Source organism: Cryptomeria japonica, chromosome 1, assembly GCF_030272615.1.
Source record: "Cryptomeria japonica chromosome 1, Sugi_1.0, whole genome shotgun sequence".
Classification (NCBI taxonomy): domain Eukaryota; kingdom Viridiplantae; phylum Streptophyta; class Pinopsida; order Cupressales; family Cupressaceae; genus Cryptomeria; species Cryptomeria japonica.
This window is the reverse complement of record NC_081405.1, coordinates 365432085-365576263: the sequence shown is the minus strand read 5'-3', so window position 1 is coordinate 365576263 and position 144179 is coordinate 365432085. Positions and strand designations below refer to the sequence as shown.

General features: G+C 36.9%; 1 protein-coding gene across 7 annotated transcripts; it reads right to left on the bottom strand.

Moving 5' to 3' along the window:
• Positions 1–37134: 37134 nt before the first annotated feature.
• On the bottom strand, positions 37135–107740 carry LOC131069118 (uncharacterized). 7 transcript variants are annotated; one of them, XM_058004435.2, is made up of 13 exons: positions 107383–107740; positions 103678–103743; positions 103041–103501; positions 102626–102792; positions 98376–98513; positions 98185–98274; positions 57137–57220; positions 56662–56724; positions 56092–56127; positions 55696–55770; positions 55517–55594; positions 38484–38543; positions 37135–38358 (listed from the first exon to the last, which is right to left on the bottom strand). In XM_058004435.2, the coding sequence occupies exons 3-13, from the start codon at positions 103453–103455 to the stop codon at positions 38149–38151; spliced, it is 1416 nt and encodes a 471-aa protein (XP_057860418.1). In that variant the 5' UTR covers positions 103456–103501; positions 103678–103743; positions 107383–107740; the 3' UTR covers positions 37135–38148. The 7 variants fall into 7 exon arrangements, with proteins under 7 accessions (XP_057860418.1, XP_057860419.1, XP_057860417.1 ...); XM_058004436.2 differs by having other exon boundaries at positions 103041–103529; positions 103678–103758; positions 107383–107667; XM_058004434.2 differs by having other exon boundaries at positions 103678–103758; positions 107383–107667.
• Between the last annotated feature and the right edge of the window lie 36439 nt (positions 107741–144179).

Here is a 144179-nt window from a genome sequence, read left to right as displayed (position 1 = left end):
AAGAAAAGACATTAGTAAATTTAAAATACATGTCTCAAGAAGTGGTAATCTTAGAAAGGAAGATAAAAGAAAACATCATATATTCCCCAAGGGGGATTACTCATAAAAACATACCATTGTAAGAAATGATAATCACATATGAAAAATGCAGCCCCTAAAAGAACTAATGATAAATGAGAAAGAAAGAAAGGGAAAGGAGTGAAAATCCTTGCCCCCCAAGTGAGGAGAACAAGGAGAAACATTACACATTTTCTAATTGTGATTATTTTCAAGTGATATGTCGTCCTAGTGGAACAAATCCTTTCAAGGAAAGGATACATTCTTCTCAAGAGATCATGCCCTACTAAGGGGCATATCATACTTGCGAATAATCAAAACCATAGAAGAGGTAAGATTTCCAAGAGAATGAAGGAAATAGAAGAAGTGTAGTACTCATGAAAGATGCCCCTCTCCACGCAAAGAGGAAAACCAAAGAAAAATTATATGCTCACATAAGAATAATCCTATGCAAGAAAAGGGATCCAATAATGAATAATGCAAAAAGATAGAGATAAATGTATAGAATGAAGAAGAAAAATGGACTTCATGTTGTTGCCCCAAAGTATGTTAAAGTGAAACAATACCACCACTAATGATAAAGAGCTCCCATTAGATGGGCTAATTATGTCATAGGGTGAAGAGAAACATGAAGGGAAAAGAAGTGCTAAGGCACGATATTTTTACCAAGAAATACAGCTAAATCTGTTGTGAGACAAATGTGTGCAAGATCATATTGTAGTTTAACAAATTTCTTAAATGCATAACATTTTCCAAGAGAATGTGAATATGAATCATGAAAAATTCAATATTAAATACCTTTTACTTGCTTAAGATTTTTTGTTTTTTATTTTGAGGAAAGGAAATCTTCTTGTCTATTTCAACTTCCAATAGATTCTTGCAGCTAATATGTTAGGATGGTACATATCGTCTTGCCATGAAGAAGAGGGTTTGTTAGGAGAAGAAATTTCATTATCCACAATTCTAATTTTACCACTATCTATACTATCTTGAATAGATTTTTGAAAATTAGGGCAATCATCAGCATTATGGTCATGGGTTTGATGAAATGAACAAAAAGGACACTTTGAAGAAGAAGCATTCTTGCGGGCTCTCTTGATTTGTTGTTTTTGAAGGTAATCTTGAAAGTTTTGAAGTCTGAGGAATTCGTCCATAGAAAGAGGGGTACCACTTCCTAGGCCTCTTGTAGTAGTTTGTGTAGGAGGGTTTATAGGGACACAAATTCCATGCTCAAATTTCCCAATTCCTTCTCCTTTAAAACCTTGTTATGTAATTATATGAAAGCCATGACTATAAGAATGTTGTAATTGACTAGATGGAGGAATAGGATCGTGAATTTATTTGAAATATGATGTGTAAGGAGGCAGAAAAGTATTTGCAAATGAATGAGGAGTATCATGTGAAATGAGAATCTCTTTTCCCTTATCAAGCTTATCCTTTTTGGAAGATTGGGGAGGAACATCTTTATCATCTAAAAGCTCATGTTTAGTTATTTCTATGTGAGGGGAAAGGTCATGAATAAAATGCATGACATCATCCTCCCTACATAGACTTTTATATTGAAGATAGGTATTAGGAGAATAAGGAGGACCTAAAGATGTAAGAATGTTGATGTTTTGATTTTGCCCCCTTTTCTCAAGGGTATGTGTATGAGGAGAAGATGGGTCCATATTACTTTCCAATGCTTGCTCTCTTTTAGAAAGATCATTGGGTAAAGCATTAGATCTCATTTCATCCACACAAGATACCCTAGGAGAGGTACAAAGGTTAGGATTTCTAGGTTTAGGGTCCACAAAAGCTTTAAGGTGATTAACATAGGAAATGCAATTTTTTAATAACATCACCATAATGCAACATAAATGATACATGAAAGCTTTGAGATCTAATTGAAAATAAAATAATTTGGAAATCCTAACAACACAATATGACCAAGTGCTATGAATAAAGAGAAGCAATAGGAAATGAAAGAAACTCTTATCCAACACATGATTGTAGTAAATATATGCAAAAAGCAATATAATCACATGCGAAAGAGGAAGTAAATCCAATTTATTAATTGCCATTAAAAGTCTCTTAAGTGAAATCTGAATTTGTTGGAAAAGCAGATCTAAAATTAGGACCTTTCTATGAAAATTAATGTAAGATTTGAATGTGATGAATTTTGAATTTGTGTTTGACCTTAGAGAGTGTTAAAATTGATAAAGTATGCTGATTTTTTGGATTTGAGCAGAAAAATACAGTCAATTTTGTCTCCCGATTTTGAGGAAAAAGCCGAGGACTGGCGAAAGTGCACATGGTCCGACCAACTTTTTTTTGAAATTTTTCAGGGATGATAGAAATTATTATTTTAATGCAGAATCCAAAAAAATAGCTGATTCAGAGATGTCTAGATCGGTCAAACTTGCAATCAAAGGTTGAAAATAGAAGAATCTTTAAAAATTAGGGTTTTATGATTTAACCACTGAATTTTCAGAATAAAGAAATAGATTTGAATTGCAATTTTGAAATAGAAATCGGATCTGAAACAAGCAATTAAAATTTTACACCTCACAAGCTTAATTTTCTCAAAAAGAAAAAAATTAGGGTTTTTATGCAATTAACCTCTAAAATTTGCAAATAGATCAAACTTGAAAATAAAAATTTGAAATTCAAATTGCAATTAATCATATCTAATAATGAGAAATTAGAATTAATGTGTAAGACGTCGGGTTCACCAAAATGTAAAGTGGAAAATTGGATCCTAGTGACTCCCCACCTAGGAGAGAGAAAGGAAGCCACTAGGATGATTTTCACTTGGGAGGAAATCTACATTCAAAAGAGGGGCTTGAATCTGCTAGATCCAAATCCAAGGGAAACAAAGATGTGAATTTTGAGTGGATTGCAAGGGTTGAAGTGTGATTTACCCCCTTTTGTAAATGAGAAAGTTGACTTGTTGACTATGTGGAAAAGAGAGAGGAAATGAGTGAAATGAAGAGCTACCAGTTCGGGATCGCGTTGTAACTTCAGATCTGAGCTAATTAGAGTGATATGGATCTAACTTGCAAATTTGGAGAAAATTCTTTGGGACCATGGCGGGAACGTACATGGTCCTCCACAAAATTCGCGAAACGAAAAGCGTTCTTCCATCTTTGCAAATGAAGCCTAAACCTGCAATCACAACTACGCACCTGCAACCTACACACAAAAAAGAGAGGGAGAATGGTTGTGGATAGGGGTTTTCCTCAGTCAAACCCTGGTTGAGGAATCAACCTTGAAAGAAAGTAATTGCAAATGTTTGAATGTAAACAATGGAAATGTATACCTTGTAGATCTGCAACTTGTTGATGATGATTGCTTTGCTTCTTGAATGTAACCACAAATGTTGTATGAGATGGCATGTAACCTGACAAAACCCTAACACACACACACGCTTGCAAATGAATATTGTAATGTTACTCCAATGGATGAATGAAGAAAACTTGAATGCTTGAATGCTTGATGATGACCTTGAAATCTTGTATCTTCTCCTTATGCACCTTATCCTTTATCCTCTGTTTTCATTCGTCCATGAATGAGGGTATTGAATTCCTTTTTATACATGCCTCAAGGATTAATTTTCAACCACAGAAGGTCGACAAAGAGGAATTGCAAAACCCGAAGACAAATTGTGCATAGGAGACCGGGAAATACTGACATAGGGTCATCCTAAGGGGTGGGGACAAGGGTGCCACGCCCTTTTCCTAGGGGGACAGGAGTGCTACGACCCCATCCTACCCTATTTTGGGGCCCGGATAGGGTCTAGAGAAGACACAGGACATGAAGGAGGAAGGATGAAGAGGTGAGAATTCATAAATAGGTCTCGATTAGGAATGGAGATGTCATCACCAAGGTGAGGACCTCAAATGTCATTAAAATTGCAGGAGGTGCAATTTTATTACACTACAGTGAGCTACTGCGGAGCCAACTAATGGATAATTTGGCCAAGATAAAGAAGGATAAGAAGAACACCTCCAATTATGGCACCTTGATCTTGTGCTTGTTCTTTTACTTCATGAATGAGGTTCCGGGAGTTGGAAATGTTCAATGGACAAATGACAAGCCAGTGGTTACTCAAATCAGAGAACATTTATACAGCATTTGTGACAACAACGCTTGGAGAACTGCTCTATGGGGATACTTCAAAAAAATTCAGGGTATAATGCAAGCTAGGGAAAGGATCCCTAAGTCCATTATTGAAAAGTATAAGGAATCTATCTACTTTGTGGTAGAAATAGATCAGTTCTTAATAGAGGTTGTGGAACCAAAAATAGTTTGGATCACGCATATGGGGTATGAAGTTGATGCACCAATACTAGAGATGTATGCTCAACATCTATTGAGTAAGCCAATTGATACTTCAAAGGAGAGATTTGGTACCTTTGGAGAGATTTTGTAGTTGTATTCTCAATTCAAGAGACCAAAAATGGTAGGGAAGATAAGAAAACATATAGAGGAATATGCATAAAGCATTGACATTTCAACAGAAGCTATCAGGGAAGCTGGGAAGAAAACAAAGAAAGTTGTAGAGGAGAAACTAGTTAAAGTTGAAACAGCTAGTCTGGAAGTCTCCTACACCAAATCAAGACAAACCAGAAGCTCTACACCCCCCTCTGGTTCTCCTAAGCTAGCCAACATTGAGAAATCATAAGCTAGATCATCCGACAAACAAGGAAAGGGAAAGAAAGCTAAGAGCACAAGGGTGTATGTCACTATTGAGGATGATGAAGAGACTGAGTCAGATGAATCTATGAAGGAGATCAAGATCAAGGGCACAAAATCATCAAGAGTCTCTAAGGACAAGCCCTCCAAAGAAGAAAGTAAGTAAGAAAATGAAGTTAGATTCAGACAAATCTGGTATATGTCAGTCAATGATGTTGAAAAGGCTATAAGTGTGCAAGGTAATTTGAAGCCACTTTTAAAATTTTATGATAACTTTTCTTATGCTGGTAAAAGGATACTTGAATAAGCCATTGTTAATTATTTGAATACATTCAATAGGACTCTTGTTGAAATAATGTCTGAGATACCTAAAAGTCTATATGACCTTTTAGAAATGAGAATTGTTAATGCTAAGGCTAATGATGAAAGACTAAGATAGCATGTGTTGATTAGTTTATGCCCTACGATATCTATAGAGGAAATGAATCAGATAGTCAAAGAAGCTAAAAAGGAGTTTAGGAGCAAAACCAGAATAAATAAGCTAATGATTGGGCAAACTAAGGAAGTTAAAGAAATAGAGAAAATCTTGAAGTTAGTTCTGGATAAGAATAAATTTCATGTTGTCACAAAAGAGCCCATGGTGGTGATGATTCATCTATTCCGGATGTACAATAATTGAACTCAAAAGTTGAACAAGTTGAGGTGAATGTTTCTCCTGTTTTAGAATTAGGAAGATTTGAATAAAGGTGGTGAAGAGTCAGTGAAAGAAGATAAAGTTGAGAATACTTTGAATCCTCTAGATCAATCAAATGTAGAGACAACAAAGACATATGTGAAGACTGAGACCATAGAAATTGTCATTGAAGAAAGAGACACTTTAGGGGAAGTGAAGGAGTATTTAGAGGAGGACAAACATGAATTGGATGATCTAGATTTGACTCAAGGGCCTATCAATTTGGCCACTCTTTCTCCAATTCAGAAGTTGAAGTTAGCATCATTGCTTAGGCCAAGGCAAGAGAAGAGATTCTGAAATCTCATATAGAAGACAGTGAGCTACTTGGTCTTATATCTGGTGTCCTCGAGAAGATAATGCCTACATTCTGGAAGGATGCATCTGATTCCCCCTCTTGATAGATGAAGAGCCTCATAAAGTCTGTAAGTAATCATTTTAAGTCATTTGAGAAGTCAACAATAATAAAGGTTCAGAATTAATGATAAAATATTCTCTGAATTAAAGAAAATGATTGAGAATGATAGGAGGCTACTAGATAGTTGTGTGAAAAGCATTCACAATGCCTTATCTGAAGGTGGTGCGGTATATAAATTTTGTTTATCTTATTCTAAATTGGTTGAAGATATTGAGAAAAAGATAAAGGAGATTGAAAAACAATTGGCATGCATTACTCAATCATTTGATCCCTTGACTGTATCTGTGGACAGTCAAGAAAGTTAGGTTGTGGCTTTGCTTGACAAAATCAGGAGTTTGGGGCAAGAAAAAGACATGATTGTTGCTAGAGTGTGTAAGCTTCAGGGTCTGATTGCTCCCAAGTTAAAAACAATATTCAATGCCTTATCAGAAGCTCAAGATGTCATGGTCACCAATAATCCCATAGATATTCAGATGACAAAAATGCAGACATTTCTCTTTTGTGGACAAATCTCAGTTTTGGAGGGCCTAAAGAAAGGTTGGGATAGTGATCTAGCACTGTTATAGAACATTTATGTTGATGTATTTAAGTTCATGTAAGTTAGAAAAGTCTGTTTGTACATATGCAACATGTTTATAAGATTTTTGTATGAATTTTGGTATGTGGATCCTTGCCTTTGCCATTGATCTTAAAAAGGGAATCTCAGGGAGAGTATTGAGTTTTTGAGTTTTGAAGTGTGTGTACATATGTGGTACTGATTCCAACACTTGGTCATTTTTCAGTAAGTTTTGCCATCAATGCCAAAGGGGGAGATTGTTGGCAAGAAACACAACATAGGTTATCATATGTTGTCATTGATGGTAACCCAAGTCAGTGTACCCATTTGCATTGCATTATTTGATCATATCAAAATTCAGATTGGAGACTTGTTCAAGTCCAACATGCTAAGAACAAAGCATCTGACAATGTTTAGTATTTTGGTCAATTCTTCTTTTCAAGTTAACATTTTGTGTTGTGGATCTGAGGGAAGGTTAATGGATGTCTGGACTACCCTATTCCAGAGTTTTGGTCTTCGCTGATGATTGGTGTGTAAGATAGAAGCTTCTAAGTACCAGTTTTTGGTTTGACAGTGCAGAACGATCGACTTGCATTGATAATCCTTATGCAGATTAAGTGGAGTAATTTTGGTGATTTCTTTTATTGTCTAGATGTTTTTTTTTACTATTTTGGTAACGTGTAATCATTTATTTTGGTTCGCATTAGTATTTGTGTTTAGATTTAGCTGACAATTTGTACACGTTTCAATAGTGTTAAGTTTTCTTGAGTCAATAAGCAGTTGATCTAATCTCTTGTTGTGGATATATATGATCAATGCTCTTGATCATTTTAGTAAGACAAAAGGTGTTAGTGATCAATTATGTGTAGTTTCACGTGCACATGATAGAGATTTGTGCTTCAGATCAGAGCAGTGCAGTGAAACAGGGTACAATAAGATAAAGTGTGAAAAAGTGTGCATAATGTGCTTAACCAGAACTATAATTAGGCATTTTAAAATGTTATTATTCAATTCAAACACTCCAGTGATCTTTTGTAATTTATTTGTAGGCAGTGGGTCTCTCTTTTGGCTAATAAGCCTCTCTCTTGAGCAGTGAGCTCTAGGAAGTGAACCTGAATGCATGTGCAGTCCCCATTGTAATACTTCTAACAGAGTATACCTATTTTGTGGGTTCATCCCCACCATGGTTTTTCCCTTAACCAAGTTTCCACGTAAAAAATCTTTGTGTTATGGTGTTGTGGTTGTTTGGCTTATGTTCTTGCATCTTTCTTTTTTTTAATTAAATGTATTAAGTGGTTGAAAGAACAAAATAATAATAAAGTTTGCAGAACACTGATTCGCCCCCCCCCCCCCTCTCAGTGTTCCTTAATTCCAATAGTATGTCATTGACAGGCTAGAGGATGTACACAAGAGTTATGAATCATTCTTGAAGGCATTGGAAATATTCAAGGAGAATAAGCCTATGTTGGAATTATTGTTCAACAGGTGGCAACCAGTGCATCATACTTTGATCACTCTTTGCTGAGTACTACAAAGAGATCTAGATGCCCCTCCTACCATCAAAATAATAGAGAAAATGGTGAAGACTGTGATTGAGGAGCTCAAATATATTTCTGCAGAGGAACCTAAGATAAGAGCCAAAATTGACTCATTCCACATGTTTAAGCATTGGACCATCCCACTGATTATTGATCAAGACAAACATGTCAAGAGCTTTGATGATTGGAAATGTGAATTTAATCATGTGGTTCCATGAATACTTTCCCATATGCAGGAAGAAAAACATATTAGTGTTCAAAGCCTTAATCTCTTCTTGGACAAGATAATCATTTTGGACAATGGATACACAAGGTTCATCTCTGAGGTGCATGGAATAACAGATAAGAGGTGGAAGGATCACTTTGTCAATGTCCTATATGTGAAAAAATATAAATGGCCTAGTGATTATGATGTGTATAAGTGGGAGAGTCAATACTTGAAGCCTTCTAAAGAATGATGCAGTGCAATGACAACTGGCGAACATGGAGCCCACTCCAACTTTAGATAGGACCTTGTCAAGCCAGTAGGTCACAAGTTGCTATTCAAATTATGAAGACAGGGAGTAGTACTCATAGTCACTAGCTTCTCTTTATATTTTAATTTGTCTCATGTTATAATGACTTTGATTTAATTGTAATCATTTGAAACAATATAATTGTATTTGTTAACTTCTAAAATGAAAACCATGTCTTTTCATTTTCGGGTAAGGTAACTGAATAGTTTCTTTGTAATAGTCTGAAGCTTTTCGCTTCTCCCATTTTGTATATAAAGGAGAAGCCAAGACCACTTAAGGGGTTGAAAGAGAAAAAAGGAGAACATAAACATCAATTTGTAATACCTTTTTTGCAGTGGTGATAATATAATGCAAGGATCTTGTGTCTGAATTCTGATTTCAATTGTTTGTGGTAAAGTCTAATAAATATTGTTTGATTGTCTCCAAGTTAAAGTCTAATAAATATTGTTTGATTGTCTCCAAGTTGATTTATTTTTTGTTATTTAAATCAGTGTATCAAGGATGTTTCTAATTTACCAAAGCAACTCTCTTGTTTTGTGTGATTTATTCAATTGGTTTCTGCAAGGCAGAATTAAATTAATTTAATAAGTCATAGTAATTTAAAGGAATCCCTTGGATTAAAAATAAGAATCTAATAACATTACATTTATGCATATTTATGTAAGGCATAAATAGATAAAGTGTCGAACAATTTGAATTATAATTAAAGGGAAGATACTTATTATTTAGACTATGTTGCTCTATAAAGAAGGCATCAGTCTCAATTGTTCTCAATGTTTCTTTCAACTAAGTTTTCAATCACATTTTTTTATTTCAAGCATTAGAAGTAGGAGTTAATTTTATGTTTTAATCATCTATTTCAAGTCCTCGTTTCAAAAAGAAATAGATTGAATAAAATATATCTGATTAAGGATATTATTCATATAACCTTTATAATTTGCGTGAGGATCATAATATGCTTTATTGTCATCAGAGATTTCATCATAAGTAAATAATTGTTGATGATAGAGGTACACCCACCTAGGCATAGTAGAGCTTAAAGAGTAGAAGAAATTTACCATTGGGTTGGTTCTTGTTCGTTGGCCAAATCACTTGTGAAGCCTAATAATAGAAATTGGCATACTCTTAGGGTTTTACAATCTGTTGATTTGGGAACCAACACCAATCATGGAATAAAAAACATAAACATGACATCATATATAACATCTCCTTGAAAAAGATCATATGCTCCAAAGAACATAACATAATCGACACCTTACCAAAGACCCAAAATTCCTCCATGAAAAGCCAAGTTGTCATGAGATCCAAACCACATGAAGATGACTATCCATAATTAAATGATGAATCTACATAATTGTAAAATCTGCCATTGAATGTGTAACCAAAATCTCTAGGAATTGTGATAACCATCTCCTAACTAAATATCCTTTGTGACCTAACATGATCAAAGAACACAACACCAAGAGCTCTCAAAGAGAAGAGTCAAACCAAGATATCCAAACCAAGAAGATACAATACCACACATCCTTTGTCAATAGAATCAAAGATGTCAAGCTCTCAGTGTAATCTAAAGGCAAAATCCAAGAGCTCCACATGATACCAAATACCATTGCAAAAGACCATCCATCTTCTAGCCAAATATTATCCATGGCAGCTCATTACACATTTCAACAAAAAATTAGAACCAATATCATTACAAAAACTCCACTAAAAGTGAATAGATCTTCTCATGCATGATAAAATATTGCTAAGATTCAAATGAACAACTATATTGGGTACTCCAAAAAATATTTTTTCTCATTACAATCAACATACCAATGTAATAATGGTGACCAACAACGAGGCCTACTAGACAAAATCCACATCAAACAAATATTACGAGATCAACACATATGCAAGATTTCAAAATAGAAATACATTGTCAGTTCTCCAATCTCAAGTAAATGAAATATTTGACCCCGCATCAATATCATGCTAAATAGAGATAATTAGGCATAACATATTGATTTCTAAGACAAAAACACCAAGATCAACTCTAGATCTAGTTTTCCAAACAAAACCAAATAGGAGTAACCACATATCAATAAGATGTTAAGCCCAATATGGAAAGCTAATGTACTGAGAGGGGAGGGGTGAATTAGTACTTCAAAACTTTTCTCCAACACTAACTTTACTGTTATGCATAAACCGAATAGTACAGTAACATAATATAAAGGTAAAACAAATAGATAACAATCATACATGATTCACTCCATAACACATATGTTTTGGTTACGCAGAAACTCTTGGTTATAAAGAAAAATTGCGGTGGGGATGGCACCCACAACTTCACTACTGCAATAATAAAGGTTGCTCGACTAGAGCTACATGTTCAGATATTTCTGATAGCCTACCCTATTAGGAGTATCAAGATCTGTTAGATCTACCTTGCTAAAGGATTTTACAACACTTAATCTAAATGTTGCACCTGGTTAGAGGCTTTACAATTTATAGACTTGATTAGAGTCTTTTACCCTGTTAAAGGTTTCTCTTACAACTTCAAAATATTACAATAAAATCTTTACAAATATTTGCAACTTTACATCTGAAATGTTATAGCAGATTCTATGTGCTCAGAATAAGATTACCTTGCTTATAGCATACCTCGATAACCCATATAGTAACTCGATAAACCCTTCTATTTACTCTATTCTTTGATTGTTCTCTAGAATCCTTCTTGGTGACCTCTGTGTCTCTGTAACAGTCATAACACTTAGTGCTTTCACATGTCTTGCTTCATATATTTCTATATCTTCCTTTCTGTCATGCTACATGTATATATCTGATCTTAATCCATGTTGTATAAATAGATCTCTTATGTCAGTGACCCATTCATTGCTTCAATCTTACAAACATATTTTATCGAATGAATAACCATGCAAAATATTTCATTGGTTAGATGACCTCAAAATCATACACAATCTTTAAGTACAATTTCCAATGTGATAACGGTTCTATGTGCCTCGATCTTGTAACACATTTTCATATGTATGTCCAGGTTCAATGAATCTAGTAACACGTTTCACTCAGTGTATATCAACTTGGTGTGCCATATTTGCTGCTCAGTAGACATGGAATGATACTCGATAGACAGCTCGGTGTATACTATGCTTTAAGACTACTTTCTTCTATAACCGACTGTGCATACCGATTGAATATCTCGGTAGAGATAACCGACTAGAGTATATAGAATAACTTTGAACATAAAACTAATGGCAACTTGATAAGTAGTAACAATCTCCCCTTTTGACATTAGTTGAGATGTTTGACAAAAACTACTTTCAATGTTATAACTCAATAATCTATATACTTGCAAAATTTGACTATACTGACAATATATACAATAGTCAATGAAATAGTAAATCTAGATATACTCCCCTTATCGATATATTGTACAAAACTTCAAGATCAATGTTCTGTGTGTTGCACTTGTTCTTTGCTTACTGTTCTGTTCACTGCTCTTGGGTACTATGCTTACTCTGCTTGGTATACTCCCCCTGTATACTACACTCCTTTTGTTTGATACTATACTTTGATGCTTTGAATACTATATCACTCCCCCTTTTTGACAAACATCAAAATTTAGTTACCATTCGGTGGTGCCAACTAATCAAAAAAGGATTTATACTTTGTCCGTGCTTTGGTGAGAGTGACAGAGAGGGCATCCTTTACACTGTCCATTAAAGAATTATGCGCTTGAATATCAACCAATAATGATATTAAGCCATCTAAAGTGCTTCCCTCTTGTGTACTAGACAAGTATGTGGCTCAGTTGATTTGTTCTTGGACAGATGAAAGATGAGGAAGGAATAATGTCTGAAGTGTCATTATGTCCATCCGGATCTTGTGCTCTTCATTTCTTAGGTCCAATTGTTGAGCCATGAGCTGTTGTAACTTTGTATTGAAATTCTGAACAGAATTGGGCTCTGTGGTCAACTTATTTGAGAGATCGATGATCTCTTTCTCAATTGCTTCTATTTTATTTTTTATGTCTTTAATGAATAAAGAAAATGTACAGAGTTTCTGAAATAAATAATGAATGTGCTTGAGTTGAGGAGTCAACTCAGCAATAAATTTGACAAGTTTAATTTTTCCAATAGCTATAGCTTTCTGTACCTCTTCTATCATTTTTGCAGTGAGCTCCTTGTCTTTTAGCTTGCTCAAATATTCTGATGCATCTACTCCAAATGTCTCTATCTTTGTTAGGATTTCATCTAGTTGAATGTGGATGGCTGCATCTGTTGACACTGTAGCTTCAGGTAGCATATCTATTAAGAGTTCTTTCACCTTTTGAAGTACTTTATTTTTCTTTTGAATCGCCATTTGCTTCTCTTGTTCGGCCTTTGCTTTGCATAGTTCACTGAAATCAATGAGTGCTTGCCCCTTTAATTTTGATATGTCTGCATTGGGCAACACTATTGGTTTTGACAAATCAACTTTAAAACTATGCTTTTTCATCTTCTTTTCTTTACCTTTCACCGATTGAACTAAGACAATGGCTTGTGAGGCTTGATAACCCTCGGTAGGTTGCTCGATAGAGACAATACTTTGGCCAGTTTCTTTAGCCTCTGTAGAGTCCTTTGGTGTCTCGGTACTCAGTGTCTTAGTTACAACATTTTTAGTGCTAGAAGGTGCTTGAGACGTCTGTTCTTGAGTAGTACCTTCTCCTGTTGTAGATTTGTGACCTTCGGTGCCTTGATCCATATCTTGAGGGGTTTCGATTGAGACAGGTTGATTGATCGGTGGATAAGGCTGAACTTGTTCCAAGACAGATTCACTGGATACAAGTTTTGCATATGCATTTCCTTCTATCATTTCCTATTCTGGTGCCTCTGTATCCATGATATCTTCATCTATTTGAATGGTGTCAACAGGATCTTGCTTGGTAACATCAGGATCTTGCTCGGTGACATCAACTATTTCCACTTCAGCTTGCTCACCGACATCCTTGTTTCTAAAGATTTCCTGCCATTTTTCTTTTGTCTCATTTTCTACTTCAATATACAGCCCATTCATCAGTTTTAAGGCTCTTTGTTTTACGAGGAACTTTGTGTTGTAGGTTGTCAGATGTTCTTTTATTTCAGCTACCGACATGTCTGGAAAGAGATGTACTAGACTTCAATCTCTGATTTGTTTCTCCGAGTCCAAGGCATACTTCCACCTATTGTCAATATGTGCATATAATTCTTTTGGGAGAGAATTAGAGACTTCTAATGGGACCAATCAAAATTTTAGAAGTGTGCAGATGACAGCTTCTTCAATTTGTCTCTTTTCATCTTCATTTCTGGTCTCATATTTAACATATTTGAATCCTCCAAATCCACCATATTCTTTCAAATTAGCACATAAATTTTCAACACTATGTACATTTACCTTCTTGCTCTTGACAATCTGAAATTTGCTAGCATCTTCTGATTCGGTGTCACTGGACTCTTTTGCCAAAATGAGTCTCTGAGTAGATTTCTTGTAGGTCTTTGTTACCTTGGGAACAGTAACACTCTTTGTTTTCTTACTCGGTGAAGCTGCAGATGCTCTAGTGTTAGGTCACTTTGTTGGAGGAGTCAGTGAGGCCTTTGATGTGTCCTATTTCTTTCTTTTCAACACTTTTCCCTTAGGCAATTCGGTGCTCAGTGTTATAGCTGCCTCTTGGGCTTCAGATTCCTCTTTGGTAATGGCTAAACTGCCTTTAATAGGTGTGGAGGAAGTCTTCTCCGAATTTCTCCGATAATGCCTTTATCATCTTTGTTGCCTTTCTTGAAGCTTTGGGTACTACAATGCTCATTTTTACTTTTTCCTTCACTTCTTCATAGGTTCCATACCTCAGCTCAGTAGCATGCCTTGGCAATGTGAGAAATGCATCAATTTGTTGTTGTGTGATGTCAAAATCAATCTCATAACCCATAGGTGACAAAGATTGAGTTCTTGGTTCCACAACATTCACATAATAGTAATCAGTGTCTACTTCAAAACATATGTCATCTTTGTATTTTTCCACTAGCTTGGGTGGAATCTGGTATCTGTTAGGCATTTTCTCTTGAAATTTACTGAAGTAATCATCCATAATATCATTAAAATTATCACCTAGCTTCTTAATGAAGTCATTGATCTGATGGGTGATTGGTCAGTGTACTTCCCAAACAACTTTACCAACTGATGGAAAGAATTTTTCAAAATAGAAAAACATGCATACAAGTAGTGATCCAAACTTTAGTGTATTAGCCGAGTTGTTCTTCTTCAACTTCCTGATGGTGTTCAGATTCTCAAACAGGTTTTTCAGCAACACCTCACATAGATCAATTTTCATTCCCTTTTTCATAATTTTGTATGCTAGGTCTACTGCTGCACATGGTACACTGTTTTCCCTTGCCGATTGGAAGAAACAGTAGCCTATTACTCTAATGGAAAATTTTAGTTCTTCATCAGTGACATTATTCAATTTCAATCCTCTGCAATCTGATTCCACTCTAGTTAAACTGATCAATTCCTTCTGTGATATCATTTTTTGAGCTCGGGCATGATCATAAATAGGGTAACCGGTAATCAGATGAATGATTTCCTTGGTAATCTTGAACGGTTGCTCTTCTAGCCACATGAATCATCGTGAACTCTGCTCAGAACAAACTTGACCCACTAGGGTTTCAACACACGGGGATAGGTTAGGGATTCAATTAATCCCTTGATCTTAATGTGCTCATATTTGCTATTCAATTTACCATCGGTGCACAATTCATCATATGTTTCTTTGATTTCTACGTGACTGAGTTCTTCAACATGACATTTGGTGAAGAATCTCACATCCTCGACTAATAACACTCTATCTGGGATGAGTGAAAATGCGGTTTTGTCATCCGGTTCAGATGCAACTTTGGGAGTTAAAGAGTATTTTAGTGAGTGCTTTTCAACATTCTTGACAATGATGGGATCTTGGATCTTAGGTGTCATTTGTAGATTTCAGATAAAAACTAACAAACTATCCTTAGGGTTTGAGGATTTTCAAACGACAGACGCTTCACACCTAGTAGATAATAATAACTTGATAAGATTGGTAAACCAGCTTAACAATGCGTTGAGATTGATGTAAATACCTTGAATTTTTCTTTGTAGGAGGTTTGATCGCCTTAGATTCTCTTTGCTCTGCTCTCTTGAAAACTTGGTAAGTGAAAATGACCGAGTAAATGCTTTAAGTACACAATATACCTTATCGGGCTCCGTGTGGGTTAGGTCAAAAACATTAAATGCACTTGGTTCCACTAAACTTTCTTTCTCTTTTTTTTTCTCTTTAACCGAGTAACCAAACTTCCTTCATTTACCAACTTGACAAGTTTCCTGTATTCACCGACTTGATAGGTTTCCTGTAAAGTGCTCCGAAAGACTTGATAGAATTTCAAACTTACTACTACATCTTAACTATGCAGATTTTGAATTAAGTACATAATAAATTAGGAACTGTTAAGATTTAATCTTAAGAGAATGCAGTCCCTTCATACCTTTACCGATTAATTTGGAATAGGTGCACCTAAGTCGGTACGTAAGGTGCTTTCTTCATTTGACACAATTTCCTTCTTTTTCCAAATCATCTGTAATTTGTCTTTTATTTCCTCAGTGTCTTTTCTAGGTTGATCTCTGCAATCTCCAGCCAAGTGTCCAACTTTGTGACAATGAAAACATGCCATACCAGGATTTCTCCATGATCTTCGGTTGTTCATCTTAAACCTTATAAAGCAGTTGGCACTTATATGTCCATATCTTCCACAACATTCACACCATATCCTTGTATTGTAATCCCATGGTACTGGAGAATACTGTCGATAAGGATTTGTGTGAGCTCGGTAACCTCTAGCATTTTCTCGGTGTGCAGACCACATATAGTTCTTTTGCTTAAGCCAACACTTCTCGGTACTATGTCAATATCTATTGCAGTTTTTACAAAACCCTTTGAATTTTGCCTTCTGATAATTGTTAACAGACTTTGTCCTACATTGATTAGATGTGTGACCATATTTATTACAATTGTAACAATAACCATTGGACTTAGTGACATTCGGTTGCTTAACTTTTCTGATTTGGCACATGTTGGCAGTGTGACCTTGATTTCCATAGTAGTTGCAAATAGGCTTCTTTCTTTTGATGTTCTTCTTGTTTCCAGCTTGCTTTGATGATTCTCCTCTCTCGTTAGTATGAATTCCCTTCTCGGTAGAGTCTTTTCCTTTGTAACCGAGTCCTGCATCTTTGTTGGGTCGTCTTGTATTCAGTTGCTCATCCAACATCTTTGATGCTTCATAACTCTTCTTCAGTGTTTCTTTGGATTTCTTCTCTGTTTCAAGTTCATCGATCAACCTTGATACTTCAAGTTTCAATGCTTGATTCTCATCATTTTTCAGATTTGCTTCATGATGTGCATAACCTAGTTGATCTAACAGGTTTTGTTGAATTCCAGTCATCCTTGTGATTTCATCATTCTTATCAGATACTAAGGCTTCGAGTTGTTGTTTCTCTCTTTCTAGATCTCTTACTTTATCCTCGGTTGTCCTCAATGCATCAAGATTTTTAGTCATCTGTGTGCTGAAATGTTCATGTTCTCTTTTCATTGCTTTTAGTTGATCAGCCAGTGCTCTGTTCTTTTCTTTCAATACTCCAATCATTTCTTCAGTCTCTTCAGATATACTGTTCTCAGATGATGTCTCAATTTGTTCCACTAACTCTTGAGAGTCCTGCAAATCATCAGATAATCTTCTTCTCACTTTCAAAGATTTTTGCATTTGCCTTTGCATGTCTGCAATCACTTGATTAGCATGGTCCAGCTCTTCTTGCAGATACACGATCCTCTGAGATTGTTTATATCCTTCCATTGATAAGATCTTTCTCTTTAGGCAGTTAAACCCTTTTCCAAGATTGAAGCTCTGATACCAATTGTTAGGCCCAAAATGGAAAGCTAATGTACTGAGAGGGGAGGGGTGAATCAGTACTTCAAAACTTTTCTCCAACACTAACTTTAGTGTTATGCATAAACCGAATAGTGTAGTAACATAATATAAAGCTAAAACAAATAGATAACAATCATACATGATTCACTCCATAACACATATATTTTGGTTACGCAGAAACTCTTGGTTAGAGAGAAAAACTGTGGTGGGGATGGCACCCACAACTTCACTACTGCAATAATAAAGGTTGCTCGGTTAGAGCTACATGTTTAGCTATTTCTGATAGCTTACCCTGTTAGGAGTATCAAGATCTGTTAGATCTACCTTGCTAAAGGATTTTACAACACTTAATCTAAATGTTGCACCTGGTTAGAGGCTTTACAATTTATAGACTTGATTTGAATCTTTTACCCTATTAAAGGTTTCTCTTACAACTTCAAAATATTACAATAAAATCTTTACAAATATCTGCAACTTTACATCTGAAATGTTATAGCAGATTCTATGTGCTCAGTATAAGATTACCTTGCTTATAGCATACCTCGGTAACCCATATAGTAACTCGGTAAACCCTTCGGTTTACTCTGTTCTTTGACTGTTCTCTGGAATCCTTCTCGGTGACCTCTGTGTCTCTGTAATAGTCATAACACTTAGTGCTTTCACATGTCTTGCTTCATATATTTCTATATCTTCCTTTCTGTCATGCTACATGTATATATCTGATCTTAATCCATGTTGTATAAATAGATCTCTTATGTCGGTGACCCATTCATTACTTCGATCTTACAAACATGTTTGATCGAATGAATAACCATGCAAAATATTTCATTGGTTAGATGACCTCAAAATCATACACAATCTTTATGTACAATTTCCAATGTGATAACGGTTCTATGTGCCTCGATCTTGTAACACGTTTTCATATGTATGTCCAGGTTCAATGAATCTGGTAACACATTTCACTCGGTGTAAATCAACTCGATGTGTCATCTTTGTCGCTCGGTAGACAGCTCAGTGTATACTATGCTCTGAGACTACTTTCTTCTATAACCGACTAGACTGTGCATACCGACTGAATATCTCGGTAGAGATAACCGACTAGAGTATATAGAATAACTTTGAACATAAAACTAATGGCAACTTGATAAGTAGTAACATAAGAACCCTCCAAGAAGCTATCCAAACATGTTATTTTGTCTTCATCTAGAACACCCAAAATTAGTCTTATCATAGATCTACATACCACATATTTTGGTTACCATGTAAAACTTGCAAAGCCATCTCTTTAAATATAATATCCACTTAAACATCTATAGATTCAGATCAAACATGTTATCTAAACAAGAGTAAAACTAATCTAAAAACTAACAATTGAAAAATAAACCCAATGGGAAAACCAATTTGTCTAGGAGCTTAAAACATATGGAACATATCAACTCCACAAATCATGAAGAGGTTGTGGCTTGTCTTCCAATTATTTCATATAACTAGGGGTTAAAGCCATGAAGCCAACATAAGCACTCCATTTTGTAGTCTGAATATCTAGTGTTTCTGCATGTGAACTGGATGTCAAAAGTACCCATCTAACACACCTTTTCACTACTCATGATAACAAGGTAAATAGAAGAGGATACACACATATTATCGACAAGAGCTCCATACTATAAAAACATAACCAACTCCATCAAGATCCATAATTATGAGTTTCCAATTCCCAACATAGATCACATTGACAATATAAATGACTTCTAATCTCACAATTCAACAAAGTAAAGTTAAATCGTAAAACAATTATTGCAACACCATTAGCCTTCAACAACCTTTAATTAATTCTAACATATTATCACAAACTTTTGAAGCTAAGAAAAAAAAAAGAAAAAGAGGAATACCCAGAACCAGTTAGACCTTCAACTCTAATACCAAATGTTGATAAATATATAGGTTCAAACACCAAATGTTGTGAAATTCAATCTCTATACAATAAAGCAAACAAAGGATGAGATACAAGGCTTGGACAAATACAATATAAAAATCTAAAAATCAAACGCAAATCTAAATATTAAGTTTCCTTAATTACGATGATTAAATCCTTCTTCTTTATGATTTTAAAAATTATCATTTATATCATGCTTATTAACACTATCTTACGTGAACTTATAATAACAATAAATAATGAATAAAATCATCATACGATAGCAAAAAAGAGGCACAAATCAACAACATAAGACCATCATAACATAGGATTTATGTGTAGAAACACCTTGTGGGGAAAAAATCCACCAAGAGAGATCAATTATGTATTATCAACAAATAAATGTGATTTACAATACATTCACTTTCATTCTCCTATTTTCCTCCAACATGATAGCACATGTGAACTACCCCCTTATATCTCCCACATGTTTGTGTTTGTGTAGAATAACTTTGCATTCAACTCTTCCTCATAAATTCTACATCTAAGGAATTGTTTATATAGAATGACAAGAGCTTAAAAACTACCAAACATGGATTTCAAAGAAGGTTGTTCATTCCAAATGTACCCAACCCTTGGATTACCTCAATGAAAGTCAAAAGAACACCAATTTTGGTTCCAATATATCCTCTCCAACTTGGGCGCCCAAACATGGAAGATAAATATTACATTAAATGCAATAAATGATAGAATACCAAGAGATACTTGTTGCCTCTTCCAACTGCCTACTTGGATAATCCCAAAGGTCACTCATTTTCCCACTTTCCTTTTCATTAATTATCCTATTCTAGGCATCCACAAGTGAGGAACACAATATTAAATAATTGTGTTCACAACCCACCTTTACCACTCCTAGTGGAACCCATCACCCCTTATGAATGTATTACAAACAATAGTGAGAATAAATATCCATATGTTTCCACTTTTAAAGGAAATGACATTGCACAATTTTATAGAAGCAATCTCAAGTTATTGTTACCCCTTCCAGGAAACTTCAAAAGAATTTGATTTAGTGGGTTAAGGGGAGGCATTTGAGACTAAAGATTTTGTAGAGAATATTATTGGGGAAGAACTAAAAGTAAATCAACCTATGTCTTCACCCCCAAGGGTCATGATTACTAGTATGCCAAGAAGTAGGATGGAGTACAAAATATTTTCCCAATACATTTTAAGTGCCTTAGAACACTTTCCAAGGATGTTGGAACCACACAATATGACATAGGATTTAAAAGGTAGATGTCACCTTAATCCTAAAAAACAATTCCAAAATTTTATCTTTAAAAGGCAAGGGTTTATATAGGAAATTTTCAAGGAATTATTTATAGGGGTTCAAAGGGGCACATTAAATATTCCAGGTATGCATGATCCATCAAAAATGTGTAACAACCAATGATTATGGTGATGAAGGTAAATAAATATATTTTGGCCAACAGTTGAAAAGGGCTACTAAACATAAGATATAGAATCACTCCTACACAACCACTTCTTCAACCTACTAAACTAATTCTACAACAAGTTAAAGAGAAGATAGAAAAAGGGATATTTTAACTTTGATAGAAAATCCACTCAAGGACATAAATATATTGAAAATGAATTATTTTACATTGTGTTAGGAAATAATGTAGAAATACCAAGTTACTTTTAATCTATTTCCTACATAATTGATGAGAGAAAATTACGCACACAAGTTTACACAATAACCATTATGCATAGACCAAATAGACAAGCCATAAGATGATATATGATATACCCTAAAAAAACCCAACCTCTTAAAGCATCCATTTTTAATGTATTATTCAACAAGAAAACATTACAATACACATATAGAGCCCCCATAAATACCTTAGAACATCAAGCCTCTTCAAAAAATTCTCCATGTGTCCAAGCATGAATCCACACATCCCATGTCATGCTTCACACATGCACTCCTCACAAGAAGTCTCAATACCCTAACTATCCAACCTTAGACAAGTAACCTAGTGTTTTTTTTTATTAAAACAAGCTCACACAAAACCACCAAGTGGTATTAAATGGAACCATGTGACTAGAACCATGAGATTAAAAAGCCATTAACCCCTCATTTAATATTTGGTACTTAATTAATTTTTTTCCCAAATAAAAAAAATGCATTTCCCATGTGAGAGCCCACATTAAATATTTTAAATGTTACATACAACACATAAAGTTGCCCCAACAATGTTATTCCTAGTTTTGTCAAGCAAAGCCACAACATGATAATAAATTAAACATTATAAACATTATGAAAGTTTTACAGCACATAGTTCTTAACACATTGTGTAGTGTCCTAAATTGTACCCCCTTACTATTTTGTCCGCATTTGGGCTCTCGCCTTAGCGTTCATCTACTGAGGCCTGATCGAAGCCCCTTACTACATGAAACCCTAATTCTTTGTGGAGACAAACAAAACTTCATAAAAAAGGAATAGGTGCAGAGATGCAATTCACAAGATCAACTTTATTCACAGAGATGAATAAATTCCCCTTTGGACGACAAAAAGTTTGGAGGATTAGAGCGATAGGCATTCTGGTCTCGACAATTCAAGATGACCTTTTGGGAATAGATCAGAGCACTCACATATTGCTCAGATCCAGGTTTGTGGCTCTAGCTGATGATTGTAGCTCATTGTTTATGCATAATTGCTTCAATTTTAATACATTTATCCTAATTTTAGCATTCACACAAATCAACTTAAAAGAGGGAATCAAATCCTAATCCAGTGAATCTAATAAGAATTATATACCCTATCCTTGTTTATTTGAGGCCTATTCAGTTCACCCCTCTTTAATGTAATGGTCCCTAAGCAACAATTATAGGTTTTACTTTATCATTGGGTGAAACTCTACTTTTTCCACATTACATTTTGGTGAACCTGACATCTTAAACCCTTAATTATTAATTTATGTTCTCAAATCTAATTGTTTATGCATTTTCAAATTCAAATTTACATTTGCAAGTTATATTTTCAATTAAATTTCAAAAATTTAGAGGTTAAATTCAGAAAAAACCCTAATTTTTAATTCTAAAATTGTTGTGGGTTTTCTAATTTGGATTCATTATTTTCAGATCTGATTATTCATGCAATTTCAAATTCAAATTTCCACTCATAGATCTAATTTTCAATTCAATTACATAAATTTAGTGGTTGAATTTACAAAAACCCTAATTTATAATTCTAAAATTTAGTTGTGGGTTGCATAATTTTTCAAAACTATTTTTAGATATGATCTTTATGATATCCTATGCTAAGATTTAGATGCATTTATCTTTCAAATTCACAAATCAAATTGGTTAATCGATCATTTTTACAGAAGTTTGCATTGTTTAATCATAATTTTCAAATTTCAAATTCAAATTTCCCTCCAATCTTCTCATGAGAAGATGTTGTAGAACTAAGGCTTCCCAAGGTTTAATTACTAAGGATATGGAGCCTAATTTGGATAACTTATTTCATGAGAATGTTGGTGGTTCCTCTAATCCAACAAATGATATCATTTATCCCAATTCTTTTCATAATTCTCATGATGTGAATGAATCATTAACTAGGGTTTTCATTGATCAATTGGAGAAGATTGAAAATGAATTTGAAAATATTCAATGGATGAGTCAACAATATCAGGATAGTGAGGCAATCTCATTGATTGAAGGATTAAAAAGAATGGTTCAAAGTGATAAAATTGGTGTTGATTTCTTGTGTGGCCTTGCTCATATTGTTGACACTAATATCATGCATATGAAAAGCTGTGATGAAGTACTTGGTTACAATCAAGCTACTATTCAAGTCAATAATTCTATTTTTATTCCTACATCCTTGCCTACTGTGCCTGCATTTACATCTTCTATCATGAACATGGTGCAGAAGCACCTAAGTTGCCATCAAGCCTCCATGAGGCAAATTATGATTTTTTTGTGTTTTAAAGAGTGAAAGTGATAAATAAGGTATTATAAGGCCAAATGTGATGTAATGAGTTCATTAAGACCATTGAATGTTAGATTAAGTCCTAGTAGGGTCATGTTGTCAATATTGCTAAAAAAATTGTCAAATTGTCAAAAGTTGTCATTTTGTGGGAAATATGTCTCAGTGGGTCAAAATTGTTGTTTTATGGTATGTAAGGGTATTTTTGGACTATTTTTACCTATATTTATCAATATTGAGTCATGGGAGTCATGGATCAAGTCTAGGTGCAATTTGGAGCAAAATTGTCAAAATTGTCAACAAGTTGTCAAAGCAACTTTTGTGTTTGAAAAGGGTAATCAAGTGATTGTTAGTGAAGTTGGTTTCCAAGGTGGTTACAACTGATGGGAGACCTGAAATTTTTTTAAAAGGCCCTTCCCATGCTGATTTTTGGTTTGGATGGAAGTTAGTGTATGAAGCAACAAAAATCAATAAGAATTATCACTAAGTTTCTACATTTTCTGAGTTTTTCCATACGTAGCAGTCCGATATTCTTCATATTTTATTATCAAAACTTAATAATCAACAATGTAAGATAATTGGATATGTTTGAGGTTTTAATATACTTCATTTCTACCTTTGTTTCATTTGATTTCATTAAAATTTGACAAAGTTGTAAGAGTTTTTGTAAAAACAGTCCATACCCTAACCTAGGGTAACCAGTAACTGTGCAATAATGATTTTGTTTTGTTTTCCTGTTAAATAACCCACTTAAAATGGTGTAAAATATTTGTATATGTGTAATTATATTTCCTTATGATTTGCAGGGTTCCGTGACTTGGTTTGCACATGCTAGAGAGAACACAAGGACTGTTATTTTGTGTCTCGGACTGACAAGACAATGAGTTACTAAGTTTTTGATGGTATGAATGAAAAGACAGAGCCTTGGAAGGTTGGTGAGGATCCCAAAACCATGTCCCCAAGGTTTAAAACCCATGAACAAAACCAAATAGCAAAACAACTATGTCTGTCATAAACCTTGTGTTGGTTGTCACAGTTTGACAGTGCTTTGGACCATAGCACTTTGCAAGGTTGAAGAGTGGTTTTTTGAGGAGTTTGGTGTCAAGGGAAGGAGTAGGAGTAGGAGTTTTCACCTTCATTGTGTCAAAAATTTTAAGTGTTAGAAGAGGGAATGGGAAAAAGAAGCATGACTGTCCTAATGAAAGTTTGTGATTGTCTAAAACCAGTGTTATAGCAGCAGGGTTCTTGTATCTTCTAGGGTGGTTTGGGGGGGGGGGGGGGGGTAGAGCACCATGTTTCTTCATGTTGAGGATGCCTTACAAGAGTGTCCAGGGGTGTGTTTTCTTGTGAGTTTCTATTACATGTTGTTGGTGGATATTGAAGCCTAATGGGGGTTTGGTGTTGGGTGAGAGATTGCCAAAAGGGTGTGGGTAGTGATTAAGTGTTGGAAAGTTGAGGTTGGGGTTTGAACATTTTGTTTGGCCCTAGTTGAGTATATGTCAAGGGTTTGGAGATGTGTTTTGGAGCATGGGTGTGTTGTTGGGGTATGGAATCCTTGTGAGTAACTAGTGAACCTGTGAGGGGTCTTTTGAGTCAAAGAAGGGTTGACACCTAATTGAATAGGTGAGTTGGGGGAAAGATCTCCCCAATTGGTTGAGTTTTTTGGATGCTCTACATCAAAGAGGTATCAGAGCAAGGGATTAGGTTCCTTGAAAGAAGAAGTTGAGAAGTTGAAGGCAAGATTTCTCCAAAAGGTGGATCAACAGTTGCTAGGGAATTGAAAGCCCTGAAAGAGAAGATTGTAGCATTGGAAGCCAAAGATAGAAGGAGAAGAGATACTGAAGGTGAGAATGAATTCCCTCAAGAGGTAGAGTTGGATCTTGAGGAAGCAAGGAGAGTTAGGCTCTGGAAGGCAGTTAAGGAAAATGACCACAAAGCCAAAGCAGATTTAACCATGTATGGAGGAAAATTGGATGGGGAAAAACTTATTGATTGGATTGGAGCATTGGAAAACTACTTTGAATGTGAATAAGTGGAAGAGATTCAAAAGGTGAAGGTGGCTAAATCAAGATTGAAAGGTCATTCTTTGTTATGGTGGGATTGTGTGCAAGCTAAAAGATGGAAGAAAGACAAACCAAAGATCACTTCCTGGAACAAGATGGTGGAGAAGTTGAAAGCAAAGTTCTTACCCAATGACTACAATGTTCAATTATACAACAGGCTATAAAATCTGAAATAAAAAGATATGGTTGTGCAAGCATACATATAAGAATTTCATAAGTTGGATATAACAGTAGAACATGATGAAGATGATGAAGAGAAGGTGGCAAGGTATCTCAATGGGTTGAGGTACAATATTAAAGATGAACTTAGTCTCACAATACCAAGAACAGTAGAGGAGTGCTATAAGTTGGCTATGAAGGCTAAGGAGAAGTTGCAAAGAAGACAAGAGAGACCAGGAAGAGGTAGAGGAAACATCGATAGAGGAAGAAGAACAAGACAAACTCAAGAAGACCAAGGAGACACAAGAAAAGGTAAAGAACAAGCTATTGAGTTTAGAGGAGGATTTAGAGGCACAAGAGGTAGGTTTAGAGGAGGTAGAATTTCTAACATATTCATAGAAAGGTACTACAATTGCAATGAAGTGGGTCATCCAGCATTCAAGTGTCTAAAAAGACAAGGTTCATTATCAGGAGGTGAAAGAAGATGTGAGAAGAGGGTTAAACTTGTGAAAGAAGAGGATGAAGGAAGTGTTAATTCTCCAAGAGGATGTGAACCAGAAGTTGGAGAGACATTGATGCTAAGAAGAACACTATTGAAAACATCTAAGAAGAAATAACCATTGTATAGGAAATTTCTCTTCAAATCCACATGTAAGTGCAAGAATAAGTTATGTAAGGTTGTAGTTGATTTAGGTTCTATTGAAAATATGGTCTCAAGTGAAATGGTTAATAAGTTAAATTTACAAAGGATTCCTCATGAGTTGCCATATAGGGTGTAATGGTTGAATGATAAGCAATCTTTTTTGGTTAATGAACAAGCCATTGTTGATTTTTCTATTGGTGATTATAAGGATAAGGTTCTTTGTGATATTGTACCCATGGATTGTTGTCACTTACTTCTTGGAAGAGCCTGGCAGTACGATAGACATGCATTGTATGATGGGAAAGAAAATGCATATACTATAGATAAGGAAGGACAAACATATACATTGTTTCCAATTCTCGAGGATGATGAGGGTGCAGGTACAAAGACTAAGGTGATCATGTGTGGGAAGAAGGAACTTATACTAGTTGACAAAAAGGATCAGAGTGTTGTAGCAGACAAACTGAAAACAAAATCAAGTGTAAAAGATGAGTGGGTGGTTGATTGGAAAGCTAATGTTCTGATTGGAATGGTAGTATGCCCTTTGGTTCAAGGTAAGGTCATTGAGAAATGTAAAAGTGTAGGTAAAAAGGTACAAGGTGCTGATAAGACAGTGAATTTGATGACAGATGTACAAGAACAGTTTGGAAAAGGCGAGGAAGAACATCATGCACATGAAGATGCAGTGAAGGAGGCAAATGAAAGTGTTTCTCATCAAGGTAAGAGTTTGTGTGAATGCAAGAGGACAACCCCAGTGCTATGTCTCAGTCCAAGGACAACAAACAAACCATATTCAGATCCGATTACCAAAGTGCAGTCCCATTTACAAACCAACAAGGATATGACTCCAAGAAGGCAGCCACAACTTCAAGGCTTGGACCTATGGTGAAGACCTGCAGTTGATCATGCATTTAGAAGGAATTATGGAGTGGATATTATTCCTTATTCATGGGACATGAGTTCTTTTCTAGGGGGGTTGTATGGTGCAGGAGCACCTAAGTTGCCATCAAGCCTCCATGAGGCAAATTATGAAATTTTTGTGTTTTAAAGAGTGAAAGTAATAAATAATGTCTTTTAATCCCAAATGTGATGTAATAAGGTCATTAATACCATTGAATTTTATATTAAGTCCTAGTAGAGTCATGTTGTCAATATTGCCCAGAAATTGTCAAATTGTCAAAAGTTATCATTTTGTGGGAAATAGGTCTCAATGGGTCAAAATTGTTGTTTTATGGTATGTAAGGGTATTTGTGGACTATTTGTACCTATTTGGATCAATATCGAGTCGTGGGAGTCATGGATCAAATCTAGGTGCAATTTGGAGCAAAATTGTCAATAAGTTGTCAAAACAACTTTTGTGTTTGAAAAGGGTAATTAAGTGATTGCTAGCGAAGTTGGTTTCCAAGGTGGTTACAACCAATGGGAGACCTAAAAAATTGTTTAAAATTCCCTTCCCACGTTGAGTTTGGGGCTGGATGGAAGTTAGTGTATGAAGCAACAAAAATCAATAAGAATTGTCATTGAGTTTCTGCATTTTATGAGTTTTTCCATACGTAGTAGTCTAATCGTCTTCATATTTCATTGTGAAAACTTGATCATCAACCTTGGAATCCCGTTGGATATGTTTGAGGGTTTAATTTACTTCATTTCTAACTTTGTTTCATTTGATTTCATTAAAATTTGATAAAGTTATAAGGGTTTTTATAAAAACAGTCCATACCCTAACCGAGAGTAACTAGTCATTGTGCAATAATGATTTTGTTTTGTTTTCACATTAAATAAACCACTTCAAAGGGTGGAAAATATTTGTATATGTTTACTTTTATTGCCTTATTCTTTGCAGGGTTCCATGACTTGGTTTGCATGTGCTAGAGAGGACACAAGGACTGTTCTTTTGTGTCTCAGACTGACAAGACAATGAGTTACTGAGTTTTTGATGGTATGAATGAAAAGACAGAGCCTTGGAATTTTTTTGAAGGTTTATGAAGGTGTGTGAGGATCCAAAAACCATGTCCCCAAGGTTGACAGCCCATGAACAAAACCAAATGGCAAAACAATTATGTATGTCATAAACCTTGTGTTGGCCATCACAGTTTGACAGTGCTTTGGACCATAACACTTTGCAAGGTTCAAGAGTGGTTTGTTTATGATTTTGGTGTCAAGGGAAGGAGTAGGAGTTTTCACCTTCATTGTGTCAATTTTTTTTAAGTGTTAGAAGAGGGAATGGGCAATGGAAGCATGGTTGTCCTAATGAAAGTTTGTGACTGTCTAAAACCAGTGTTATAGCAGCAGGGTTCTTGTATCTTCTAGAGTGGTTGGGGGGGTGGAGAACCATGTTTTTTCATGTTGAGGAGGCCTTACAAGAGTTTCAAGGGCTTTGTTTTCTTTTGAGTGTCTATTACATGTTTTTGGTGGAGATTGAAGCCTAATGGGGATATGGTGTTGGGTGAGAGATTGTCAAAAGGGTGTGGGTAGTGATTAAGTGTTGGAAAGTTGAGGTTGGGGTTTGAACATGTTGTTTGGCCCTAGTTGAGTATATTTAAATGGTTTGGAGATGTGTTGTGGATCATGGGTGTGTTGTTGGGGTATGGAAGCCTTGTGAGTAACTAGTGAACCTGTGAGGGATCTTGTGAGTCAAAGAAGGGTTGACACCTAATTGAATAGGTGAGTTGGGAGAAAGATCTCCCCTATTGGTTAAGTTTGTTGGATGCTCTGCATCAAAACACTTACACACAAAATTTTAATCCTACACATGTTAGTCAAGGGGGGAAATTTGTTAATCAAAACTTTTTTATACCTCCTTTCGTGAGTCTTCCATTTGTGACCCAATCATCTCCCATACCTAGTATCATAGTGTTCCACCTCCTTATTCTCAACTTAAACATAAATACAACAATTTTAATCCTCCATCTCAATCCAATATGTCCAATTTCAATCCATCCACCAGAGCTACCATCAATAATCTAGGCCAAATTGTTTCATCCCTACAACAACAACTAGCTTACTTACCCAATCCAAGTTTAATGTGCCCAAATTTGATGTAGAGAACCCATTATCTGATGATATTGTTTGTGTTTTCCCTACTAAACATATGGAAGTCCCTCAATTGGGCTTTATAATCGAAAAAGTGGTCCCTTGACTCGTGAAAACATTTCAAACTTTGTGTAGTGACCTTGCTCATAATCAAAGACTTATGGCTAAATTGTTTACTTGAACCTTTAGGGACAAAGCTTTACAATGGTATTATTTTTTGCCTCCTTATTCTATTACATAATTTCAACAATTAGCTAATGATTTCATTCAACAATTTCACAATAATATTAGCCCTAAAATTCTTTGACTGGTTTGATTCATTGTAAGCAAGGTGTTGAAGAAAAAGTGTTTGATTTTATTGGTAGATATAAACATTTGTATTCTCAAATTGCTTATGCTATGCTTGATCAAGATGTTCAAAGAATTTTTATTGCTAATTTACAAAAATACATTAGGGATAAGCTTCTCTTTTATGAGTTTACTTCCTTCATGTAGTTGTGCGCAATGCTTCATAATTATCAGCTTCAAGTGAGTCAATTTGAATCATCTCCTTTAATGGTTCCAATTGATAAGAATGAAAGTGCTCAAAAATATTTTTCAAAGTTTAAACCGAACAAGGGATACATCAAGTTCAATGACAACATCAATATACTCAAGTGGCAGCCATGACATCAGGTGTGACTCCTTTATCCAAATACTTTAGAAAAGAATTTACTCCTCTTTCCAAGTCTTTGCATAGCATAATGATAGAATTATTAAATAAAAATGTGTTGAAACTTCCTCTCATCAAGCCAATTGATACATCCAAAGCTTTGCCACCTTATCATGATCCCAAACATTTTTGCCAATATCATCGTCAACCCGATCATGACACTAAAAAGTGGTATTCCTTAAGGAGTAGGATTCAAGACTTTATTGATAAAAATACCATATCGGCAGCTAGAGTGAATGACAAAGGAAACAAATATGTAGCTCCTCCTAATCAAAATCTCCAAATCTTCACTTATCCTTCACCTTCCCATTCTACTAATGTGTTTGAGTATGAACCTCTTACATATTCTCCCAATGACCTTGGCCTTGAGTCTAACAATGTGGTGAATATTGTTCATAAACCCACATCTCCTAAAGACCTATGCACTACCTTTGATCCTAGTGAGACTAGCGATGCACCTGATGGCCCGCTATATATCACTGCAAAGATCAAACACAAACTCTCACAAGGGGCGTTCATTGATCCATCGTGTATGGTGAATGTGATAACTGAAGAATATCTTTATACTTTACAATTGCATCAAGTAACATATGATAAATCTGATATAGTGGTTAAGGTGTTTGACAATTTCTCTTGCCCTACTATTGGTTCTATTACTCATCCTGTTGAGGTTAGTACTGTATATGGTGAAAAGTGATGATGGAAACAACAATATTGAAAGACTAACAAAGATCCAACCACAAACAATCTAAGTCCTACAATGAAACATTCATCAATACCAATAGAGATACCTAAGATCATGTAAATAAACAAAATAAAACAATATTACCATTCACATGTCAAGTAGGGTTTCAATCTACATTGTCTCCTATCTCCATTGATCTTGTTTGATATATTTGCTCTCAGATTTTATGTGTGCACAAGAGCTCAACAAAGAACGGAAATGTGGTTGGTAGTTGGGTCGCTTGAAGGTTTGATTGCATAAGATTGATTAGGTGATTAGACGAATAGACGATTGGGGTTGATAATGAAGGAGAGTATCCTCTTATATAGAAGACACTTAGGAAATGGAGGGGGGATAAGATTAAGAGGTGTAAAGATAAATGGTCGGCTAGGATTAAAGGGTACGTAGAGGAAATAATTGAATGATAAAGGGGGTAGGTAAGAGAATAATTAAGAGATGAATGATATGTGTCATGGGTAGAAAAGGCTAATGATTTAATTAAATAAATAGAGATTTATTTAATTAATAGAGGAAGTGGGATCAATTAAATAAATTAAATATTTATTTAATTTAGGAAAAAGACAATTTAAATAAATAAAAGTATTTATTTAAATGAGGAAAGGTTTAGAAGAGGATTAATGAATTAATTAAATAAAAATATTTATTTAATTAGACAGGACAATTTTAGGTGTCTACAGGTACTAAGTGCTTAGATGTCATTTTTCCTATCATTCCTACATCCGATCAATTTTGTGTGAAGTTGGGACATCCTTGGCTCTCTTCTATGAAGGCGACCCCTTATACCATTCAAAAATGTTTAAAATTTCCTCATAATGAAAAAACCTTAACAATTAATCATAGCATGTATCAACCCACGATGAGGCATGGAGATGTCAACCTGATTACTTTTGGCCTAAAAAATTTGAGCCTCTTAAGCCTCAAAGTGATGCTCTATTTCAATCTTATAAAAAATGGAAGAATGAGATGATCCTATCTTTGAGTAAGCCTAGAGATCCTAGACCTATTCCTCCTCCTCATGATGGACTTAGTCTCCTTCCTACACCTTCTATTCCTCCTTTATATGCTACAGTCCCACCTCCTACATCTTGTAAGGGGAAGCACCTAGCATCTCCTATCTTTCAACCTAGTAGACCTTCTCCTATTCATCCTCCTTTAATGGAAGAGAAGAAGCCTATGTCCATTGATTTGAAACCTTCACAACCCTCAGCTAAAACTAAACGAAACCGTTGTGCGAGAGAACGTCGTGCTAAGGCTTGTGAACTTGCTTCTCAACCTATTTCCTCCTCGAAGACACCAAACGTTGACGGCCCAATTTTTCCAACCTTCACCTAACCCTAGGGAGGAAGTTCAACCTAGATAACCAAGATTAAAAAAGCTTAAGAAAGATGATGGTTCATGTTCTATTCATATTAGAGATCCTATTTTTATTAATCTTGATGAAGAAATGGATGAAAATGATGTTCATGATAACAATGTTGATGATAATGATGAATATGAGCTTGCTAATGTTGACAATGATTTGTCTAAACAATTTTCAAAAGCATTGATCCTAGCTCCTAGTAATAGACAAAGTGACTCGTCATTACAGCATGGTCTGTGTTTGGAACTTGCAGTAGCTCCATCTATTGTGCTCAAAGTTGCCCCTCTTGCATCTTGTCCACCTTCCCAAAATAATGTTTAGCAAGATTGGGAGGTGGATGATTTGCTTGATTAGCTTCATTTGTGCCATAGATTCTGCCTCTCTCCCCTCTCTTGCTTGTTTATGACATTCTTCTATTTGTTTCTCAATTCTTCTATTTGTTGTCCCTTGTGTTGTCTACTTTAGGACGATGCAAAGCATTGAGATATCTTTTGGTCTCTTCCATGTTGACTCAAAAGACACGTGCCTTTCTTCCATTATGGTTCTACTTCCTTTGGGGGATGAGGTCATTTCAATGCAAATGTATATTCATGATATATATTATTTATCATAAGATCATATACCAACCCCGGAGTTAGTAGAACCCTTATGTGTTTTATGTGACCATTATCCATTGATTTGTCCTTTCTTGGGGGCATATCTAATAAGAATTATCAACCCTATCCTTGCTGATTTGAGGCTAGATCTATAAAGTTCACCCCTCTTTAATGTAATGTTCCCTAAGCAAAAATTAAAGGTTTTACTTCATCATTGGGTAAAACCCTAATTTCTCACCATTACACATTGAAAGGTTGAGTGAGGGAGAAACAATGTTAGAGGGTGGCAATGATATAGATAAGAAATCAAGAATTATCTAACCATTTCACATCATGGACTTTTTGGAATTAACGCCCTACAAAATCTCAAGCTAGTGGGTTTCTTGAAAAAAAGAAAGTCATAGTTTTGATAGATTTAGATATCACTCAAAACTTCATCAATAAGAAGTTAGTTACACATTTGAATTTTTTTATATATGCATCATTGAAATTTTAGTCCTTAATTATAGATGGGGTTACTATCAGTCATTTAAAGAACTGTCATAACATTAAATTGTCTAGGGGGGATTACTATCTTGATTGCCCTATGTTTTCTATCTCCATGGGTGCAACAGATTTTGTGTTCATATTCTAGTGGATTACTATATTTGGAGCAATTAAGTTGAACTTCCAAGAAGTATTTGTGTGTTTTCACGAGGGTAAAGAAATGAAAGTAAGAGGTTTGTGTGCCAATTCTACGTAAATGGTATTTTCTAATCAAATACAAAATAATATTAACAAGGGATTGGTAGGTTTGTTGACCAATTATTTTTCTTAGAAGCATATGGCCCAAAGGCTTCTACAACACTATATCTACAAGCAATTATAGTTAATCACAGTCATTTTTCGAAGAGATGTCAAATAATAGAAAGGAACCAAACACCAAACAATAAGCCCTGTAAGTATCCATATGTATATAAAAGTGAGATCGATAAGATGGTGCATGAAATTCTAAATGTAGGTATTGTCAAGCATATTCATATGCTTAGTCCTATCTAGTGGTAATGGTGGGCATGAAAGATGCCTGATTATATAAATAAGTTTGTCATTCTATTAATTGATAATCTATTAGATGAGTGTAATGGTGTTGTTTATGCTACCAAACTTGTTTTTTGTTATGGGAAAATCTTAAGGTCATGCGTATCAAAATTTATTTTGGCATTTTTTGATGGAATCTTCATATATAGAAATACTTCAAAGGAACACTTGAAGCATGTAAATCAAGTTTTGTAATTTCTTGAATAATGTTAGTTTTATGCTAATTAATCTAAGTGTGGGTTTATAGTCAAACAAGTGAAGTAACTAGGTCATATTATTTTACATAGCTAACTCAAGTGGACTCTCATAAGATCAAGGCCATTATAAAATGGAAAACAACTAGGACACGCAAAAATCTACAAGGTGTCTTATGACATATGTTACTATCATTAATTTGGAAAGAATTATGGTAACATAGCATCACTTCTCACAACCTTGATGAAAAAGGACTCCTTCAAGAGGAATGAGGTAGCTAGCCCATTTTTTTCTAAGATATTCAATATGTAATGTGATGCTTTAGGATATGACATAGGAGCATTATTCGTTGAAGAAAGAAAACACATAACAATTGAGAGGCACTAAATCAAAGGCAAGAATTTATTGATTCCAATTTATGAGAAGTAAATGTTTGTTATCATGCATATAGTCAAACAATAGAGACCCTACCTAATGGGAAAACACTTTAAGGAAAGATAGATATCACGAGTCTTGAGTATTTCTTAGAACAAAGGTTGTCATCTAAAGAATAGAAAAAACAGCTCACAACGATGTTGGGGTACAAATTTGAGATCATAGAAAAGAACGGCAAGAAGAATGGTATGGTTGATGCTATATCTAGGAAGAATGAACCTATTGAGTTACTATTGTATGTCATTTCCATATTGTAGGCAAATTGGGTATATAGGGCATGAGAAGGGTGGAAAGACTTCGATAATCAAATTCTCATTGAGAAAATCCAACAAGATTCAAGTGTCCAACAAATTTTCTTATAAAGAACATGCTTTATGCTACAAGGATATAGTGTACCTATGTAGGAATTCAACCCTTGATTTTAACGTTTTTGAGGAACCGCATGCTTGTATAGTAGGTGGGCACTATAGATTCTAAAATACATCATAGAATCGAGCAAAAGTTGTTTTGAGAGGCGCTTAAAGGGAATGTTTTAAATTGGTAGTATAATACATGCTACCAACAAAATAAAGGGGATTTACTAAGACTCAATTAGAGGTAGGGAGAGCCATCCATTAATTTCATCACAAGTTTATCAACTCTAAAGGAAAAATATCATCATGGTTGTGGATTATCTCCTAAATATGAACATTTCTATTTTTGGCAGATCCATTTGTAGCAAGCATTGTAGTAACAACCTTTATGAATATTATTCATAAAATACATGGGAGTCCTCAAGCCATAGTAATTTATTTAGATCCTATATTTTTGGACCAACATATTTTCATGTGTGAACTTAGTTGTCTTATAGTTCATCATATCATCCCAATCAAATGGATATGACTGAGGTGGTCAACAAATTATTAGTGTTATCTTCTTTTTTTCTTTGTATAAACAAAAGATAGTGTGTGTAGTATTTTCTAGGAAATGGTTACAACACTTATCTCTATACTTCCTCCAAAATGCCTCTATTTTTGGTACTCTATGGGTACCTGCTATCATCAATCACCTCTTTGCTATAGCAAATCCCAAAAGTTCAAAAAGAAGGAATGCATTCAAGTTGCCAACATCGACAAGAGGCACTTGTGAGTCTCAAGGAGAACTTGGCAATGACACAGAATACAATGAAATAGAAAAATAATAATGAACACAACAATGAAAGGAATTCTGAAGTGGGAGATTAGGTCTTTGTGTGTTTACAGCCATGTAAGAAAATGCCACTAAAACAATAGAGGTTTGGTGGCATGGTATATAAATCAAAGTTACCTATATCAATTAAATGCATTGCCTTCCACATTTCAAGCTTGAGGTAGGTTATCAAACAAATAGTTGTAGCACAAATCAAGTTACCAAAAGTTTATGGGGCCACACTAATAGGTTGTGTTAGGGAAATCACAAAGTATTTAATCATATAGTAGAACACTCCATTTAAAGATGCTACATAGGAAATGAGCAATTTATGCAAAATGACTCGCAACTAATTAGTGTTGAGGACAACACTTCTCTAAAGAGGGGGACATGCACAACCTTAATATCATAGTGTGCAAAGGATTACAAGTAGTCAATTTGTCGCTACCTTAACTCTTAATTAGGATGTTTATCATTACTAGTAGACTTATATAGGTTGTTAAGTTGATTGAGTTCATACCAAAGGCATAATTATAGCATAAAAAAGAGCTAGTGAATAGTTTATGATCATCAGATTGCAAATTGTGTTCTTTCTAGAGACCTTTGAAATTTTACTCCCTCAAATGGTTTAATATTCTCGAGTGTTATCAAGTATTTGTATCATATTTCCTATTATATTCGTCCCTTGTGGAGGTTAATTCATCACAATATGAGAATAGACACTAAAATGGTCTCCTTATTTTGTCTCTCAATTTCATACATGAGAGAAGGGTGTGAGGTCAAATAGGCTTGGGTCTAGAATTGTTTAAACTGAGTTTGTAGTTGTTTGTGCTTAGCAACTTTGCTATAGTAGTGTCTTACTCCCTTAAAAGGATGTCATCGTATTTCTCTTTGCATGCATAGTAACACTTATTTTCCATTTTCCAATAAAAAACAATTATTAGTTTGGAAGTTTGGCTAATAACCACTTTCTTTAAAAAGACTCTATACTATGGTGCCCTGTACCATCGACCGATAAAGAAAGAAACTATGGTTGTAGCTGCAAGCGTCACCATTCAATAAAATGTTATCCTTATCCCAAACTAGGTGCCTCTTTGAGGATTACCAAAAATTCATAGATTTACTTTCCCTTTCAAGCATGGTCATAATTAATAGAATTTGATTTCCTACCCATTTTCTTTACAAATGTTGCTAATATAGAGACAATCTTTATATGGCTCCTTTTCCTGATTCAACCAGGTATTCACAAGCTTTTGCATTGCCCACAAAGCATACGAGATTGGCATCAAAGTAACCCAAATGCAACTGACAGTTCAAGACTTTAGACACTCTACAACCTCGAATATCACAACATAGATATCAAATCGAAAGCCTTCAGTTTAGGCTCATTATATGCATTTCAAAAGCTCTAGTAATACTTTTAAGTAAACAAAGACCAAAAGGATATTTATGTGCAATTGCTTACAATAAACTGAGCCATGTTTACAGAAAAATGTTTAATTGTTTAGTTGGTGACCAAAGGAATTAGAAGAGCGGGAGAAATAAGAACTACATTCTATGTTTCTTTCTCAATCATATACAATAGCAGATCAATCACAAAAGATATAATAATACCATGCCATTTATCATTCATTTACACTTGTTTCAAGACAAGCACAAAACACTAGGCTTCCATTCTGCCATAACTTCAGTCGTAAAGAGATACAACCAGACAATATGGAAGCATCGATATGTCCTTCACAAGTATTTAATTCAGATTTATCCTTCTTTTGATATTTACTCGTAGACAACTTTTGATTTCACATTCAAATATTATAAAAAACATGAATTGGCCCGAGGTGTTATTGCAATGGCTTAATTTTCACTCAGGTCCAACCCATGAAACAATTTGCCAGTGTTCCAACCTGCAATACACGGCACCATTCCATATGTTACTGATCTCATCATTTTGTTTAAAAATTCAGTCCATTCAGATCCCCCCGTCCTTGCTCACAAAGATCTATACATAAAATGAGGTGGATATACATATTAACACCAGGTAGAAGCAAGTGCATAATATATGCTTACACTCCACAGTTACTGGATTCCAAACTTTCAATACCCCTACTGCCAGAATCTATTAACTTGTTTCTAGTACTATGATGAAGGCCCCTCCCTGCCGAACTCCAATCTCCACCACACAAGTTCAATTTCTTAAGTGAACTCAACAAAACCATATAATTCTTATTAACGACAATGTTCTATGGACAATTCATTCTGTGCAAGTTTTGTCTCAACGAAGGAGCAGATGCTCTGTATCACAAGATTTGGACTATGTCAAGTACAACCTTCAAAGCAACTTTTTGATATATTAACCCTTTAATAATATAAGGGTCAACCTTTTTTCTATTTAGGAGACCATTCTTTTACATCAAAGGGGAAGAAGGAAAATAACTATTACACCTAAATCTTGCTTTAAATTTCACTGTGTTTCATACCATATATATCTTCTCAATGAAATAAATGCAAGGAACACTTCCTTTCTTTCTAGACTGTCAAACCTGTAACTGTAAATTCAAAGTTTCTCCCTTAAAGATTCAGGCAACGAACAAAAGAAGGCTTGATTATTTGCCACGTTCAACCCTTGACTTCACACGTTCAACCCAAGAAAGTATTGTATGCTTGACTGGTGCAAACTGTGGATCCTTCTTTATAGATTTTTTTTGTTTTCCAATAGGAGGTCCAATACTCCGCCTAAGCAACTTAGGTTCCTTTTTTGCCAACTCCTCTAATGCTTTCTCCCTTGCAGCCATAGCCACATCATCTTCCACCTCCTAAACAAAGCAGTAACCAAAGAAAATTACAAACGGATAATATATTGAGAGAAAAAACAGCACAAGAAGCAGTATTTCAGGAACATAGATATTAAACACGCTGAATTTTTCATATAAAAAGTTACCGTTTCCCACAAACCACACTTCCCACACTTTTGGCATGGCTTTCCTGGCACTCGTACATGCTACTCATGAAGCAAAAGCAAGATTAGCAAGGACATTAAAGATCGTGACAAACATACACCCATTTTATAAAAAATACATGGGCTTAAAACGGGAAGCAGAACCCAATAAAGAAGCATAATAATAGCAAGTCAGCTTTCTAGCCCCGAGCCAAATAATGAAATATTCACTATAAAGACATCGTTGCTATTCAAAGTCACAAGCAATTGTGGATCAAAGATAAACAGAAACATTTATTAGAGCAATACTGTATCTACATCGTTGCTATTCAAAGTCACAAGCAATTGTGGATCAAAGATAAACAGAAACATTTATTAGAGCAATACTGTATCTAAAAATCTGTCTCATTCAAGAAAGAACAAAATACAAACTAGGCATATTCTGAAATTCGAGGTTAAACCAATACAAAACCCAATAGTAGTATTAGATAAACTTCTCACTTGACACAGGTGTTAATCAGTATCCTTTCTATCAGAAAAGAAAAACAAAGAAACATCTTTATATAAGCTCTGAAGAAAATTCTTCTCAGTTTAACGACTTGTAAGCAGTTCTAATTGGATATGTTTGAGGGAAACAACCTTGACATTCTCATCAAAAATTGTAAATCCTCCAAACCATTTTGTTTTGATAGACGGAGAAAACCAGTCAAGCCCAATGTTAAAACTTGAAAATTTTGCAGAAAATTGTCCTACAAACGTATGACTGCTAGCTGTGACTTATGATTGGACTACTACTGAATAATCTCATCAAGAGTCCTAATTTATCAATACATTCCTAAACGGAAAGGCAAAATGTCCTAATAAAAGAGTCAATAACTAGGCACAATGTGTTAAATTCTGAGAGAAGGATATTTGGGGAGGAAGGGCCATTGTTGCACCTTCTACGACAGGTGCCACCACAGCATCTGGCCTGACTGAACACATAGCTAAATGCCTCAGAAAATTGGCCTCAAAAACCTTCAAACCGGAGCATAACCAAGTTTCACTTCCACCTCAAACAGCTTATAGCCTGTAGTATATACATTCTCAATGATGTGCAATTGGAAATGGATTGTGCTATTTATGAATACTCAGCAATTTGTTACTCTTCCGCCATGAATAGCAAATCATCCTTTAGTGTTGGCCAGAATTTCTGTTAAAAACTTAAAAACTTAAAAACTACTGTAAGTTTGAACCACCTCACCCTAAGGACTTATCTACTTGCAAAGCAGAAACAGCTTGATGGTTCATTTTTTAGGCAAAGAATGTATAGCTAAGCTCAATAGTTCATTTTGAAGCAAAAGCTACACTTCTTCAGAAAATTCAATTAATGCTGAGAATGGTTAGAAGAACACTCCATACTCTAGATTGTAATAGAGCCTGGTAGCAAATAGTAGGTCCTAGGTTCAAGTCCTAGCAGTTCAAGGAAACTTAAAATGGTATCAGATCCAGGCTAAGATGCCTGAACACAAATGTTTGGCTTGATGGGGGGAATTGGAAGAACAATGTGTACTCCCGCCTACAAAGGGTCAGTAGCTCAATGGTAGGGAATTCCAGCAGTAAATGGCATGGGTTTGAGTCCTAGCTGGTCCATGGAAATTTAACAAAAAGAACTTAAAAAGGTATCAGATCCAGGCTAAGATGCCTGAACACAAATGTTTGGCTTGATAAGGGGAAATGGAAGAACAATGTGTACTCCTGCCTAAAAAGGGTCAGTAACTCAATGGTAGGGAATTCCAGCAGTAAATGGCATGGGTTTGAGTCCTAGCTGGTCCATGGAAATTTAACAAAAAGAACTTACTGCAGCTTGTTGAATTGCATGCAGAGAATTCAATATCAAACCATTTTGAAGGTAGTTATGGGATTGGTTCTGTAACATTGAGGTTTCCAAAGAAACTTTATACTACATAACCTAACAGATCAATAATGTGTAAAACATGTCCACCAGGCTGTGGTCATATGAAAGAATTCTATAGTCATGGCATCCAAGGAAATGTGTTTTAACTCATCTAAGGGAAAGCACCAACTCAAAACAAAGCTTACTGGGCTTGAAACCTGAAAATTACATCATGAGATTGTAGCTAAGAGAGCAACTGGAGACAATGAGAGACTATAAATATGTAAACTGATCTTGATTTGCACAGCAGGGCCAAAGGTGGTGTGGACAGTAGCACAGTAAACGAGCTGGGAACAACCAGAAATCCATTCCAACCTCACAATGACTGAGAATGGAAATTTGCATAGACAGAAATTAAGGCTTGACATCCGAACTGATTTGTCTGGATAGTACTGAGAGGACAATGGTAAATCAGAGAAGGATGTAGAAGAATCAAGTTCGTATGTTTCTCCATGCATCCCTCAAGGTGAAAATGAAGTATATATACAATTACATGAAAGATCAAATATGTGAAAGAGCAATGACATGGATAAATTATTCATTAATGGTGGAAAGAATTTATATATCATATACTGTCAGTTATTAAAAACCAAAACTGTACCATTTATATGGCTATAGCAATCTTTGACAACAATAATATTACTGTTAGTACATAATGATGTAACAATTTATTTATTTCTTTATTAATACACTAATATTTAGTATATTTGGTGATGTAATAAAACAATACTCATGATTCCCCCACATATCACATCATCTTCTCCAGAGCAAGAGTTCAGAAGTGTCAAAAAGCTTCCAACTTCACAGCTAAAAGTGATTCAGTGAAAAGGTCAGCACACTAATCCTAATTAAAACAAAATTGAAGTTTACATATTAAGTGGCACTAAACATCAATGTACTTTGTATGCTCATGAAATACTTGATTGCAAACAAAGTTTCAAGTTAAATACACCCTTATTGTTGCAAAACAGTTCTGTAGGTTATTACTATTCCTATCCATATGCAACATAACCATATTGCTTCACAAACAGCTGCACTTGCGGTGCAGTATTCTACTCTAATGGAAGAGTTAGTGTCAATGGTTTGCTTCTTATTTTCCTTTTTATGTGTTTCCCTATTTGAGGGAAGAAAAAAGGACCTTTGGAATTGGTCCAAATATCCTTGGAGGACCCAAAGTTCCTTAGGAACCAAACAACATGCATTTCTAATGCTTGGGAATTGTTTTTATGATGTTTCAAATGGTCTTTGAGTGCCAAACAAGGGTAACAACCGTCCGAAAGGACCTTCAACCACTTCCTTGCCTCCTACCAATTTCAACACTCCACTCAATTTGCCAAAAGACTGCTTGTACAACACTGTGCAGAGCTGTATGGTTTATTATTTAGGGAAAAAACCGCATGTTTTTTTCTTTCTGAACAATTTGTATTTTGTTTGCTGATGGTTTTTAACTTTAGAATGCATATTCACATAGGTTCATACGTCTCCTAAAGTGAGAGCAAAATGTAGTGTTGTAAATTGCATACCATCACAATTTCCCCTATGATTTGTGTCCATTCTTTTAGTGGTTGTGCAAGCTCATTTCTGCCCTTGCATCAACAATGTCACAACACATTAGACCACACAAAAGATCTGGCTCTGTGATCGCCACATAAACCATTGGCAAATTATCCCTTCTCAATCAACAAAAATTGCACCCCTATTTATTTCCACACTATTTCTTTAGGGTGATCTAGCCCATTCCGTCATCTTCTTTATGTGTGAGCATATATACATATATACATATATATGCATATACATGTATATACATGTATATGCACATGTATATAATATATATGTATATGTATCAGAGTTCCCAAACTCGCCGCGAGTCAGGTGAGTTCGCCGAGTTGGCGAGTCGAGCCAAGCTCGGCGAGTTTTGTTGACTCGGGACTCGAACTCGGCGAGTTTTGACCAAAACTCGCCGAGTTATGGCAAAACTCGCCGAGTCCAAGGTCCAAGACTCGGCCACGACAGGTCAATGTTTTCACTTGTTTGACAAGTTAGTCTCTCCGCCAGGATTCATATATGGAATATAACATTTAAGTATAAGAAAGAGAAAAGACATTTCCTTAAGTTATATTCCATATATATTGTCAGGATGTTTGAGAGTGGTTTCAGACCTCCATGAGTTATAATGCAAAATCTAGTTTTTGGAGGATCCTTCAAATTTCCAGACTTAGTCAAATTTCAGGCCATTTCAAGATCAGGATGACATTCCAGACTTTTAAGGCAAGTTCACTCTGACCTTGATGTAAGGGACGAGACCTAGGAGGACACTATGCATTCAACCAAGGTTTGATTTAGCAACTTGAAGCATGACCAAATAGTACACAAAAACCCTAGGAATGATCTAAATAACCCCTAATCACTCAACTGACCTAACCTCCTTCACTCCACCTTGAGGAGATCCACCTGATTTGATGACCTTTGAGAAACTCAATCCCTTCAATGCAAAGGCTAAGACACTAAAACGACCAACAACAAAACTAAAAGAGCTAACCCTAGAAAGGAAAAAGTGGGGGTCTTCATTTGCAATGGGGCAATGTGTGAGTACCTCACAATAGGGATGTTTCTTAAAATTTTGAAAAAAGGGGGTGAGTTGGGGACATTTCCTACTTGTCCCCACATCCCAAAAATCCCCCCATGGGGCACAAGGTTATTTTTGGCAAGGGACATGTCTCTGAGGAGCATATTTTCAAACCCTTCTGACCTCACAATTCTCCCTTCCATCTAACATATATATAGCCTAAAAACTAAGAGGTCCAAGAAAGACCAAGGTCAACTATAGTCCCAAGGTAAAACCTAAGTTCAACAAGCACACTATTTAATGCTAGCATACACAAGCACTCCTTACATGTTCATGATGTCTCATGTTGGTGCTCCCAAAATTTCAATTTGGCCAAAGAAAATACTAAACAGAAGCCCCAAACAAGTAGATACTCTACCAACATGCCTTTCATGGCATAACAAGCTAGCACACATTATAATTGGGCTTTATTCAATAATGGGTGCATGAAACAAGTTTTAAATTGTTAAAAATCTCTTGATTTCGAGGGTTTTTTTATTTTGCTGAGTCATTGCTGAGTCGTTGCCGAGTCATAGCCGAGTCACGAGTCGAGTCGGCCTTGCCGAGTCCGAGCCGAGTCTGAGTCTGGGAACTTTGATATGTATACATATATACACATACAAATACGATGGCTGACGCAAGCAACCAGAGCGTTGGTTTTCCTCATGCTTGGCTTCTCCTATTCACCTCCAAATTAGCTCCATATTGGGAATTGAAGCTCTCTTGCAACCATTACCTACAATTTTGGTGAACTTTGCAATAAAACCTCCTTGCCAAGATACTTATAACCCCTCCTACAACCTCTCCCAGTACTCAAACACTTGAAAAAGGGGCTTAGGGTGTTCCTAAGGAAAAATATGTTGACTCAATTGGCAATATAATACCTAATCATTCAAGAGAATTACCAATTATGTGAAGGGAAAAGAACTTTAACATAAATTACAAGATAAAACATGTTCTTTGTATACTTGGAAGGAATCCTGAATGGATTCACTTGACTCTCCTAGACTTTAGGCCAAATTCCAAGGCAGGAATCAATCCATTTATAGATTTATATATGCTCCTAAAAACAACAAGCTTGGTGCACTCCCAATAGGGGAGTGTAGTCTATAGAGAGTGACTAGGCCTCAAATGGTCTCAATGAGTCTAAGTCTTCGGCCAAAACATATCATTTATGTGACAACTACAAATGCCAATATAAACTTCTTGATGTGTTAGGTTAGCTACATCCAAGTTGAGACATTGTAGGGTTTGCTGATTTCTTTGAAAGAAAATGAATAGAAATTCTATTACATGCATTGTTTTTTCTGTATTAGTTTATAATTTAACAATGCACAAATGTTCATTTTTTTGTAGTCGTGTCTTATTCCAGCAATCTTCAACTTTTAAAAACCATATTTTTCACAATGTCTAGTTCTACTTGTACTCCTAGAACAATCCCGGGTAGAAGAGATCCATCTTGGAAACATATTGAATATTTTCCCGGGCAAAAAAAGGGAGAGGCAAAATGTAAATATTGAAAAACAATCTTTCATGAAGGCATAAATAGATTGAAATACCACATTGCCAGCATACATGGCCATGATGTTGATCCTTCCGATGAAGCACTTCTTGAGGCTATTCGTTAGTGCCGAGTGCAACTAGAGACATTTGAGGCTCAAAAAGAAATGAAGAAGAGGCAAAAGGAGGAGTTGGCTAGCATTGGTTGTGTTGGAGAGGCTTCTTCCATGCCTCCATATCGTCCTAATGCGAGTGCTACTGCTTTTGCTAGTGCTAGTGCTAGTGGTAGTGGGAGTGTTAGCATTGGTCCTAGAGTTCGTAAATCTAGGATGGATTCATATTTTCAGTCACGCACTACTCCTGGTGTCCAACTGTCGCTTGAGAGCATGGGTTGGAACAAGGAGGTGCACGATGCAGCTAGACATGCGATTGGGAGAATTTGGTACTATTGCACCATTCCATTCTTTGCAGCCAGGTAATTCATTTTTATTTGATTGTTTTAACTTTTTAATATTTACAATTTGTTTTGTCTAATGAATTTTTATTGGACATACTTATCTTATTTAATTTATTTGTAACAGGTCTTCTTATTGGCAGAGCATGGTTGATGCCATCACTATTTGTGGGGTGGGGTTCAAAGCCCCTTCTAATTCTAACTTAAGTGGTCCAATTTTGACAGATTCGGTAGCTGATGTAAAACCACATTAGAGGACAAACACAAGATATGGAGCAAGAAGGGTTGCACGATCATGACCATTGGTTGGGACCGATTGGAGAAACAAGGCGCTCCTGAATTTTCTTGTTTCTTCTGCAAATAATTTGAATTTGATTTAATGATTAGTATTTTTAATTTAAGATTTTATTGAATGATCATTGATTTTGCTTTGTTTTCAAATTTCAACTGGCACCATGTTCCTGAAGTCCATTGATGCTTCTGCACATTCAAAACATGTCACTTCCCTATGTGAGGCTATAGAGGAGGTCATACATGAGGTGGGTGAGGAGAATGTAGTACAAGTGGTGACCAATAATGCAACAAATTATGTTGCTGCAGGTAAACTTTTGATGGAGAGGCACCCATCTATATTTTGGCCTCCATGTGTTGCCCATTGCATTGACCTCATGTTGGAGGATATTGGCAAGATTCCATGGATCAAGACGTGTAGAGAAGGCAAAAAATATTTGCAAACTTGTATACAATCATTCATGGGTCCTTTGCCTAATGAGGCAATATAGTGGGTAGAAGGAGTTGGCTCGTCCTAGAATCACTAGATTTGCCACCAAATTCATCACATTGCAATCCTTGATTCGGTGTAAGGTAGCTTTGAGGTGTATGTATGTTGGTGAGGAGTGGACTTCCTCATCCTATGCTACGATCGTTGCAAGGATTGATGTGGCAGATTGCATTTTTTATAAGCCAGGCTTTTGGGTCCCCCTTGTGCTGAGATTGTGAAGGTAAAAAGTTTTAAAATTCTACATTATGTTTTAGTTTTTATTCATATTCGCAGTTCATTGAGCCCTTGGTAGTTCTCCTACAAGTTATTGATGGGGAGAAGCCCACATTGGGCTACATATACGAAAGCATGGATAGGGACAAGGAGGCCATCAGATCTATCTATGGAGGAGATGAGAGTAAGTATCATCCCATTTGGGATATCATTGATAGGAGATGGCAAGTCCAGCTTCACAAGCCCCTCCATGCAGCCACTTATTACCTCAATCCGGCATTCCAAGGCGGATGAGGAGGTTCTTGGTGAGCTCTACTCAGTGATAGAGCAAATGTCGCCTAGTCATAGTAGCAATATAATCCACAATCTAGAGGCCTTTTCTAATGCAAAAGAGGAGGTCTTCTCTCATCAGCTTTGCAAAGACAATCAAACAAAAATGCAAACAAGTAAAAATATTTTTTAAGAGTATAATTTAAATTATATATTATTCAATTTATTATTAAACGAGATTGATTTTTTTTCTTATTCTCATCTTACATATATGGTGGCAGATGTTTGGTCCCAAAACACCAAATCTTCAAAAAATAGCCATTCGTATTTTGAGCCAACCATGCAGTGCTTCCAGTTGTGAGCGCAAATGGAGTATGTTTGAGCACATACACTCCAAGAGGCGCAATAGATTGTCTGTGGAGAGGTTGAATGATCTAGTCTTTGTTCATTACAACCTCCGTTGTAGACAAAGACAGGTTATGGACCATGACACCATCTTGTTCACGCTAGAGGAGGTCGCTCCAAAATTTGAGTGGATCGCAAAGGCTAGAAATCCTGTCTTTAGTGACGAGAACCTTGATTGGATCGGCCACGTAGATAGAGAGGCTGAGACTGTAGCCATGGCAGACGAGGAGATAAGAGCATGAGCAGAGCTAGACATAGACACAACTGATGTTGGTGAGGGTGGAATGGAGTCACGGGTAGAGCATATGGCTACTGAATCATCCAGGACCTACCTTAGACGCCTTCATAGGAAGGATGCAGGCTCCTTTGAGCCATAGACTTGTAGTTGTTTTGATATTTGTGTTTTGGTAAAATATTGAATGAGTTAATGAAATGATCAAACGATCGTTTAAAGAATTACAAAGACGATGTTTCTATAAAGAAACAATTGTAAATTAGAAACTATCTACTATGTACACTAAGTTACATTATTGACCATTAATAATAAATAATAAAGATATTATTCTAATACCCTTCCTTAATGGTCAATCCATCAACTACACCGAGTTGCCCCCTAAATTTTACAAACTTGTCTAGGCTTAGAGACTTGGTGAGGATATTTGTTGTTTGATCCACCATCGGAACATACAGCAACTGAACTGATCTGTCTTGAACCAACTTTCGAATAAAGTGACAATGAAGTTCAGCATGCTTGGTTCTCTTGTGGAAGATTGGATTCTTGACTAGTTTGAGCACAGTAAAGGGGACTAGGATCTGCTTGAGACAACTACATGTCTGAAAGCATCCTTCAAAGCCAAACTGCCTCACAAGCTGCCTTAATTGTTCCTCAATACTCTGCTTTTGTTGAGGAAAGAGCCACTACCTACTAACTGCCTGTTGACGTGTATTTTGTACACAATCAAACACAGAATAAAATACCCAAGGGTACCTTATCCTCTCTTGAATAAAGCCTCTGATTGCTGAAGATGTCGCGAAAAAGGATCAATCAGGATGACTCCAAGGTTCTTCGATGTAGTGTCTCTACATGTGGATGAGCTCTCTGTGGTATGATGTGATTTGCTGGAATCACAAGGGGACTTACACTTGATTACTGAACTTCTGATTTGCTTTGAATATTGCTGGAACACAGGCTCTTACTAGCTTTGATTTGAAAAAAGGAAAAAAGATGAGGGCGAGGAAAGGATCTAATCCTAACACTAAGAATGTAAGAGCAATGAATGATCTTTGATGGAATTCTAACTAAGTCTTGTTTTGACATCACAGGACCATCTCCACAAGGTTAGTGCGATCTTCGAAGGAAAGCTTTATGATGTTCAAATCATCACTGCGGGCGTAGACACCATCAGGTTGATGCATATCAATGAAGAAGCGACAACTGAAGTTAAGCTTAAGCTGAATGATTCCAATTGACTACACAAGGTAAGTCTGCAATCAACAAACTGCTAGTAGTATGGATATACGAATTTCACCATCAATCAAGCACATTTCTTCCACTCATCTAATAACATGAAATCAAATACGAGAAGTATAGAGACCATGCAAATTGTCGAATCGACCCATAAATTTCACCATTTCTTCAATGAAGTTACAAGTCTTTTACAACAACATCTTGGCAACAATCTTTGCCTTCTCTCTCTACTCTACTCTAATTGCTATTCTATCAACTAGCTAATCACCTTCTAACTACTCTCTATCTATCTTCTATTAACTGCTTCCAACTTACTTTTTTATCCATTGCCTTTACAAAATGAAGAGTCGGGGTTTATATAGTGCCCATAATACAATTCGATGGCTGAGATCAATTCGAGATCAATGGCCAAGATTTTACAATGAAAACCCTAATTAGGGTTTGTTACAACCATTACATAACATTTAATGCTCGACCAATGAAATAATTGTATTGCTTGGACACATGTCCTCTCTGGAAAATTCCACCAATGGATAGCCGGGGTAGGTACATCGAAGTTTGTGCTACCTTCTATGAGTTAGGTACATTGAATCTGGACATTGTTGAGGTGGACCAATCCGACTGGAGGAGTGATGACTAGGATGCCACCTCGTCAGACACTTGTAGCTTGGTAGATATTCAATTTGATGTTGTTGAGAAGCTATCTTTAATTAACTCTTCTGAAATTATCTGCTTCTTCAATGAACCCTTGTTCTAACTCCTTTTGTCCTTGATTTGTAGGATGATTGATGTACCTCGCCTTGGAATGCTGGATTGGAAGAGGTCGCCCTTGTTGATGTTTGATCGAAGAAAGCCATCCTTGTCGATGCTAGACTGGAGGAGGTCGCCCTTATCCGTGCTTGATCTTCTTGGAGGAGACCGTCCTTGATTTGGCTTGATTTTCCTTGAGGAGAGCCTTCCGACTTATAGATCTTTCGAGCTTGGGAGTCGCCATCTTGATACCTACACAACATTTCACAATTAATAATATATCTTGAAGTGTAGAAATTAGGATTCAAAAGGAAGATTTAAGATTTTAATTAGGAAACTTCATGATAAATCTTTGAGTTATCATTTCCTAATTAACTACGCAACTTTCAAAAACTTGAAGTTCAAAATTCAAAATTTCAACATTGGGACTAGGATGATCTTGCCATACCTCCACTTGAGAATTAATTCTAAAAAATGATGCAAAAATAAGGAGAATTCACTAGGCAAAATGTAGATTGAAGTCCTTCCTTTAGCAAAATGCGCCTCCTTTAATCTTCTCAAGCATCAACTCCACCACCTTAAGCCTTTAACACTTAAGATAATTCACTCCAACTAAACCAGATTTCGCACCTCCTTCCTTGCTCTCCAATTTCGCACTTGAAAGGATGATTGAATGATTTGAATTATGAAACAACACCTCCAATATATAGAGCGCTCACCTTCCACTTACCCATGAGGCCGACCTAGCAATTAAGCCTTAAAAAAATAAAAAATAAAACCATCAAGAAGAAGGCCGACTTGTCAAATAAAGGCAAAATAATGCCTTGTGCGCTCAACTTTTAATTTTTTATTTCACAAAAATTAATTTTAAATGCCTTTATAATAGAAATTCGATTTTTTGAGGCCCAAAATTAATTTATTAAATGCCAATTTAATTAATTTTTTCAAATATTCCAAAGTTGGCAATTTTGCATCTAATGCAATTTGGAGGATATTAACGTTGGGATATGGCAAAAATAAAGAATGCTAATGACTTCGCTCTGGTCCCTTGGAGAGGGACAGGAGCACTTTTTCATTTTTAGGCTAGGATTCTCAATTGTTTGGAGTCAAACCTTTGTTCACCATGCTTTAGAAGATTCTTCCCATCTCATACAACGTTGCCTTAGCATAATCTCGGAGGGAATTAGTTGTTTTCATAAAAAAGTGGGACGGTCCTTCAATTAGGGACGGGAGCACTTTTGAGTCCATTGCATGAATTCTTGATCATATTAATCTTCAATTTACCCTCAAGGAGTAGAATATCACATTTCACACCATCTTGAGCCTTGGTAATAAAAATATTATTTCAAAATGCAAGGTAAAAGGTCATATTTGGAAAAAGTGGCACGGTCCTTCAGTGAGGGACGGGAGCACTTTTGCCAGTTGTCGTCAAAATTTGCAACTCTCGCATCTCAATTCAACTTCAAGGCATTTTAAACACTTTTTCAAACTTGCGCCTTGGTCTCAATTTGTCCAAAATTGGCGAGAAAGGGAAGATAACATATTAAGTGGCATGGTCCTTCAGTGAGGGACGGGAGCACTTTTGCAATTACAAGCTTATTTGTCCTTTGGTAGCCTTCGAAATTATCTTCAATGGATGAATCTTGCCTTCTCTCATTCATTTCAATCACGCAACTTGCCTTGCCTTTGCAAGAAATTTGTATTTTTAGAAAAGTGGGATGGTCCTTCAGTGAGGGACGAGAGCACTTTGTCTTGGTCCCTTGGTGAGGGACGGGAGCACTTTTTGTCATTTTGGCATACTTTTTGCTCTTTAAACCTCTCAATTGCGTCCAAGGCATAAAACATCATTCGTCTTTCCCATCCAAGTCAAGTTTTATCATAAAATATCGAACAATGAAGAGAAACTTGAAAAAGTGGCACGGTCCTTCAGTGAGGGACGGGAGCACTTTTTGTCATTTGGGTTGATTTACTCCTTTGTGAACCGCTTAAATTATATTCAATGGACAAAACATGCCTCCCTTAACCTCTTCAAATCATAAAATCACCTTAACCTTGCAAAGATAGTGCAAATTTGAAATTCAGTGCTCCGGTCCTTCAGTGAGGGACGGGAGCACTTTTTGCCCTCTAAGCCAAATTGTCTCACTTTTTGTCTCGAAATTCCTTCGCTAGGGAAGATTTCATCTTACTTCACGCTATGAATAAAAGTTAATGTCCAAAAAAGGTCTAAAATTGTGCATATAAAGAAAAGTGCTCTGGTCCTTCAGTGAGGGACGGGAGCACTTTTTACCTTCTAGGCAAAAACTTCATCATTTTATTGTTTTCAATCAAGTCTGGATGCTTTATCATGTTCATTTAGTCCTCCACTATGCCTTTGATGTTTCGATTTGACCAAACAAGGCCAGGAATGGCTCAAATAAGTCTTTTCGCCTTTGTCCTTCAATGAGGGACGGGAGCACTTTGCCTTGGTCCCTTGGTGAGGGACAGGAGCACTTTTTCCTTCAACCTTCAAAATTCACCATTTTTGTGCCTTCAAAATCTTCAAAAGTATCAAGTCATGTCCAATTATCATTCCGGAAGACCTTGCACAAAACAAAATAGAAAAGTCAGTGACAAATATGCATAAAATAACATTTGTGCTCTGGTCCCTTGGAGAGGGACGGGAGCACTTTTGTCCTTTCTGGGTAAAATATTCAAAATTTAGGTCTCCAATCGTTTCACAAGGCAGAGTTAGGTCATCATCAAGGTCAGGAATCAGTTAGCAAGCCCTCGCAAAATAAGAAATTGCACTTAGAATGAAATTCGCCCTGGTCCCTTGGAGAGGGGCAGGAGCACTTTTGCTGTTTCAAGCATCATCTTGCCTCCGAAATTTGATCAAAATTTACCTAGGCAAGAATATACAATTTCATCTTCAAAATGCTAACACTTAGACAAAATTTGAATTTTACCCCCAAAAAAAACCCGACTAGACCTAACCTGAGACATATTTGACTTCCTGACAAACTTATCTTACTTCAATAATCAATCCTCGGAAGGACGCTTAATAACTTTCAAAATTTGTCTGGACTCAGCTTAAAAAAAATATATCCAAAAGAAACCCCTAAGGTTTAGCCTTAGCCCAGACAGACAACTCACTCATTCAAAACCCTAAAAGCAGAGAGAAGAACAGGCAAAACAAAAGCGAAAAGAGGGGGTCCCCATTTTAAATGGGGCGATGTGTGAAAACGTCACAACACTGCCCTAGACCCCAAACTGAAAACATACCCAAATGTTAATATACTGTCATCAATGGAACCTGCCCAATCAAGTCTGTGTAACCAATAAGTCTGGGATTGTGACTTCTGTTATACAAAAGACCAAAATCAGAAGTGCCCTTCACATAACGCAACACATGCTTCGTTGCTACCCAATAATCAATCTTGGGGGCTGTCATGAAGCATAAAATGTAACTCACTGCAAACCTAAGATTAGGCCTAGTAGGAGTAAGGTAGATGATACTGCCCACCAATTGCCTGAATGTTGATTCATTCACCATAGGTGAATCTGATTTGGTTGTCAACTTCAACCCTTTCTCCATAGGTGTGGATGTAGGTTTGTAGTCTTGCATCCGAAACTTGTCCGGTATACCACAAGCATACTTTGACTGAGATATGAAGATACTACTTTCAATCTGCCAAACTTCAACACCTAAGCAATAGTGTAGAAGTCCCAAGTTTGTCATGTCAAAGGACTGGCACAAACTCTATTTGATCTAATCAATCATAAGTGTTGAACTACCAGTGATAATTAGGTCATCAACATAGACAACAAGGAGAAGAATATAACCACCAACGTTTTTGATATATAGATTAGAATCAGATGGACTCCTTTGAAAGCCATAATCTGTCAGGTACTTGTCAATCTTGATGTACCAAGCCCGACGAGCCTGTCTGATACCATAGAGTGCTTTCACTAGTCTACACACCTGGTGTTCTTTTCCAACAACCTTGAACCCTGGAGGCTACGTCATGTAGACCTCTTCCTACAACTCACCGTTGAGGAATGCACTCTTAACATCCATCTGATGGACTTTCCAACCAAACTAAGCTGCTAAGGCAAGGACGAGCCGAATGGTACTCATCTTGGCTGTAGGAGCAAAAGTCTCCTCATAGTCAATGCCTTCCTTTTGTGAGAACCCCCTACAACGAGACGAGCTTTGTACTTGTACTTTATACACCCATTTGCAGCTAATGTGATTCTTCCTTGGAGGAAGATTAGAAAGGACCCAAGTGTTATTCTTTAGAAGACTATGGTGTTCAGCTAATGTGATTCTTCCTTGGAGGAAGATTACAAAGGACCCAAGCGTTATTCTTTAGAAGACTATGGTGTTCAGCTTCCATAGCCTTTTCCCACTCAGGAATTCCTTTAGCCTCAGAATATGTTTGGGGATCAAAAACACTATGAATGTTGGCCATGAAAGCAAAGTTGACTGTATTTTGCTGCTTGCTCTTGTTTCTGGAAGATCTACCCTCGATGAGCTCATCAGGATGAAAATCACTTATGGTCTTAGCCCACCATTTAGGCCGGAGAGTAAAACCAACATCAGGTGTACGAGGAATAACTGGAACAGGATCTAGAACAGGTTCAACAGGAGGAAGATTAACATCATCCGAAGGAAATTCAGGTTGTGCATCATCAAATTCAAATTCTACATCATCCCTCCCGTCAGGTGAACCAAATGGAAGACGGGCACCCAAATTAGAAGCCTTCAAAGGCTGATCCTCAAAATTTTGCACACGCAAGGAGAACTGAAAAGGTCCCCGTTCTTCATCAAAGACAACATCACGACTAAAGATGAGATGATCAATGTCTACATCAATCAATCGGTAAGCCTTGTGGTTGTCATTGTACCCTGTGAACATAAGTTTTTGACTCTTGGAATCCAGCTTGGAGCGCTTGGCATCTGGAATCCAAACATATGCTAAATAGCCAAAGACTTTCAAATGACTGATCCTAGGTTTACAACTAGTCCAGGCTTCCTCAAGACTCTTCCCCTTAACAGCCTATGTGGGAGACCGATTAAGGAGATAGATTGCAATGTATACTGCTTCTGCCCAATATTTCTTGGGAACACTCGTGTTCCAACATTGACCTAGCCATTTCAGTTATAGTGCAGTTGGGACGTTCTACAACGTCATTTTATTGAGTATAAGGTGTGGTTGACTGGTGTCTGATGTCGTGAGTATCACAAAAGTATTATAGAACTTGAGGCACAGATTTTTGACAGACCCAAAAAATTCCGACGAAGACCCAAAAAAGTATGAGAAAAAACCCACAAGGAATCTGTAGTTGAAAATTAATTCTGACAAAAAAATCTGAGGATTTTTCAAAAAACCCTAACCAACAAAAAGCAGAACCCTATTTTCTGAAAAAAAAATTTGCCTTGGTGTCAGAAATATGAATAGCAGTAGAACCCAAAAAATGGGTCAATAACCATAGTTGAAAAACATAAGAACAGATGGAAAATGGCACCTAGAATCACGCCACCCACAAAAACTTCCACTGTCGTAGGAGGTTACGGGTCGCGGGCAGACAGAAGGACATCGCGAGCAGGCAAAGAAAATTTACGCAGACCCATCGCGAGCATAGAACCGTTGTCGCTCGCGCATACAGGCGCTAAAAAAAACTGGAGCCGTTATGAGTTGCAAAAGACACTGTCACACAGAACACGGAGAAAAAAATAGGAGTCAACGTCAGGAAAGAACGCAATCCCAAAAAAAATGAACCAAAAAAATCAATCTTTTTTTAAAAAAACTTTACAAAAAAAAAATTTTTAATTTTTTTTAATGAATTTATATGTCCCGCTCTAATACCATGTTTTGGTAAAATATTGAATGAATTAATGAAATGATCAAACGATCATTTAAAGAATTACAAAGACGATGTTTCTATAAAGAAACAATCGTAAATTAGAAACTATCTACTATGTACACTAAGTTACATTATTGACCATTAATAATAAATAATAAAGATATTATTCTAATAATTTGTGTGGAACATTTGATGTCATGGATTTCATATTCCATGAGTTTTGTAATATGTTTACATTGGACACTATTTATATATCTATGTTTGCTATTTCCTTCAGCTACAATTTGCGTTTATACTAATGTGCATGTGATCAAATTAGCCTCTAATTGATGATGTTATTGTGTATTTAAGGTTTATTTAATAAAGGGTGCATGAAACAAGTTTTAAATCTTTAAAAATCTCTAAATTTCTTGGGTTTGTCACTTTGCTGAGTCCTACCGAGTCTTGGCCGAGTTTTTTTTGCAGAGTCCCGAGTCGAGTCACCCTTGCCGAGTCTGCACCAAGTCCGAGTCCCGTTTCTATGAGACAGATACAATGAGGTCTTGTATAAATTATGTGATTGGAGTAACTGGACAATTTTTAAGCTTATGTTATGAATACAAATATTTCTATAATTTTTTGCTTTCTTTGGACATAGTTAAAATTGGAGTAATGATTTTAATATAACAGTTTCTGTGTTTACTAGGATTCGATTTGGAATTCCAGCACAAATTGGATTTCAATGTCCAGACCTTATTCTCACATGAAAAAAGATAAAACAAATACAGAGAATAGACCACCTATAAGTATCTTGATCGAGGAACACACCTCACAAAAATGTGAATAATTCTTTGAAATAGTCTTCCGACATGCATAACACATTGTAATTCCACACTTGCAGGTCACCTGTTGAGTGCAAAATTTAGTATATAGAGTTATTAAACAAGGAAGTTAAATCAGATCTGCCAGTTCTAGTATAAAATTTTACCCCTCCTCTTGTTGCATACCTTATTGCAGCCATCCACCTTGACTAGCTCTGCCTTGCAAGAATTGCACACTCTTATAACAGCTTTTGCCATCACCTATCTCACATAAAAAAGTTACCCAAGTAAAAACTCAAATATTATAATCCCATATTTCTGGAAACAATTGGCAATAAAAAAAATAACTTTAGCACAAAAATGACCAAAAAAGCAACCCTGTATTCAAAACTCATTACAAACACAGAAAATTAATTACTCATTTGCAGTATACCACCATAAATATTTGAAATAAATTATAAAAATGCAAATTTCCTAAGTTGTAAATGGACAATGATGGAAAAAATTCTTTAACTGAAACATATTTTTCACAGAAGACAGAGAATATAGCATTCCTAACCTTTATGACATCTAAGCTCTTACCTCTTCAATTATCCTGCGCAGAGTAGTCTCAGATTTCTGCATGACATGCATTTTTTCAAACCCCTTAGAATCACACTCAAATTCAAAAGCAACAAATTGAAGATGGCATGCTATATTTCAAATCATTTAAACTCGAGGAAAAAAAAGATTCACATTGCTTGAACACCAGGTTATATAGATGACAACTATTTAATGTATTTAGTATAAATGTAATCTAATAGTTTAAAGTTTAAACCACACAAGAAATCTATTACCTGTTTCAAATATAACAGTAAAATATGATGTAATAAAAGTATAAGTTCAAAAGCATTTTTTTAAACAGAAATTACACTTCATCTATTCTGTATTGTGCTTTAATTTTGTGTAGAAAAGGTAAGAAAATTAATCTTCTCTGACAGAAGCTTTGTACATGATTTCATCTAGTCATAGAAGTGCATAACAAAAAGCAACTTGATTTGTGAAAAATAATAAATATTACTTAGCAAAGCCTTCCATATTTAATGTTAACCAACCAGGTAAAAGCAATTATTTAATTTATTTCAAATAAAAAAGAGAGAAAATCTTCCATACCTTCTCTACCTCTTCACAACGGAAAGGTATGTGACTGGGCTCCTTACATTTGATACAAGAATCCTACAAGAATACAGAAAGTACACAAGGTAAATGTTAAACTTCAAAAATCCCTTGATATAATGCATCTATTTTTTCCAATAACAAGAGAGCATATTAAGTGAAAGTGATAGTTCAATCCCATAACTCAATGCTCAGTAACATGATGGCAAAATCAGGCCCGGCTTACAAACAGGCAAAGCCTACAAAATAAAGGGCCTACGAAGCATATATTAAATCCAAACCTATGCTTAAGTAAAACACAATTATCATAATCACTCATATTAAACGGAGCACATATGATTATAAAGTTTCTTAGACAAAAAATTGCATGCACGTGAGTTTCAAAAGGAGGATGGAGAAATACAAAAACAGATCTACAAATTATAAATACAGCCAGATACAATGGTACAGAAAGCAAGATCCCTCCCCCCACCTTCGAACATTTACTGTTTGGACATTCCAAAACACGTGCATCCTTCTCCACCTGACAAGGGAAGTTACAGAAAGGGCAGTAGACCTGCAACAAAATAGGCATTAAAATGATCAAGAATTGTTTACCACCAGTCAAATATCAGGTACATCAAATCTTTTAAGAAAAATCTTCTCAATGTTTGGAACAAGAGCAATAATAAATTAAAAATTCCAAAAAACACTCTGCACCTCAGCTATCTAGTAACTCTCAATTTTATAATTCAGAAGTAAACAAATTTTATGATTCTATGTCCCTTAATTTATGACAAGAAACCATTTTACAACACAGTATGTTTGGTCAACATAAATATGCTGCATGCTTCATACACACAATAATACAATATCTTAATCCATTCAGACTAGATACCAGGTGCACCGGGCACATAATCTTCCAATGTCTCCTGAGACTTGCATCCAGCTTCATCTCTTTTATTCACACATCATTCAAAATATAATTTTTTTATTTTCTTAGGAAGTTAATTGAAACAACCCCAGGGGAATTCCACCACAAATATGATTCCATTCAGACTAGATACCAGGTCCATAGGATATCTGCCAAACAAACGTCTCCAGAGACTTGCATCCAGCCTCTCATCTCATTTATTCACACATCATTCAAGTGTGGCAGACTTCAGCTAGAGTGGAGCTCTTGTGGGTGGTATGAAAATCCTTTGTACTTACTAGTTGGACCCATGGGCAAATTTTATAGGTTTTACATCAAAATTAATGGCTGCCCATGCATACTTCAAACAAATTTCTTCTCTTTTGCAATACAATTACTTTGGGTAGTTGATGATGCTACAAGCCAACTATTACTGGATCAGATGCATATAGACTAAAGGTCTAAAATCTTCAATAGGAACAGCTCCCAAATTTTTTGAGTCAGCGCTGCTTATCTATCAAATACTCATGCAAAGCCCATTGAAGCAAAAAGATTTGGGAGTGGTACCTACCAATAAATTTCAAACCCAAGTTTATATATGTATGAACTATTAATCGCTGCAAACTATTAATGGCTACAATGACATTGATGGAATACATAATAAATATTTATTTATATTTATGGATTGTAAAATGATATTACAAATTACAAAAGTCTAATTGCTTGACATAACAAATAAAGAAAGAACAAAAGAAATTATATCAATGGCCAAAAATAGCCACAATATGTCAATGGGACTCAAAAAGTTATCAGAGTTACCTGGAGACTTGTACACTGAACCCTGGTACTCATCCCCAGTATTATAGATGCATCCTTGTCTAAGATACACATATGAGGATGTTGTTGGCGGCAATATTGTACATGAAAATAAAACTAGTTAATTAAGTTGTGATTGTCTTGGTTAGTTGGCAACCGCGGGGTGGCAGTTGCGGTGCGACGGTTGGCGCTCGCACCCCCTCGGTATCTTTATATACTTCCGAATGTAACTTGTGACAAACAACGACTAGGAATGGAATAACACCTCTTATATTGCATCCGATATCTATGGCATTATTATTCTACATTGCTTGCTTTATCTGTGTACTTTAAGTTATTCACCCGAGACGGCAAACAGATGCCTCCAAATATCAGGACAATTCAGATGAAGAATACCCGTCTCAGATACACACATGAGGATGTCTCCTAATGTCAGGACAATTCAGATGAAGCATCCCTGTCTCAGATACACATATGGGGGTGTCTCCATGTAATATCCCCTTCTCCGCAGTGATTAGTTCAATGGTCCATTGGCCTATTCCTAAAACCCGTAGGCTATTTGGAAGAGAGAATTAGGGTTTCCAACCTTTGTGGAGTTCTGCACGAGCTTTTTAGGGTTTGTCAGGAGGGAATTCTTCAGTTCTACTTATGGTTTCCTTCTGGGTTTTCCATGAACTCCAGGGTGGCATAACGTGCATTTGATTCTTTGGTGAAGTCAAAACTTACTATTTTTAGTAAGTTAGGGTTTGGCTGTTTGGTTGATGTAGTTCTACTGAGCTTTCCAAGCTCTTTCTCTGGGTGCGAATATTATGTTTTTCGGAGCAATATTTCTTGACTTAATATTTTTAGTAAGTGGTTGTGTTGAGCATTTCTATTTTTAGCAGTCTCAGACAGGGTCCTAACTCAGCACAGTTTAGTGGTCTTCATCACAGAGCTTCATCCTTGATTTTGGTATTAATCAGTATTGGAGTTATAAGTTATTTAATTAAATATTAATTCCTTATCCTAAGGTTTGATATTTAATTATTTTTATTACTGATTAATTGTGTTTTGGGGCAACTAAGGAAAAATATCTATCTGCCAGCAATATTGTTATTTTCCTAAGTCAATGGCATTAAAAAAGGTGGCGTTGAGAAAGATGAAATATTTCATGTTTTTATTATTTTATATCGCAAAGTTGTCACCTAGGAAAAAGTTCGAACTTTGCCTAGGGAATTTGGGAAAATTAACGCCATGTCTAGGGGAGGCTATGACATGAAATGAAATTGAATTTCAATGGTTTTGGGCGCCATTTGCATTTGAATTTCAGAGAGAAAAATCTATAAATATAGATGCTTGGCCTCTCATTTGGTATCAAATGAATTTGCATCATTATGCTGCCGAATTGGCGACTGAAAATCTGAGATTCGAAGTGTGGCTTCCTAGCTAAGTCTCAGTTTCATACTTGCAAGATAGTACCTAGCCGTGTCCATGTATTCCCAGTGCTATTGGTGAGTGAGTTGCAGATTGTGGAGTGTTCTATTTGGGATTGGAGTGTTTTCTGGTTGCTGGTAGCGGGACTGCTGAAAGTGTATTTTGCTCACACCTCTTGACCAGGCGATTCCATCATTCTGGGTACCGGTTCATCCTTCCTTCCTATCACTGGCGATGCATATTGTAAGTTTTTAGCATCTTATTTTGAGTGTGGATTTTTATATTGCAAATCGAACTTCCCAAGTTAGGCATTGGGTTTTGTGAATGCATTGGGAAGCGTGCAAAATAAATATGGGTGTTTCGATGGCTTTCCTTGGGTTTGTTTTCATTGTAGCGGGTATAGCATTTATTTAGAACAGATTTTGGGTGAATTGGGTGAGTAATGAGAGTTATGAGCATTTTAGTGAATCCATAGGCTGCTAGTTTTGCAATTCCAGCCTGCAGATTTTGATGTTAGCAGAAATTTCATGTTTCTTATTTGGATGTTCAGCATTACTCTCTTCTCACATTATCTTGATTATTGTAAGGTTAAGTAGTAGTACTACTAACCAATTCTGGCTTGTAACTCTCACCCCGCTGAAAAGTGGAAGAGGCTGGCTTGCCGCCTATTTTCAAGTAAACTGTAATTCAATCCTCCCACTGCATAAGTGGTCGAGCGATGTTTGATTGTAATGGTCCTCCCGCTGCATAAGCGGTTGAGTTGAGATTGTTTTGTAATTTCATTCCTCCAGCTGAAATATCGCGGTTGAGTGATTTGTGCCTTTGTATGTTTCTCTTGGCTGGTTCACCACCAAGTTTCTTTCATTCCCGCTAGATAAGCGGAAGGGGCTGGCTTGCCACCCAGTATTGTAATCCACTTCATTTTTCAGTAGAATTGAGATCTAACGAGCCCCTATTCACCGTATGCTCTCACCTTCCCACATTGGGCACTTGGTGATCAGAAAGTGGAAGGGTTGCATTTTCCAGCAAGTTTTCAGTTTATGCTTTCTAACCTTAACGAGTTATCTGTTTGTGGATGATTATTATTGGCTTAAAAACAAACAAAAAATAACTGGGATATTACACTCCAAATGTCAAGACACCTTAGAGAAAGTTTCTTTGCATTTGCATCTCTATACATCTATTGGAATTTCCAATAGAAAATTGTGAATCTCTCTCTCTCTCTCTCTCTCTCTCTCTCTCTCTCTCTCTCTCTCTCTCTTTATATATATATATATATATATGAAACATACTGGGACTTGCTGATTTTTGCTTGAAAATGTACAAGATTTTATTCTAGCTAAAACATTGTATTAAGCCCAATGAGTTGCAAGTAACAAGAGAAACAATAAAAAAGATTTATTGTACACTAAGTTTTACCACTTCAGTGAATATATAGCCATCTCTTAGATCCCCCATATCATGTGTTATTATGGCATTCTCATCCAGTTCTTATCTGCTGCCTCTAGGTTATTATAGTTTAAAATTTATTTATGTCATGATGGTGATTATCAAATATCAATATGGCTACTCACTCATTGCTTTTATTTACATTTATTCTGATACTTTAAAATGCTTACATTTTTTTTAAAGTAGCATTTTAAAGTATTGTTGTATTGTTGTAATGTCCCCTTTTCCGCTCTAGTTTGTTTTGGGGATTGTTGGTCAATCCTGAGACCCATTGGTCAATCAGAGGCAAAATTAGGGTTCCTTATTTTCTAGGAGGATGTTTCGGCAATTTTGGTGGCTTGCATGTTGGAGTTTTACAGTTTTGATTCTGGATTCCTTCTGGGTTTACAAAAAGCTTCGCAATGATGGTACATGTGTAGCAATCAGTGGAGTTTGGTATACTTACTATTTTTAGTAAGTAGGGGTGAGGACAACTCTTTTTTTTGGGGTTTTCAGAGAGCTTCGCGATGGTGTGACATGCAAATGAATCTGAAGACTTTTCCAGACTTACTAAAGTACGACAACTGCTCAGAATGTGGTTAAAATCACATTGGAAACACTTACTATTTTTAGCAGTATGCTATTTACACTAAGTACTATTTTAGCAAGGTGCAGTGGTCTAGTTCAAAGGGTATTTCAGGCAGTGCATTTTTCGGGTCCTTAGCATTCAGCTCATTTTGGCAGTATTCAATAGATGAAAGTAAAAGTATTATTTAATACTTTAATAATCCCCATGCCCTAGGCATGATTTGTGATATGACTTAAGGGGGTCGACTTGGTGCTCAAAATATTTAATTTTATAATGTTTGGTTGGATGCCACCTTGAGATATTTCTCATTAAAAGATTATAAACTTAGCACTATTTTCATATTTACTTATGTGGGTGGACACTTAAGGGAGCATTGCCAAATAAAATATTTTATTATTGGGGCATCCTAGTTGGAAATATTTTCATTTAATTTCGTGGCATTCTGGAGGGAGTTGAATTTGAATTTGGAGCTCCAAAAAGTTATAAATATGAGTGTTTGGGCCTTGTTTTGGACATCCATGTTTATTTGCAACGAAGTGCTGCCGAAATTTCGATTGATTGCTTCGAGGAATGCATACCTCCTAGCTGGTTCTTGGCTTCTTGCTTGAAAGATAGCAACTAGTTGAGATTGTGAGAGTGTTCTTTACACTGAAGAACAAATCGAGTTCATTGATGTAGTGACTTTTGATGTTTTGTGATGTGTTTTGGGGTGTCTGAGAGTTTTCAGGTTGCTGGTCGATTGTAGAGATGAAATGGTTTTTTCATCATAAGTTCATGGGTGAATTTTTGTGGCTTTTGGGTATTCTCTCCTTATTTTCCTAGGCCCTACGCGATTCTATATGCCAGTATTCAGAGTTTAATTTGGAGATATTAATTTTATAATGCAAATCACCCTTATGCCTAGGCCGTACCATGTTGGAGTTGTCTAGAAATGCGTGCATAAATGTTTTGAGTGAGTTTGTTGTTGTGTGTTGGTCTTAGCTTGGTCATATCCCTCCTAGAATCCATTTGCAATCAATCTCGAGTCTTTTTGTTGAGTCTTGGTGGAGTTGTGAGCATTTTAGTGTGGTTTGAGGTCGCTGGTCTGTGTTATTCAGCTTGCTGGAAAAGTATATCAGAATTAGAATTTTGGAGTGTGAGGTTGTGTTTGAGGTAGTTTGTCTCTTGTAGCCGGTGAATTACATTTAACTCTTTTTGCAGCTTTGGATAGCGATATCTTTGATCAAAGAAATCCATATTTTGTATTGTAAAGCTGATTAGTAGTACTAACAGCTATCTTATTTCTGAATTGTATCACAACACCCACTGAATAAGTGGAAGAGGCTGGCTTTGCCGCTTATTTTATTTCATTGTACTGCTGTCCTCCCACTCAATAAGTGGTTGAGTGGATTGTTATTATCATTTTCAGTCCTCCCACTGAATAAGCGGTTGAGTGATCTATTTCCTCGTTTGTAATAATTGTCCTCCTGCTGAAAAGTGGTTGAGTGATTCTTCCATAAGTTGCTCTTGCCTGCTGGACAAGCGGAAGGGGCTAGCTTGCCTCCCAGTATTGTATTTTCAATAGATTATTGGAGCTGACCACCCCCTATTCACCGTATGCTCTCACCTTCCCACATTGGGCTCTTGGTGATCAGAAAGTGGAAGGGGTATCTTTCAGCGGTATTGTGTTTGTATTTCCTAACCTTAACGGGTGTTTGTGGTGTTTGAAAACTAAAAAAATTGAAAAAAAAGTAAGGGGATATTTCAATTGCCATTGTGTAGTTTTTTCTAAATTTCATAGTTTTAAATGTTTTTTGTCTCTAGGTACACATCTCCATGTGTTTGGACAAATGGCATACCAGTACTCATCACCATCTCCCATATTAGTACCAGTCTCATCTAATGGTAAGCTGTTAGTTATTAAAGAAAATCCCTGGCTCATGAAAGGTAATAAAAATACAACTAGACTCGACCTCAAAGGAAAGATGAACAAAGGTAAAATGTTTAGACCTTGGACCATAACACATGGTACAAGTATAAATAGTCCTGCAAGAGAATGCTCCATAAAAACATGGAGCTAATGAATATCAAGCAAGGCACTATGAATAGAGGCCAACACCATCATGTCTGCATTAAATATCAAACTAGAACGCTTGTAAAGCAATGTTTAGAGATCTTAGGAAGAAGCCAACAACTCCCCTAGAGCACCTCCTAACTAGCTAGTACTGTGACTATCTATTTGACTCAAGCCACAAACAAGCAAAAGGCCTTCGACACCAAAACAAGAAAAATCAGCTAGACACGGGATGAGACTAGGGGTTGGGGCATAAAATTAAATTGAAGACATTTATGTCTTCAATTATGTCTCATATCTTTCATAAGTCAAAGGTGCTGAAATTTGAAGGCATTTAACATCTTTCAGTAGTATAATGCAATAAATATTTAGCCTCACCTCACCATATACCCCATATCCCTAAGCCTTTTGAATTGTTAATGCTCAAGCTGGTCATAGTGGTAGTTAATGTATCTTCCCTTTAATAATGTAAGTAACAAGAAAAATGTTTGATGTTACAACCTCTAATGTGGCAATATAACTACTTGTGCATGCCAATGGTTCACACGGTGAAATTCTGACTAAATATAGTATCCTTAGTGTAGCATCGTAAATTGCCTTAGCTTTTCTCTTTTCAAGGTGCTCAAAACTCTTTTTCAATAGCCACCTTTTTGTGTCACTTGTGCATTAATCTTTATGTTTTTATTGTCTCCTATCATTTTTTAGCGTGATTTGTTTGGACACTAGTGCTTAGCACAAACATCCGCACATAGCACTAGCGTCCCATGATATTTTATTGTTCAAAGGTCATTTATAAGTGTTTTACCACTTGTCACCTTTTCAAGTATGAAAACAGCTCTGAATGACTCATAACAACTCACATCCTGTGATACTTTATTGTTCAAAGGTCACTTCTAATTGTTTTGCCATGTGTCATCTTTTTAAGTCTGAAAACAACTCTAAATGACTCCTAACAGCTTGACAACCTTTTTTTCCCATCTTCTTCTCATTTTAAACCAATCATTCGTCTTTGCACAATCTCTCTTGGATTTCTCTTGGTTCTTTGGGTTCTCACAATTTCTCTTGCACTCTTTTGCTCACACACAGCTCTCTATAGCTTGCTACAACACTCTCATAGCATTATCTTACAGCTATCTTCTTGGCTTTCCTTAAGCCTATCTGAGCATCTTGGGGATTTATCACATCCCTTATCAAATCATTTATCATTTTATCTATTTATCTTTTTATCAATCTATCTTAGATGTTGTGGAGGTGGAAACACCAAAGCAGGGGCATAACTGAAGGTATTTTTCCTCTCATTTGCGTGTGAAGGTATTTTGAAAGAATTCAATTGCACAAAGGCTTGCACGTGCATGTTTATTTTTATCTTTCATTTAAATTTCTAGTTTAATCTTTTATATCTTTGTTGTATAGTCTTTGCTGGTGTTTATCATTTCTAGGTTTTGTGGGTTAGCTAAATCGCATAGTTGGGTCTTCATGCTTTTGAGCAAAGTTTTAAAACTCAGACTCGCCACAAACTTGGCAAACCAAAAATTTGGACTCGAACTCGGACTCGTGAAAGACTCGCGAAAGACTCTGCAAAAAAAAAACCGTAGTTTTACAAAAAAAACATAAAGAAATTAATGCATTTAGAGAACATAAGAGCCATAATTGAAACATTACAGATGTCATATGATCTACAAACACGCAATATTTGAAATTTCATCATTCATACTCATAGTTTCAACTCTAAAATGTATAATAACAGCATAACTTTATTATAAATGTTTACAAAATTACATATAATGATATGTCCAACTCCAAATGTGAAAAACAACAATGAACAAACTAAAGAGAAGATTACATCTTCCTCTTTGTATTTCTCCTCCTTCACACCCTACAAACCTGTCATAACCAAGCAAGAATGCCAAATGAGGGCAAAAAAATAAAAAAATAAAACTCACTTTTAAAGCTTGCATGACGTTTTTTCTGGGTCGCGAGAGTCCTTGCAAAAGACTCGTGCAAGTCCTTGCAAAAGACTCGCGAGTCTTTCAAATGGACTCGCCTCGCAAGTCCTTGGCGAGTTGACTCGTGGCTCCCATGGACTCGCGAGTCCATGGCGAGTCCACGAGTCTTAAAACACTGCTTTTGAGCATTGTCTATTCGTGGTTTGTGCGTTGTGCTAGTGTCCTTGGCCAAGAAGCTCAAATTGCAACTAAAAGCTCTTTGTTGTTGATACTTTTCATTTCTATATTTAGAAAGTTTATTTTATTTATCTATTTTCATATATTTTAACCACTTTATTTCTTTTAAGAATTTAAATTAATTGCATCTAATCTAAGTGTATGTAGTGAGATTTAGTCTCAGAGGAACCAAGTTTCCTTTTGTGGAGTCAAATTTCCTAAATTACACTAAGTAAAACAATGTGCTCCGTTTACATGTCCAACAATATCAACCTTTTTACAACATCAACCTAGCACCAACAACAATGAACACCACTAATACAAGTAATCTTCATTGGCTTAAATTCCACAATGTCTTCATACTTAAATGCTACATGCTATGGATTGTTTCATGGACTTCATCCATGCCTATTATTGAATCATTTCAATCATTTCATGCACAAAATTACAACTATCAACTAAGATGTTCACATCTCTAAATAAATTGATCATTTTCCAATCCTAAGTTGTGTGTGATTTACCCATCACAAAATTACAACTATCAACTAAGATATTCACATCTCTTATATTCTTTGAAATTGGTAGAATTGCCTTTGTTCAAGGATCTAGCTGATCTACCTAAGAACATGATCAATAGTAATGATACTAGTGAAAAGCATTCACAACCCCTTTGTTGGAGAATAGACCAACTTAATCCATCAAAATAATCAAGCTTTTCTACAAAAGAAAATGCAAGATGTTGGGAATACCTATCAAAGTTGAGAACCAATCTTTGTCTCATATGACTAAAATAAACTTGACATAACTTAAGTTTTCTTAGAATTTGATCAATCAAGTTCCCAATAAGTCTATCATAACCTCGATTGGGATTTGAAATGTAGTGTGTATCATTATTTCAAATGTGTTGAAACACAACAACTCGATTAGGTGTTAAAATAAGCAAGGAGATCTTTGCAAGAAAAGATATTACTTCCAAAGTATATTGAACAGCTCTCACTAATAAAGAGTTGATGTTCCTATAGTTCCTTGCATAGTCATCAATAGCAATTCATTAACATTTCCTTGTCCGTTGCAACAAAGGATCTTTTCAAGGTGCATGTGTCCTACATTAGATACTTTTGTGGGGTATGGTTGTGGGGAATCATAGTTACAAGACTCAACAAGACATGGAAAATCCAAAAGTGGGCAGCCTAAAATGGGTCATGAGGACTCCTGACCTAGGTACACAAGGAGACTAGTCAAACTCACCGAACACAACAAGTCCTACAAACAAGGGAAATGAAAAAGAAAAGAAAATAATATAAAGAGTTTAAAAAAACTTAAAGTGATCTCACATCCTCAAAGCACATTCAATTAATTTTCAAACACAAAGAAGAAAAACAAAACAATTTTTGGGCAAAAATCATGTCATTGAAGAGAAGACTAGCACATAAGTTGAGTAAATAACATCGACTAAAAGACTATTTGGGCAGATTTATAGAAGCACTTGACACAGCTAGAGGAACCTATGAGGGTTTGAAAGAACCCACTATTGATTTGAAACAATTTACCATCATTTTGGAGCAAATTTGAAAAGGTTTGTACGTATTTTTTGTTTTTGTTTTTTTAGTTTTAGATTTTCATTGTGTTTTACTTTTTTTAATCATTTTAGGTTAATGGGAGAAAGAAAACTCCCTAGCTGTTTTTAGTTTTTGTTTTTTTAAATTAGCTGCAAACCCTAATTGTTTTTAGTTTTTTAATTTTAATTTAACTAGAAACTTTAAAAAATCCACTTATATCTTATTGCAGCATACTTCACAATTATAAGTTGTTCCAAAAGTTCAATTTCAATGTCGACCATAATTAAGAGGGATTTGTTGATGTGTTTTTTAGGCACATGCTAACACAGAATAAAATACCCAAAAGTATATTATAATCTCTTGAATAAAATCTTTCGAATGTTGAAGATTAGCTTAAGGATCACTTGAGAAGACTCCAAGGTTCATGAATGTAGGGTCACTACGTGTGGATAAGCTCTATTGGTCGTTGTGATTGCTGGTATCACAAGGGGACTTACGTTGAATTGTCGAACGCTTGAATCACTGGAACTTGATCATCTAATGTTGCAATATGATGATGCTTTTCGTCCTAGACTAGCTCGAATTGAAAAAATGGCAAAAGGTGAAGGGTTGAGAAAGTCTATTCTAAGGCCTAGAATGTAAGAAGATGGATAAATGATTAGATGGAATCCTACCGAGCGAAGTCTCACCATCAAACTGAACAATTTGACACAAGCTCGGTGCAATCTTCTAAGGACGTTTCAAAGATGTTCAAATCATTATCATCAAACATTGCTCACCATTCAAGTTAACACATAGACAATGGACGCATAACAATTTGAATTTAAGCTCATATCACTCCAGTTGACCACGCAAGGCACACTTACAATCAGCAAGAGGCTATTGGTATGGACTAAACGGATTCCACACAAATGCATTCAACAAATTCTTCCATTCAATCTAATCAACATGAAAGTAAATTGAGAAGTAAAGACCATGCAAGTTGTTGAAGCAACAAACTGAATTCACCATAACTTCAATGAAATCAATTGTTCTTTACAACAAGGTTTGGCAACAATCTTTTGCCTTCTCCTAATCTAACTTCTATTCTAATTGCTGTTCTTCTAAAACTATCTATTTGCTAATTATTCACTATTCCAACACTATTAGCCTTTTACAAAATGAGGAGCTTGAGCTTTATAATGAGAGCTCATTACAATTCAATGGCTCTGATCAATTCGAGATCAATGGCAGAGATTTTACAATAAAAACCCTAATTAGGGTTTGTTACAACAAACTCAATTTGGCCAATGAAATAATTACAACACTTTGGCATGACCAATGGATAACAAGGGTAGGTGCCTCGAAGTTTGTGCCATCTCGAGTGAGTCAAGTACATTGAATCAAAACATGCTGATGTGGAACTTCTCTGATTGGTGGAGCTAGTGACTAGGATGATGACTAGGATTCCACCTTTAACTTGCACTTTGTAGGCTTGATAGATCGTCATGAAGGAATATTTCTTGATACTTCAACATTATCTAGCTTCAGTGATGATGATGATGATCTTCTAACTTTGATTAACTCTTCTGAAAGTATCCTCTTGAATGCTTCAATCATGAAAGTGTAAGGTATAGATATTGGTTTTGAAGTATTGATGAACTTTTGATGTCACCATTGTCTCTCTCTTTCGGAATCTCTTCTCTTTTGACTCCTTTCATGTCGTTGATGTTGTAGATCAAGTCTTTGTATAAGTGAATGCTTCTTGTGTGATCTTCTTGTTTCTTTATTTATCTCCCGCAAAATAAACAAGCAAGTATCAAATACACTTGATATATAAGTTTAATAAGAGCATATAAAGAAAATTCGCCCTCATGAAGGGACACTTGAAGTTGTTTTTTGCTCGTAAAAGGGGGGTCTTGAAGTTTACTCCACTCTTGATTTTCATGAAGTTGTCCTTGTCTTTGAGCTTACTCTCCTTCATTATATGAGTTTTAACCCAAAATGACTCTTTCCAAACTTCAAATCAGTTTAAGGTAGTAGTCATGTAACCAATCTTGCACCTTCGCCTTCAACTAGGAACACATGAAGTAGAGTTCACTCACTTGAAAATTGCCTTCAACTAGTAGTCATAAAGTTCGCTCCAAATCTCCAAGTCATGAAGTTCGCTCCAAATCCAGTTGAGGGGGGTCATGAAAAGTCACCAAGGTCAAAAAATTCCTTCACTACATGGAAATGGCGCCCAGTCTGGAGTTGGAGCGCTGGATAGGAGGTGTCAAGGAAAAGCAAAAAGTTTAAAAATACCTCCAAGGCATGTGTTTGACGCTCAAGGTGGAAGATGAACCCTATAAAAGGGGTATGCAGGAAAAGTCAATGATTATCATAGATTCCTCCAAGACATCAAATTCACGCCCAAGTCAAGGAAAGAATGTTGAATCCTAGGCATCATGGAAGGGTCAAGCAGGGTCAAATTCCTTCACCACATGATTTCCACGCCTAAGTCCAAGCCAGACCTCTAAACCAAAGTGAGGAAAAAAAATTCCCTAAGGCTCGAAAATCCTCCATGAGGTGGCTTTGGTGCTCATGTTAAGGAAGGAGCGCTAGAATGGGGTTGTGGAGGAATTTTCCTCCACACTCAAAATTCCTCCATTACAAGCAAATAGCGCCCAAGGCTAGTTCAAAGCGCTAGACAAAGGGGGTAAAGGAATTCTTCCAGGACATGAAAATTCCTCCATAGGTTCATTCAAGGTTGAAGATGGAATTCCAAGGCATGGAAATTTGAAGACAAGAATAAGAATTGAAAAGAAAATTCCCCATAGGAAAAATTTTGAAAAATACTTCTCAAGCATGAAAATTCGCCCAAATGATGATGAAATTTCAAGGCGATGACAAAATTGGATAGGGAAGATAATTTTCTCTCCTGGATCTCGAAACTCAAATTTGAAAAAAATCCTAAAAAATAGGAAATGTGACAAATTGATGAAAAAGCTTCCTTGGAACAAGATGAACTCAAAAAGCACAAAAAAAATTCCTTCCTCAAACAAATTTCCAAAATTTCCTCTCCAGTTTCGAAATGTGCCTGAGGTTGGAAGCAGGACATGAAAATCAAGGTTCAGAAAGAAAACTTAAAGAGTTCAAAGGATTCCTTCCTTTGAGAAGAAATGCGCCCAAGATGAAGAAATTCTTGAAAAAAAGTGAAAAATTGACTAAGTGTTGAAAATTCCTTCCTTCAGGGCAGAATTCTAGAAAAGTGAAAAATTGACTAAGTGTTGAAAATTCCTTCCTTCAGGGCAGAATTCTAGAAAAGTGAAAAAATTGACTAAGTGTTGGAAATTCCTTCCTTCAGGACAAAATTCCAGAAAAGTGAAAAAATTGACTACTGTGTTGGAAATTCCTTCCTTTAGGACAAAATTCTTGGAAATAATAAAAAAATTGGCTAAGGCATGAAGAATTTTCTTCCTCCAAGACAAAATTTTCTTCAGGAAAGAATTCTTGAAAATAATTAAAAAATTGGCTAGGGCATGAAGAATTTTCTTCCTCCATGACAGAGAAATTCTGCCCAAGTTGGAATCATGGCGCCAAAGCAAGACAAGGAAGGAATTTCCTTCCAAGAGAATGGAATTCCAAACGAGGAAGAAAGTTCGCCAAGGTTGGAGAAATTTCAAGCCAAAGGTTAAAATTGGCCAAACGAAAGAATTTTGTTAGAATTCTTAGAGGGCAGGAAAATCTTCGAAAATGTCTTTTGTGAGCCCAGAATGAAAAGATTCTTGTGAAGGATGAGTTAGCGACATGCAAAGAGAATATTATTCCGTATTAATTAAGCACAACCACGAAAATTATAAATGACAGTGAGGTCCACTTGCATGGCGACAATCTATTGAACACATGTCAGCATAATGACGCATGCATGGCTGGAATATTTGACCAAGTGGCAGTTGGGACAACGCATGCCGAGGTAGTGGACCATCTTTTTTAGCACGTAGCTATCGCGTTTGAGAGGTGATGGTGCATTTATGGCATCATGGGTGATTTTGCATGGAGGAATATTTATTGCATTTATGATATATTGGGCAGATTTGGTGGAAAATGGTGCATTTAATGCACAAGTGGACGCCATTTTAGGCATGCAGGAATTAATTGTTAGTGGGTATAACGGGCATTTCATGAATATTCCCACCTTGTTGCATCATGTGTGTGGAATCTTTTAGGGAAAACCCTAATTAGGGTTTTGCATGTAGTCGTGGCTTGAAGCCTATATAACGGGGTGACCCCCTCATTTGTAAAGAGAGGGAGATTCGTATGAAATTGTTGCGATAAGTTTTGAGATAATAACAGTGAAACATTGTTCTCGGATGGTGTCCACTTAAGTTATTTTTCAAAACTTGCATGGTTTCACCTTCCTCACTTAGAGTAGAGTTGATGTGTGTTTTATGCACATAACATTACAGAATAAAATACCAAGGTAATTTACCCTCTCTTGAACAAAATCACCTCAGATGCTAAGGATAAGATCAACTAAAATGATTCCAAGGTTTCTACATGTCAGGTCTTGACGAGTGGGTAACTCAATGGTCGATGTGAATTGTTGTGTTCACTTGGGGACTTAAGCAAATGTTAGGATTATCTTCTTCGATTATGAAAATGCGGAATAGGTGTGCTGACAACTTAGGATTTAACAATGAAGCTCCGGATTTAATTCTTACTAAAAAAAATGGGCAAAAAGAATAGGGTTCAGGAAATCTATTCTAAGCCTAGGAATGTAGGAAACGATGAACAAATCTAGTGGAATCAAACTAGGCAAAGTCTCACAAACAGGTATTGGCAGCTTAGTGCAATCGTCTAAGGTATACTTAAGGATTTTCAGATCATTACCATCACACATTGACACCATCCAAGTTGATGCTTGTCAACAGACGCATAATAGTTGAAGTAAAGCTTACTCGAATTTCCAGTTGATCAAACAAGGCGCACTTACCAGCGGCAAGAGGTTAGTGGTATGGATTAAGGATTCCACACAAATATATTCAACAAATCTTTCACTCAATCTAACAAACACGAAAATAAATTCTAATCTAAATTTCTAATCTAACTTGGAGGAATTGAGAACCATGAATGCAAAGACAACATTTGAATAGAAAAATCACCAACAATTGAACAATGATTTAGATTCAAATAGCTGCAGCATATAACAACAATTCTACAAAAACTCTCTTACAAATGAGAGACAAGGAGGCATATATAGAGTCTCTTGCAAAATGGATGGCCAAGATTAATACAAGATCAACGGCCAAGATCATGCCAACAAAACCCTAGAATTGCCCTAATTGGGGCTTACATCAAAAATGGTGCCACCAACATATGGCCCAATAAAAAGATACCTAGTCATCAAATAGGGAATCTTCTAGAAGATTCCTCCCTGCATCTCTCTCTCCTAGCATACTCCAAGAATCTAGCCAATACAGAATCCAACTCCTCCATGGAAATGCTAGGCAAGGTATCCTGGTGCAAATCAATCACGTCCAATGAATCCGAGCAAGCGTCCAAAGTGTTCTCCCAATCTAGCATGAGTTTCTGTGAACTATGAACATGAATCAACAAAGAGACCAAGTCATCTATCTAACTCTTCTTCAAAGAGTCCAACTAGCAAAAATACATAAATTTCATCTTGTCTCTTAATTCGACTAAATGTAAATCACTAGCATCACTGACATCAACACCCAATAATTCCTCAATTGAGGCAAGGATCTTCATCTGAATGTCATGAATCAATCCCTCCATTTCCATACAACTCAATTGGGCACTCTCATAAGTTGATCTCTTCACAACCAAGGAACAATACCAGCCATGAAAATCGTATCTGTCTCCACTGTGCACAATGTTCTCACTGACCAAGGTGGAATTAGGAATCCTCTTCAAAGCCTGGAGGCGTGGAATAGTCTTCTACTGAATAGGCCGGAATTCTTCCCAAACTCCCTCCAAATACTGGATTCTAAACACGAGTCCTGTTGTCCTATCATATGCCTGGACAAACTGAGTAAGGAAATCATCTGCCTACTTTCTTGCACTCTCAATCCACTTTTCCACCTTTGAGAGTGTATCTCTTGTTGACTCATAGTGTGAATGTATTCCATGGTCAACTGCAATAGGGGAAATAAGGGTGCCTTATCCCCGCAATATACTCTCTAAGTCTAATATTCTCTTCTCTATACATTTCTTTCTCTTCAATTTTTGTCTAACCTTGCGTCGATCGCCCTACGGTTATCACCAACCTCCTGAAACTCTTGCTCTCTTGATGTACAACCAAGGGCAACTGAAGTAATCTGGAAATCCATAGGAGTAGCAATGTCTGTTGTCACGCCTGTCATAGGAACAACAACCTGCGCAATACGCATTCTTGTCTCATCTCTAACTATGTGCAACAAAATCTCCACTCTCTTGGGTTCCTTCTCCTTAGTAGTCCTAGCTAGGTAATCATCAATGTTATCAATAGGCTGTACCTCTATCATTTTCTTACTTTTCTCCATACTTCTCATCAGCCAATTAGGAATAGTGGCCATCTCCATACCATCATCGAGACACATCTCTCAATCAAGCCCTCTCAATGCCGAGATAACATCATCATCATCATCAAGATTATTCCTGGTCAAATCGTATATCTCATTTCCCAAACTAACTTCCAAAAGGATAGTAGGGGATCCCGGCTGATCATCATTCTCATTTGGTGGTGCAAATGTCGTTGTGGCATGTAACTCCTGAATATTCTCTTGTAGTATCACTGTGTTGGAACATTGTTGGGTTTCCCTATTCTGCTCTGTTATTTCAATCACCTTAATTGATAAGACACTGAGAGGTGGTGAAGGAATGATAGTCTTTTGTTTCTTCTTCTTCACCTCCTCAATCTTCTTTCCTCTAGCCTTGACTCCTCCTGGCGTGTTCTTCCTTCTCTTGGGAGCTTGACTCTCTTCATCTACATGAATCCTGACATCACTGATAGTCCTCTGATCATCTTCGAAAGCAGACTCCTCCGGCTTCATCTTTTCATAAGTGAAGGGAACACCCATATCAACTAACTTATTCATTTGAATATCTACCCATGCACAGAAGAAACTCAAGACCTCTCTCATCAATACATTCAGATCAATCTCTTCTGATTCTGACCAATTAGGCAATAAGATTGCCTTCTTCATTTCATTCTCATACTATCGATGCGTATGATCCCTATCATTTAATACTTGATCAGGAATGAGGAAAAGTCCACACTTCTTTATGAAATCCACTAACATTCTGGACCACATTCGTCTCTTCATTGCCTACTCATTCATCAGGTCGGCCCAATAATCCTCTATGTCTACCTTGTGGATGAACTTCTCTCCCCTGATCCTTCCAACTTTCTTATCTTGATCAAACCTATCTCTTTTCTTGAAGGTTACAAATCGATAGAATGCAAGCTCCTCACTCACAGTGCTGGCAGCTAAGGCAGACTGACAAACCTCCGATGTCTTCCCAACTGAAATAGGGAATGGCATGCCTGTCCTATGCTTCTCTCTTTGAATGGCATCAAACTCTAGAAGCTGTCTCACCACTTCCAACAATGATCATTATGTCGGACAGATACCTAGGAAGCTTGTAGGGTTCGAATTGAAACCCATGAATCCTAAGGTACGTAAAAGTGGGAAACTGAATATACCATGATCCATATTTCTCTATTAGCTATGTTGCCTCCTTGGACAATCTTTTGTGGATTCTGCCTTGCAGCATCCGCGTGATGTACATTGTAAATACGTCATTCACTCTCTTATAGTCTTCAATTCTATACATGTTCAGCTGGGGGTAGCACTCATGACTCTGAATTGTCCTTGCCCATTCCCGACTTCACCTCTGCATATCAATCCTTTGTATGAAACGAACCGTGCAAGCAGGTAAACCAAGTAGGAAGTCATGGCGAATGACTTGGACCGCTCTACATTCCTCAACTGAAAGTCCAGATTGTCACTTATGATCTTAGACCAATTTACCAATGTCCCTCTAAGACAATCCTGGATGAAATAGAACATCCATCCATCGAATATTGCACCCTGCGGCATCCCCATCACTCTGTTGAGCAAGAATACTAAGTCACTATACTCCTCTTTGAAGTCTATGCACATGAGTGTCTTGGGAGCCTGTTGTGACCATTTCAAACATCGCCCCATCGCAAATGGGGACCCCCTCTTTTTGCTTGTTTTTCGCTCGCTTTTTGCTTTCGTTTTTAGGGTTTTGTTAGTTAGTTGGTTGTCTGGATTTAGGGCCAAGCCTTAGGGTTTTAAATTTTGCCTTTTCAAGCCAAAATCCAGTCGTTTTTGAGAGCTTTTGAGCTTCTTTTCTAGAATGCAAATTTTGAATGCAATGATTTCGCCAAAATGGTCTAATTTTCAATTGGAATGTTCATGCAGAGCTTAAATTTGTCTAAGTGTTGACCGCCAATGTGAATTTTTGTCCGATTGAATATTTTGACCAAATTTTGACTTTTTTGAATTTTGATCCTGGGCATTGGAATTGATTTGTTTTCGCCTCGTGAAGTGTTAAAATGTGAAAAATCTTGTTATTTTGACCTGTAGGAGCAAAATCGGTCCCAGATAACATTACCAGTTTCCAAGTTTTCGAAGACGACAAGCACATTCTAGACTTCCTAACCAGCACGGACGTCTTCTTAACACAGATCATAGATGAAGATGAAGTAGGTGAAGCTGAGTTCGATGCCGAAGGAGTCCTGAACTTAAAAACAAACACTATTCCGAAAGGAATGGTTGAATTAGAAAGGATTTTTGATCCTGACAAGCTGAAAGAAAAGAAGAATCACAGCGTAGAAGGCAATATGTGTGACGCAATCAATCTAGGTGACGAGACACAAGTTAAGAATGTTTTCATTGGAAAGTCCTGCACAGCGACTGAAAAAGATGGAATCCTGAAAAACATGAGGGACTTCCCAGACGTCATCGCATGGAGCTATGAAGATCTTAAGACCTACGACACTGCGATTATCACTCACACAATCCCGTTGAAGCCAGGAAGCAAGCCATTTAGGCAAAGACAAAGACCCGTCAATCCTTTGTTGGAACCACTGATATACCAAGAAGTGAAGAAGTTACTCACAGCTAAAATCATCTTCCCAGTGAGACACTCGACGTGGGTCGCCAACCTGGTACCTGTTAGAAAGAAAAATGGAGAGATCAGATTGTGTGTTGATTTTAGAAATCTTAATAGAGCATCAGAGAAAGACAACTATCCGCTCCCATCATTAGATGAAGTATTGCAGATCGTCAATGGATCACAGATGATGTCCTTCCTAGACGGATATTCAGGATACAATCAAGTCCTAGTCGAACCTGAAGATCGACTAAAGACTGCTTTCACTACCAAATGGGGAACATTTGCCTATAAGAGAATGCCTTTTGGACTCATAAACGCCGGGGCCACATTCCAGAGAGCTATGGATATCGCTTTCAGAGATTTAATTGGTAAAAGCATTATTATATATATGGATGACATCACAGTTTTTTCCAGACAGAGAGAAGATCATGTGGACGATTTGAGAAGAGTCTTCCAAAGATGTAGAAGATACGGTGTCTCCCTTAATCCAAAGAAATGCATATTTGGAGTCACAGAAGGAAAGCTCTTGGGACATGTCATTTCAGAAAAAGGAATATCTATTGATCCTAAAAGAGTGAAGGCCATATCTACTATCAATTTGCCAGCAAGCAAGAAAGAGCTCAAATCATTTTTCGGCAAGATCAACTTCGTCCGAAAGTTCATTACCGGATTTGCCGAGATTGTCAGACCACTGAATGAAATGTTAAAGAAAGATGCAAAGGTTGAATGGACTCCACAAGCCAGAAGGGCATTTGAAGAAATAAAGACCGCAATCATGGAAGCACCAGTTTTGATTAGTCCTGATTATCTCAAACCATTCTATTTATATTCCTTCGCTTCCGATTACACTTGTGCCGCCATTCTCACCCAAAGAAGTGAAGAGAGGGATGAAAACCCGATTGCTTTCATGAGCACCCCGTTGAAAGATGCGGAACTCAGATATCCAAACATTGAAAAGCAAGCATACGCATTAGTAAAGGCAGTTAAGAAATTCAGACATTACCTCCTGAGGGCCAAGATTTATGCAATAGTGCCTGATGCGGCAGTCAAGACTCTTCTCATGCAAAATGAATTAGGTGAGAGAAGAGGAAAGTGGGTCGCCATTATCCAAGAATTTGATATTGAGATACAGCCCATGAAACTTGTCCGAGGACAAGCTTTGGCGCAGACATTGGCAATAGATGGGCCAGGATTAGTCCAACAAGTTTATGAATTAGAGGATGTCACGCCTGATGAATGGTACAAAGACATTGTGACATATTTGCTTAATCACAGATGTCCTGCTCATATGACACCTACACAAAAGAGAGCATTAAGATTAAAGTGTCAACATTACATGCTTCAAGGATCTGTTCTATACCGTAAAAACTATGAAGGAGTGTACCTGAGATGTGTTGGCAAAGACGAAGCAAAGCAGATAATTGAACATTTCCATTCCAAGTTTGGAACCGGACATGGAGCCAACCTCGCCACAGCTCACCAGATCCTAAGAGCAGGATATTACTGGCCTACGCTTTTTAAAGATACATTCAATCACATTAAGACGTGCCACACATGTCAAGTCGCAGCTATTAGAGAAAGAAATCCTGCCATGCCACTGAATCCCGTGATTGAAGCCAGGCCATTTGCTAAATGGGGAATGGACTTTATTGGTGTCATCAACCCCGCATCCTCAGCACAACACAAGTACATCATTACAGCTACAGATTATTGTACCAGATGGTCAGAGGCACAGGCACTTAAGGTTTGTTCTACTGAAGTTGTAATCAAGTTTCTAGAGGAGAACATAATCACGAGGTTTGGATGCCCTTACGCGTTGGTTTGCGACAATGGATCGGCATTCACATCATTGAGATTCTCGAATTGGGCTTTTGAGTACGGGATAACCCTCAAGTTCTCATCGAATTATTATCCTCAGGGTAATGGATTAGCAGAATCCACCAACAAAAATTTGCTCAGTGTTATCAAGAAATTATTAGAGAGAAGCCCCAGAGAATGGCATACCCAGTTGAGATTTGCTTTATGGGCAGACAGAATCAGAACGAAGAACGCATTAGGCATTTCGCCTTATTTTCTAGTTTATGGCCAAGACCCAGTCTTCCCCATGCAACTCAGGATTCCGACTTTGAGATTCATTCAGGAATACATGGAAGACACTGATGCAGTGCAGGCCAGGTTGACACAGTTGATGAACCTAGAAGAGAAAAGAGATCAAGCACTAGAAACCTTTGCTAAACACCAAGGAGTGGTGAAGAGATGGTTTGATCGACAAGCAAGGGTCAAGGCGTTCCGAATTTCAGATCTCGTCCTGTATTGGGACAAAGCACATGAGAAAAGAGGAGAGCATGATAAGTGTGATAAGCTTTGGAAAGGCCCTTATCAAATTTCAGAGATATTGGGAGAAAATGCATTTAGGTTGCGGACTTTAACTGGAGAGGACATCCCTTTGCCTGTCAATGGGAGATATCTCAAACATTATTTCCAATCCTAAAATGCCAAGGCCTTCCCTTGTACATAGTTAGTTTAGTTTGCTTTCGTTTTGTTTTTTTTTGTTTTTCGTTTGTTTTGTTTTGTTTCCGTTTTGTTTTAGTTTAGGCGTTTTTGTTTGTTTTAGGTTAGGTTTGTTTTGTCCTGAGGGGTATCCATTTGACATTGGGTGATTTTGTTATGTAACGCTCTGACTTCCTGCTGGATTGTTGGATGCATTTGGAAAATCATGAGGTCTTTTGGAATTACCAAGGGAATTTCTTTTAATAAAGCTTTGAGTCAGGACGTATTCGCATTGAAGTAGATTAGCTTATTGAACTCACGTATTTTTTTCCTCCAGTTATTATATTTTCACATACTTATAATCTCCGAGTCATTATGGTTTACAGGCGAAGCTGTGATCAGTGAAAAATCTAAAGTCTAGCTTCAGCGCCACCGCAATCCTCAAACCCTAGTGAGTTTTCAATACTCACAAGCCAAAGAATTGACAGAACTGAAAAGCAGTATCAAAAGAAAAGTTAAAAAAATGAGAAAATCAAAAGAAAAAATGAGCTAAAAGGAAATATCAAATTGGCTAAAGGGAATTTACGAGTAACTCCATCGGGGCTATAGACGCCTGGCTGGTAATGGAGCAATGTTCGTGAGCTTGCGGCGATAACCTCGTCGGGACTATGGACATCTGACTGGCAGCGAGGCTCTATCCAGGATGCTTTTGGAGTTTAGACGAACTATGTAGCTTATCACAGGGGAACCTGGAGATCATGATTGTCTTGTTGAGGGGAATTAACGCATTTGCACACACATGGGTAACTGTGGACTTGATACTTTGTCTCAATATGATGGTCTCTTCTTGTAAGTGTTTCTTAACTCCTGGTTTTGTTGAGGGAGGTTTTCTGAGTTTTCTTTTAGAAGGATTGATTCCCAAATGTTTTGCAACATTTCTCAGTGGTGTCGCCAGATGTTGTGACCATTTCACACATCGCCCCATCGCAAATGGGGACCCCCTCTTTTTGCTTGTTTTTCGCTCGCTTTTTGCTTTCGTTTTTAGGGTTTTGTTAGTTAGTTGGTTGTCTGGATTTAGGGCCAAGCCTTAGGGTTTTAAATTTTGCCTTTTCAAGCCAAAATCCAGTCGTTTTTGAGAGCTTTTGAGCTTCTTTTCTAGAATGCAAATTTTGAATGCAATGATTTCGCCAAAATGGTCTAATTTTCAATTGGAATGTTCATGCAGAGCTTAAATTTGTCTAAGTGTTGACCGTCAATGTGAATTTTTGTCCGATTGAATATTTTGACCAAATTTTGACTTTTTTGAATTTTGATCCTGGGCATTGGAATTGATTTGTTTTCGCCTCGTGAAGTGTTAAAATGTGAAAAATCTTGTTATTTTGACCTGTAGGAGCAAAATCGCTCCTGTCCCTCAGTGAAGGACGGGAGCTCATTTTCAAATATCTCATCGTCCTTGCAGAGTCTAGACAAATTTTACGTTTGAAGTGATGGAGAACGACGAGATCTTCCCATTGAATATAAATTGAAGATTTTTACGAGCACAGAAATGCCTCCAGGAGGAAAATCGCTCCTGTCCCTCAGTGAAGGACCGGAGCTACAATTCAAATTTCGCCTTGTCCTTGCAAGATTTCGAAAACTTAATGATTTGAGGACGTCCGAAGGAAGATACTTTGCCAAATGAATATAATTTGAGATGCAAAAACGAAGGAGAATGACCTATATTGACCAAATCGCTCCTGTCCCTCTCCAAGGGACCAGGGCGAGGTACCTTGTAGCTCTCGTCCCTCTCCCAGGGACCAGAGCGATTTCCTTCATTTTGCAAAATCCAGACAAGGGTCAAGGCAAGTTTACGTTCAAGAGCAAGGGAAAACATGAGATGAACGCATTGAATATAATTGAAGATTTTTGGGACGTCCATAACAGTGTTAAAAGCCTAGTTAGCTCCTGTCCCTCAGGAAGGGACCAGAGCGATTTTTGATATAATTGCTTTTCTTGCAAAGTTGCAAATGATGTCGAGGCATGGACGAATAGAGTAGAGCATGACAAATCCATTGAATATAAATTTGGAAGGAGACAAAGTGAAATGAAGGCCACAAGAGCAAGTTCGCTCCTGTCCCTTTCCAAGGGACCAGGGCGATACAATGATTGTATTGCTTCTTGTTCATGTTTAAACCGATCCAAGTCAAGACGAAGGGTGGCGAAGACATTTTAGGGCATTTCCATCAAGCGCAAGGTTGTAAAGGTCATCACATGGAAGGAATGTGCACTCTAAGACCCAGATCGCTCCTGTCCCTCTCCAAGGGACCAGAGCGATATTTCCATTAAGACATCGATTTCAAAGGACAAGCAAATATTAAGTTACCAAGAGGACTTAAAGGACGTCATTTCACGCAATGAAGATAATTGCAAGTTGGTAAAAACAAGAACAAGCTTGCAATGATGAACTTCGCTCCTGTCCCTCTCCAAGGGACCAGAGCGATATTGGATATATTTGATCAATTCATGCAAGATTTACGTAAGGACAAGATTTCGCAAGGTCTTAGAGGGTCCACGGAAAGGTAGAAAGGTGATGCATGAAGATTTCAAACGTTAAATAATCACCAAAATGGACCTAGGGACCATATCGCTCCTGTCCCTCTCCAAGGGACCAGGGCGATTTGCTTTGGATTCCTTGTTTGTTTCCAGTTCAAACTAAGTCAAGACGTCCTAAGATTGCATATGGTCCAAGGCATCGTTTGAAGATAATTCGCAAGGGTTTTGAACGTCCAAACATCGCCAAATAATGTAAAGGCCTCACATCGCTCCTGTCCTTTGGACAAGGACCAAGGCGATATCATCAAAAGCACGCATAGATCAAAGCCAGGCGAGGATAAGCAAGGTAAGGGACATCGTTGGGAAGACGTTGCAAAGGAGATCGAAGTTTAAAGTCGCCAAGATCAAGGAGAAATAATGGATCGCTCCTGTCCCTCTCCAAGGGACAAGGGCGATGGTCCCTTTAATACGTCCAAACACATAATGAAGACAAATGGAATAAGCGCGGAAGGAATGAGCATAGACGTTATTCGCCTTACAATGGAAGTTCGAAGGTCAAAAGATACAAGATGAACGTGAAGACATGGAGATCGCTCCTGTCCCTCTCCAAGGGACAAGGGCGATGTTAGGCAAAACACATGATATTCTTTGAAAATCACGTTAAGACAAGGACGCACAAGGTTTTAAATGGCATTTGGAAGATGATACAAGGGAAGGATCGTACCAAAATGGAGAATTTCAAGCAAAAACCTTAGGATCGCTCCTGTCCCTCTCCAAGGGACCAGGGCGATAATGGTCATAAGGTGCACTTGCTCGCACAAGAAAGAAATTCAAATTCGAAGGACCACCAGATGATCGATTTGGGACGTGGAAATGAGGGAGTTGAACGTTGAAAACGCAAGAATCATGCCAAAGATGGTGAATCGCTCCTGTCCCTCTCCAAGGGACCAGAGCGATGAGGTACGTCCCTTTATTTTCATATTTTTGGCGCCAAATTAAACAATTCAAATTTCCTTAAATGCTAAATCGATTTAAAAATTGAAAATTCTATTTAAATTGGCATTTAATATGGCGTTAAACATTTATTAATTATTTTGCCTTTATTAAAAATCGAAATTCTCATTTAAAAAAAAAACGCAAGGCATTAATAATTAATTATTTAATTAATAAAAAATCGATTTCAAGCGCTCATTTAAGGAGGTCGGCCTTCTTATTTTATTGCAAATCATTTAAAATTATTTTTAAAAGTTTTTTTTATCTCCAAGTCGGCCAAAGGGGGAAGGATGAGAGCGCTATATAAAGGGGGGTAAAAACTATCATTTCTACATCATTATTTTACCTCTCTACATGCGAATTAAGGAAGACGAAGGAAAGTGTTAAGTGTGTTCAAAGATAGTGCGAATATTATCCAAGGTGGTGCGAGTTTCATTCATCCAAAGGTGGCGCTTCGATCCAAAGGGTGGCGCTTTATCCAAACCAAAAGTGATGCGAAGTATATCATCAAGTATAGAGTGCGAATTGCGTTGAAGACCAAAGGTGGTGCGAACTTGAGGATACATTGAGGCGAATTTGCTAAGGACTTGGAGATTTGTTTATGCGAACTTGAAGATCCATTTGAGACCACGTCCAAGGCGATAATTGAAGATCACATTCTCTCCAGAGGTGGCGAAGTCAATTTTGAGGAGATCATATTGAAGATTATCTTATACCTCAAATTTTGCCTAGGCAAATTTTGTTTTTGCATTCTAGAGTTAGCTCTCTATCGAGGTATGGCGATTTATTATTATTGTTTTATTCATTCATCGTCATATTTCAAATTTTGAAATTTTGAATTTTGAATCTCTTGGCTCAATCGTTTTATTTTAGGAAATGATAACTCTAGAGACTTATCATGAGGTTTCCTAAAATTTATCTCTCTTATTTACGTTATTTATTGCAAAATCTATTTCTTATAATGAAATGTTGTGTAGGTATGGCGACCCCAAAGGCGGGAGCATCCACCAGTCGCTCGGCTCTCATGAAAGAAGATCAGAAGACCGAAGAAGTGGAGACCAAGATCGTGTCCAAGTGGAGCAACATTGGAGATACAAACTTGGGGAACTTTAGCACGAAGAAGTTCCGGGAGGTCCCTTACATCAGCAAGCCATCACCTGTCGCCCGGAGAATAATAGAGAGTGGCATCATTAAGGCGGCCGGCTTTCCTCCAGCTATTCAGTGCCACGAATTGATGATCGAGTGTGCCCGTCATTACAATCCGCAGTCCAGGACAATTGTGTCCAATGAGGGAAACACTTTGGCGTACCTTTCAGAGGAAGCCATAAGTGAAGCCTTCCATCTTCCAGAGCACAGGGACATGATATACAAGAGCATTGAAGGAGCCAGATCAGTGTACGATGATGATCCAGATGCTTGCCTAAGCATAATCAACAAGAACTGGCTACTCAAGAGTCGTCCCCGTCTGAGCAAAGTACCGAACACACCACACAGGATTGATTTCCAGGAGGAGTACAGAGATTTGATTACCATGCTCAACAGAGTTACAGGAGCACCTCATGCCTTCTATTTTGAGAAATGGATGTTTTATTTCATCCAGGTGATTGTTCAAGGAAAGGGTACAATACATTGGGCTAGGATAATTAGCCATTGCTTGGACGTACAGTTGAGAAGACTCAGGGCTACTAAGTCCTTCCACATGAGTTCATACGTCATCTATGCCTTAATCAGGAGCGTTGAGTACGCAGGACTACCTCACAGAGGAGTGATTGGAAGAGGACCCGGCGAGGTCAGAGTTTGTGAATCCTATACCTACTTGCATCATCCACCAGGGAAGAACTACAAGTTAGTCAATGATACTTTCACGATGAACATCACAAGGACGTTGCAAGGAGGGATTCACAACAGATTATCTCAGGATGCCCAGGAGTTCATCAAGAGGTACGGTGCTTGGTTCATTCAGTTTCCCAAGTTCACTTACATTAGAGTGCATGGATGTCCTTTACCTCCATACATGTTGCCGAGGTACCCGACAGACAGAATTGTGTTACTTGAAGTAACAAGGCAGTTGGCAGCATATGTAAAGGCATTCAGACACAGACATCAGAATGGAGTTCAGGTACCTATTATTTTGGGTAATTCAGTTGAGATATGTCCTAATGTCTTAGCCATGGATGACGCAGAGAAGGAGTTAGCCTTGTATCCTTTTTCATCTTTTGCTTGGAGGAATAGTTTTGATCCACATGGACATTTAGAGGAGACGGTCGGTAGAAGATTTAGACATGAGTACCAAATTGAAGATTTTATGATGAATCTCCTAGATGATCTCGAAGTGAAACGAAAGATACATTCTAGATTGCCTTTGGATTTCATCAGGAAATGTAAGATTTACAGAGTAGCCGACCAAGCTCAGGACAACGGCAGGCACATCCAATCTTCATACGATAGAGAAAGCAAAACAATAAGTTTGAATTGGAATGAGCCCGAGGCCGTGGATTTAGATGATTTGATGGCACCAGTCTTGTCTTGTACTCGCAGATGGGTAGACGTTCAGCATCAGAAGTTGAGAGAACAGGGCATAGCCATGTCTTTTACTTTGGAAGAAAAGCCAGCTGAAGGTGGAGCCAGTGTTAGTGAAGGCAATCCTAATCCTAGGAATTCAGGGGAAGGTAACCTTCGATGTGCCAGTGAGGGCAATCTCCATTCGAGAGGATCGAAGAGAAAAGAAAGATCAGAAAAGAAAGAGCCTTCCAAGAAGAAGCAAGGTGCCAACAAAGATCAAACACCAGGTACTTCTTCCAGACCAGAGGATAGAACAGTTCGAGTGGAAGAGTCCATGGAATCGATGGTACAGAATGACAGACAGGAGGAAGGACAGGCACAGCATGTTTCATCCGATGGATCTCTCCAAGACTATGATTTAGATAATGATAATGAAGTAACATCTCCTCCCAGACAAGAAGAAATAGTACATAAAGAGATTCAAGTTCAAGAGACAAGATCGAATATCCCAGATTGGTTGAAGGAAAGATTGACTAAGGTGATCGTAATTGAGGACGAGGACAGTGCAATTGATTTAGAGAGCCTCGTGGGACGTTCACATATGACAACAGAGAAGAAGAAGGCTACAAAGATGTCCAAGATGATTCGAGATGAGACTGGATCTAGAAAACTGCAGATAGCTACACCGGCAGCAGACAAATATGAAGGTGAGATCCTAGCAGAAGACTACCATATACAGACTATTGAGTTAGGACCATCCACAGCAGAGCAGACTTTAGATGACGCCACCGACACATTTGAGGCATTGAAGGACAAGCTTAGAGAAGAAGTGGAAAAGAATAGAAAGCTTGAGAGAGAGGTCGGTGCATGGAGGACGTATTTCAGTCACATCAATGAACCTTTGGGACGTCAGGATCCAGTTAGATCACCATTGCAGGCATTACCCCTTCAATCAATCAATGAAGCAGAAAGATTCAGGAACCTGGTCCAGCGTACATGTGGTTGGATGGATAGATCTCACACGGTGGCCATTGAGTTTGTTACAAGGATGTCGAAGATCACCCACCAGGCTATCCAAGTTCTTGAGATTATTCACAGATTGATGGCAACAGTAGCTGCGTTTGCCCATACCAAGGACGTTGTCATCCCTGTCTTGAAAGTTATAAGACACACATCCAGAAGAATTTTAGCACAAGAGAGGATCTTAGAAGGTGATTCTCACAGTTTGTTTCAGTGGTCAACCTTACTCCATATAAAGAGTGTTCTCTTTGAGGACATCAGTGTTAGATGTGGTCAAGTTGAGGAGGTGATCAATCCGATCCAGGACAGAGTATTTGAGGTACTTCGTACCATTCTTGGCAGAAGGATCGAGGTCGAGACAGATGTGGATTTACAAGAATTTGAGGATAGAATCAAGATCATCTTTCGCAAGGACGCAGATGTTACAGATGAGCAGTATGATCAGATGTATGCCACCTTGCTCCTGATTGATAGAACAAAGGAACTTGAACCTACTTGGGACACAGCTCTTCTAGATGCATTTGATCAGGTTATCCACTTAGAAGAGAGTATCAAGAATCTTCCCGAGATTCCAAGCACAGAAATCGAAGGAATCGTGACAAAATTCATTGCATATGCTAAGAAAGAGAATTGGAAAGGGAATAAGATTCTAGATGAAAGGTTGTTACAGATGACATGACATCTTGTTTCTCATTGGTTGATACCTCCTAGATTTTTGTGCCAAATTTAATATTTGGCTATGTATTTAATATTGTTCAGTAAAAAGGAGGTCATTTGTAACAAACCCTAATTAGGGTTTAGGTGTCATGATCTTGTCCATTGATTTACTTTCAATCTGGACCTTTCATTGTAACTGGGGATGCTATTTATACCCCCATTTTTCATTTCATTTGGTAATAGAAAATAGTGAATAAGTGTGAGAGATAATAGTTGATGTAATAGAAAGATTAGAGTTAGAAGCAAATTTTATTTTGTAGCAAGATTGAGTCTTGAAGAGAGAAATTCAAGCAATTGTTGTATATGATGACTTGGAAATCAATAAAATATTGAAGTTATGGTGTTTTGTTGCAAATTTCTTGAGTTATCTTCATGGTTGTTGGATGTACTTGAATCACGCTCAATCAAAGTAGTTTGTTAATTTGAAAGACTAAGTGTGAGATTTGATATTTGGTAGGACTCGCAATCCAAACCACTAGCTTCTTGCTGATTGTAGGAACGCCTTGCGTGGTCGACTGGAAAACATTTTGAGTCCTTAACCTTCAAGCATTTTCGCATCTAGGATATGTACCTTCGTAGTAGTGTCCTTGGTCTTTGATGCATTGAATACCATTATTACCTTAGAAGATCGCACTAATTTCAATTGAGTTGTTATCTTATGGCAAAATTGAAGTTGGTTGAGTCTTGCCAAATCTCATTCATGCTAAGTCGTTCATAGGGTTAGGCTAGATTAGACTTCCTTAAACCCTGTCCTTTTTCCATTTTTTGAAAGTTCCTTTTTAGTTTAGTAAAATCTTCGAGCTTTTGAATCCGTAAGACGCCTTGGAGGAAACAGCAAATCACATCATACCACTAAAAAAGCTTGTCCACACGTGGAGACCCCACTAAAAGAACCTTGGAGTCCATCTAACTGATCCTTTTTGCAGATCTTCAGCAGTTAGAGACTATTTTCTCAAGAGAGGATAAGATGCCTGTCGGTATTTTATTCTGTGTATGATTGTGTACAAAATACACGTCAACAGAGCCTTGGAATGATGAAGCCTAGGCTCAATCATCCACTCTTTGTTTATCATATTCTTACACGCATCCATCTTCTCCATATACCGCTCTTTATATTCATCCTTGGTCGCATCCTTCATATCTGTTCTGCATGGAATTCCTAATACCTTAGCAATAGCATCCTCGGCAAGGTAGGCAATGACAACGCCCTTAGGAGTTTTAATCATTCGCGAGCGAGGATCATAACATCATGCACACTCCAGGATAAGTTCACTGCATTGTATGGACTGTGGAAATCCAGCGGCATGAAAAATACCACTCTTCATAATGTTTACATATGTTGGGGAAGGAATCTGATTTCCGACTCCAAACATCTGTTGTCGCATCAAGTTCAAGTTCAGGAAATGCATGTTTGTATCTGTGATCTCCTTCCATCTGGATGACAACTTGGATACTGGATAAAATCCAGTCTCCAGTATCTTCTGTTGTTCTTTCCTTTCCTTAAATCTGGACTTCAACGTCGCACCTGTACGAAGCTTGAAGTTAGAACTTAGGTAAATAAATAGTATTCTTAATAAAATTCCTGACTTCCTAAAGATTTTAAGCTAATTAGAGCATGAAGTCAGGATAATAGTCCACACTCTTGGTAGATCTTGACAATTAAATTCGAAATGTGACAACGTTAGGGTATGAAAACCCTCTATGAAATTCATTAATACCTCCTTATATTTAGAAATTGTGTAAACTAAAGTGCAAAGGAGTATATCGGATCAACGGTGTGAAAGGTTGTGTTTTCACACAAAGTATGTCTGAGGACACCTTCCGCAGTCAACAATAAAGATCAACAAATTCTGAAGACAACCTAATAATTAAACTTTTAAAACATGTTGCAATCACCTAGATATGCATAAATTGATGAGAATCAACCTTCCAAGGCAAACATAAGAAAATTTGAGCATGCATGTAGGGCTGGAAATGAGAACTTAGTCTGAAGACAAATCTAGAAATGAAGTTTTCAGACTTACCAGCACCCTTAGGAATGATAAATTACTCAGAAATAAACTCCGGAATGAAGCAAGAATGCTTCCCAAGTGAAATGGCAAGGTAGGTAGGTGGCTGGAAAAATTTGTTTTCTGAAGACAGCCCCCCTACGATGGAATTTTTAGATCTGCAACAATGGAAGATAACTCTGAAAATCGATTGAGAATGCCTCCAATCAGCCCTCCAGATAAAATCGCATAAGGCACAAAATAGCTAGGAACAAGATATAAGTCTGAAAAATTGATTTTCCAGCCAGCTATGGAGGTTGAACAAGCTGCAACAATGGAGGATAAACTCAGATCTGCAACATATCAGCAAGTAGGGAGTAATGGCAGCCACCAAGTGTGAAAGAAATTCACCAAAATAATGGCACAAACACTTGCCAAATCAAAATCGTAATTTCCAGCTATGGAGCCATCCTTGGAAAATCTGAAAAATGTCCTCAATGCACCTCCAATCTGCCAACAATCTGCAACTAAAATCTGGAACAGCAAGCAATAATGGTGGAAAAAGTCGCCAAAGTTCATCAACCACCAAAAATCGCCACCCTTCACAAAAAAGTGATTTTCACCAAAAATGGCAAACTTCACCAAAATCAAAAATCTGAAAATAATGGAGGCAGTAAACCTCAATGGCAGCAATGGAGAGGATTGCCAAGCTGGAAAATGGAGGCCTTCAATCAAACACTTCGACAAAATTCGCCAATAAGAGAGAAAAATCGCCAAACATGGAGACACCTGGCAAACTTAATAATAAAATATTGCTAGAGACTCCTCTCTTATACTTGCTTTTGCTTCTCACTTTTACCACACAAGCAATGTGGGATTAAAAACTTGTTCTTATACTTGTTTGGCAAAACCAACTTGCTTCTAGAAGGGTAAAAACATTAAATACTCGTTGCAAGTTATTTAATTTTGTTTTTAAATTTTAAATAATCGTCAATCATCATTTAAAAACAATTAAAATAGGGCTCATTTATTAAAATATTTCAATTCAAGTCAAAAATTGAGCCATAAGGGAAAATCGATATGAGTAGGGATTAAAAAATCTCATTAAAATCATTTAAAATGCCAAAATTTTCCCCATAAGGGAAAATCGTCAATCATCATTTAAAAACAATTAAAATGGGGCTCATTTATTAAAATATTTCAATTCAAGTCAAAGATTGAGCCATAAGGGAAAATCGATATGAGTTGGGATAAAAAAATCTCATTAAAATAATTTAAAATGCCAAAATTTTCCCCGTAAGGGAAAACCGATTTCAGTCTGGACAAAAATCCTCATCAAAATCCACATAAAATAAGCCAGGGGAAAATTGATATTAGTCTGGATAAAAATTCCACTCAAAAATTAAGTCATCACCCAAAATAACCCCTGTGGTGGAAAATCGACCTCAATCTGGATGAAAATCCGGACTCAAAGTTATAAAATGCACTCTCAGTGGAAAATCGCTATGAGTCTGGATAAAAATCCGGACAGCAACCTTGTCCATACCTCCCTGGTGGAAAAAACGTGGGTAGTCAGGATAAATCTTCCGGGGGAAAAATGACCTTAGTATGGAATAACAGTGGTGGAAAAATGGAGCAAGTATGGATTTCAAGGGAAATCCATGTCTAGTCCGGATTTTGAGTGGGAAAAACCATGGGTAGTCAAGAATATGAGGGGAAAAGCACCTCTAACATGGAATTTTGATCTTTTAACCCTTAGAATATGGATTTTACTCCGGAAAATGATGATTTTTCCACTCAAAAATCACTTAAACTCTGAAACTTAATAAAACTCAACTGGACTTAGGCAAATTCATCAAAAACTAGAGCGTAACACAAGGAAAACTATCGGGATAAAGTGCAAAATCCTCTAGGAGTGAGAAAACAACTCCAAAAGGTCTGAAAACACCTTAGCACTTAAAATCACCAACAAGGACATTAAAAAACACATTAACGCTCCAAAAAGGGTCTACACTTGGACAAAACTAGGATCATTAAAACATCAATTTTAGGCGCTTGATCCTATAACTTCAAAAACCCTAAACAGCACTAGGCATGATCAAAACTCCAAGACTCGGGCACGGGAAACACAAAATTGCCTACTAAGCAACCAAACCCTAACCGAACAACGCAGAAAGCCAGAAAAGAGGGGGTCCCCGTAAGCGAGGCAATGTGTGAAAAGGTCACAACAAGTAGAAGTAGAGTAGTGCTTTGATTTCAATGGAGAATGTAATGGTGTTTGACGAATTTCCATGGCTCATACTTTTTGCATCTTGTTGATTATAAGTTGCAATCTAAAGTTACCCTGAGCCACTAAATTTGTGCTAAGTTCGATTGTGGATAGTCGTTTGGATTGCGTTGTTTTGGGTATTCAAATGCACTTTCTCAATTTGAAAATCCTTCAACATCCTTGGAAGATTGCACCAGTTCTTGTGGAGTTGTAGTTAATCTTGGCCAAGCAGAATTTGGTTTATTTGGAGTTCGTCCACTAGAGCACTATCTATTGATATCATTGCCCTTAGGAGTAGATTTAGATCCTTCTAAACCCTTTCTCCTTTAATTTCAGTCCATTCTAGTTCAGTTCGTTTGAAGCAGAAGCATCGCAGAATGATGAAGTTCCAGCCACAGCAAAGAAGTGAAAGAATGGTTCAAGCGTAAGTCCCCTTGGACTACCAGCATATTACGTCAAGCCAATTGAGTCACGTCCACTGCATGATCAGAACCTTGGAGTCAATCGTTTGAACCTACTGCAATCTTAGCATACAATTGAACTTTGATCAAGAGAGAGTAAAGTTACCATTGGGCAACTTTATTCTATGTTAGACGCTGTCATAAAAAACACGTCAACAGGGCACAATCCTCATGAAGTGGAGGAATTTTCCAAAACTTGAAAATTCCTCCATGACCCCTCAAATGCGCTCATCCTCCCTCCTTGGGCACAAATCCAAAGGTAGGGAGGATTTTCCCTGCAGGAGAACATTCCTCCTCCACCTCCAAAATGCACCCAAGACTAGAAGGAGGGTGCAAATCACTGGCAGTAGAGGATTTTTTTCCAAAAAGACAAAATTCCTCCTTAACCTCTAAAATGAGCCCAAGCAGACTCTTAGGGCGCAAAATCCCAGAGGATTTTTTCCTCATGACCAAAACTCCTTCCTTCAAGAGAAAATTCTTGGAAATCGCTACAAATTCTTGGAAAAGTGTTGAAAATTTCTTCCTTGGGACTCCCAAGTAGGACATAATTCTTTAAAAGTGAAAAAATGGTTAAGTATCAGAGAATTTCCCCTTCAAGTCTAGAACGTGCCCAAGCATTCCTCAAGCCATGGAAATTTGAAATTTCTACTAAGGTATGGAAAATCCTTCAAGTCCTCCCAAATGCGCCCAACTTCATGATGGCAAGGAAGAATGAAATTTCACCAAGGAAAATTCCTTCCCCAAGCTCCAAATGCGCCTATCTCCAAGAAGGGAAGAAATGATAAATTTTGCTGAGTGTTGACAAATCCTCCTCCAAGATTGATATGCGCTCAAAGATTTCTCAGAAATGGAGACTCAAAAATTTGACTAAGTATGGAGAAATTCCTTCTCCAAGCTCCAAATGCACCCATCTTCAAAATGTTAAAAAATAATTAAACATCAAGAATTCATCTATCCAATCCAAAGACAACATCAAGACGTCAAGAGGCACGGAGGTCCAAGTTGAGCAGATCCAATTTATGACATCCACGTTCATGAAGAAATCTAGTCTCATGAAGTTCATGGAGGAGGAATTCCAATCCCAAAGAATGCCAATTGAAAGACCTCAAGATTCAAGCAAGTACAAATAAGAAGAATTTACAACTATCTTGAATTTCCTTTGGAAGTCCAAGATCCCAGTCAAGAAAGAGCAAGGAGGAAGAATTCCAGTTCCAGACGTTCAAGGAAGACATTCAAAGTTCCTGAGATCTAGCTCAAATATGAAAGACTTCAAAAATGACAGAATCATCGACAAGGAAAGATATTTTAAGAAGGTGAATTCGCAAGCAAGTACATGGAAGGAAGAAAATGATCAAGAAAAGATAATTTCAGAAAAGTTAATCAAAGTCAGAACCTTGATCACAAAATGATGCAAAATGGAATATTCCTCATGATGATTCATTGAGTCCATGTGGCATCCAACATGCTGAGGTGGCAACCCATCACCTTCTCCGGTCAATCAAATGTCTCCCAGCCATCATGACCATATTCATTGCATTTGCCACCAAGGAAAGGGATAGTGGGTGCCCTATTTTGGGCAATGAGCTATTAAATGCCTAATGGAGTGATGGGCTATTAAATGCTTAGTGGGTGTGCTATTCGAAGTGATGGGCTATTAAATGCTTAATGGGCGTGTTGTACTAAGTGATGGGCTATTAAATGTTTAATGGGTGTGATGCCTCATTAATTGATAGGCCCACTACTTTGCGCCTCAAGGGGCTATTTTGGGTCAAACCCTAGTTAGGGTTTTGCATGGTGTAATCTTGGCCCTTAATTCCAAATCAATCTTGGTCATTCATTTATGGGAGTATCTCTATAGAAGGCTCCACCTTATTTGTAATTCATTAGATGGCTCATTAGAAGCAGAGAGCTCTTGCTCCTTAAATTACAAGTAGAATAGGAGGAGAAGACATTGTTGCATAAGACTTGGAGAAATAAAATTTGATTTCATTGAAGATATGGAGGATCCATGTTTATTTCAACTCGTTGCATGGTGTTCCTTCGATTTCTCAAATTGTTAGAAGTGCATTGATGTTAATGGAGAATTTGACAATGTTTGATGAATTTCAATGGTTCATACTTTTTGCACTTGATGATTTCTCTTTGTAGTGTAAAGTTAGCCTGAGCCTTTTTTTATATGGATGCTTAACTTTGATCATTGAATGTACATTGTTCGGTATGATGGTGTTCATTATGATATGCAGTGTTTTAATACTCGTGCACTCGCCACGGACTCGCGAGTCCATGGGAGCCACGAGTCGACTCGCCAAGGACTCGCAAGTCTTTTGCAAGGACTTGCGCAAGTCTTTTGCACGGACTCGCGAGTCTTTCAGATGGACTCTCGCGACCCAGAAAAAATGTCATGCAAGCTTTAAAAGTGAGTTTTTGTTTTTTTTTGCCCTCATTTGGCATTCTTGCTTGGTTATGACAAGTTTGTAGGGTGTGAAGGAGGAGAAATACAAAGAGGAAGATGTAGTCTTCTCTTTAGTTTGTTCATTGTTGTTTTTCACATTTGGAGTTGGACATATCATTATATGTAATTTTGTAAACATTTATAAACTTATGCTACTATTATACATTTTAGAATTGAAACTATGATTATGAATGATGAAATTTCAAATATTGTGTGTTTGTAGATCATATGACATGTGTCATGTTTCAATTATGGCTCTTATGTTCTCTAAATGCATTAATTTCTTTATGTTTTTTTGTAAAACTATGGTTTTTTTTTTTGCCGAGTCTTTCGCGAGTCTTTCACGAGTCTGAGGCCGAGTCCAAATTTTTGGTTTGCCGAGTCCGTAGCGAGTCAGAGTTTTAAAACTTTGATGATATGAAAATTCTTTGCATAACCCTTGGAAGATTGCACCGGTCTTGTGGAGTTGTAGTTGATCTTGGCGAAGCAGAACTTGGTTTATTTGGAATTCATTCATTAGAGCACTATCCATTGATATCATTGTCCCTAGGGGTAGATTTATATCCTTCCAACCCTTTCCCCTTTGATTTCAGTTCATTTCAGTTGTGCTCGTTCGAAGAAGAAGCATCACGGGACTGCAATATTCGATGAAGAAGTTCCAGCCAGCATTGCAGAAGAAGTGAAGAATGATTCAAACGTAAGTCCCTTTGTGTTACCAGCATATCACAATGACCATTGAGTTTATACTTTATCCACACGTTAGGACCTGACAGAGAAGAACCTTGGAGTCACCTGTATGATCTTTCACAATCTTAGGATACACATGATTTTGCTCAAGAGAGGATAAGATACCTTGGTAGTTTATTTTGTGTTGGTGTTGTCATAAAACACCCATCAGCACTTCCCTTTCCTATATGATTGCTTGTGAGGTTACAAACAGATTTATATTCAAGCACATATATTTCACATACAATACATATAAGAAATAATATAATAAATGCTATCTTATAGTGCATAGGTTATACAACTATACCACAAAGATAATTATTAATGCTATTATCTATTTGATATAATGAATCTGATTCTGATCTATTGTAGGCCTGATCCCAGTTCTCACTTGCTGCTCAACAATGGTCTTTTCCTGATATAAATTTGTGTTGCTTTTATTGATTGCTACTGATGTGTGAATAAGTCTGGATATGTTTCCTGATCTGCATTGCTTATGAACTGAAGAAGTCTGCTCTTAAGACTGCTCCTAATATTTAAACAGGTCTGTTTATTGTGTCTGAAATGAAACTTGCTCACAAAAGCTCTTTAAGTCTGCTTCCGAGTTCTGCTCATAACTGCCTCTAATAGGGATGATATTCAATCCATCCATGCTCAAATGAATCACAATAACCTTCCTTTTATAACCTTCAAATTCTCCTTTTACTCAATGGTTGTAACTTTCCAAGTAGGTTGGCCTAGCAAGTAGATATAATTTTATTTAATTGCATGACCCTTCATTTGGGTGACCAGAAACCCTAGATCAGCCAGCAAAATAATTCCTTTTGATTTTGCCCAAGATGGGCGCTCAATACAAAATGGGTCAGCCTTATTAAAAAGGGTATGCAAAAAAATCTTATGGGCCACTGGCATCTTATTCCAAGTCGGCCCTATTTAATTATTTCATTGCCTAGGATATTTAGCAAGGTCAGCCCTAGGAACATCTCCATTAATCCAACATCTGGCTTTCATCTATAAAAGCTGTAATCTGAATATCTGAATTCATCCTAACGACAGTGTGAAATATGTTATTAAGGCGGTAGCATGACACAAAGCCTTTAATTGTTCTCCTACAAGTTGTTGATGGGGAGAAGCCCATAATGGGCTACAAATATGAAGGCATGGGTACGGAAAAGGAGGCCATTACATTTGTATATTATAAGGTTGAGGATAAATATCCTCCTATATGGGAGATCATTGATTGACAATGGCACCTTCAGCTTCACAAGCTCTTACATGCAATTGCCTATTTCCTCAATCCAACTCCGCCAAGATTTCAAGGCCAATGAGAAGATCCTAAGTGGGCTCTACACATTCATAGAGACAATGGCACCTAATTATTTGGTTCGAGCACACATAACCATTGAGATAGAGAACTTCAGGCTTGAGCCAACCATGTAGCACTTCAATATGCATGCATAATTGGAGTATGTTTGACCACATACACCCCAAGAAGCAAAATAAGTTGTCAATGCAAAGGTTGAATGATCTTGTGTATGTTCATTACAAGCTTCACCTCCATCACAAAAAAATCATGGTTGCATCATCATCTAGGGTCTATTTTAAACGCCAACACAAGACTTGCTTAAGTCATATTTGTTTTGATGTCATGGATTCATAATCCATGAAATTTGTATATACTTGACAATTTAAATAATTTCTAAATCTAATGATGTTGTTTCCTTCAGCTAAAAATTACAATTCACTTTTATACTAATGTGATCGATGTATACTTGTGTATGTCATCAAAGTAGATTCTATTTAATTAGTTTATGTCTTTCAAGTTTATTTTTAAAGTTGTATGAAACAAGTTTTAAATCCTTCAAAAGTGTCAAGTCCAGGTCAAAAATCAGCTTGCCAAGTTCAAGGCAAGTCCGAGTTTTATAAATATGCTGGAATAATAGCATTAGTCCCTCACATCTTTGTAACAAAAAGCTATGCTCCAAAATTTTCAAATGATATGTTATTGTAAAAAAAATTAGCAATCCAACCACTATATATTGGAGTTTCAACAACCAAGCATATCCAACTTATTGATAGTTGATAGTAGATTGTTACATTATAAGAGTATCTCTCGTTCATTTTATATTAATAATTGTTCTACACATTTATCTTCATTGTCTTCTGAAGCTAAAAAGGCTCTCATACTTGGGCAGGAGTTCTCTTTCAGAATGCCAAGAATGTTAACTTAGATGTCACTGATTCTGAATAATCTTGTGATTCTTCAACTCTATATCTCTACCAAAGTCTTAAATCCTGTGAGTTGTCAGATCCAATCAGCCAATATGTATGTAATATCATGGTCCTTGTTCTGAAATCGGATAGAAGCAAGCATTAATCATCACTTTCTAGATTCTTATGTCCAAAACCGACTGGCTTCTGTTTAAGGACAATGCTCCAAAACAGTGCGCATCCTCCTTCCAAATACCTTGAGAGCCCAACTTGTGGGTTTGAAAAAGCCTGCAAGCTCTGAGGGATCCTTGTCCTAAAATTGGATAAAAGCAAGGATTCTTTTCAACTATTTCTAGAATCTTATGTCAAAATTTATTTTTGTTACCAATGTAGTACGCAAAGTTTCTAAAAGAATCAATTACAATATTTTTTTGTTTTGAGTATTCAAAGCATTTCATGCCTTTCATTATTAGTTCTCAGACAGTTGTCTTTCTATGACTTCGAGTATATATAGCACAGCAACCCAGAAAAAACATCAAAAATGAGTGAGCAGAAAAGGACCTATAAAAGGCAGAAGAAGATCGTGTGCTTTTAATACAACTTAGATAATGTCACTCATGAAAATATGATAAAGACCAATAGGGATGATACTTGCAAATCTTTAAAGAGCATTGTTTGCAGGTTGTTTCAAGACCTTGAAGTCAACCTTAGGCAAAAAAGTTCATTATAATTTTGACAAATTCCACCAGAACTAAACAGAGAGAAAAAAAATGAGAAGAATTTACAAAATTGAGTGATTGACAATCATTTCTTTAATGTTACCCTTATTAAGCCCATGAATATCTGCTAGTAATCATTCAGCTTGACACCAATATCTTAATCATATTTTAATAAATGCTTCTTTGTTTCAAATAACAGATGTCACTAACTTACCATTACAGAGAAACTCAAAGCTTCACATAACATGGAAAGTATTGCAACATATAATTCAAAATAAACAGCAATTGTTAAAACGAAAAAGGATTTCCAAATAGCATTAAACAGTTTGAAAAATGGATCTTCAGAATGCCAGAAACCAAACAGTACCTACCTGCTGAGAGCACTTTGCACAAGGCATTCTAAGAAACTATACAACTCACCAGGTCTTCCAGATTGGCTCTCTCAATATCTGCTTGAGCCTGCCGCTGTTCATATCTTTCAAGAACATCGCATGGAAGTGTTCTTTGAACCTATAAGCAGTATCCATCAAGTTCAATGACTCCCATATTCCCACATATTTCCCCTTTTAACTAAAAACAATCAGTCTACATAGTAGATACTAGATACAAACCTCTGACAAAGGAATTGACTCCTTACAACCATTGGTATCCATGCAAGGCAATGAATTACAAGATTGGAAACCTCCAAATGTGGACTCTTCCACATGTTTCCGTAAGCACTGAAAGCAAAACAGGTGCCCATCTGCACACTGATAGAAAATTCAACTTGTGGATTTTTGTATCAGGAAGGAAATAAAAGCATAATATTATCAAGCACCACTAAATTGGATTAACCTAGAGAAAACTGCAGTATATCACATCCTGTTACAAAACATTCTATGTATCCCACTTAGTAGCCCAGAAAGTATTAAGCAATTTCAACATTGCAAAGATATACAACCTACAAGATTTTCTGTCTCAGCATTTCCAAATGTAATAAATGCAGACATGGAGAATACTTCACAGGAAGGGCTATATGTGTTAAAACATGAAAGAGCACAAAATTTGCTATATGCAAAAGAAATAACAAATTAAAAAACTTACCATGTATAGCAAAATAAAGAGATGCATATAGTCAACAAGTGGGGAGAAGATTCGACTGTAGTTTCACCTGCCAACAGCATTTCTCCTCCCAGAAATCTTTGCTTCAGCTCTCCTTTGGCCTATGAGGCTATGACTATGATGGCTTCAGCCTTTGCTCTCTTTTGTAAACACCAACTCACTTTTGCAGGTGTTTTGCTACAGATATCCAACGGCCTGAATTTGAAACATGGTCTGTATTTCTTTTCTAGCAGCGTGTTCTAAACATTTCAGAATAAGGAATGATTGATTAGGGAGCTGGCATTAGATGCTGGTGGTGGAAATTGAAAGGTTGTCCTCCATTATCATCCTCGTCAAGCTCTATTCTTTATGTTTCTTTGGTATCTATGATTAATTAATTTTGCATTCATTAGTGATCTTTAGTCTTTTTTTTAAATTTGTATTTGTTTGTATTGTTTTGGCTGGTTGTTTTTATGTTAATATAGTGGCTTTCTTTGTTGTCATATCCTCTTTAATCTCTTAGTTTCTGCACTTAATTTCAGGTGTGTGGAGGTTCGGTTCAGCAGCATCCAGTTGCTATCACATAGGAAGAGATGAGTTTGGTAATAACGGCATTGGTGGTGGTAAATCTTTCAAAGTTATCCTTGTTGCAGAATGGAGGGCCCATTCAAGCACAGGACCAAGATGACCAAGATGCAGGCTCAAAAGGAGATCATGCAATTACTTTGTCCCTTGTTCCAAATGATAAAATGGTTGGTCTTCTGGAAAAAGAGGAGCTCAGGCTTAAATGTGCCGATATTTTTTTGTCAACTAAGCGTCCTGATGTTTTTCCTTTGCAGAAGTTCCTCGATGATTGGTTATCTTCTATTTGAGGCAAGAAATTGGGTTCTTATATAATGCTTTGCAGAATGCTGTTAATATCACCTTTTTTATTTGTCTTGAAAACAAAGGAATGCAAAAAAAAATTCTTAACAGGAAGTTTTGGAATGTTGACCAAATCCCTTTTTTGAGCCTTTGCATGAGCTCCTATTATGAATCCAAATGATGTACTTTTGAAGTCTTCACCAAAATGGGTTGAATAGTGTAAGTGCCTCCTTTGTGGTTTTTACTTTTTATTGCCTCATTTTCTTAAACCATTGGGTGAAGTTATTAAAAAAGAGAATACATGAGCATCTTTCTCTTATATGAATACTATAATTTTAATCCCATTGAAGCATGATGCATGTCTTCTAGATTTATTTTTGTTTCTTTACATGGTTCTGTGCAGAATTTCGAGGTCAATAGCTTAGGAAGCTTAAATGCTTGTTTTTATTGTAAAAAGGATGGAACTGGGAGGTTGGCTTGCCCTTTGCTAAATAGAAATGTGACAACTCGTAATTCTAATATAAGTCAAATTTATACCTCTAGTGATATTATAATGGGTATTTAGAGTAAAGAAGATGCTGTTTTCATTGTTTTGCCTCCTCAAACTGTTAAAGAAAGCTATAAAGATTATATTCTTATTCTTGCTGCTTGTGTGGTATCTTCTTGTCCAGATAAGTTTCCCACTGCAACTAAACTGTCTTCTCAGGTTTCTGATGTTAATGGAAATAATAAAAGTTCTTTAGATGGTTTAGTTAATTCAATGCCTTTAGTTAGCTCTTTCAAACAAAAGCCTTCTGTTCAAAATAGTGGCAAAGAGATTGTTGGGAAATCCTACCCAAGTTCACACAATATTAAGTAGTCTTCTAAGAAACAAAAAATTTTCTTGGTGGATGGAGCGTCTGAGTTGATTTACACTGATGACAATGGGGGTGATGTGTCTATGGATGAAAGATAGCTGTGTGAGGGTTGAAAAATAATGCTATACCCTTGTATTTTGAAAGGCTGAATAAAAGGGTAATGTTCCCAATACTACTTTATTCTATGCCCTCTCTTTAATTTATTTTGATGAAGATTTTGAGTTGGAAAGTACAAGATTTTAATCTACCACAGTATTTCGTGCGTTAAGAATTTGTCTTACCATACATGGATGACGTACCTGCAGACTTCTGAGTCAATAAAGAGTATCCACAACTGTATGGGCTCCTATAGTTTCATTTAGCATACCTTTCTTTTCTTCTCTTACCACAGCTCCTGTCCTGCTGTTGGTGGAGCAGACGAAGATAAACTTGATGTATGTTTGGTCCTAAGGCTTAATGTTGATGCTTGTCTATTCCACAGTGTTAAACCTTTACTCCTTGTAATTATTCAATATATAACGTGTTAGAGGTTGTGTCTGTCCTTCAAAAATTCTACTGTTATCTTGAGTTCTCTGTAAGTCCCCAATTTGAAATAGAATTTAATGGTAAATAATAATAATAAAATTAAAATTAAAATACAAAAGAATATAATTAAATATAATTAAAATTTTATTAAGTTAATGAATGGTCAAAAGACATGGAATGAAAAGTTGTGACTCCGTCAAACATGAGATATACAAGGGAGAAGAGAACCTCATTTGAGAGGGGGAAATTTGGGAATCAGAAGTGCAGATTTGATTTAAATAAGAAGTGCAGATCTGATCATGAAAGGTTGTGTCCCTTTCAAAGGGCAGATATAATGAAGTGTTGCACTCTTTCAAAGGGTGCTAATGGTGGAAAGGGTGTGTCTCTTGCCAAAGGGCATACATGATAAAGAGGTGTGACCTCTCCCTCACATTGAGAGATATAAAGGAAAGGAATCAAAGCATCCATTGACATCACCGTTGATCAGATCAGACCTGTTATTAAGTTACAGGCAGTAACATCTTTATTCTTGGTGGTATGCATGGGGATGTGCTTAATATGTATGCTTAATATATGAGGCCTGATAAAGTTCTTATGCAGAATTTAGTAGTAATATTAATATAGACTGCAATATGTATGACAGTCATACTTAATTTCAAATACATTCATAGTACAATGAGATATCAATATATTCACAGTCTAAGTACTTAATCAATTCTAATTCTTCCCCCATAAGGAGAGGCATGGTGTTGTTAGGGAGGGGCAGAGTAAATCCATCCCAAAAATAGATGATCCCCAAGGGTGAATGGACTGATGATCCTGAAATCTGGGCTGCATTATGAGTCCCAAGGGTGAATGGACTAATGTTCCTGAAATCTGGGCTGCATTATGAAGGTGGTGTCATCGCACCCTAGACAAGTAAATCCCCATCCAGGGTTGAGAATTAGAAGAAATTAAGATTAGAGCTTGAATAAGGACAATATCAGTTGTACTGTGAGCAACCATAGTTATTTAATATGTAATTAATGTAGCATAATAATTAGTAATGTATGTTGCTCCTTAGGAATTGGCAGCCTCCTAGTAGGGGACATTACATTCTCCTTACTTTAGTGTCTTCCTTCCTGGAAAGAGGACATGCTTGCAGCTTGCTTTAGTTCTAAGCCTTGACCCTGAATTTTTTGAGTCTAACACTTGTTGGGTCGGTTGTTCCTTCTATTTTTTTTTCAGGAAAACGAGAGTTTTCAGTAATGGAAGGGTTAAAATACTGCATTTAGAAATTTGCAGTCTCAATAACAAGTATGTTTAAAGTCCAACTTGTTCATTATTACAGTTCAAAAAACTATGCAGATATATTTCTCCTCTTCAATCCGCCACATACTTCAAGGCTTCAAGCAATATTTTGTATGCAACAAATTTGAATAATCATAGGGGCAAAGAACTTTATCATTCCAATGAAAAACGACCACCAACCAAACATTCCCACAAAAGTCATTAACATTCCACTACCCAAATACTAATCTCATCAAACCACATACCTGTACCATCATGTGAAATTGAAATTCATTATAGCAACACCCACATTCAATACCCCCATCTAGGGAACAGCATTCCTCATTTGAATTTGTTTTGATTCTCAAATGACTCTTACGAATCCATTTTGTATTGAAAAAATGACTGTTAGGAATCCATTTTGAGCTGTTCACTGCAAAAAGACAAGTGACAGAACACATCACAAACTATAATTAGAATTGGGTATAAAAAGATGGAACACATGTAGCTAAACCAGATCAATCTCAAGATTGAAAAAAGTTATTACTTGACGAATCTACAAGCTTCCATTACAACAAATAAATCACTACAAGTTAGTCGGGCAAATAAATTAGAGGAATTTTAAAATAAAACATCGGCAAATAAATTAAAGAAATTCTAAAATAAGCTAAGAGTAGTGACCTTTTTTGAACTTTTGCTTTCCAGGATTGTTCATATCTCGTGTTTCATCTTGTACCTGCTCTGGAATCCCATGTTGCAGAAAATGGTCAATGGTGGACTGCAATACAATTTCCCATGAAAACTGCCCCCATGTTTTCAGAAGTTGTAACAATGCCTCCTCAGGAGCAAGTTGTGGGAAAATACCAAGAAGCTTCACTATAATTCCATCAATTTCAAGATTCTCACCTGGCCTTTCCCTTGAATTTCCATTTCCCCACAACTCAGATTGGAAATTATGGATTTCTCTCTTGTAAGAACTTTCCGCTTGATTATCTATGGGTACCTTATTATCAGAGCAATCCAAAGGAACAATTTGGTTATCCGCAGAACTAGATGAGGCTGGACTGGAAGACAAGAAGCGTATGAAGGGTGCCATTTTTGTTAGAGGACAAAGGATAACAGTTATCAAAGCCACCTTAGCTCTGCAGAAATATATGAAGTACCTTAGCTCTGCAGAAATATATGAAGTAAAAATTAAAACTGCAAAAATATTCATTCCAATGTAATTAGATATGTGAACAACAAGATATCCGAGTCTTTCACATCAAATTCACACAACTGTTGGATTGTACTAGTAACAAAAAGAAACCATTACTACCTGAGTTAGCTGTAGGATATATCTATAATTGAGTATGGATTCAGCAAACCAATTTTTCAAGATGTCCTGAAATGCAAAAATCTACTCAGGGTCAGCAAGCAAAGTCCATATAAGTAGATCACATGAAAAATCATCTCAGAGATCTAGAGATAAAGATCATACTTTGCACCACCATCACTAATGGAATAAAAGAAAAAGAAAATTCTTTCTTAGATCAGTCTATAGATTGACCATGAACCAGTTCCTTGAGGCAGCCCCTTCAAGTTTGAATCCTAGAGGAAGATGCAGAGGTGATGGACGGAACCTTTCCAAAAAGAAGGTTTGAAGATATCCAATCATCCATAATTGACTACAAAATTATGCAAAGGTGGCATACAGAACCATTCGAAAAGGAGGGTTTGAAGATATACAATGATCCATAATTAACTACAAAACCATGCTTGTGTAAATATGTGGTCGAAAAACTTTTCACTCATACCATGCTACTTGAATTTCCATTCAAATGATAGTGTAATTCTTTACATGTTAGTGTTAAGAGCATGCAATATAATTCCTATAATAAACACAACCATAAAGAGACATGGATTTGAATTGATTTGGTGCCACCTAGCCCTAGTCCAAAAGCTGATGCCAACACTTTGTTGAATGGGTTGAGGCTAACAAAATAACAATGTTCGGTGCCAATAATATTGATTTATGAGGCAAGTTGTGAAAGAATTCAAGAGTATCAAAAAATACACTTATAATCACCTTTGGATTCTCAAATTAATGAGAGATCATACTAGAGTGAAAACATTTGTGCGAGCAAGTGTGACAAGTTTTGCAACCAATTTCCTCATGTTGCAAAATATTTCTATTTTGTTGACATATTTGCAACAAACGTTTGTGAGTTAAGCAAGGTTAAATTCAACATATTCAACGTTTGTGAGTTAAGCCAGGCTAAATTCAACATATTCAAAGAAGATTGGTGGACTGAACACCATAAAGATAAGTTTTTATAATGTATTTGCAAAGGGAGCTACAAAGATCATCAAGGTAACTTCAATTTAAATTTCATTTGAATCCTTTAATTTCAATTTTTTAAATATTTATTTTAATTGTAACTTTAATTTGTTTGTAAGTTTCAAAGCCTTTGCTTAGGGTTTGTGTTTGGTGGATGGGGAGCAAAATCCAATGGGATGCATTTATAAGACCATCAAAAACTATTACAAGGGAGATAAAGACAAATTCGATCTCATTTAGGAGATAATCAATCAAAGGCTTAACAAATTAACTCCACTAACCAATTCATGTAGCAGCATACTACCTCAACCCCAAGTTTTTCTTCTCTAGTGACTCCATAGATGTTAAGGGGAAGGTTATGAAGGGCCTCTCAATGTAACTCTCAACATGCATTGAGAGAATGACAATTGAGTTTGAGATGAGGGACTTGATTATTTCAATGTTGCAAAATTACTCGCAAATTCAATGAATGGATCTTTCTTCACCACTTGGTGTTTGGGCGGATCACCACTAGCTATTTGAGGGAGATCCACCCAAACACCAAGTAATAAAAATTGGAGTGTTTACTTTTATCTTACAAATATTGCTTACTTTTGAATCGACAATTATAAACTTTTGAATATTTTATTTGTATGTTCTTGGTGAGAAGATTGGGTTGAAAATACCCCAAATCTTCAAACATTAACCCTCCATATTTTGCCTCAACTTTGTAGTGTTTCTAGATGTACGCACAAATGAAGTTTGTCTGAGGCCATCAACATGTAAAAACACTAACTTGACTCAAGAAGGCCTGAATGACCTAATTTCTGTGCAATACAAGCTTTGTCTTCACACATAAGGACAAACAGACTCAAATACATTGATTGTTTAGATTGTTGATTTCAAAATGAAAGCTTATGGAGGTTATAGGTGCAACAAAAACAGAATACATCAGATTGGATAGCATTATTGTAGACGATGTCAAGCATAAGGCAAACAAGAGTCATTGCCATCGAGTTCTAGTTTGGAGCTGCAGCGTTCTAGTACGAGAGAGGATTTGCAATCAACTGAAAAGAGTACGCTCTCACCTCAATTTTTTACTAGAATACAGAAGAGTAAATTATAATTGTTTGTAACTTCCATGGATATACAATTTATGATGATGCTTTTCAATAACACGTCATCATAAATTCATAATACATATCATAGTTATTGGTTGGGCATTTTCACATGCTAATGCGATATTGCACTCTTTTTCTTTTCAAATCTAATAGAAAATGCTTCCCAATGTTTCACAGACTTAGTTGATTCATTTGTAATTATATTTTGCATAACAAAATAAGGAATTTAAGTGCTTTTATGATGAGTTTTTGCCTAGTCAAAAATCTGAAATGGCAACAAACATTTTTTTCCTTAAAATGCATCAAGGTCACTGTTATGGCAGTAAACCTTCAGCAAATGCAAAATAGGGAGGTTTAAAACTTAACAACCAGTAAGAATTCTTGAAGGATTTTTATTGCCAAAAGGCAACTAACGTTTGGTGTAAATTTTCAAAATGATAGTTTTTCTAATACAAAATCCTAAAGAATTGGATCCTATACAATATTTCATGGGACAATTTTACTGCGAATAGTTCCATATTTTGCTTGCAACATCCAGCGAGCAATTTTAGGTGCCCACACTATGGGAAACCATTGGCCAGCAGCATGGTGCCATGGAATTGCATAAGTTTTTATTTGGTACAATGTTAAATCTGGAAACTTTTCCTAGAATAGTGGAGAAGCAATACTTAGCATTTCAATGTTGAATTGTATGTGGAGAGCGGGAGATGAAGTTATGTAACAACTGCTTATAATTCGCCACGTGGCTCCACATTTTGTATTCCCACCCTTTTGTCATTTACTTTTAAATTTAATCTCAAAATATTTTACTAGAATAATTTTTACAAAATTACAATATGATAATTGCTCAAAATAAGCAGGAAAAAAATCATCGGACTGGTTACCAAAACAAAATCCTGAGAAAACTGAGTAATACTTGCTTAAAAAAAGAGCTAAGCTGTTCTGTGGTTGGTGGGATCCCACAAAAACAGAAAACAAGAAATATATAATCTCTGAGCGGGCGCAAGAGAAGGAAGGCATAAAATTTCCAGCACCGACACAAATTTTAAGTCTATTTTTTAAAATAAAAAAAATCTTTGTAAAGGGATTTTTCGACAAATTCGTAATGGATAGGTTTGAATGCAAAATCTTGAAATACTGCAGGACGGAGAGAAACATGTCATGTTTCAGGGAACCATATTAGCCCAAATTTCTCTGAAATTTTCTCAACAGCGCCAACTGAGAAAAAGACTTGGGACGACAACCCCTACACAGCACACATTCAAAACAGAGACCATAACATCTACCACCAGAAGCTCGCAATTTTCTCGCCAACCGCATAGTAAAACAAACAAAAGAAAACTGAGAAAACTGGAAAGATTAAGAAAGAAAAACATAATACTGCGAATCTGCTACTACACTTTAGTAAAAAGCATGTACTGCTAAAATTAAACACATCTAAATTCCTAGGATGACTTTGCTGACAAAAAGATTAGCAAAGGCAAAAAAGAGCAGAGTAAATCTTCAATCAAATAGTTCGTTCAGCAGATATGGATATACTTCATAACTACACTGCAAAAGCTTTAAACTAAAAATCATTTTTCACCAAAAGATCTATACTTACTAAGTATATTTCAAGTCTCCAAGCAAGAGTGAGTGCCTGAGAGATTAATGTGATTGTGAGTTCTAAACAAACATAGGTTCCCCCGCCGTGAATTTCAACAGCGAAATCCGCTTACTTAAATAGTTGGAGATAATCGTCTGCGAAATTCAAATTCAAGCAGACTTCAAACAGAAAGTATGACATCTTCGTACGCCGTTCATGGCAGTTTTTGAGGGTTTTGGCTCTGCTAACGTATCAGGAGACGGATTTTATAGTCCATCAAACATTAAGCATTAAAAATTAAAAATTAAAGATAAAGTACATTTGATACCGACATTTATGTGAATATATATTACTCCAAAACATATACCGGTATCAATATTTGCCTCAGTGGTATACTAAAGTTTTTAAATACCATTGGAATGGTGAAATTGGCATATTGAATGTAAAGTGGTCTATTCTCATGGAATAGATATTTATTGATCTTTATTTATGGTTATTAATTTTAACATATTTATCATTTATTTATTATATATTCGTTCATATTTATTTTATTTTTTAAAATGTCATTTTAATTTTAGATTGATTTTGGTTAATTTATTCAATTATATGATTATGAATGAATGTGAGATTCAAATTTAAATTCAAGTTCAAATTTTCTTCTTTTTCTATTAATAATTATAAATCAATTTAGTACATATTTTTGTAACATGATGATATGTCATGATATTTTGAAGACATTTAATATACAATTAATTGATAAGGAAATAATTAATTATCATTTATGTTAACTAAAGCAAACTTTAATTCTAAAAGAGACAAATGAATTGTCATCGATAAATAATAGGTTGGTGACCTTTTGAGAATGAAGATTAAAATCGAGACAAACTAAGAAGTGATTGATGTTGATTTATTGATTGTTTTGTTTAATACTAGCTAGATTGAAATGGGATTAATGTGTGACTTATGTGTGTTTTTGGAGTGATGTTCAATGATCTTTTAATTCTTTTCTCTCCTTAAGATATTCAAAGATGATTTCCTTAAATATACAAATTTAGACATGAAATTTGAAACTTTGTGATATGTATGTGTAATGCCTCATGTTTTTGCATTCTGTCAGTTGCTTATTTTGATCCAAGATTGACTCTTATATGTTTTATCGAGGTTGTGTGTATATCATTCTTTTGTATTGGCATCCATGAGGTGCATCTTTCTTACAGTTATATTCTTTTGTTCATATGATATTACTATGGATGTGGATGTTAGGTTATATTGGTAGCTCAGTGATGATAATATGTGCATGATGACTCTTTAATGTTGTGACATGATGTTATAAGATGATGTTTGTATATATTATGAGGATATTTTACGGATGTTATGTGATTACTTCATGGTATCTAGTTGATGACATGTGGATTCAATGAGATATGATGCTACTGACCATGATTGTTATTGTGACCCTGATTGGGGAATGACTATTTACACTTTCAGTTATATTGTGTTTTATGTATATGTATGCATAAGCATTTGCATGTTTTGGTTGATTTAGGTACTAGGCATCGACTCCACCTGGCTTCACAAGTCTAAGTGTGCCTATATCCTCGATGGTGGTTACAAGAGATAGCACATTGGCCAAAACGTTACTTAACCCAACCATAATTCCTAATTTGGACAATTTTTCTCATGTGACTTGATTACACTACCGATTACCATTCTGGTAATTTTTGGTTACCCTTATGCGTCATTGTGAAAGACCAGTAAAGATTGTTTGTGCATTGTCAGTAAGTCATTAATTATCCCTGTTGTAATGTGCATATTTATATGATATTTAATATTATTGTATGCGGGAAAAGTGGGTCGATAGAACTCAATATGTGAAAAATGTTATGATACTAGTCCACACACACACACAGGACTTCTTGGTGCAAGCTATGGAGTAATAACGTATTACTCAGCTTCCCAAGGTGGGTCCCATGGTTCTCTATCTCACAATGTCCCTCAAACCAATGTTTTGCTCTCAGATTACTGAGCAAAATGGTTCAGGGATGGCAAATGCAAGAACGAGGGATGCACTGATAGTTTTTAGTGTAAAAGGTATGTTAAGCTATGTATGATCTTAGAAATGCAATAAACTAAATGATAAGATGACAAGATTAGTATGAATACTATCCTAACATAATATATTTAGTCTATGATTGAGCTAAAATGATAAAGAAATTATTCTAAACATGCATATTTAGTCTAATTCCTGATCTAAAAGAGGTTAAATGAGGAGCATATATGAAATGAGAAAGCTTGAAAGAATTTGAGCATAAGTGTAATGCTTCAAATTTGAAAGATGATTGTTAAGAATGGAGGAATGAGAGCTCTATTTATAGCAAAAACAGGGCAATGGATGGTCAGGATTGAATGGTTTAATCAAGGGTTGAGTTTGAAAGTTGGGGATCCATGTGCACAATTGGCACCAATGAAATGGTGACAAGTGTCAACACAGGGTTGGGTTAAGAGAAGAGGTTGGAGGCATTAAAGGCCTGAGAAGACCTCATGGTTATCTAAAGGCTAAGGGTCAAGTCTAAGTTAGGCTTACCCACTGGATTAAGAGTTAATCCAAGGATAAACCTTTGTACAAATGATTAAGAGATAATCATGGTCAAAGCATTAAAGGCCTGATGAGACCCTTGGGTTAGATAGAGGTTGAGTCAAAACAAATGTTTTAACCATGTAGGAGGGTTTGAGTTAACCATTAATGGTTATTGGAGACTTCGGGAATTAAGTGGTTGAAGGTTGAAAGCCTTCAATGGTTATCAAAGACTTTGAGCCATTTAGTGGTTGAAGGTTGAAAACCTTTAATGGTTATCAAAGACTTTAAGGGTTTTGAGAAGTGACTTCCCTTTGCTTAGGGATGTGACAAAGTTTAGAGGAGGGGTTAGGTTAATTAGAAGCGATTAGAAGATTCTAGAAGGGATTAGAAAGGGGTTTGGGATTTTGCAAGTGGATGGAGGGATAATAGGATTTAATTGATTAAAATGATTTAATTCATTTTGGTTGTAATTTGGGGAAATTAAATAAATTAGATTTATTCAATTTAAGATAACTATTTAATTAAATTTGAACTTAATTAAAAGTGGATAGGGAGGGTTTAATTGAATAAAATGATTTATTCATTAAATGGGTATAGTGAATTTAATTTAAATAAATTGAGTAATTTACTTAATTAAATAGAGGAATGTGGATAATTTAATTAAATTGGATTTAATCAAATAGAGAAATGAACATAAAATATTCATTTAGGAATATGGTCATTTTTATACGTCTACATTTTGCCCCTCTTTGAAGTGACGTGTGTGCACATGTTATTTCAAAGAAAATGATGTGTTTTTGTGATTTATGATCAAATGCAATTTTATTTTTTTTGTGTCGCTCTTTTGATTTGCCAGTCGTGCCCCAGATTTGATGTGATGTGTGATGCCCCAGATTTGATGTGATGTGTGATGCCCCAGATTCGATATTTGATGGTGATGCCCCCTCGGGAGATGAATCAATATTTTTGAAAAAAAAAAAATTGATTTAATTTGATGAGTTGTGTATGATGTGTATGATGTCGTGCATGTATAATGTGTGCAAATTGATTCATCTCTCGATAAGTTACAAATGTTATGGTATAGGGGAGACCGCGACCATATTACAGGTTCATTTGGCTAACCCTAATTTCATTTTCCTCCTATAAAAGGGGAAAAGGGCTTGATTTAGACTCATTTGTGCTTTGTTGACTTTGGAGAAAGAGAATTTGCTCTGGAGAGAAAATGCCTATTCCTTATCACAGATACCGTTTCAAGCACGTTCGGAGGTATCGGAGACCTGCAGCGCGGGGACCACCAGTAAGTCCACATTTTTTACCCTTTTTTTGACTGTTTATTTTGTCGTTTTTAGTCAGTTTTTGAATTTCAAAGTTCGGGTTTTACGTTTTAGCGCGTCTAGGGTCTAGAGTAGCGCATACGAAGTTTAAAGTAGCGCATCGAGTTCAAATTTAGGGGTCGTGTCCGAACAAGATAAGTTAGCGCATAAAATTATTAGGTTAGCGCGTGCATGTAGAATAGCACATAGAAAGTGTCGGGTAGCACGTCCATTCAGCAGGTTAGCGCGTAGGGGTGACCTAGCGCATAGGCGTCGTAGGGGTTCGCATGGGCAAGGGGGTTTAGCGCGTAGGCTTAACCTAGCGCATAGGGCTAAATGGGTAGCGCCTAGGAGGGATAGATTAGCACGTAAGCAGAGTCTAGCGCATGGGGTGGGTTAGGTAGCGCATGTGATGAAAATTTTAGCGCGTAGACAGAGTCTAGCGCATAGGGTAAATAGATTAGCACGTAGGAGAGACAGCCTAGCGCGTGGGAGGTTTTTAGCGCATTGAATAACTGTTTTAGCGCATCTGAAAAAAATTTGCAGGATGAGCCGATTTGAAATTTTGTTTTGTTGGCCTGTCATGTTTTGATGAATTTATCCAATATGAGTGTTGGTATAACTTGTTTTGATTTGCGATTTTCCAAGTTATGTATAGATATCAACGTGTTGTGTTAATCAAAATATGATGTATTTGCGTGTTCTGTTTCAAGTTCAATGTGTGTGAAAGCCTGAGTTGTATTACAAGTCGATATGGGTTGGAAACTTGAGTTGTGTTACAAGCTGATATGGGTGGGAAACTTGAGTTGTTTTACAATTTTATGTGATTGTGGGGACTTGAGTTGTTTTACAAGTTTTGATATGGTTTTTGATAACTTGAGTTGTTTTACAAGTTGATATGAAATGATAGGATTTTGAACTTTGATGTAGATGAGCAAATTGTTTCATGTTGTTGATATAAGTTTGATTTTGATATCGTTGTTTTGATGTGGAAACTGATATTGGATATGTTTTGTTTGTTTGACAGGAGCGATTGGGCGTGGTATAGTCGAGGGAGAGATTTCCCAAACCGTGGACATTGATACTGCGGTTGTCACAGGCCGACCTGGACATTATCGAGAGATGTGGATTGACCTCTCTCCTGGATATGCCTCGGTTCACTGTGAACCGGGGGCTTTTGACAGCTTTGGCAGAGAGGTGGCATAGCGACACCAACACCTTCCATTTTGCCACTGGAGAGATGGCAGTCACACCTGAGGACTATTACCGGATTCTGTGCATTCCTGTGGTAGGTGCACTACTACCATACGAGCAGTCGAAGGAGGGTGGCACAGAGGCACTGCGCTAGATTTTTCATGATGATACCGTCTACGGCTATGAGATCCCCTGGCAGGAGTTTCTAGATTTGGATTATGCACCACTGCCATCCATTCTAGTAGGTTTCATTGGGGGATTCCTTTGTCCTGATCGCAGGTCAAAGGGATTCTTGGTGGGATGAGGGTTAGTTTTGGAGGAGATGGTCATACTTGAGAGACATGGTCTATGTTGTATTTTGTTATTCTTTGTACTGGACACAGTGTTTGGACATATTTTGTACATTTTTTATCAATTTTGAGATATATATATATATATATATATATGGCACCATTTTTGATCATGTGATGTGTTTATATGGATGCATTTATTTTATGTGATGATGTAATGCTTAAATACACGATGTAATGTATGATGCAGGATGTATGCTATTGATATGTTGTGAGATGTATCTTGAAAATGAGATGTATGTTTTAATATGATATGTAATGATGTTAAAATGATATGCAAACACGCTTAAATGATATGCAATGATGTTTAAATGATATGCAATGACGTTTAAATGATATGCAACTATTGGTAAAATGATCTGCAACTAATTGTAAAATGATATGCAACTAATTATTTTTGGAGCATCCCTCATTCTGTATTTGCCATCCGATAGAACCATATGTTTGCTTTCTTTGTAGATATCATCATTGAGCATTGATTTGTTTAGGATATGTTGAAAATTTATACAAGCATAATGGTATAATTGAACCATAATGACCTGAGTAAAATTTACATGATATTTGATTTTGCAAGATAGCACAAGCGTCAAGGTATAATTGAACCAGGACGACCAGAGTGCGTATTGCGTAAACAGACAAGATTAGATCATTTATATGCGTGAAGTGGAATCAGGCCTTCAGTGATATTCGACGTATCACGTCTCGAGGCATGTATTCACACAGTATAAGTGATCGCCTCCCAGACAGAAGACTAAGAAAATATTGGAAATTCCTCTTGACCTCTAACTGTGAAGCATTTAGTGAGATAAGGAAGAGAATCCAATAATTCAAAAAGTTCAAAATGCAAAACTAGTCAAGACTTTATGCAAGAATGCAACATGTAGTACTTCAGAAAATCATCCATCCTTGGTATTTGTGTGAATTGTTATGTTTTGGTTTTTGCGATGAAGTGTAGTGTTGTTTGTTGGATGTCATGCTTATGATTTTTGCGATATTTTGTGATGTTTGGAATGTTTGCAAGTTTTTGAACCAATTAATGCCCCTAGCTGAGTGTGCCTCTTGATATGATCATGTACAGTGATTACCAAGCCATGGTGGACTATGGTAAGAGAATAGATGGATAACCCAGGATAGTGACTACGTTAAGTATATCCTGAATAAATATATGCTAAGTGTCGGGCAATGGCCGATAGTGTTTTGATGGATAAAATGGCATGGAGATAGATAGAGGAGCCGTTCTTTCACAAAGGCGCCTGTTTACCAGGTTTTCACCATTTGTTTTTATTTGTACTCTCTGTTTTTGCTTTTTCTAGATTTTTTTTTTGATTTTTTTGCTTATTTTGGCTTTTTACGTGCACTGGGCCACTTTAAGTATAGTACTTCTTCAGATGAATGCTATTCGTTGGGTCGTCGAGCACATCTCCGTCTGAAGTTGTTAGCTGATAAGCACCTGATCCATAGACTGATATGATGACATAGGGACCCAACCAGTTAGGTTCAAATTTCTCTTTCTTTTCTCGATCTTGCTGATTTCTTGGATTTTCTTTGAGGACTAGGTCACCAATCTTGAAGTTGCGGGGAATGACCTTGTGATTGTAGCTTCTGCACATGCGTTGCTGATATGCTTTGAGATGGGTATAAGCATGTTGGCATCTTTCATCTAATAGTTCAAGTTCTTGCAGTCGGTTAACTCGATACTCTTCATCTAGGATTAAGCCTTTCAAAGAGACTCTGAGAGATGGGATCTCTACTTCCAGGGGCAAAATGGCTTATGATCCATATACCAAGGAATATGGTGTTGCTCCTGTAGGTGTGCAAATGCTGGTTCGGTATGCCCAAAGTGCTGGATTGAGTTGTACATGCCAATCTTTGCCTGCATCATTCACTGTTTTCTTGAGGATTTTCAGTATTGTCTTGTTAGATGCTTCCGCTTGACCATTTCCCTGTGGGTAGTATGGTGTAGAGAACCTATGTTGGATTTTGAATTTCTCACATAGTTCTTGGACATCTTGATTCTTGAAGGGCCGTCCATTATCTATGATGATGGAACTTGGAATACCATATCTGCAGATCAGATAATTGAGGATAGAAGAGGCAATTTGTTTCCCAATCACTGTGGTCATGGGAACTGCTTCTATCCATTTGGTAAAGTATTCTGTTGTTGTTATAATGAACTTGTGTCCATTTGATGATGAAGGATGAATTTTGCCAACTAGGTCCAGTCCCCACTGACAAAAGGGCTAGGATGTTGTAAACGGCTGCAATTCTTGTGCTGGTGCATGTATCAGATTACCATGGATCTGGCATTTAGGACATTTCTTGGCGAAATGATATGAGTCTTTCTCCATTGTAGGCCAGTAATATCCCATCCTTAGAAGTTTTTTAGCAAGAGTAGTACCACTTGAATGTGTGCCACAAATACCATCGTGAAGCTTGTGTAAAGCAGAATCGGAATCATTACGATCAAGGCAACAAAGAAGAGTACCATCGAGACCTCGACGATACAAAGTATCGGTGGTAAGGGTATAGCGGGTAGCTTGTCGGATAAAGTTACGTTTTTGGTTACGGGATTGGTCAATGGGTAAGATATTATGCTTGAGATAGTCATATATTGGTCCATATAACAGAGAATCTGAACCAGTCAAGGCATAGATAACATGGGATTCAGAGTGGTCATAGGCGGGGGAGAACAGTTGCTCTACCAGGAACTCATAACGACTCTGTTGCTCTGGAATTTGTAGTAATGAAGCGATTGTAGCCATTGCATCGATTGCTTTGTTGTTCAACCTTGGTATTTACTCGAAGGTGATGTGCACAAAATACTGTTTGAAGTCATCCACCATTCGTTTGTAGGGTAGTAGCTTGTCGTCCTTTGTCTGATAGTTGTTATTGATTTGATTGATGACCAGTTGTGAGTCTCCATAGACTTTTAACTCTGTGATTTTCCATTCGACGACCATTTTGATGCCTATGACCAATGCTTCATATTCAGCCACATTATTTGTACATGGAAACATAAGCCTATATGATCTTGGTATGGTGTGTCCTTCAGGAGTGATAAATAGAATGTCGGCCCCTGAACCATGTTATGTATAGGATCCGTCAAAGTATAGGGTCCAGTATTTGGTAGAAAGAGCAAGAACATCCCTATCTGGAAATTCAACCTCCATGGTTTGTTTTCTTGGTAGCGGTGCATCAGCCAGTTGATCTGCAATTACTTGTCCTTTAATGGCTCGTCTTTCTATGTATTGGATGTCGAATTCACTGAGAATCATGACCCATTTAGCCAATCGGCCTGTAAGAGCGGCCTTGCTGAGTAGATATTTGAGAGGATCAATTTTTGCTACTAGCTTGATGGTGTGTGCTAGCATGTAATGTCAGAACTTCTAAGATGCGAAAACCGCTATTAGGCAAGCCTTTTCAATGAATGTATAGTTGAGTTCATAGCCATTCAATGTCCTATTGATGTAATATATGGCCCGTTCCTTCCCTTGTTGATCTTCTTGTGTCAATAGTGCCCCCAGTGATATATCTGTTGTTGAAATATATAAAATAAGAGGCTTTCCTGTGACTGGTGGTACCAAAACTGGTGGATTCATCAGGTACTGTTTGATTTGGTAAAAAGATTCTGCACACTTGGCCTCCCATTTGAATGGTACATTTTTGTGTAGTAAATGGTTAAATGAGAGACTTTTATCTGCTAGCTGAGCGATGAATCGTCTGATTGATTGAAGTCGTCCTTGTAGAGATCTAAGTTGACTGATATTCTGTGGTGGTGGCATGTCCATAATGGCTTGTACCTTTGCGGGATCCACTTCAATACCTTTAGCTGAGACTATGTAGCCTAGTAACTTGCCTGATGTAACCCCGAAGACACACTTCTTAGGGTTAAGCCTGACTTGGAATTTCTCCAATCGATCAAAAAATTTTGTTAGGATGCCAAGATGTTCAGCTCTAGTGAAGGATTTGGCTAGTAAATCATCCACATAGTCTTCCATAAATGTGTGCATCATGTCATGGAATATTGTGGTCATTGCTCTTTAATAAGTGGCCCTTGCATTCTTTAAGCCAAAAGGCATAACATTCCAACAATACGTTCCCCAAGGACAGGTGAATGTTGTTTTATCTTGATCTTCTAGAGCTATTTTGATTTGATTGTAACCTGAGAAACCGTCCATTAGTGAGAGCATTGCATGGCCGGCTGTGAGATCTACAATTATGTTTATACTGGGCAGAGGAAAGTCATCCTTTGGGCAAGCCTTGTTGACGTCTTTGAAGTCAGTGCAGATTCTGATACTACCGTCTGGTTTTGATACTGGAACAATGTTGGAAATCCACTCTGCATAGTCAATAGGTCGAATGAATCCGACATCTAATAGTTTCTTTAGTTCAGTTTTGACCATGAGTGCCACCTGTGGATTCATCTTTCATAGCTTTTGCTTGACTGGCTTAACTCCTGTAGAAATGGACAAGTGATGCATGATTAAGTGTGGATCCACTCTGGGCATATCAGCATATGACCAAGCAAAGTTGATTTGTTGTCCTTTAAAGAAGATGATGAATGCCGATCTTTCTTCCTCTGTTAGAGATTCTGCAAGGTGTATGTTTCTGGCTGCTTCTGTGGTACCAATGTTGATTGATTGAGTGGGCTCAATCAAAATGGGTGATCGCTCATGAAAGTGCTCAGGAAGAGTGTCAAGTCTCCCATCGTTAGGTGCCTTAAAAAGGTTTTCACCCTCAGATGCATCCTTTATTTTTACTTTTTTGTGATCTAGAGCTGCCATTGACTGGTTTTCAGCATCAGATCCTTTATTTGTTGTATTTTTGCGACTGAGAGACTTGGCACTCCCTGATTGACAGATATCGTTATTTTGTTCACTGGTAGAGCCTGTTTCCAGATTTACGGTACATAGGTAATGGATAATAGATGCATCATTTGGGAAAATTGGTATAGCATGGATTTTAGGTTCGTCCCAGTTGATGAGGTCAGGAAAGACAAGTGGTAAGGAATCGTTGGGTGGATCAAGTTCGGCTACTGTAAGTGTTAGGACAGAGTTTGCATCGTGATGGGCCTTGGTTTTAAAGGAGTCCAGGATTTTGTCGAGGTCCTCGATGGCATCATTCTCCACATAGACTTGTTCATAATGTCTCTGTTCGCTTTCCTGGGCGTCATAGATATTTTGTGGTCCAAACTCAAGAGGTCTATCTTTTGCGTTATGTTCTTCCTGAGAAAGGGATATAGAATCAGTATCATCCAAGATATCGGTAGTAGCATTGGAGCAGGTACCCCATTCATATTCATTGGAATCTGTCTCATAGGGATCATCCCAGATTCTATTTGTGCTGTAAACAGGTGTGTTGTATGGTGAAAACAAATCTTTGATGATTGATACCATTTTGATGGTTTTTGTAGATTCTATATCAGACTTGTCTTCTACTTGCTGGATTTGTTCATAGACTGTGCTTCCTCGGGGAGGAATAACGGTATCTGGAGATGACATGATTTGTTCTTGAGATATTGGTGTTTGAATATGAGCGACTGTTGCAGATAGGGCCTTCTTATGACTTAGAAGCTTTTCCTGATGTAACTTCTGATCTTGACATTCCCGTGCCTTGCGGATTGTTTCTGCTGATTCAAAAAGTGCTTCCTGCTAGGATTCTTCTTTGTACTTCTTCTTTTCCTTCCATTGAGGTTTTGTAGTTGTGTGTGGCGACCGTTTTAATAGGAACGTGAGTTTAGAACCCAATCCCGCTTTGTTTCTACTAGGTTGTGAAGGAAGATCTATAGGTTCGGTGACTCCTTCTTTACGTTTCCCAATAGGTCCTTTACCGCCATATCCCATTTGCTTCATGATTAAGTAGCCTTTTCTATACAGGTGCGTTGGTAGAACAATGTCCAGAGCGGCTGCTCTATGATCTTCTTCTTCATCTTTGTATAACCAGCTAAGAACGTCCTTGTCTTCTGATTCATGTGCTAGAGTACCCAATTGGATGAAGGTACCATCAAATTTAGTGATGGGCTGAGTAGCCAGTTGTGTTGATGTAGTAGGCAAACCATGCGATCTAGGTGATGTTGGCAATTTGGCCAAACATAAAGGCTTCAAAGAGTATTCTCCCATGCCTTGGTCTTTGATTTGCATTTTCTGCTTGAAGTCTCCCCATAAGGAGTTGGGCTTTGCTATTTGTAAATCTGATGTCAAGGATCGCTGCTTTTCCCTATTATGAGGAACCAAACTGTCTTGGGCTACCCCCATTGCGTTGCAATGTTGAAATGGATTGTGATCAGCTGATATGGAGATTTCTTGTCCGTCATGAGGAAACTTGACACATTGGTGATATGTAGAAGGTACTGCTTGCATTTCATGTATCCAGGGTTGTCCTAACAAGATATTGTAAGTGAGATCAATATCCAAGACCTGACATATAGTCTCCTTTTGTACTGGTCCTACTTGAATAGGTAATATCACTGTTCCTTTAGAGGACCTTTCCTCATCATCATATGCCTTTATGGTAATTTTCTTGTAAGGATCAATAGATTCTTCTGAGAAGCCTAATGCACGGATAAGCTTTAAAGTACATATATTAAGTCCGGCTCCTCCATCTATTAAGACTCTTTTTACTCGGTGTTTGCAAACAATGACTTCAATATGGAGAGGAGTATTATGTGGATGACTCAAGGAAGTATTGTCATGCTCTGAGAAGGTGAGGTTATGAGGTTTTGTCATATGGGCAACCATGGCTTGAAATCTGTCTATATCCAGATTTTGAGGTACATTTGTTTCCAATAGCGCTTGCTCCAATATGTCTTTGTGCTTTGGTGATAGTTTCAATAATTCCAGGATAGATATCTGAGCTGGAGTCTTGCGTAGTTGGCTAACCAAGTCATAGTGGATTTTTGGTGCGATAGTTGTAGGTGCAGTATGTCCCTTCAAGACATATTTCTGAGTTCGGGTTGTTACATTGACAGATTCATAATCAGGCCGATCTCAAATGGTGATGACATTGACTTGATGATCTTCAGCTGATATGTGGTTGATGGTGTTGTTGTAGATGTGATTAATACGAGCTCCGCGTGTATCATCTGAAGTTGATGCTCCATCTTTGTTGTAATTTGGGAGAGGATTTTTGAAGGCTCTGTGATCACCATTTGTTTTGAGACCATCTACCGTTAAGTCACCTCGATCAATCATGTCCTGTACTATGTGTTTCAATCTCATGCATTCGTTTGTTCTATGACCCTTGTTGCGATGGAAATCACAATAGTGTGAATCATTCCACCAAGGTGGTTTGATTGGGGGTTCATAGTTGTTGATTGGAGGCAAAGAAAGAATCTTGTTTGCCAAAAGTTCTCTGAATCCGGATTCTAATGATTGTCCTAGTGGTGTGAAGATACGTTTTTGGAAATTGTTCGTGTTGTTGCGTGAATTGTTGTTAGGTCCTGGATTCATGTTTTTGCTTTGAGAATCGTTGGTGTTGTTTGTGTTGAGTTGTCCTTGATCAGTGTTTGGTGCATATGTGTTAGCACTGGGAGTAGTATTTTTAGGATTTTGAGGATTTTGAGGATTTCCGGATAATGCAAGCACTGGTTGCTTAGATTTGGGATCATATGATTCATTGTTGCCTCCGTTTTTGTTTCGAGTCCAAAATCGAGATTTGTCAAGGTTGGCGTTGTTCTGATTATTGTAATTTGATGAATTTGTTTCTTCCTTGTAGAATTTGAGTGTTCCCTTTTTGACACATGCTTCTTCTACTTGAATGCCATTTTCAATCAATTTAGCGAAAGATGGTATGCATTGAAGTTTTAGTCTGTAACTCATTTCGCCATTCAAGTTATCGATGAAGATTTCCATTTTCTCCTTTTCAGGAATATCTCGAGGATATCTGGATACCATGCGTCGCCAGCGTTGAAGGAACACCATGAATGTTTCATTGTTATTTTGTTTGGTGTTGCAAACATCTAGCATGGTTATGGCATGTTGGATGTTGTAGGAATAGTGGGTGATGAATTTGTTAACTAATTCATAAAATGATCTAACAGGTGGCAAAATTTTGGATAACCATTCCATGGTTTGTCCTCCCAGGCTCTTGGGGAATAACCTCATTAAATAGGTGTCATCATGAGCAAATTCAAGACTTAGTGTGCAAAATTCTCGAACATGATCTCGGGGATCACTTTTCCCATCGTATTTATCAAATTTGGGAATGTCCGAGTTTGAAGGAAAAGGCACCATGTTCAATCTTCTGTCAAATGGATAAGGACAGATTTCGTTCAAAGAGTACCGTACTATTGTCCCTTGTTGCATATCTTGTATTTGTCTTTCCAACATTTGCATTTGTTGAGTAAGAGCAATCAAATGCGCATTATCTTGTCGAGGGAAGAGTTCTTCTCTCGTATTTGTTCTTAGCTGAAAAGGTGTGGTAAACGGTATGTTTTGTTCTGGAGTTTCGAGCTTAGGTATACGCATTTCTGGTATGCGTTGTTCTGGAATATGTTGTTCAGGTATGTGAATTTTTTCTTCTCTTTGTTGTTCTTGATATGTATATTGTCGAGACCCGGTTTGAAAAATGTTTGCATCGAAATCTTCAGGAAGTTTAACACCTTTACTTGTAAGCATGAGCAGATACTTTTCTTTGTCATTTTCCATGAGCTTTTCTACAAGTTTTTGGAATGAAGGGTTTTCTTGACATTCCCGAAGAAGTGCGTCTGTAATTTCAGTTTCTTCTACGGGTGGAATTTCAAAAGGATTTGATAATCTTCAATTCATACTTGATTCTGTGTGTGTCTCGCTTTGTTTGTCTCGTTGAGAGTGAGTGACAGACATTTTAGTAAAAACTTTCAATGATGAAAGGAACAAAAGTCTCTTCGATGTGTTGTTCAGGGGTTGATGGTTTTGGTCGAGATGTGTTATATGTGATACCCTCGTCGGGCAAGAATGCTGAATTGATTTTTCCGCCGCGGTTTATGGTTTGATTAAAAGCAGACTTTTGATAATATGCTCTTGTCTTCAAGGGTTTTTTGTCAAATTCGCTAGATTTGTTTTGGATGTACTTTTTGACGTGATGAAGGAATACCCGATGGGATTTGAAGAGTTGACGATTGATGTATAAAAACTTATTTCTCTTAATGAATTTGGAAAAACTAGGTTGTTGTTTTTTCAACGTGATGTTACGATAGAGGTTCTTTCTTCTCAGAATAAGGGGATTAGTCATGCATGAGTGATCAATGATTTCCTTTGATTTGTTTGGATTTAGTGGATTCTTGTTTTTAAAAATTTCAAATCTTACTTTATCAGAGTGAAGGTTTAGATGCCCCTTCACGACAAAGCGTGTCAAATGATATGGATAGAAGCTTTCCGATCTGGAAACTTGATTTGACAATTTGAAAATTTTAAACAAGTGTTTTGAGATAAAAATCCGTAAGATAGTAAAGGATTCTATTGATACTGATGATGAATTTTTCCGGATTATGATAGGAGAGACATCCTCTATTGTGCAATTCATTTAGGATTCTGACAACTTTGTTTGACATAAATTTTGTTCAAGAAATAGTTTTAATGATTTGTTTTTGTCACTCTGGTTTGATGAAAAATGATGTTTGACGAAAAAGGCTTTTAAAAATGTTTTTGAAATTTCAATTTTTTTTTCGGTTTTGCTCTTTGTTTTTGACCTTGGATCACGCGCTAGAACAGAGTCTACATGCGCTACTGAATTTACTTGATGCGCTAAAGGAATGAGCACACGCGCTAAGCTGCCCCTAGACACGCGCTAAAGTTTGGACTTTCTAAAAATGGTGGTCTAACAGTTGAAAAGTTTATGTTCTATCTTGGGTTTTCGACGCGCTAATTGTTCGACCTTATGCGCTAATGTTTCTATGCCATGCGCTAAGCTGTTTCTGCCACACGCTAAAGTTCGGATTGTTGAAATTGTTGTCGAATTTTTTGAAAAGATTACGCGCTATACTGGGCCTGTCACGCGCTAACTTTTAGATTCTATGCGCTAATTTTTGGATCCTACGCGCTGAGATGTTGCTTCCACGCGCTAGACTATTGTTGGGATGCGCTAAAAGACTTTACACTGTTTTGCCTTAAGATGAAAACGCTACTGTTTTGGGCTAACGCGCTAACTTGAGGTTTGGATGTGCTAACCGATGCACTCCACGCGCTAAGAAGTTGCTCTTATGTGCTAGACTGTGTTGATTTTTCCTTTGGTTTGGTTTTTGTTGATTTTGAATTTTGTTGAGAAATTTTCAAGTGTGATGGATGATTTTCTGAAATAATAAATGCAAGCACAACACAAAAAGTACAACCATTTTTGTCTAATCTAACAAAAAATGTATGTTATTGCGAGGATGTGTTCAAATCCTCGATGTTATAACAGGTTTGGATACAAGTAATGCACTTCAGAAAGACTCTTTAGTCAAGGGTCATAAATAACATCATAGCCCACTAGTCTCGATACTCCGTCAGCTCAAATAGCCATGTCACCCCCTAGAGGGCGCCCGTTTTTTTGCCTTTTACCAGAAATTAACCCAAAGTGAGTCGCTTCACAGTTGAGTAGTTATCTTGGGAGATATATGGTGAGTAATCTTGGGGGCAGATTCTTCCCCACCCTTGCACTATGATGTTATAAATGTCTGGTTATTGACTCGGCTCAAAGTTTCTATTTCTATGGTTCGTAATTAGGCTTCCCATTTGGCCGTCAGTGATAAACTCCCTCAGGAGGCTTCCCAACCTTTAGAACAAAGGTTTTACGTATCTCAAGGATACTGGGGGAAGGCTAATCACTGCGTGCAACCGTTGAAAAGGACTTTCATCACTTTCCACATTTGATTATAGTGGGTTGGAATTCTTGGCGTCAAAGTCGTTCCCCACTTAGGTTGTTCCTTTCACACCGGCCATAAACGGCTTTAAGAGTTGATTGCAACTTTTCGGGAAGGCAGGCCTGCTAAAGGATGTAAATGCTTGAATTTAAAGAAAGCTGTAAGAGTGGGCTGGATTTTTGATCACCCAGTTAAGGGGAGAGCATATTCCTTCCACTTTCGAGACAAAGCAATCAATTGGGTTTATTTTATCCTTTCAAATCAGTGATTTGCTAAAATTTATGCGGAGATGTTGCTCCACAAATGTTGAAATGTGGTGACTGATCAGCAAAGTACTGTACACTCAGCACGTATCCTCGCAGGGGTCCGGGGCCGAGCCGTGCCCTGGGCAGAGGTTCGGGGGCGGCAGCCCCCAAAAAAAATTTTTTTGCCGTTTTTTTGTTGATGAAAACCGACATTGTAATAAAACCCTAAAAAAGGTCGACTTTGTTTGTTGCCCTAAAAACGCATGTTATAAGTGGCTGGGATGCTTAAGGCATTGGAAGGTTGATGTACTGTTTTTGCTGGATAATAAGAAAGATTGGACGACTGTGTATGGTGGACGTAACCCATTTTGGGTGAACCACGTTAAATCTCTGTGTTATCTATGTCCTGTTTTATTTCTTTATCTTTTGTATTTAAATCTGCATATAATTGTTAGTTCATATTTGCTTCGGATCTGCTTGAAACCCTAACAATTGGTATCAGAGCGAGGTTTTCTGTAATTTGGCAGGACTTTCATATTTGAGTGGGAGCAATGGAGGATTCCAAATTCAAGGTCGAAAAGTTTAACGGCCAGAATTATCAGTTATGAAAAATGCAGATAGAGGATTACCTGTATCAAAAGGATTTGTGGCGGCCATTAGAAGGAAAGGCAAAGAAACCGACCACAATATCAGATGAAGAGTGGGACATTTTAGATAGAAAGGCACTGGGATCCATTCGATTGTGCCTTGCGACGTCTATAGCATTCAATATAACAGAAGCAAAAATGACTGTAGATTTGATGACAACATTGGCTAAGCTGTATGAGAAACCCTCGGCTTCGAATAAAGTATTTCTTATGAAGCATTTGTTTAATTTAAAAATGAGTGAGGGAGGATCTGTAGCGGAGCACTTAAATGAATTTAATACAATTACCAGTCAATTGTCTTCGGTAAAAATTACCTTTGCAGAAGAGGTTAGAGCTCTCTTGATTTTATGTTCTTTGCCAGAAAGCTGGAATAGCTTGGTTATGGTTGTAAGTAACTCTGTCTCTGGTAAAAATACTTTGGTATTTGATGATATTGTTGGTGTTATCCTAAGCGAGGAAATGCGAAGGAGAAGCACAGGTGAGACTCCAACATCATCGGGTAGTGTTTTGAATGTGGAGAACAGAGGAAGATCAAAGGAAAGAGGAAAAGGCCTTGGGAATGAGAAGTCACGAGGGAAGTCAAAGAAAGGATGCTCTCAATCTAGAGGAAAGAAAGATTGCTGGTACTGCGGAAAGCCTGGTCATCTAAAGAAAGACTGTTGGTCTCGGAAAAATAAAAGAGACAAAAATGAAAATGACAGTAAGGAAGATAATATTGCAAGTAATACTTTACAATATGCTTTAATCTTATGTTTCAATAATGTTAATGATTCCTGGGTAATAGATTCTGGGGCTTCATTTCATGCTACACCCCATAGAAAATATTTTCTAGATTATGTTCAAGGTGATTTTGGATAGGTATATTTGGGTGATGATGAGCCCTGTCAAATTGTTGGAAAAGGAAAGATAAAGATCAAGTTGCAGAATAGTAATGACTGGTTTTTGCAGGAGGTAAGACATGTTCCTAATTTAAGAAGAAATTTAATTTCTGCAGGGCAACTAGGTAGTGAAGGTTGCATAGTTACCTTCTCAGACAGTATGTGGAAGGTCACTAAAGGATCATTAGTAGTAGCTAAAGGTGCGAAGGTAGGCATATTATATCTGTGTACTGGTAACACTTACTCTATCTTAGCTGCTACAGATAAAGTTACTACAGGGACAACAACAATAAATGTTGCAAGAACAGATTCGATAATGTGGCACCATAGGCTTGGGCACATGAGTGAGAAAGGGATGAAAATCCTTCACTCCAAAAATCTATTGCCAGGACTAAAGAAGATTGATTTAGAGTTCTGTGAGAACTGTGTTTATGGTAAACAGAAAAGAGTCAGATTTCTCAAGGTTGGGAAAGAGAAGAAGAGTGAGAAGTTAGAGCTTGTACATTCAGATGTATGGGGACCGGCTCAGGTATCATCTCTTGGTGGCTCTTGTTATTATGTTATTTTTTATTGATGACTCAACCAGAAAAACATGGGTATATTTCCTAAAACAAAAATAGATGTTTTTGAAACTTTTAAGAAATGGAAAGCTTTGGTTGAGAATGAGACAGGAAAAAAGTTGAAGTGTCTCAAATCGGATAATGGAGGTGAGTATTGCAGCAAAGCATTTGAAGATTATTGTTCCTTAAATGGGATTCGAAAGCAGAAGACAGTTCCAGGAACTCCACAGGAAAATGGTGTGTCAGAGAGAATGAATAGGACCATCATGGAACGTGCGAGGAGCATGAGATTGCATGCTGGATTGCCCTTACATTTTTGGGCAGATGCTGTACATACTGTTGTCTATTTGATAAATAGAGGACCTTCAACCCCTTTGGATGGTGGTATTCCAGAGGAGGCATGGACTGGTAAAAAGGTAAATTATTCTTTCCTAAAAACTTTTGGTTGCGAAGCTTTTGTCCTTGTTGATAAAGAAAACAGAACCAAGCTTGATGCTAAATCTCAGAAATGTACCTTCATTGGATATGGGATAGATGAATATGGCTATCGGTTATGGGATTTTGAAAATAAGAAAATAATTAGAAGTAGAGATGTTATATTCAATGAGAAGGTTATGTATAAAGAACAGATGCAGGAAAAGAAGCATGAACATGACAAACAAGAATATGTGGTGTTGGATGAGATTCCTGAAAATGAAATGTCACAGGTACCTGATGCTTAGCAACAACAGATTGTCCCACAAACTCCTGCAAGTGTTAGGCGTTCTACGAGGACAAGTAGACCCCCTGAAAGATTTTCTCCTTCTTTGTATTCTATTTTATTAACGGATTCTGGTGAACCAGAAGAATATGAAGAAGCAATGCAGGTGGATGTCAAACAACAGTGGCAGCTAGGCATGAAAGAGGAGATGGACTCCTTGATGAAAAATAAGACTTGGGACTTAGTCCCTTTACCTGCAGAAAAAAGAGCCTTGCCTAACAAATGGGTTTATCGGCTAAAGGAGGAGGAAGGAGGTCAGAAAAGATATAAGGCCAGACTTGTGGTAAAAGGTTTTGCACAGAAAAAGGGTATAGATTATGATGAAATATTTTCTCCAGTTGTAAAAATGACTTCAATTAGAACTGTACTTAGTCTTGTGGCTGCAAATGATTTACATCTTGAACAATTAGATGTCAAAACAGCTTTTCTCCATGGAGATTTGGAGGAGGAAATTTACATGTTGCAACCACAGAGATATGAGGTCAAAGGTAAGGAGAACTTGGTGTGCAGGTTGAAGAAAAGTCTGTATGGCCTAAAGCAAGCACCCCGACAATGGTATTTAAAATTTGATAGTTTCATGGCTAAACACGGTTATCATAGATGTTATTCTGATCATTGTGTATATTTTAAGAGATTTGATAATGGCAGTTATATTATCCTGTTGCTTTATGTTGATGACATGCTTGTTGCTAGGTCTAACATGCAACATATAAATGATCTTAAACAGAAATTAGCCAGGTCATTTGCTATGAAGGATTTGGGTGCAGCTAAGCAAATTCTCGGTATGAGGATTACACGGGACAGGAAAAATAGAACCTTGAATTTGTCCCAAAGTGAGTATATAAAGAAGGTGTTGAAAAGATTTAACATGCAAGATGCAAAAGCAGTTAGTACACCTTTGGCTAGTCATTTCAAATTGACTAAGGAGATGTGCCCAAAGGCACAGGAAGAGGTTAATAAAATGTCTAACATCCCGTATTCATCAGCTGTTGGCAGTCTAATGTATGCAATGGTATGCACAAGGCCAGATATTGCACATGCAGTGGGAGTTGTGAGCAGGTTTATGAGTAATCTGGGTATGGAACATTGGAATGCTGTGAAATGGATTCTTCGGTATTTGAAAGGAACTACTACAAAGGCATTATGTTTCAAAGGATCTAATGCTGCTCTAAGTGGATTTGTTGACTCTGATCTGGCAGGTGATATTGATTCATGGAGGAGTACTACAGGGTATGTTTTTACTATAGGGGGAACTGCAGTCAGTTGGATTTCTAGGCTGCAAAAGGTTGTTGCACTTTCAACCACTGAAGCTGAGTATGTTGCTGCTACAAAAGCCAGTAAAGAGATGATTTGGTTGCAATGTTTTCTGAAGGAATTGGGTCAGACACAAGAGGATAGCCCATTGTATACTGATAGCCAGAGTGCCATTCATCTTGCGAAGAACTCTGCTTTTCATTCAAGGACAAAGCACATTCAACTCAGGTACCACTTCATCCGAACTATTTTGGAGGAGGGTCAGTTACAGCTTGAGAAGATTCACACAAGTGAGAATCCTGCCGATATGTTCACAAAGGCAGTTCCACAGGAGAAGCTGATTTCTTCATCAGTTTCTGTTGGTCTTCTTGATTGATAATTGTGGAATTTATACCAGTCAAGTCCTAGTGTTTTATCCAGCAAATGTTGCATGTACAGTGGTGTCGTGTAGTATCAGTCTCCAAGTGGGAGATTGTTCGGTGTGGAGCCTGATCAAACTCCAAGTGGGAGATTGTTGAAATGTGGCGACTGATCAGCAAAGTACTGTACACTCAGCACGTATCCTCACCGGGGTTCGGGGCCGAGCCGGGCCTCGGGCAAGGGTTCGAGGGTTGCCACCCCCGAGAAAAAAAATTTTGTCGTTTTTTTGTTGATGAAAACCGACATTGTAATAAAACCCTAAAAAAGGCCGACTTTGTTTGTTGCCCTAAAAACGCATGTTATAAGCGGCTGGGATGCTTAAGGCATTGGAAGGTTGATGTACTATTTTTGCTGGATAATAAGAAAGATTGGACGGCTGTGTATGGTGGACGTAACCCATTCTGGGTGAACCACGTTAAATCTCTGTGTTATCTGTGTCCTGTTTTATTTCTTTATCTTTTGTATTTAAATCTGCATATAATTGTTAGTTCATATTTGCTTCGGATCTGCTTGAAACCCTAACAACAAAAACATGGTGTTCATTTTACCTTAAAAGAATGATTTTCTGATCTATGAAAAGGAAATGGTCAACAAAGCAAATTTTCGATTTGGTGGTCAACAAAAGAAATCGTTTAAAAGAAATGGCGTCTGCTCCACTTGCAAGAAATTTGTTAGAGTCCTGCAAATAAACCAGAAAAGGAAAATGTTAGAGAATTTGGGGGACTTCCACAAGTCTAAAATTTCAGTTCGGTTACAATAATGTTTTTTTTTTTCTTTTTTCTGTGTCTGTAATGCGCTACATAATGGACTGTAAGCGCTACAATAAAAACTAGATGCGCTAAAATGATGTTCCTCTGTGCTATACTGTTGACTGGATGCGCTACTCTGTGAGGTGGAAGCGCTGCTCTATTTTTTTTTTCTCCCACACTGAGACCTGCAGGAAATTTAAAAATTTGATGCGCTAACTTATGAATTGTACGCGCTGGATGATGGACTATAAGCGCTGAACTGTGGATAGGATGCGCTATGCTGTTTATTGCATGCGCTACTCTGTGTTTTTGCCCGCGTCTAGACCTACAGGAAAAGTTCAGTGAGGTTATGTGCTAAAGAAAGGACTTCACGCGCTGCAGTATAACGCCCACGCGCTAAACAGTAAGCGGGATGCGCTAGACTGTTTATCAGATGTGCTAGGGAATGTTTCCCACGCGCTGATTCCTGTTTCCTGCGGACCTACAAAAGCGATTAATTTGAAAAACCGATTTGTTATTTGGGGTCGAGCCCCACGATGGGCGCCAAAAATGTATGTGAGAAAAGTGGGTCGATAGAACTCAATATGTGAAAAATGTTCTGATACTAGTCCACACACACACACAGGACTTCTTGGTGCAAGCTATGGAGTAATAATGTATTACTCAGCTTCCCAAGGTGGGTCCCATGGTTCTCTATCTCACAATGTCCCTCAAACCAATGTTTTGCTCTCAGATTACTGAGCAAAATGGTTCAGGGATGGCAAATGCAAGAACGAGGGATGCACTGATAGTTTTTAGTGTAAAAGGTATGTTAAGCTATGTATGATCTTAGAAATGCAATAAACTAAATGATAAGATGACAAGATTAGTATGAATACTATCCTAACATAATATATTTAGTCTATGATTGAGCTAAAATGATAAAAAAATTATTCTAAACATGCATATTTAGTCTAATTCCTGATCTAAAAGAGGCTAAATGAGGAGCATATATGAAATGAGAAAGCTTGAAAGAATTTGAGCATAAGTGTAATGCTTCAAATTTGAAAGATGATTGTTAAGAATGGAGGAATGAAAGCTCTATTTATAGCAAAAACAGGGCAATGGATGGTCAGGATTGAATGGTTTAATCAAGGGTTGAGTTTGAAAGTTGGGGATCCATGTGCACAATTGGCACCAATGAAATGGTGACAAGTGTCAACATAGGGTTGGGTTAAGAGAAGAGGTTGGAGGCATTAAAGGCCTGAGAAGACCTCATGGTTATCTAAAGGCTAAGGGTCAAGTCTAAGTTAGGCTTACCCACTGGATTAAGAGTTAATCCAAGGATAAACCTTTGTGCAAATGATTAAGAGATAATCATGGTCAAAGCATTAAAGGCCCGATGAGACCCTTGGGTTAGATAGAGGTTGAGTCAAAACAAATGTTTTAACCATGTAGGAGGGTTTGAGTTGACCATTAATGGTTATTGGAGACTTTGGGAATTAAGTGGTTGAAGGTTGAAAGCCTTCAATGGTTATCAAAGACTTTGAGCCATTTAGTGGTTGAAGGTTGAAAACCTTTAATGGTTATCAAAGACTTTAAGGGTTTTGAGAAGTGACTTCCCTTTGCTTAGGGATGTGACAAAGTTTAGAGGAGGGGTTAGGTTAATTATAAGCGATTAGAAGATTCTAGAAGGGATTAGAAAGGGGTTTGAGATTTTGCAAGTGGATGGAGGGATAATAGGATTTAATTGTTTAAAATGATTTAATTCAATCTGGTTGTAATTTGGGGAAATTAAATAAATTAGATTTATTCAATTTAAGATAACTATTTAATTAAATTTGAATTTAATTAAAAGTGGATAGGGGGGATTTAATTGAATAAAATGATTTATTCATTAAATGGGTATAGTGAATTTAATTTAAATAAATTGAGTAATTTACTTAATTAAATAGAAGAATGTGGATAATTTAATTAAATTGGATTTAATCAAATAGAGAAATGAACATAAAATATTCATTTAGGAATATGGTCATTTTTATACGTCTACAATTATAAGTGGTATTTTAATATTTAAGATTGAAATATGCCTTATGTGTATTTAATTTAATGAGATTTTTATATATTATCTTTTGGGAGTTTTGGGGAGTTTAGGAGATTTTATAATTTTAATTTAATTTAATTATTTCTTATTTCCTCTCTGGAAAGTGAGATATATTTTAAAAGAGAGCTCATTTTTTAATACTTCAATTTTGCTCTTCTTGCTCTTTTTGAAAACTCTCTTGGAAATTTGAATGAATTGATTGTGGAAGATTGGAGTCTAGAAAATTTGTGGGTAGAAGATCGAAGTTTTGGATTTGATCATCCCTTTGTGCCTTCCGGAATTTGTGTGCTCTCTTGGAGTGGTTGCTCCTCTTTTCCATTTTCAAGGTTTTCCCTCAATTCTTATTCTTTTTGGTTGATTCTTGTTTCTAGAAGTTTGAAATTTAGAATTTAAACTCTTTCCACATTTGAAATTTTGTATTTCCATTTAGTTGTAAATTTGTTGTTTCAAATTTTGAAAACCATGTTTGTATAAAAGAAACTCTGCCCAAATTTTTTTGAATGCTTGAATTGTAGATTTTATTTGGGAAATGTGATATTGTTCACCCGTAGGCCAATGGGTTTTGATAGAATTTCAATTGGCCAAGTTTGAAAATTTGAGTTCTTGGAGGTTTATCAATGGTGGATGACCTCCAAGACTGGTTATTGAGTTTTTGGGTCTTTTTCATAAATTGAGATTTTGATGCCAAAATTATGTGATTATTATGTGAAATTCTTACATTATATAAGTATATTTTATTTTGGGAACAATTAGGATCCATTTTCATGCCATTGTGACTGTTCGAGTAATTGTCCTTTATATGTTGGAAATGCATTATTTGATGAGATCTTGGTGTTGAATTCATTGGTCTTGGCATTAGCATGCATTGTTCCTCATTGTGAAATGAGATAAGCTTGGTTGTGGGTAGTTAGAGTCAATAAAAAGAGTGGCTCTCAATGGGGGTCGGGGCCCAAAGTGGCCTCTAGGGTAACTCATTGAGAGTTGGATTAATAAGTGAAAACATGAATAAACAATGGGGTAAAATACTAAAAATATAATTGGATGCCCCTTGCGTGTTGTGAGTGATTGTAAAGGCTATAGACGTATTGGGAAGGCTTGGCCATCTATGGGGCGTTGACTTGGCAAGATTGAGTCTCCTTGTCTTCATGAAGGGACTATTCAATTCCGCATGAGCCATCCCTTCGAGCTATGCGATGACACTCTTGTTTATTGATCTCTACTATCCAACCTCGTGTATATGGAGTAGCAACCCTTGGTGTATTCATAACCTGGTATCATCCCTATCCTCGATTGTGCATTGCATTCTTGTATGTTCGAGATGATGTATATGCTCCATGTATGATGTGAGTGTAAGTCATTATGTTCTTGATTGCATTACTTGAGTGTTTGGGCCTTGTGATTATCTCCATGAGCATGATGGGATTGGAACCTATGAGTTCCACATGGTCGGGTAGTGTTTCCAACCACCATTAGGGATCGATGGACTTGATCGTGAGCATCTTGAAGGACTTCTTCACCTTCCTCAACATTTGAGCATCCTCGTCTCCTTTCATTTGCAAATATTATATAAATGTAATTTGATTCAAGCTTTGTAATTATTGATCCAGTGTATATTAAGACACTCCAACTGGAGATTTATTTAATGAGATGAATATAGATGTATTAGCCACCTCTCATGAGTATGCACACTTTACATTGACTTCTTGTATTCATTGTAGCATAAATGGATGATGCAATTATGTTTGATGTCCTAGTTTTGAGTGTTCCTTATTGTGACGGTAGTGGTTTTATAACCCTTGGTAGGGAATAGATGTGTGCCTTAGTCTTGGGAACCGTTCGGCAATGTCTCAATCGATCCACTTAATTTTGTAGGTGAAAATATTAGATCAGCGTTTGTGGTTGTCCTTTGGCGTCTCTTCCTTTAGATCGACATCTATGTTTGTTGGACCGACGTCTCCACCTCTATGCTCTAAGATAATCAGCCACCGATTGGCCTAACTATAGTTTTCTGTCTCTATCTCCACCTCTGGATCAGTGTCTGAGCTTGTAAAACACTGTTTGCGCTTCGGCACCTCTGGTTGTCCATCGGTGTCTCCGCCTAACTTGGCAGTGTACTTGTTTAGATGCCTTCTAAAAGTAACTACATTAGAGAACCTTGGAGGAGATTGTGAGATTTGTAGAGTAACCTTTACGTGAGATCTAAGCATGGTTCTTGCTTTTGATATTTATGTTCACACTTGTTATCCTTTTAGAAACAAAAAAAATATTTTTGTCTTTACCTTGTGTGTTTTTCTCATATCCTCTTGGGTTCCTTGGTGGGGAGTTACAATATATCGATAAGTAATGGTCATGTCTTAGGATTGTGAGCTTTCAAACTAAGAAATAAACTAGGAAACTAGATCATGCTTCTTGTTGGCACTCTCATAGATAAGTTAAACAAATTGAACTACCTTTATTGAAGTCAAGATTTAACTATTGTCAAACATTTTCAGAAGGCTTGATGTGTCTGAGAGGATGTTACATATATAAGAGTAGAATTTCCCTTGATAAACCTTATTAATACATTTTATTTTATTGAAAGGTCTTCTTGCACCCTCACATTTTATTTTTCATTTAATGGCCAAGCATTACCCCCACCATTATGCCTATGCCTTTTGTTTGACAAAAATCGATCTTGTGCACCATGTTCTCCATTATGATAAGTTCATGTGGCTTGTTAGTCCCAACTTAATCAATTAGTGCAATGTTCTTTAGACCTTTGTATATGTTTTAAATTGTCATCTCAACCTTAATACTGTTGCAACAATGCAACAAACTGAGAGGGGGGGTGAATCAGTTTGCACCAAAACTTCAGCAACTAAAACCACAAAACAGATCTGATGATTAACAATTAAAGTATGAAATGACACCACATCAATAACACACATAACACCAATAATTTTTACATGGAAAACCTGGTTAAGGGAAAAACCATGATGGGAACCTACCCACAATAAGATAATACCCTGTTAGGAGTAAATGTGAATATTATATTGGGAATGCACATGCATTCAGGCACACAACCTAGAGCTCACTACTCAAAATAAGAAACTTGGAAAGACTACAACCTTAAGGGAAGGCTCATTGCCTTAAAGGAAGTCTCAATGACTTACAAAAATATTCGGACTACAATCTGGATCATATGAACTATGAAAAATAGTATCTCCATATGCTTGAGTACAATTTCACTTAAGCACACAGTCTACTCTGCAACACTTCTCTTCTCCATACTTTTGAAAGATCAAATCACTTGTTCGCACATCTAACTCGATCATTCACTTGCATATACAATGCAGACACTCATAGACATACATCTTACAATATTATTACGTATATTTATACAAACCCTTCAACCTATATTTCAAGATCGGCTAAACCCTCAATACAAATTATAAAATAATATCCTCACACGCTACAACAATACATGCAGACCAAAACAATGTTGGCTAAGACATAGTCTAGACCCAAATCAATACCGCAAACACGCAACACCTCCAACAATCATGCCTCGATCATCTGCAACACGCTACAACCACGAATATCGCATAACACGAAGAACATCACTGGACAAGGAAAATATTTAATAACACGCAAATAATCAATTCGGACCACCAATACACATAGAACATGATCAAAAGACATTCGCAAGCAACGTGAATTGCATCACAACAACCATAACAACTCGGATCGTCAGAATCATCATCACCTCTCTACCGAAGCTCAAGAACATCAACACAACTAACTATCAAACTAATAGATTTTCTTGTGGATATCCAAATCATGAACCAAGCTAATTGAGGACACACATCAATGTCCATAACACATTCCACACATTCACAACCAAAAGATATAGCAATCCCGGAGCAATACGGAGCACAAACCAGAATACTGGATAACACGAACAACTGCATAGCATCCTCAATACCGGATCTCATAACTCAATTAAATCATCATGCGGACCTCTACAAATGGGAATGAACCATCTACAGACAACATAGTAGAAAACCTTTAAATCGCATCAGCTCATCTGCAATACACAGGATAAACCAACTCATCCAATCAAACTACAACACTAGAATACACAAAAACTATCCAACAATCTCCTCATCAACAATCTCCACATATGTCACATATGTAACATATATTGACATCAATGACAACATTTCAGCCAATATCCAACAATCACCCCCTTTGGCATTGATGGGAACATATGAATGTGAAAAACAATCAATGCAAAGAAAGAAATCAACTCATAGCAATCTCCCTTAAAATCACAAGGATTAGCTCTCAAAATACTTCAAGGTTTTTCACATGCTTCTCTCCCCCTTTGATATCAATGACAAAGGCTCGGGAATTAGGCTTCTCTCCCCAAAACTCTAAACATTTGAACCACCAACACTGACTACTCCCCCTAAGTAGCTGCCTCACTCATCAATCCAGAGCATAAAATACTTATGTGAAGTTCACTGGACTAATGCAAATCCATGCACCTTAGTTCTCATCAGGAGGGGAAATTACCCCTAACTTCTCTCTAAGATACTCAAAATTATCTTTAGCCAAAGGCTTCGTAAAGATATCGACAATCTGTTCCTTTATAGATACATACTCCAATCTGACTTCTTTCTCATTCACCTTCTCTCTCAAGAAATGAAACTTGATTGATATATGCTTTTTCTTGGAATGCAACACCTGGTTCTTTGAAATATTGATAGCATTTGAATTGTCACAATATATAGCAACAGACTCATTAGAAATAACTCTTATATCCTTCAACATCCGTTTCATCCAAATTATTTGAGTACAATTGCTAGCAGCAGTAATGTATTCAGTTTCTGCAGTAGATAAGGAAATAGCATTTTGCTTCTTACCTTCCCAAGAAACCAACTTCTTTCCCAAAAATAATGCACCACCTATAGTGATCTTTCGATCATCAACATCACCTTCCCAATCGTATCTGTAAAAGCACTCAAAGTAAAGTCATCATTTTTAGAATACCACAAACCAAAATCAATTGTTCCTTTCAAATATCTAAATATCCTTTTTATGGCAATAACATGTGATTCCTTAGGATTAACTTGAAATCTAACAACATGACACACAACATTCATTATATCAAGTCTACTTTGAGTCAAATACAACAAACCAACAATCATAGATCTATATCTAGTCTGATTAGTTTTCGAAGAGTCATCATCTTTTGCTAGCTTACATCTAGTCACCATAGGTGTACAAATAGGTTTAGAATCCTCAAATACAAATTTCTTCCACAATTGCTTCACATACTTTGACTGAGATATGAAAATACCTTTATTCAATTGAGTAATTTGCAATCCTAGAAATAATTTCATTTTACCAATCTTAGACATTTCAAATTCATTTTGCATCTCTTCGGCAAATTTCTTACATAGACAATCATTTCCTCCAAAGATAATGTCATCAACAAAAACTTCAACAATCAAGATTTTATTTTGATTAATCTTGAAATAAAGATTATTGTTAGCAGTACCTTTGTTGAATCCAGCTTCATCAAATACTTATCCAATCTGACATACCAGGCTCTAGGGGCTTGCTTCAATCCATACAATGCTTTCTTCAACTAACAAACCATGTTCTTTTCATCTGTCAGCTGGAATTCATCTGGTTGCTCAATGTAGACATCTTCTTCCAATTCTCCATTATGAAAGGTTGATTTGACATCCATCTGATAAACCTTGAAATCTTTGTGAGAAACATAGGCAAGAAATAATCTAACAACTTCAATTCTAGCCACTAGAGCAAAAGTCTCTTCATAGTCAATTCCTTCCATCTGTGAATAACATTTATAAACAAGTCTAGCTTTATTTCGAACAACTTTACCCTATTCATTCAACTTATTCCAGAATACCCATTTAGTTCCAATGACATTTTTATCCTTGGGTCTAGCAACAAGAATTCGTGTATTATTATTCTCAATCCGATTCAATTCTTCTTCCATAACTTTAATCCAATTTTCATCTTTGCAAGCTCCATAAACATTATTAGACTCAATCTTAGAAATCAGAGAAATTTCTTTTGAAAGTCTTCTTCTAGTCATCACACCTTTATTCTTATCACCAATAATCTGATTTTCTGAATGATTCAACCTTACATACCTAGGAGTTTTAGGATTTTCTTGAATTTCAGGTTCTTGAACTTTTTCTTCTGCATTAACATCTGCAATTTCTCCTTGATTCTCTGTCTTTTATGGATCAACTTGAACTTGATTCTGCACAAGCTTCCCTTTATCTAAACTGGTATCCTGATCATTCGAATCATATCCACAAAATCTAATTTGTCTTATATTTCCTTCATCAACCTTCACATTATCACTTTCAATCATTTTTCTCAATCTTTTATTGTAACGCCAATAGGTCTTACTTTTAGTAGAATAACCAAGAAAGATTACTTCATCACATCTAGCATCAAACTTTCCAAGATCCTCATCTCTTTTGATATAGCTTTTACTACCAAAAATTCTGAAATATCTAACAGTAGGAGCATGACCAAACCATAACTCATAAAGAATCTTACCAGTATCACCTTTGACATTTACTCAGTTAAGAGTGTATACAACAGTACTCACAACTTCTCTCCAAAATAAATGTGGAACATTTCCTTCAATCACCATGGTTCTAGTATCTTCTTGAATTGTTTTATTCTTCCTCTCAACAACACCATTTTGTTGTGGTGTCCTAGGAGCCGATAATTGTCTCTTAACTCCATGCTCTTCACAGTATGCATTAAACTCATCGGAAGTGAATTCTCCACCTCTATCAAATCTCAGACACTTCAGCTTCATTCCAGTCTTAGTTTCAACTCTAGCTTTGAAAATCTTTAACTTCTCCAATGCTTCAAACTTCCCCCCTAAGAAAGTAACCCACATCATTCTTGAATAGTCATCAATCAATAGCATGCAATACATGTCACCCTGTAAACTTCACTCTAGAAGAACCACACAGATCAGTATGCACAAGATCCAATAATCTATTATAATTATATTATTTTCTCTTATAAATAACTCTTGTCTGCTTCCCTAATTGACATTCCTTATTGTAAAGTGGAAAATTTAATCCGATTGATTCCCCACCTAGGAGAGAGAAAGGAAATCACTAGGATGATTTTCACTTGGGAGATACTTTACATTCAAAAGAGGGGTTTAATTCACTAGATGCAAACCCTAGAGTGAATAAGGATCTGAATACTAAGTGAATTGCAAGGATGCAATGCAATTTGCCCTCTTTTGTAAGTAGAAGAGTTGACTTGTTGACTATGCAGAAAAGAGAGATAAAATGGGTGAAATGAGGAGCTACCGGTTTGGGATTGCACTGTAACTTCGGATTTAAGATATTTAGACTGATACAGATCTGCCTTGCAAATTTGGAGAAAATTTGTCAGGACCATGTTGAAAGTGTACACGATCCTTCGAAAAATCCTCAAAATGAAAAGGGTTTTTCTGTCTCTGCAAATGAAGCCTAAACCTGCAATTACAGTTGTGCACCTGCAACCTACACACATAAAAGAAGGGAAGAAGGGTTGTGGATAGGGGTTTGCTTCAGTCAAACCCCAGCTGAGGAATCAACCTTGAAAGAGAGTAATTGCAAATGCTTAAATGTAAGTGATGGAAATGTATACCTTGTAGATCTGCAATTTGTTGATGTTGATTTCTTTGCTTCTTGAATGTAATCACAAGGGTTGCATGAAATGGCATGTAATGTGACAAAACCCTAACACACACACATGCTTGCAAATGAATGTTGTAATGTTGCTCCAATGGATCAATGAAGAAGACACATGAAGAAGAAGTTGTTTGAAGATTTGAACACTTGAACGCTTGATGATGTATATTTTTGCCTATGCTTTCTTATGATCAACTTTGCTTATTTCTACTTAATTTCTGCTTATGCAAATGAGAGGACTAGATCCCCTTTTATACTTGCCTCAGAGGATTAATTTTCATCTCGCTGAAGGCCGACATAGGAAAATTTAAGTCCCCAAGAAGCAAATTAGGTCCAAGGTTCAGATTGGACCCATCTTAGGGCCACCCTAAAGAGGGAGGACAGGGGCGCCACACCCCTATCCTGCCCTATTTTGGGGCTTGGACAGGGTCTCAAGGTGATGTAAGAGCTAGAACAAGAGGAAACTTGGAATGAAGATGCAGAGAGGGGTCCCAATTGAGTAGGGAAATGCAATCACTAGGGTGAGGGCCTAAAACGCAGTCAAAATTGCAAGGGATGTAATTTTATGAAGCTACATTTAGCCCCCACATTAGCGAGAGTATGGCTTATGCCAATACTACCGATAAAGTAGAAGAAAGAAAGGGATGAAGATGAGAGATACATAGCAATACCACAAGGAGTATAAGACATCACTAATCTTGAGGAACAAAGCCCCCAATCTTAGGATCTAACTCACTCAAACATATGCAAGAGCACACAAAACAAAAAGAACAAGATAAAGCACAAGAGACACATAGCAAAAACAAAACACGAGACCATAAATCAACTAGTCGAAGAGACCTCAATACAAATGTCTCAAACAACTAATTGAAACATAAAGACAAATGCCATCACATAAACACCAATAATCACATAAAAGAGCAAAGCTGACATCATCCACAAACCATCAATAGTAAATCTATGGGTTCACGAGAGGAAGAAGAGAGAACATTAATACACACTTTGGTGATCCATTAGAAGAAAGACGAACAAAAGGATCCATGGACATCTCGCCCCTAGAATTAGGTGATCCATGGAGCAAAGAGGACATGGAAAACTAGCCCCCAAATTTTGTCTAGGTGATCTGTAGACACTTAAAAATGTCTCATTGATCATGTACTAATTATTCCTCTAATTGATTAAATAATTCTTTAATTATTTAATTAAGTTAATTAATCGTATTCTTCCAATTTCATATTTCCTCGTAATCTTACTAATCATTATATTTCTTATTCTTTCATCATTTCATCATTTTAACCATTTCTAGTGTTAATTAAATATTTATTATTTAATTAATTCTGATTAACTCCCCAATTTAATAATCTTTATTATTTAAATAAATTCTATTTTCAATTTATATCTCTAATCAATTAATCATTCAACCCTTTTCTAGATATTAATTAAATATTTATTATTTAATCCTTTAATTTAAATAATCTTTATTATTTAATTAAATTCCATTTCTAAAATAATTAAATAGTTTATTTAATTTATTTAATTAGCTAATTAATTCTTCAATTCCAAATCCCCAAATTCTAATTTCATTTAATTTCAAATTCTTCTAATTTCTTCCAAATTCAATTACATGTGCATGATTTCAAAAATCAAATTGAAAATCAGAGTCAAGTTCTAAATTGAATTTTAAATTCAATTATTTGAATAAATCGCATGCAAAGATTAAATTGAAAATCTAAGTTAAAGTGCAAGCACATGCTAAATTAATTAATTCAATCAATTAATTAATTAAATCATTTATCTCTCCAATCTCTATTTTCATCTTCTAGTTAGCTTTGTCATCTTCTTAATTTCCTCCAATAATTCTTTTTCTTCCTTCAGTTAACTTTTTCTCAATCAGTTGACTCAATTAATCTATTCAATCTATTCAGTTTCACCTCTAAATCAGTAGTTCAACTATCAATTTTCATGTGAGCTCACCTGAGTTCCACCTCTTGATCCGTCTGTTCCACCTTTCAATCAATATTCTCCAATAATCTATAAATTTAGCATTCAATCTCCATCACGAACTTTGAATCTTTGTGTCACTTGCAGGTTGCCAGCGTGATATCTAAGAGCCACCATACCATAGAGAGGAGAAGAACAATGAAAATTATATGCAGCCACGGAATAGGGAGTTTTGATTGAATCACTTTATAATTCCTAATTTGATTTGATTGTGTTATTTCATTGTTTGTTTGTTTTAATTTTTTGATTAGATAGGGATTTATGATTTCCCTTTGAATTCTAATTGATGCTTTAAAGATGAATACTTTTACATGTGACATAATCCATGTAAGGGAGGAGGGTGAGAACATCGTTAGTTCCACTCAACCTCGTGCATGTGTGCAAGTGAGGTTCGAAGCACCTCATAGGAGTCTATGCCTGAGTATGCTACAACCTGTATAAAATGTATTGTATATGGTGAAAATGGAAACAACAATATAAATATTGAAAGACTAAATGGATTCAACCACAAAACCCTAGCCTAACAACAACAAAGATCCACCATAACATATGAAGATTACCTAAGACAATGCAAATCAAATGAAATCACAAAGATTATACCATCACATGTCCAATAGGATTTGAATCTCCTTTCTTCCTATCTCCATTGATCTTGCTTGATATATTTGCTCTCAGATTTTATGTGCACAAGAGTTCAACAAAGAACGGAATGTGGTTGCAAGTAGGATCGTATATGAAGGTGCAAAGCATAATGTAGTCAATTGATCAAATAGTCAGGAGGGTTTGATAATGAAGGAAGCATCTCCTTATATAGAAGATACTATAAGAAATGGAGGGATAAGATTGAGAGGTGTAAAAAGAGGTCGACTATGATTAGAGGGTAGGTAGAGGAAATAATAAAATAATGAAAGGGGTAAGTAGTGTAGGAATTAAGAGATGAATGACATGTGTCATGGGTAGAAAAGGTTAATGAATTAATTAAATAAATAAAGATTTATTTAATTAATAGAAGAAGTTGGATCAATTAAATAAATAAGATATTTATTTAATTTAGGAAAAGGATAATTTAAATAAATAAATGTATTTATTTAAATGAGAAATAAGGCTAGAAGAGGATAAATGAATTAATTAAATAAATAAAGATTTGTTTAATTAATAGAAGAATTGGGCTTAGATAATTAAATAAATAAAATTTATTTATTTAGACTGGACAATTTTAGGTGTCTACATTTTGCCCCTCTTTGAGACAATGCGACTTGTTGCGTTGTTTCAAAGAAGATAACATGAATTGATACAAAGTTGCCCCAAGATGGGAATGATATGCCCCCTCGAGAGATTGGATGAAAATATCTGAAAAGATCGCAGACAATCTCTCGATAAGAAAGAATGGCTAGAAAGGATTGACCAGATAGAGTGACAGAGTCACGGGATAATGAAGACTGACTCGGGAAATGAGGGCTAGGGCAGTCTATAAGATAGACCACGAGGGAAATACATCCTCATTGTCATCCACACATCCAAGAGATCAGAGTGTAGAGTGAGATAGAGCAGCAGCAGTCAGCAGCAATGGCAATGGTTCACAGATTCGATCGCGTTCGCCGATTTCAGAGGCCAGCAGAGGCAGGAGAGCCGGTAAGTACCACAAAACCTCCTTGTACTTTGTTGCATTAATTGTTGTCATTAATGCATGTCAAGTAGAGCAATAAATGCGCTTTTAGGATAATGTTAAAAATGTCCAAAACGTGTAGGCGTGTCTGTGTTGGTGCTAGGCGCGTCTATGTTGGCTAGGTGCGTCTGTGTTTATGTCAGGCGCATCTATGCCGGAAAAGGCATCTATGTAGGATGTGATTGTGTCTGTGTTTTTCAGGCGCGTTTGTGCTAGGCAGACACGTTTGTGTCTTTTAGGCACGTCTATGCAGAGCATAGGCACGTCTGTGTGTTTCAGGCGCGTCTGTGCTAGGCAAGCATGTTTATGCAGTCTCTAAGCGCGTTTATGTCATGAAAGCGCATTTGTGTCCAAAAATGTGAATTTGTGTCTTCTAGGTCAAATCAGCAGTTCTGTGATGAACATACACTGTTGATTGGATAAGCTGCTGAGAGGATACACTCAAGCAGGTCCTCTAGGGAAGACTAGGATAGCAAATAGGGCTAGGATTGACAATTCTGTGATAGAACATACATTGCCAATTAGGAAACTACTCAAGAGGATTCACTCAAGCAGAGGCCCTAGGATAGGATAGGTCAAGGCACTTTGTGATGAACAGTGAGTACCAAGACATAGTGCTTTGTGATGAACAAGGAGTACTAATAGGAGCAGCACTTTGTGATGAATAGTGAGTGCAAATGCGAGCAACATTTTGTGATGAATAGGGAGTGCCAAACATGTAGTACTTTGTGATGAACAGGGAGTACCACTAGGATAGAAGCAACACTTTGTGATGAACAGTGAGTGTTACTAGGACTGACATGATTGATTTGCTTGACTGCAGGAGTATTTGCCTATGCTGGAGTCACGGGAGAGATTCCCATCGACTCAGAGGTTGCAACCAGAGTTGACATTCGAGAACAGAGCTGCCATTGAGGGTATGGGTTTACGCCACATTTTGTATGTGCCTGAGTTTCGGGTGAACATGGGTTTGCTGACTGCGCTGGCTGAGAGATGGCACTCAGAGACTTGTACATTTCATTTACTGATGGGTGAGATAACAATCACCTTGGAGGATGTATACTGGATTCTGAGGATACCGATTGATGGGGAGTTAGTACCCTATGATTGAGACGGAGACAGGGATGCCCTGAGACGAGTATTCCGAGACCCAGGACTGGATATGAGGGCAGGACATGTCGTATGGGACACCATGACAGCTACAAGATTAGTGCTACCAGCAGTGCTAGGGGGAGTGATCAGTGGGTTCTTGTGTCCCGATAGGGCAACACGAGGTTTGGCTGTGGGCTGGGGGAGCACCTTGGAGACGCTGGTTACACAGCACACCAGATATGCCTGGGGATCGTGTGTGCTGGCACACTTGTATTACGAGCTACATTAGTTTGTTTATCATGGATCCGTAGGATTGGGCTGCGGGGTTACATTGCTACAGGTGTGGGCATACGAGCATCTGCTAGTGACACGACCTATACACTTCAGGGGCAGGGGGCATGGACGCAACTTTGTGCATTTGTATGACATGATTACATCGCAGCCACAGATTAGCAGGTTGGAGTACTGGCGTC

What these genes read in the sequence shown, in the direction of transcription:
- LOC131069118 (XM_058004435.2), bottom strand. Translation starts at nt 103,455, where the DNA reads ATGGCACCCTTCATACGCTTCTTGTCTTCCAGTCCAGCCTCATCTAGT. An exon ending in AGTCAATTCCTTTGTCAGAG is followed by an intron (nt 98,275 to 98,375) that starts GTTTGTATCTAG and finishes TACTGCTTATAG; the next exon opens with GTTCAAAGAACACTTCCATG. An exon ending in GTTGTGAAGAGGTAGAGAAG is followed by an intron (nt 56,128 to 56,661) that starts GTATGGAAGATT and finishes CATGTCATGCAG; the next exon opens with AAATCTGAGACTACTCTGCG.